At 36.3% G+C, this 144,179-nt stretch overlaps 3 long non-coding RNA genes across 6 annotated transcripts; all 3 read left to right on the top strand.

Moving 5' to 3' along the window:
• The first annotated feature begins 20,565 nt into the window (after window positions 1–20,565).
• On the top strand, window positions 20,566–29,832 carry LOC122198500. 2 transcript variants are annotated; one of them, XR_006193019.1, is made up of 5 exons: window positions 20,566–20,804; window positions 26,771–26,878; window positions 27,694–27,827; window positions 28,399–28,682; window positions 29,690–29,832. It is a non-coding gene; the product is annotated as an uncharacterized LOC122198500 (long non-coding RNA). The 2 variants fall into 2 exon arrangements; XR_006193018.1 differs by lacking the exon at window positions 20,566–20,804 and adding an exon at window positions 25,731–25,833.
• Window positions 29,833–32,445: 2,613 nt separating this feature from the next.
• Window positions 32,446–70,696, top strand: LOC122198501. The gene is made up of 5 exons (XR_006193020.1): window positions 32,446–32,579; window positions 36,748–36,915; window positions 42,214–42,349; window positions 47,942–48,122; window positions 70,471–70,696. It is a non-coding gene; the product is annotated as an uncharacterized LOC122198501 (long non-coding RNA).
• Window positions 70,691–104,424, top strand: LOC122198499. 3 transcript variants are annotated; one of them, XR_006193016.1, is made up of 7 exons: window positions 70,691–70,730; window positions 74,221–74,342; window positions 76,739–76,817; window positions 78,631–78,735; window positions 86,437–86,514; window positions 90,056–90,247; window positions 90,554–90,950. It is a non-coding gene; the product is annotated as an uncharacterized LOC122198499 (long non-coding RNA). The 3 variants fall into 3 exon arrangements; XR_006193017.1 differs by lacking the exons at window positions 78,631–78,735; window positions 90,554–90,950 and adding an exon at window positions 104,274–104,424; XR_006193015.1 differs by lacking the exon at window positions 78,631–78,735.
• The last annotated feature ends 39,755 nt before the right edge of the window (window positions 104,425–144,179 follow it).

Genomic DNA, 144,179 nt, shown 5'->3' with positions numbered 1-144,179 from the left:
AGAACCTTTACTTTTCTCTTTGAATTTTAGAACCATTTTGTTACATTCCATAAAAATGTCCTCTAGAAGTTTTTGTTAGTCTTGACCCAAAGATGTCACTGTTTCTAATTATTTGTCACCACATAATTGGTGTTCATGGGGAAATTTTCCTGAAATGGAACAGAACTGCTTGGATGTCTTTTCCATGTAACTTAAGCATAGCATTATAAAGTAATAGTTGGAAAAAATAGATGAATTATAATTCAATTAGTAGAATTGAATTAATAGATAATGTGAAGAAATTGATATCACTATGATAATGAGTTTGCCCATTCATAAATTTTATGTATTTTCCATTTATTCAGATCTGTTTTATGACCTTCAAAAGTTTAAGAATACTTTCCTAAAAGGTCTTAACACCTTTTGGTAGATTTATTTCTAGATACCTTATAGTTCTATTTGCTTTTATAAGTCAAATCATTTTTTTTATTATTATTTTAATAATAATAGAAAGAAAGAGAGAGAATGCACACATGAGCAGGGGAGAGGGGCAGAGAAAGAAAGAATCCCAAGTACACCTGTGTGCGGAGCCTGTTGTGGGGCTGGATCCCACATGGCTGGGATCATGACCTGAGCCTAAGTCAAGAGTCGGATGCTCAACTGACTGAGCTATCCAGGCACCCTGAGTCAAATCGTTTTTAAAGTGTTGTTTTCTAAATGATCATTGCTAGTGTATATAAATTTAATTTTTTTATCTTGTATTCAACAATACTGGAAACTATTCTGATTCTAATTATGTACTCCAGGTTTCTTTTGATTTTCTTCGTTGATAATCTTTTTTTCATGAACATCCATACTTTCTCTTCCTCTCCTTTTATCTCTTATTTCTCTTATCTTTCTCCTGTTCCTCCTCCTGTTCTTCCTTCTCCTGTTGTCAGATATTCCAGTGAGATGTTACATAATAGTGACAGTGAGTGCCCCAGTTTTGTCCTTGACATTAGTGGGAAACTTTTCTAAAGTTTCAAAATAAGGTATTTTCTTTACTCTGTATTTGATTGATGCTCTTTAATAGGTTAAGAAAATTCTTATCTGTTACTTGTTAAGAGTTTGTTGGTTTATTATAAAAAATGTGAAATGTCAAAATGGGATATTTCTAAATCATATGCAAAACATGATTTAATCATATTTAAATTTAAATGCAGCATTTAATCATTTATTGTGATTACTGATAAACTTACTTCTATACTGTGTTTTTCCATTTTCTTTTTAACAAGATTTTTTTCTTTGTCAGTGATAATTCCAGACCTCATCCTGGACCTACTGTATTAATAACTGTTTAAAGGGTAAGGGATGGAGCAGGAGTCTGCATTAAGGAAGAAAACCTTTCCAGGTCAAGTTGATGATAAGATAGTTTTCAAAACTACATCTGCAGAATAAAGTGCAAGCTCCTTGCTCCTTAAGAAAGAAAACAATCCCATCATAAAGACTTTTCCTTATTTCTCTAAGCCATATCTCTTGACTTTGCCTCTCATGTTTTGTGTCCCTGTGATGCTGAACTTCCTTGGGTTATGTCGTACTCTTAATCTATATGCTTTTCCTTTTTTGGTGTTCTGCAGATATGGCTGATATCTACTCAATAACTGTCACTCAGTTGTGTTAGCTTGGGTTAGGCTGAAGATACAATTGGTCATGTGTCTCTCTGTCACATCACAGGGCATTAAAAATCTCTGTTCGGGGACTCTGTCAGTTCTTTGAGGTTGGGACTTGTGTCTTACTCACCAGAAAGTTCCCAGTGCCTAGAGCAGTGCAGACACATGGTCACTTCACAACAAAAGCTTCCGAAATGGAACTAATCTTTTAATACAGAATGCTCAAAATTGAAATAATTTTTTCCCCTTGAACCCTCATCTATAATACCTGGGGTATGTTTCAAACTCTGACTATGACATTGGGTCTTTTCCAGTGCTCTTCAATAATGCCCAATATTCTTTGATGTGCCGGCACCAGCACCAGGGCCTACTTCAGAGAGAGTTTAAAGCACATTTCTCAAGTCAGTTAACTATTTCATTACAACAAAGCCTTTGAGTGGAAACACATTCGCAAGTCAACACATAGCTTCTTCACAGATGAGGAAATGCCAGAATGTATGTCTGTGTTTCTATAGAGAGAGCCACTGGACAACTGTGGGGTTTTATTTTTTCCTGTTACATCCTACCAACATCCATTGACAAGCATTTTGAAAATTAGCCATATCTGAAAGAAGTGACTTTTGAAAAGTAGGAAAAGGACAAGTTTGAGGGAAGGATTTTAAAATGTATTAAAAATTATCAATATTTTGTGACAGATACCCAATTTCTATTAGGAAAAAAAATACAACAACGTCCTTATTATTTCCTGGATCTTAGTCTCAGTTACTGAGCCTTCTGGCTCCATTCCTACCATGGTCTGAGGCTCTGATAAGCAAGTCATATAATTCTTTTTGTCCCAGGGAATAAGCTTTTTTTAGACCCTCACCTACAACATTATATGAACATGGTCATGATTAGTCTTGTTTGATTAGTTCATTAAGTCCTAGCAAGTCACTAATATAGCACATCTGCTCTTTGAAAGGATTCCTATTATCTGGTCAAGCACTTTTAAGAAGCACACAGGTCTAAAGTTAAATAAATAGCTATTCTAAGTGATAAAAAGATTTTCCAGAGCAGAAGAAAGAAAGATTCTCTCATACTCACTGTCAGCCCTGCTCTCTGGAGCAGCTTTGACCTCTGCCTGCTCTTACCCAATGATAAAAATTCCTTGAAGTTATACAGACCTTTGCAATTTACAGATTGTTCTAACATACATTTTCTTGGATAATCCACTGAACAACTCTTTGATGGAGGAGGTTTTCATCATTTCCATTTTGTGCAGGTATAACTAAGGCCCCAAGAAGATAACTTGGCTCACTTTACTGAAAAGCTTTCATGCTAAGATGCAAACTCAGACCAAGTGCCCCAAGTACCACTGAAAATAGCAAGTCATGCTGTGGTAGTGATAGCAAACTCTAAGGAGCGTTTACATTTTAGATACTGAAATACAGTATACTAGAAATCATTGGTGGGGGTGGAATCATGCATCTTGCAAATCTTTCTTGCCTGGCGATTCATTATGGAATTTTCACAGTCTGTCAACGGTGTAACAGTTGGAGGCACACAACACACTTCTATCAAACTTAATTCACAAGAAGGAGAACCATATGATACTAAGGGCCTTTCCCCTTAATGGAGACCCTGTGACCAGGATAAGAGGCTTCTGTTACTCTGTACCTTAACAGGAAAAATAGATTTACTTGGAGTTTCTGATCTTACCTAAAAACAAAAACAAAAACAAAACAAAACAAAACTTGTATTTCCCCTAAAGACAACATTCCCTTCTGTGCACCAGCTCTATCTCACATTTATTTTACTGGCAACGCATGCAACTTCTGATGGGAATATTTATTTCTAGAATTAGTTTGACCAAATTGTAAGTGCCTCCAATGGAACAGCTTGTACTAATAAATAGATCTCTCTCTCACTTCAAAACCTACTACTACAAGATTTTAAAAGAGCATTTATCAGAAACCCCTAGACAATCTTCCGGCTTCAATTGAACCAATTAATTTTATGCAATGAAAAATCTAAAGGAAGTCTCTTGACTGCCTCCCTGACACATTATATCCTGCGATACTTCATTTTTAGCAAGAAGTGATTGAGAGCAATAGATAGACATGACTGTTTTTTTTTTTAAATGGTATGTGGGACTCCAATCTACATTTTTAAAACAAAAATTTGTTAGCAGTACTCTTCTGCCTAACACCCACTTGCACTTTGAAGCCTTACCTCATTGTGTCATAACAATGAAGTGTTAGTTCTTAATTTGGAAGATCTGATAATGAAATCAGGTTATCTGGAGAGAGGAATTCGAAATATATATTACAAAGCAGTGTCTTTGGACGTTTTATTAACATGCCTTAGCCATAACCATCTTATTTGATTGGGTGGGCAGGTTTTAAAACGTAGGATAAAATGTAGATTCCCTTGTTGTTTGTTTGCTTGTTTGTTTTGTTTTTACCTTATGATATTGACCCACAAAGCACATAAGACCATTTTTTTCAAGATTTTTTTTTCTAACTACAAAAATGCGTTTCTTCAAGTGAAACATTTTATTCCTGGTTATGGTAAGTGCCAGATGATGTGAAGGGTACTTACTCATCCCCCTTAGATTTTTGCCCCCTAAGAATGGAGTACCTGTTATTATTTCCATTATTATGTTATTATACAATTGTTACTCAGCAAGTTTTACATTTTGCTTCCAGCTCTTTCGAACTTATAGTATAAAATCTATAGAACATTTAAAATCAAAACCTTGAGGGCAACAGGATACTGTCTAAATATTCAACCCTATAAAAATATTTAGCCAGACTTGCCAACACAGAAAAGGCAAAAGTGAGAAAAGGAAAAAAGAATCAGTATCAGGAATAAAGAAGGGGACATCACTACATTTCTTATAGGAATTAATAGGATTATAAAGGAATATTATGAATTTTATACCAGTAAATTTGATAGCTAAGATAAAATAGGCAAATTCCTTGAAAAACATAAATTACCAAAAATTTCTCAAGAAGAAACTGTAGCCTAAAGTAGCTCTATATCTATTTAAAAAATTGAATTCAGAGTTAAACCTTTCCAATCAGAAACCTTCAGTCCTAGATGGCTCCAATGGAAAATTCTACCAAACATTTAAGGAAGCAATATCACAAAGAGGCTATATAATTTATATTAAATATATAATTTTATAATATATAATATTTTAATAAACAATGTATAATATATAACTATATTAGATAATTTATTATAGATAGCATACAGTTGGAAAGAAATATTTTTGTATTCAACTTGATAATACCTGCTTTTTCATTGTGGTTTCCAAGATTTTTTTTTAAGTTTTTATTTTCATTCCAGTTAGTTAACATACAGTGTTAAATTAGTTTCAGGTGTATAATATAGTAATTCAACACTTCCATATATCACCCTGTGTTTATCACAAGTGCACTCCTTAATCCCCATCACCTATTGAACCCATCGCCCCACTCGCCACCCCTGTGATAACCATCAATTTGTTCTTATAGATAACAGTCTCTTTATTTCTCTATTTTTTACTCTTTGGTTGTTTTGTTTCATAAATCCCACATATGAGTAAAATCATATGGCATTTGTCTTTCTCTGACTGACGTATTTTGCTTAGCATTATACTCTAGCTCCATCCATGTCATTGCAAATGGCAAGATTTTATTCTTTTTATGGAAGAATAATATTCCATTGTGTATATATGCACAACCTCTTCTTTATCCATTTATCAATTGATGGCCACTTGGGCAGTTTCCATATCTTGGCTATGGTGAATAAACATTGGAGTACATGTATCCCTTTGAATCTGTATTTTTGTATCCTTTGGGTAAATACCCAGTATTGTGATTGTTGCATCATAAGTTAGTTCTATTTTGAACTTTTTGAGGAACCTCCATACTGTTTTCCACAGTGGTTGCACCAGTTTGCATTCCCCCAGCAGTGCATGAGTGTTCCTTATTCTACACATCCTCTCCAACACCTGTTATTTATTGTGTTATTGATTTTAGCCATTCTGACAGGTGTGAGGTGATATCTAATTGTAGGTCTGATTTGCATTTTCCTGATAATGAGTGATGTTGAGCATCTTTTCATGTGTCTGTTAGCCATCTGATGGCTTCATTGGAGAAGTATCTGTTCACATCTTCTGCCCATTTTTTAATTGGATTTTTTATTTTTGGATGTTGAGTTTTATAAGTTCTTTATATATTTTAGACACTAACCAGAAGTTTTTATTTAATGTAATCATGTGTTATTGGATTTAAATATACCACCTTGATAATTGTTTTCTGTTGTTTCATCTGTTCTTTGTTTTTTCTCTTTTTCTGTTTTGTTTTGGCTTTAGTTTTTTTTTTAATTCCATTTTGCCTTCACTTATAACAAGGCTGATAAACTATATATACATATATATGTATTATATATAATATATATTATATAAATATATAGATACATATAAATATATAAAATAAATACATTTTATAAAATATATATAATATAATTATATATATTTATATAATTTATATATGATTATATATTTATATAAATATTTATACATAATTATATATATTAAATACATAAATAAATATTATAAATATATATATATATTTATGATTGCTCCAGGGTTTATAATATACATCTTTATCTTATCATTCTCTACATTTAAATAATATTGTATACTTCATGTAAGTATAAAAACCTTAAAGTAGTATAATTCTATTTTCTTCTATCTTACATGTTATAATTGATATACTTTTACCTCTTAAAATGTTAAAAAAAAACTATAATGTTTCTAATTTTGCTTTAGGCAATCAATGATCTTCTGAAGTGAATAAGGAAAATACTTTATGCTCATTTTAATCATTTTTAATAATCCTCCTTACCTTGTGTAACTCTAGTTTTTCATCTAGCACCAAACCTTCTGCCTGAAGAATTTCCTTTAATACTTCTGGCACAGATCTTCTGCCAAAGAATTCTCTCTGCAATTGTTGGTATGAAAAGAAAAATTATTGTTTTGTCTTCATTTTTGAAAAATATTTTTGTTGGGGATACAATTCTGGGTTGACAATTTCTATGTCTTTAAACACTTTAAAAAGATGGTATTTCGTTGCTTTCCTGCTTGCTGTATCCTTATTCTTGTTTCTTTGCATGTAATGTTTCTCTTTTCTGTTTGCCTTCAAGGTAAAGTCTTTTTTTGTCTTTTTTTTCTTTCTCTCTCTCTCTCTCTCTCTCTTTGGTTTTAAGCTGTGTGACTAAGATATATATAGGTGTAGGTGTGTGTGTCCTCTGAGTTTTTTAGACCTGTGGCTGGTTTTCTTCATTTAATTTTGAAAAATTCTCAAAACTTACCTCTTTAAATATGTCTTCTGCCTCATTTTGTTTATATTCTCCTTTTGAGACCCCAATTACATTTATATTAGGCCACTTAACATTGTCCCATGGCTCGTGGATATATTGTTTTCTTCTTTCCTTCTTTTCTATTGTGTTTTATTTTGGATAATTTTTATTTACTCATCTTCTAATTCACTAATTTGAGCTCTAATTTGAGCATTCCAGGCATCTGGCTAGTAATCCGATATAATAAAGGTGCCCCTTTCCCTTCCTCCTTGGGTAATACAGCACATACACCAGCAGTTTCTCCCTGCACATTCAGCAGCAGGTCAGAGGCGAAGGGAGTGTGGTTAAAACACAAAATAAGCTCTGTAAAACCTTGGAAGCAAGGGGCTGTATCCATCATCAATACGTTTATAAGCTATAAAACCCGAATAAGTAGTCTCTGAATAAACAACAGTTAATCTTATCAACTCTCAAGTCCCCGAATCAGAGTTTCAGTTCATTTCCTCTTTGTCTGCCTTCAGATGAAGCACTGTGTAAGAAAAAGGAGAGTCTTCTGCCATTGGAGATCTTTTTTACAGCATACGTTAACAATTTCTGCGCAGATATCTGGGTGGCAAATTGTAACCCAATACCTATTTTGCAATAAAACTACCACAGCATTAAATTGACATAATAGAGACGGAAATTCTATTCAGTTGAGTTTGGGTCATGCAGGCACTCACTTATTTCTTCAGTAGTATCTCATCTGCTGATAAGCATTAAGTGAAGGCAATCTTCATCTTTGATAGTATTTTCTTTTTTACTAACACATATTTGACTTTTAAAAAATAGTTTCTTTCTCTCTACCATAATTCTCATTTGTTCCTATATGTAATTCACATTTTCCAGTAGCTACTTTAGCATGTTAATCATTGCTATTTTATATTATTTTTTAAATTTAATTTATTTATTTTGAGAGAGAGTGTGTGTCTGTGTGAGAGGGGGATGGGCATAGAGAGAGGGAGAGAGAGAATCTCAAGCAGGCCTTGCACTGTCAGCTCAGAGCTGGATGTGGGGCTCAATCTCACAAAGCATGAAATCATGACCTTAGCTGAAATCAAGAGTCAGAAGCTTAATTGACTGAGCCACCCATGTGCCCCTAATCATTGTTATTAAACAAACAAACAAACAAACAAACAAACAAACAAACTTAATTGTTTTAACATCTGGGGTCATTTCTCTGGTTTTGTTAATCTACTATTGTCAGTGGACCTTCTTCCTCCCCACCCCTGCCCCCCCCACTTGCTTCGTTATATATCTTGTAGTTTTTAACTCAATGACATTGTGTGGAAAAGAAGTAAAGAATCTGATGTGTGTAGCGTTTATGCTAGTAAGTGGTAAAGCCCCCACCTCTTTATTTACCTCCTCTTCAGTAAAGCCCTTAGTGTGAGGAGTAGATTTTATTATGTCAATAGTTGAGCTGGCGTTGGCTTTTTCTTGGTATGGGTGTTTTTGGTGTAGCACAGGCTTTAGGTCTTCCAGTGTTTGGCTTCCATCTTCTTGTGCTTACTGTGGTGTCTGAAGAGTTGTAGGAATTTTTTTCAGGGCTCAAATTCTACTCTCAGATTTTGGTAGTACCTGCAGAGCTGTGCCACAGCGATTGTTTCCCTCCTAGCTCTTGGCCAGTGGTACATTGTTTGCACTTGTCAACTTAGTACCAAATTTGTCATGGGTATAGAGCAGATTTGGGTATAGAGCATGCTTTGTCAGGGGTCAGTTTTAGGCAGAATTTGTGTCCCTGGGCTTCAGGGGTGGGGTTTTTTCTCCATTCTGGATTCTCTTTCCTGTGGCAGCCAAACTCTGGGTGGTCATAGGGAGAGAGATTTCTTGCCTTTTCTCTAAGAATAGCAGATCTCTTTTTGTCAAGAGGGCAGGATAGTAGGTTCAAGTAAAAGGAGTTTTGCTTCTACCTCTAGATCAACAAGAATGGATCTCTGGCTGTGTCCTCAGAATTAGAGGCTGCCCTTCCCCTTCCAGACTCAGATGGGTTTTACTTCTACTCGTACACCAGGAGCAAGGCACCTTTACCCATGCTTTGGCGATGAGAGTGTTATTTCCCTTTCCCATGACATTAAGACTTCTGTTTTATAAAAGGGAACAGTTTAGAAAAGTAGCACAGATTTAACTTGGTCCCTAGGAGCTGCCAAATCACCTCCTTTGTGCCTGTGCTGCTGAATGGAGTTCTACCTTGTCACTTGTCCTGTGTCCAGTTTTTCTAGGCACTGATGGAAGTCTGTTGAAAAGATGTGACTGAGTGTGAACTCCTCTTGTGTCTGGCTCCACCAGTTACTCTGAACTAAGATACCACACTTGGTGTTTAAAAATTTGTTAGACTTTAGCTCATTTCTTTTTATTCTCTTTGTTTTATGTTCTATGCTCTGGCAAAGATGACTAAGTTTGTTTATCCTGGTTCATTTTAGCTGAGGTTTGTCCTTGTTTGGAATTCAGTTTACTTGATTGCATTGTGACCTCAGCTCTCAGATGGGCTTAAGAAAATGATCATTTTGTATATTATATGGCTTTTATCCAAATTAGAGAAGGACCTCTGCTTTGCATCTTTCAACATTTTGAAGAAAAGTAACCTTTTGGCTAACGCCATGACAGTGGGAGGTATGTAACAAGCTTTTGAAACCATGTTTTCACCACTATTTCCCTTGACCCCTCAAGCCCCTCTCTCTCATCAAGCTTGTTTTCCCCTTCTATTTTAATACCTTGCCAGAAGCTATGGTACCACTTCTAGGTGGTGTATGGTAAATGTAGAAGAAGCCTCTCTGCCCTTGCACAGGCTATGCGCCCCAAAAGACACTGGGTTTGTACTCACTTAAATCTTTCTATTAAAAATTTAAAAGTATCATGTTTCTTTCTCTTTTTAACAATATGATAAATAGCCAGAGTACCAATCAAATGATAAATTAGGCAAGTGTGAAAAAAGAACATATGGAAGAAAGTAAGAAAGATTGAGGCTGACTCAGACTCACTTAGATGAGGAAGAAAAATTTGGGAAGTGAAATTTCATCAGATTAGGCAACTTCCTCTTTCTGTCATCACCTTGGCGAGTATCAGAGAAAGGGTTGGTTTGGTAGGATTTGTCTCCAGCCACAAAATATAACATTTTTGAAGAATAGGATGTCTGATATCCAAGTCCACAAACATGGTGATAAATAAGGGTGACATTTAGCCCTCTTAATAACATAAATAATAGTCACAAACATGGAGCCAGATTTTCTGCCACAAAAATATAAGTTTGGGTTTTACATGGACTTGTTAATTCTTTCCAACTAGACACAGAGAACATTTGGCCTTTCCAAGCAATATGTTAAAAATGAGAATCTTATGTCTACCAAACCTGTTTGAATTAGGTACCTGATTTCCCTGCTAGACCATTTGGCATCTCCCCCACAGTTTTTTAATCTTACAGTGAGAGATTTAGGTAAATGTTAAGCTTATCCTGCAAGCAGAAATTTTGAATTGCAGGGGCACCTGGGTGGCTCAGTCAGGTAAGTGTCTAACTCTTCGTTTGGGCTCAGATCATGATCTCATGGTTTGTGGATTCAAACCCTGCATTGGGCTCTGCCAATGTGGAGCCTGCTTGGGATTTCCTCTCTCCCTCTCTCTCTCTTTGCCTCTCTCAATAAGTTAATTAAAACAAATTAAAAAATAATAAAAATATTTTGAATTTCAGCAATAAGCCTAAAGGGGCCATGCAGAGGGGAAAAAGGGCAGTGCTAACATGTACCGTCAAACTTCAGGTCACTCTTCATGCTGGCTGGTGCAACCCCTCAGCTTTTTCTGCTGCCATGCTCTATTACTGCCCCATCAGATGGACTATCCACCTACAACCTCTTCCATTTGAAATATCGAGCCTTTGTTATCATCACATATTCTATATTCTCACTTAATATATGCCTGTGTTATAGCAAAATTACTTGCATACAAGAATCGTCAATCCAAGGTATGAGCAAATTTTTTCTTAGCAAAGTATTTTCTAATCATCAAAATGTTCCAGATAAGTGGTTCCTTTTCTAGGAATCTTCTGACTGTAAGCTTATATGAAGAGTTCTGTGTTTTAAAGTAGGAGGGACTTATTGATCACCTAGTGAATCCACTGGCTGAGCGTCTTTAGGAAGGCTTATTCAAGTTTTATTTTGATATCTCTTGTTATAAACTTACCTAAACCAATTTACATATACAAATATTTAGGCTCCTTTGAGTAGAAATAAATAGACAATAGTTATACATATGAGAGGGTTAGATGCTGCTGTTATAACACCTTCCTAAGTGACGAAAACAAATTTCCTAGGTAATTAAAAATAAAATTCTTTTGGGGAACCTAGCTGGCTCAGTCAGAAGAGCATGCAACTCTTGATCTTGGGAGCATGAGTTCGAGCCCCACGTTGGGTGTAGAGATTACTCAAAGAAAATAAATAAACTTAAAAAAATAAAATTTATCTGCAAATATAGACATTTATTAGCAAGCATACACAAAATAGTACTATAAGTTCTACCAATTGTTGGCTTTATTTTTCTTAGTATCCTAACACTATATCTGGGGTGCAAGATTGACTGAAGACAAATACAACAAATGTTGTATTATAGAAGTAGTACTCAGATGATGCCCAGTCAGATTTGGATAACCAACACTCCACTAATCTGGCGCCGAGACAGAGGTTTCTGTAGGAATCAAATCTAGGGTGTTATTCTTAAAGGTGAATGTTAGATCCTTAAACTATAGTATTGTGACAGAGTAAATGTTTCTAAAGTATTTTAGCTTCTATTTTAAAAATCATTAATTTCAACAGTAATAATTTCTACTATTATTTTGCTAATATGTAAATGCTATGGTGTTGAGCAGCCAATGAAGACACCCAAAGCACTCCTAGCAGCCATTTCTGGTATGTGCCCCTTTTATTATGCCTTAAACTTAACTCGTCTTCATTTCAAGTTATTTATCCCTCGGTTTCAACAAATGTCTGTCAGTGACAAAACAAAAGGTGATGGATGGTGCATAAAGGGAAGGTTGATGGATATCAGTCTGGGCAAAGGGGGATGAAGGCCAATGTTCAGAGTAAGGATTTCACTGATTTTCTGTGAGAAATTTGCACCTTTAATATTTTCCCCAATGTATTAGTGATTTTCCAAACAGCCCATAGAAATCATAAATACATATTTTCCATGATATGAGGGAACACTCTATATAAGCATAAAATATGTTAAAATTCTACTTGAAGGTGGAAGGATATAAAGTATTGTTCAATTGTATAATCTTCTACAGACGAAGATCCTTGAATCAATCTCAAAGAAACAAAACAAAACAAAACAAAACAACCAGACCTGGGGATGTTTTGGTTTTATTTTAAAGAAAGAGACCATATAAGATCCTATTATAGAGTTGGTGAAAAGAGCCCCATTTAATTTTTTTCCTGTCCTCCATAAAAATTTAAATCAATTTCCTATATGATCTACATCTGTAAGGATATACAGAAGTTGAATAAAAAGCACTCAAAGAAAGATTTAATTGTGTTCATTACACTAAACTTATATGAACCAGAATGTGGCTCAATCTATTTTGAAAGGATTTTTAGCATTAAAGGTTAAAACAAAAAGAAGCCTCTAGTTAACCTTCAATTAGCCATAGCTGCCTGGCACTTTCTTATTAATCAAGATTTTACTCCTTCTTGCGTTATATTTATGACATTCAATTTTATTTGGTTTCTTCAATATATTTCTCAGAGGTGAAATAGCTCTATTTTATGGATGAAAATCAAATCAAAACGTGGAAGGCTTTCCGTGTGACCTTCATAAAGTCATCTCCCTGAGGTTCTTTTCTTATTTTTAAAGAGACAATAATGAGGTCAACTCTACTGTGTTGCAGAAGAATAGAATGAAATTGTGCAGAGAAGCAGGTAGTGTTGAAAAGACTAACGGTTTTGGAGCTAAGCAGACATAGTGTCTATCAACTATGAGCTGTGTGACATTGGGCAAGGTATTAACATCTCTGAGCCTTTATTTCCCTATCAATAAAATAAAACTGTCAATCCTAATTGGGGCATTGCAATGTTAGATGAGTTAATGTATCTAAAGGACTTGGTATACAAAAGGCAAAAAAAAAAATAAAGATAATTCTTATTGACTGAACAGTGCATCCCCCCAAATGCATATGTTCAATCTCAACCCTCATTGTGATAGTATCTGAAGGTGGGAGGCTATTAGGTCATGAGGGCAGGGCCCTCATGAATGAGATCAGTGCCTTTATAATAAATTCTGGAGAGCTCCCTTACCCCTTCCACCATGTGAGATCAGGGAGAAAAGATTTGGTTTTGGGATCTGACTCTCACCAAACACTGGATCCTCCAGCACCATGATTTTGGACTCCCAGTCTCCAGAACTGTGAGAAGTAAATTTCTGTTGTTTACAAACCACCTGGTATTTGGTATTTTGTTATAACAGCCCTAGAAGACTAGATAGTAGCTTTTTTTTTTTCCAAATAAGAGAAGACCTGGAATATGACTAAAAGAAGTAGGAAAATCAGTGTTAGACCTTGTTTGTTTTACTTCCATTTTGTGTCTCTTCGGGAAAAGTGTCTTTCTCTGTACTCAATGTCCATATCTATAAATATGTACCCTAAGACTAGTTTTCCATTTGAAAAATTCTTCATCATTTTAATTCTATTAAGGGTAAAGTTTGGCTTCTGCAAGATCTCACCCCATATGGGAGGTGTATTGCTGTGGAGGGTGGTACGTGCTCTATATCAGGACATTAAATATCTTTTTTAAAGTTCTCAATCAAAATGTGTGAAAGCCACCTGTCCAAAAACAAGAATACAGAATATGATTGCATGATAAGTAAATTAACATGATGTTCTCAACTTGAAATGTGCTGTAGAATTATAGTAGTCATCATTTTGCTTTGAAAATATTTAAGAGAATGAAAAGAAAAATAAAAGATTGAGATTGCCTTCTGTGAATTGATTTGGACCACACACTTTATCATGGAGGGCTGAATATTGCTTATTAATAAATCATTTCATAATACTGCATCAGGAATTATATATGAATTTGGCATCTCACTGACAAACTAAGCTTTTATAGACTCCAAAAGTAGATAAAGAATTGCTAATGACGATAATGAAGAGGTGTGAATTCCACCAGCAATTCAGGATTCTATTTCAGCTAAGGAAACAAACCATCATAATCAAAATTAATTTTCCCCCTTTGGCATTTTTCTCAACCATATGTGATTTTAAAATTGTTATGGTGACTTCTATCACTTGATTGAAAATATACAGGATGTATTTATCTAAGATAAATATGATTTTACTTGTATGTTTTCTGAAATAATAGCACACAATATGCATCAGAAAATAAGGCAATTATATAATAATATAACTGTTTATGAATTGTATTTGGTTCTGCCAGGATTTATGAAAGATATATGTTTAACAGATGTAAATGTTTATATTAGATCATATGGAACATAATTATTCATCTGTCTTTCAAAGAAGCGTGGAACTCCTGTTCATCCTCAGGAGAGTTATTTCCATATTGCCTTAGGTGTTTAGTATAGACTTCACTTTGAATCCTCTGTCAGTCACTGGCATTAATAAAGGCAACGGTATTCCCAAATAACCTAAGTTTGTTTTAATTTACAGGGAAGATGATGGGATGGTTAGGTGGATGGATGGAAAAGGTGATGGATGAATGGATGGATGGATGGATAGATGGATGATAGATAGATAGGTACAGATATATGTGAATATGTAAAAATGGTGTAGTCTAAATATTGAATTAAACTTTTAAAAATTGTAATGAATTGGGATACAACTAGGCTTTAAATACAGAATGATAATTAAGTTCAGAACAACAATACTTACTAGGTTATAAATACACTTTATATGTGTATCTTCACTGATTCTTGGTGCTATGTGAAAAAGACCAAACTATACATTTTACAGAAGGGAAACCACATGCTGACTTTAACAGCCCTGCTGACTCACAAACCATGGAAGTATCAGAATTGGGAATCCATTTCTGTGGATGGCTTCAAGTCCAGGCAACACCCCACTACACTAGCAGAATTCTTCACTGATGTTTAGTTTGTCCTTAAAATCCCCCAATTCCAGGATGAGATACTTTTGGCCATAGTTAAGCCTTGATTATGAAATGATTGATAATTCCACAAACTTCTAAATAAAAACCACAGAGCAAAAATAATTTTATTCTTTTCCTATTTTACATACACATATACTGTCAGCAAATGTTCCCAAACTTCGGTGGTGTTCAGAGTCAGCTATGGGTATTTGGAAGATAGAGATTTCTGGACAGTACTCAGACCTATGTGTTGCCCAGAAATCTCTATTTTGTTAAAGATCCACGGCTGATGTGATGCTCAGCTAAGTTTGGGAACTGCTTCTTTAGAAAAATGCTTTAGGGTAGTTTTGGTGGAAAACCTATCAGAAAAATCAAATAAGAGACCATACATGTTTTATTAACATGTCATAGTCCACATGTCTGAAAAAAATCTGGGTTTTGTGTAACCAGAGTTAATATAAATTCAGGGACCATTTTTTTTTCCAAGAAAAGAAAGCATATTTATGAAGAAAAAATAAGTTTTAAAAATAATATTTAGGAAAAATTTTAAAAGTAATCACAAAAAATATACATTTTTAAAAAGCTTTAATCTCTGACAAACTTCATTACTAATTAACTGCCTGACACAATGCCGTGTTTAACAATGTCCTGAAAATTAGCCCACATTAGTTCATAAACATCTCCCTTGCCCTTTTTAAATCAGAATATGTAATATGTGGATGTACCATACTGTGTTCAACAACTATCTTATGAATGGGTATTTAGGTTGTTTCCAATATTTTTCAATGACAATTGACGATCTTGTGTACATTTATTTTCATATTATTGGAGGTCTATCTTCGGGAAAAATTCTGGGCAGCAGGTGCACTGGGTCAAAATATAAACACATGTAGTTACCTTAGACATTGCTTTCATCCCGTAATAGTTGTGCCAATATTCTTTCCCACCAGCAATATGTAAAAGTGCCTATGTCTCTGTAGCCTTGCAAAAGAATATTGCTCTTCTTTTTCGTTTTGACCAATTTGACAAGTGAGACATGGTATTTCAGTGTAGTCTTAATTTGCATTCCTCACTTCTCAGGAGTAGAACTGAACATTTATTTAAATGTTCAAAGGGTATTTTTATAGATTTACTGTGAATTGATATCTATTTTTAAGGTTTATTTATTTATTTTGAGAGAGGGAGAGAGAGAGAGAGAGAGAGGCAAAGAAAGAGGGGGAGAGGGAATCCCAAGCAGGTTCCATGCCATCAGCACAGTGTCCCACACGGGGCTCGATCTCACAAACCGTGAGATCATGGCCTGAGCCAAAATCAAGAGCTGGACACTTAACCAACTACGCCACCCAGGCACCCTGGTATCTTCTTAAATAGAGAACTAAAATATTCTGGGTTTTTTTCCCTTCAGGTATGATAAATACACCAAGAAGTCTTACATACTGATTTCTAACTCCATAAAATACATTTTATAGTTACAATAGTGTAATTATGTAATTAAACTATGAATAATGGTTTGTTATTTTCTTACTGAATGATATATCTTAAAGGTATATATCTGAACTTTCATAATTCACAAAGCCAGTCCTAGGAAAGAAAAAAACAATTCCATTAATAGCCATTGTCAATTCTTAATTAAGAGTATTTGCCAAATAGTCAGTCCTAAGTAGTTACATTTATTTCACTATTAAAAAAAATGTTTTACCTGTTTGCCCATTCTAGTATCACCACTTAAAATAACTTATGCAAAATCTAGAAATGTTCCACTGTTTTATGCAATATTGTGATAATAGGGCCACAAAATAAATGTGCCACAAAACATCATTCCAGTGTTCTGTATTATCACTTACTTGTCTTTATTTAAAACTATTTACTATTGATCATTTATTCAAATAGTTTCAGCTCTAATAATTGCATGTTTACTTTTGTGATTGCAAATGTTTTATGTTTACTGGTGTGTGTGTGTGTGTGTGTGTGTGTGTGTTTATGTGTGCATGTGCATTAACAAAATGTTTCAGTGGCAAACACATTGGTCAAAATTGATCTCTGAAGATTGGCTGTGAAATACTGTGTCTTTAAAATTAAAATAGGGCAATTTTTATAGTCTCTTTGTCTATTTGAATGAACCATGAAGTCAAACAAACTTTTCTGCAAGACTTATCAACAGAAAATTATAATGAATGATTTGAATCAAATTGTGTTTTTCTAGAAAATGTTACACTATTAGAAGGACATGATGGTAATTTTCTAAGATAATTTTTTAACAAACATAGTAAAGTTTCCAAATTTTATATTTTTATTTAATTTCCTGATTTTATGAATATAATTTTTTTATTGGGCAAGCCAGAGTTGCATTTGTTGCTTCTGAGTTGAGAATTTTATATGAGTAATCCATTTTTTTATTCTATTTTGATCATCAGTTAAAATCTTCATTTATTGAAGAAATTGATCCATTCAAATTTCCTTGCTTATTGTCATTGTTTTGATCCATAATTTTTTAAATAAAAAATAAAGATTTTATGATATCCTGTTCAAATATGTTATGTAGTTCATGTTTATAAGATATACTTTAATTTTTACTGTTTCTATTCTTAAGAAGTTAAACAGATCATTTCTTTAGGATTCTAAATTTTTCCTTTACAGGATTTTTCTTTCCTCAACTCCACGGTATTTTCTATTTCAACCATGATTGGATGTATTATTCAAATTGGCCTGAAGGATTAGAAAGTAATAATACAGTTTCATTTCAAGTGTATAGAATATGAATAAATTTTCTTCAAAATGTAAATTAAAGCAAATGCAAGAAATTTAAAATCTGAAAGGATTTTAATGTACTCAAAATAATTCTTTTCAATAAAATATTTAAAATATCTATTAAAATTAGAGTCAAAATATAAATCATATTTAATATATATTATTAGAATTTTAAGTCAAACCTGTTTTAACACTTGAATTTTAAAATTGAATAAATTATAAAATTTAATATTTTAAAACACTTTTATAAAGTTACAACTATTAGTAATCCTACTTGCCAATGTAAAGAATCAGTATCTCCATTTATATATGCACACATAGACAAATTTAGAATAACAAAGTTTCTAATATTCCCAAATTAGTGGCTTTTAAGCCACTCTGTGCACCTGTTGCAAATATCATGGTGATTTATCAGTAGTTTCAGAAACATGATTTGGAACATAAAGAGGCTGAAAAATTGACATTTGTCACTAACTGGAAATTGACCTCTTCATCACAGGAGAACCTCTTGCATGCATGCCTCTGAGAAGAGGGATGGGTTTGTCTTGCCTTCTACCTGAGTGCTGCCACCAGGGACTCTTCCTGGTGCTCTGGAGTAGGATCTGTCCCCTGCTCCCCTGTGTCTGCAGCACAGTAATTATTCATGGAATTCAGGCCTGATGGCTTTTGGTTTTGACACCATGGGGAAGAGATATAGAGAAGCACTTCCCCGGGGCCTGAGCAGCCTTAGTGCCAGGAGGGGTTAGACGCTGGTATCTGTCTGTTGTGCTTTGTGATCCCAGGGCTCCCTCAGGTGTGGGCTTCAGAGTAGAGCCTCTCTCACCTGGACCTAAGCCCAGTAATGGAGAACAAAGGGAAGAGAACATTAAGAAAACTATTTTGACTCTGTATACTTGTCAACTGCATACACTTGTCACACGAAGTCTGGAATAATCATTCCTCTGTCTCCGTGGAAGCTGCCTTTAAAAGCAGAGTAAGATTGTCCCTTTGTCCACCTTCTCTTACTAAACTATGTTCTTTTGGCAGATACGTGTACCTTTACTTTGAATATATGGGAGGAAGATTCACATCCAATAATCAATGTTTCTTTTTATACATAATTAACATTGTAGTTTGGAAACACTTATTTTATAATATATTTTTTAGTTCCGCCAAGCTCTTTATATAACCTTGATCTAAAAAGTTTATTAATTAGGCAATTTGTTTTACTTAGGGATTAAAAACAAAGAATACAATGATGTCTTATGTCTTTCAAAAGGTTCCCTGGCCCTTTAAATAAAAGCTAAACTACTTTATTATTTTAAAATCCCTAAAAAGAGAAAACCTAAAAAAAATTAAAAACCTTCTCTGCTTAAAGTACATTGAAGTATCAACAACCTGAAAAAGAAAGATTAAAGCCAGTTAATTATTCTGTTAGGTGCTTTGCACAGTGAGTTCATTGGTTTGGGTTCAAAATCCTGGCTGGAGCTCATCTCTTTCAAGTTTTTCTCTCCTTTCTAGAACTTCAAACTCCTCATTAAACAGTTTTCACTTTTGGTTATATTTACAAATGAGTCGGTGCTTAAGAGAATCGACTGATCTTAATTGGGAATCAGATCTCCACGAGATCTGTCATTTTTACATTCTTACATACTGCCGACTCACTGGGTGGCTCAGTCACCAATACATATAATTACTTAAAATTTCTAATAATGTTCCTAATTTGAAAAAGTGAAGAATTACTCAGAATCCATATGCGTGCTGAACATCAGTCTTCACATGCCCAGGCTCCCGCTGACACAGTGAGGGCAGGGGGTTGAGACAGAAACGGAAGCTGAAGTTAATATTGCTGTCAAGCCAGTAGACAGAGATCAGGCAGAAGTAGTTTTCCCAACTGGAGCAGAGGCGGGTCATCACTATTTTCTCTGCCATGGCAGAGGCTAGCAGACTGATCCTAAGTTGCACCGAATCTCTGTGGGATCCTGTGATCCCCAAAGTTCAGGGCAATGCTCTTTATTCTAAGAGACTGAAGGGATCATTTCATGGTATTATGCCTGTCATTGACTTGAGCTGTCACAAAGCTAAGAGTCTGTGACCTATTACTGCTATAGCAATAGTCTGCAGCAAACCCACTGACTTCCCTCCAATGTCAATTCCCAGGAATGCGAGCCAAGGAGGGGCTAAGCAGGTGACCAATGTTCCAGAGTTACTTTTTTAAGAAGCAGCGTGAAAGTGAAGGGTAGCAGAATATGCTCAAATATGCCCCGAAATATGCTATGTTGGGTGTAAGGATTATGATGAGGTGAAGGTAATTGAGAAGAAGCAGATGTAAGAAAAGCTCTTGGCCCTACCCCTTCTATTTGCCTCAAAAGCAGGACACACATTTGTAAAAGTGTCTCCATTTCCCTCTCTACTAGAAAGGACAGAAGTTAATCAGTGAAGACAACTCTGAGGTCCTTATTAGCCCAGAGGAATCTACATAATGAACCTTACTAAAAGTAGCCTTTATCTGCCATTAGTTTTCCAGTCTATTTATTCTGCCACAATTTGCCACCCCTGGAAGCTCTAAGTCCTTTTTCTTGGTCTTCCCACTTCCCTGAAAATGTGTTGCTTTGTTAAGATGCCATATAAGCCCATGTTCTAAACACCCATATAAGCTACTTCTCACTAAGTGCCCCCATGCATATGTGAGATGCACATGTTAGTAAACTTGTTTGTTTTTCTTTTATCAATCTGTCTTTTGTCAGTCTAATCCACAGAGTCATCACTGAAAACCTAACATGATAGAGGAAAAAGATTTTTTTTTTTCCCCAAAAGAATCAAAAGGGTACTGCATTTGGATTTAGAAGACTTAAATCCAGGAACGTGGATCCAGTTCCTGGCTCTGCCTTCGTTATGTGGTCATAAGTCAGCCATCATGAGCCTCAGTTTTCCTCGTCTATAAGAAAAAAAGCAATAGCTTTTGACCTACTTGACAGGACTATTATGAAAGGTGAGATCATGCACATAATACTTCATAAACTTGAAGTGATAAGATTAAGTATTTTTGCCCTCTGTCTGGAAGTTCCTTGAGGGCAGAGGTTGTGGTTTATTTGATGTAAAGTTAAGTTTATTGTTATGAGTAACTTTATCTTTGGCAATTCTTAATCATACTCTCTGGGACCATTGCACCTCTTTCCACTCATCTTTGTGCTGGCTGTTCCTATCTTTCAAAACCTGCTTTGAGAAATCTACAACTCCAGCCTCTTGTATCTTGATCAGAATAGAGGCATACTCAGGCTTGAGACAACTGGAGTTTCAATGTACAGGCCACTAGGGAAGGAAAGATATGGCTGACCCTTGTCCAAGGAAAGCTACAGAGTTTTAAATGGTAGACAAGAATTAGAATGAGTGTCCAGTGATTCAAAGGGGCTAACAAATTAGCCTTACTTCAAATTAATATTCATTGGAGAAGGTTCTAGGTAATAGAGTGTCCAAAGGATAGTGTGACGGTAATAACATGTTTCCAGGCAATCCATCAACCAGAAATGGTAACCAGGTAACAAAGAATCAAAAATTTTTCATGAGCCATAAAATTGGGCCAGAGTTTCATTTGTGGTATACAAAGTTAACTGCACTTTGTTTTACTTTATTTTTAACTTAATATGTGGTACAATTGTTTCTTGTCAACATGTTCTTCAGTTTCTAAATTATAAAGGTAGCTATTTTATCTACTTTTAAAGTATTAATGATTATTTCTTTTTATCAATAACTGTTTTCAAATTTAAGGATACTTTTTGCCTTGAATTGTATGTTTTGTAAATTAGTATCTCCCTCCATTTTCTTCTTGTCTGTGTTTTGTCGATAAATATCCTTTCTTCGCTTTTTGTCACATTAACTCTTATACGTTGTTTTGTTAAGAGGCAGATATTTTGCTTCTACTTTTGCCCACGATGAAGAGTTCTGTCTTTTGGGGGTGGCTCTACCTACTCACAATTACTATTTTGTTTAAATGTTGTCAATTTCCTTTATTGTTTTCTTTTTATATATGAACTATTTATATATGAACATTGTTTGCTTTTACTTTCTACTGTGATTTTGAATATGAGCTCTATGTTTTGTAATTCTGATAGAAGTCACCTCTGGGTATTACAAATATTCCATATATGTTTTTTAAAGTTTAATTATTTTGAGAGAGAGAGAGCGAGAGATAGAGAGAGTCAGCATGAGCAGGGGAGGGGCAGAGAGAGAGGGAGAAAGAGAATCCTAAGCCGGCTCCGTGATGTCAGTGCAGAGCCCATTGTGGGGCTCAATCTCATGAATTGTGAGATCATGACCTGAGCTGAAATCAAGAGTCAGATGCTTGAACAACTGAGGCACCCAGGCATCCCACAAATATTCTATATTTTTATAATAATCAAACTCAAGGATAAAATGGTAGATTAAAATATTATATAATTAAAATGGGGAGTTTATTCCACTTTAATTTCTTCTTACTCTCTCTCATTTCTCTACCATGATTCCCTTGTTTCATTTTTTCATGTGTATTATACAACTGAACTCAGGTAATTATTGGTAAACCATGAGTCTTACATTAACTATCTTTTATTGTAAGCGATCCCTTGATATGTATCATTATATATTAAAGCTTTAATTAGACTTAGTTCTGTCTTTAACATGTTTGAGTGCTCATCACTATCTTTTTAAACATACTCATACTCTTAGATGTTTATGTTGGTCATCTTTTAATAAGTTGGAATACACACCATCAAAGGATTTTTCTTTCAACAAAGGTTGGTAAGTGATCTATTTCTGAGTCTTTCTATATTTGAATGTGTCTCTTTTGCCTTCATCAATGAAGAAAAACTTAGCTTCATATGAAATTCTTTGCCAAAAGATGTTTTCTCTCTCGAATGTGAGTACACATAATTTTATGTTCTTCTACATTTATTTTGCTGAAGATAAATGCAAAGTTTTCTTCCTTTTTAATGATAAACAGTTTTGAAATGTATTTTTATTTTTCTATCCATTTATTCAACAAAGCTTTATTGAGCAACTAGTATGGGGTCAGGCTTTTATCTTGTCCCCAGGCTTTTATTTTGACATGGTGGGGAATAAAGTAGACAAGCATTTCTGTCCTCATAGGATTACATTTTTTCTTTTAAATGCTTTTGTGATTTTAAATTTTATGATTATATTTAATTTTTTGTTCTTAGATGTATTTTGTTTGATCTTTTCATAAATTCTGCCTGACCTGAAGCTAAGGTAGCTTTCTTAAAACAGTAAAAGCAAATGTATTTTCAACTCCAGACTGTTATTTCTACTTATGCCTCAATTTTTCAATATTTTTGCCCCCTGGGGAAACCTATGATTCTCAGCTGCATCTTTATTCTCCATTATGAATGTCATCTTTCCTCTAAAAATTTGTATAAACTTTTAATTTGCTTTTACATTCTGAGAGCTGTGCACAATTAGTTACTTTACACAACTTATTAGCTTTCTGAATGTCAGTTTTGCTATTCAGTATTTCATTTCCAGGTTTGATTTTTGCTGTTATTGGATTTGGTTCTTTATTCCCACCCTGAGCCTTCTTTCATGTATTCTATTGCCTTTCTTCCCTGCTGATTCATTTAAATGTCCCTTTAAATTCTGTTATTGCACTAAAATATATGTATAGAACAGTAAATGTATCAAAAAATACACCTTGATGGATTTTTACTATGTACAAACAACTGTGTAACCAGCTCCAAGTTCAAGGTTCAGAAATAACATCACCAGCTCCAGAAATAACCTTCATGCTCCTTTCCAGTTATTATTGCCCTCAGAAGTCACTCTATGGTCTTTTATTTCATATTTCCCCCTTATTTCTTCTTCTTCTTCTTTTTTAAATAGATGTCATGTCTACTTGAATCTCAGGGAGATTGTGAAATATTATTCTAAAATTTTCTCCAGGTTCCTGTAGTAGATTATCTTCAGAGACATGTTCTTTTACTCAATTTTTGTGATGCTTCCTTTTTCCTTTTGTTAGTGTTTTGTCATACCCCCACCACCTTTTTTTCCCCCTCCTAAAATGAGGAAACATCTACTCAAACCCACAGTTGGCTAAAACCACTTATCTGGATTTCCTGTTGGCGCTTCATATTTGTAAGTCGCCTGCCGATTGAATCCATTTCTCAGGTCTTCAGCTGATTATCAACAGAACTTAGATTGTCATCAATTGCTGCCCTATAAGGGTGAGATCTTCCATTATCCCCACTGCCTCGTTCTGTGGTGTTTTGAACAAGGTAAGGACTGAAACTAAAATCTCCACTTTCACCCTGCCAAAGTTCAGTTTTCAAAACTCCTACCTGCTGTGGTCTCCTTGTTGGGTCCAAACCCATCAGAGTGTATTCTGCCCCCTCTGCCTTCACTTTCTGTATAACCACGTCTATGTCACCAAACTGCAGTCTTGACATTATATAGAACAGTTTGGGTACTGACATAATAGTACTCTGAACACTTCTAAATGTGACAGCCACAAAGTATTGGGAAGACCAGTGAATTTAGAATCATCCAGGGCCTTCCTTCTCCCAAGGTAGTCTCCTGACCAGGAGCATTAGCATTCACCGGGGATTTCTTTGAACTCAGGTCTCACCCAGACCTACTAATCAGAATCTGCAATTTTACAAGATGCCTTAGATTCCCGTGCACATTAAAGTTTGATTAGCACTGATTTAGAAACTTGAAAAATATTGGTATCTAGTCTTACCCCCCAGATACTAAGTGTTTTTAGAGTGAAGCCATGTACCAGTATTATATTGCTGCTGTAACAGATTACTGCAAACTTACTGGCTTACAACAACATTCATTTATTATTTTATAGTTCTGTAGATCAGAGGTCTAATGAGCTCACCTGGTTACTCCACTTCATGTTCTCAAGGCCCATATGAAGTTACAGGCAGGGTTGTGTTCCTTTCTGGAGGCTGTAGGGGACAGAGCTTCTGAGTTCATTCAGGTTGTTGGCAGAATTCCTTTCTTTGCCACAGAGGAACTGGGATCCCTGTTTCTTTGCCATGGAGGAACTGGGGTCCATGTTTCTTTGCCATGGAGGAACGGGGTCCCTGTTTCTTTGCTGGCTGTGGCTGGGGATCATACCCAACTTGTAGGGACCTCCTGCATCCCTTGACTCCTGGCTTCTTTGACTTCAAAGTGAGTAGCCATGGGGTTTGAGTTCTTCCAGTGCTTGGGATCTCTGTGATCTCTGCTTCTGCCCCATCTCGCCTGCTTTTCTTTCTGCAGTGTTATCTCTGATTCTTCTGCCTTCCTTATCTGCTTCTAGGGCCCATGCAATTTCACTGGCACACCTAGGTCACACTGGATCATCTTCCTATTTTAAAATTAGTTGACTAGTGTTAGCCTTAATTCCATCTACAGAAACTTTCACAGCCACACTTAGATTAGTGTTTGATCAGATAACCAGGGCCTGGGAATATTGAAGAGGGGTGGGTGGTATCTTTAGAATTCTACCTACTTCAGGCCATTTCCAGGGCCTTTTAATGTGTGGCAAGGGTTGAGAATCACTGATAACAATCCTCTGATCTAGGGAGAGAGCAAAAGGTATTTTCCCACCTTCTTCTAGGTATGCAAGAGTGCTGTGATTTATGAAGTAAAAAAAAAATTATCTATTGTTCAGTTGATTGATAGCTATATCAGCCTACTCATTTTTTCTCTGCAATTGACACTGGCCTTATTTTTGGAAGGAATAACTCTAGTGGTTATCTATAGGTGTCTGCATTTGGACACCGTCATGGACTAACTATGTGTGGGTGTGTGCCTAGAGAGAATTGGAGAGAGGCAGTTACCAGGCTAGCCTGATACCAAAGTAGGCCATAAATCTCCACTAATTGAAACTGAGATTTTACTACTTTAATTTTTATTTTCCATCTTTCAAGCAGGAAAATCAGGACTTAAAGAGACTAAAGGTTTTTGCAAAGGCACATGTCTATCATGAAAGGAGTTACCTGGGCTGCTGAAACATCAACCCTTAACATTCACCTTCTGGGGTATTGAGCTTTACTTTGTGTAATCTACTTTTATTTCTTTTGAATCTCTAGTACATGATTTTAACTTGAAGGGGGAAATATGTGATCGAGAATAAAATATGCGATTTTGACAGAGCTGGTTAAATTTCTGTGAGGAAAAGGGGTGTTTGGGGGTGGTGAAGCCCTATGTGCACTTTATCAAGTAGTTATTAGCAAACAGGGAAAGGTTAGGTTTGAATCTAGTGCAAAAGTTCAGGGTAGATTGAGATTTGAAATTTCATAACCTAGGGTCAATATTGAGCTATTCTAAGTCCTAGAGACAGAACTTTGAGAGAACTATGTGTATTTTTACTTTCAAAGACCCTTGATAGAAAAATTAAGCCATCTTTTATGGTTCCCTTCTCCACAGGTAAGCCCTGTTTAAATAATGGATGTCTTTGTCTTTGTTTTTGCTGAACTATAAACTGGCATATTTAATTAGCACTAATTCTTAATTATCAGGGTAATAGGAAAAGGGGAAAATTAAAGCATTTAGAATCCCTTGATAATCATTTTAGCCACAGGGAAAAAAAAAATCAAACTGTTCCCTCCATTCCTGGTTCTTAAAGCTAGACTTATTCACATGCACAGCCTGCTTATAACTTACAAATGCTGGATCTTGACTTTGGAATAACTCAGAAACCTCTGATTCTTTACTTGTGATTTCTTTTCATTCACTCTTGTCTCTATGACCATGAAATTTGACTTGATAATTTACTCTTAGATTCCAACCTCTGGTCTCACAAAGTTAAATGATCTTTCTGACCCTCTCTCTCGCCACCTAGGACCTTGGCACTATTGCACAGTTTTTACTTGTTTCTTTCTAAGCCTTTATTGTATTATTTAATTATTTATATTTTATTTTATCTTAGTTACTTTATTTATTATTTATTATTTCTAAAGATTATTTGTTTCTCAGGCTTTTATTCTCTTGGTGAGGACTTTAGACTCCACTTCTGATTACAACAAACAATCCCAGAATGGTAGCCTGGCTTGGCGAATTTCAGCTACTCTTTAAAAGGAAAAGGTGAGAACGTACTTGGTCATTACTAGGTCACTAAGATCACTAGAATTAAAAAAAGAGATCTAGGTTTTGTCACTTTTCTCTATTGTTGTATACTCCTTCATTATTTCACTCATAATGATCAAAATGAGTTCGGTTTAGAAAACAACAGTATAGATAGTAGCCACATTGTGTAATTGGCTATATTCTTTTTCATATTCATAGAGATATAACCTAGGTTAACATGAGTACCAAAGCCTAAAATCACAATTTTAGGACTAAAATGGATTTTAGTGAGTCAGTAATATAGATTAGTATTTGTTGCATGAGAGTTTCTTGAGGATTCACCCCCCTGAGAAGCTAACACAGGAAGTTAGGCAGAGGAAAGACAGATGGGTAAATGAGGGCGGTGCTAGCCTCTCCATTTCAATACTATCATCTCATTTTGCCTAAGTGTCAACCAAGATTTGTGTTTGAACAAAGGCTAATGTGAATTAAAAATATTAACAACTACGGATCTGGTTCATTCATTCTCCATTTAAGGAAATAGAGGCCCAAAGAAGTCAAGGGAATGAAATCATAAGAATGCCAGAGACTCTCAGCTCCTATGCCAGCACTGACCCACAAACTGTATTCTGGTGAGTGGTTTCCCCAAGCAATTAAATGTAAGTCATAATCCTCATGCTTCCTTAGATAGCCTAGTAAATTATATGTGGATTTCATACTTATAAATTGTTAAATAAATTTTCTAATTTTATGTTTATATAGGAAGCCTGGTGTATTTTTTGTTCTCAGAAATTGATAGACCTTTCACTGTTTTTCATTCCATAAAAATTCAGGTGCAGGGTGAAGAGAATACTGAGATAAATAAAATATGTTCCTAGACCTTTAGAAGTTCATTGTTTAATGATAGAACCTATTTTGGGAGGTAAAAATTATGGAACTCTGGCATCATAGACACTCAAGATTGAAGGTAGTTTAATATAATTTGTTTTAATAGAGTTTAATCAATTTAATGTAATGTGAACAACAGATATTGTTGCATGAATGAATGAATAATGTTAACATGCAGTGTTTCCATTTAATTATCTTAGAATTGATGACAATTTTTATGCTTGTCTACAGCAGCCATAGACATGAAATTATAAATATATTAGGAGGTAGATGCCAGGATTTTATCTATTTCCATTATTGGAAACTATGTCATATTTTCTTTTCTCTATTTCCTTCATAGATTTATGAAAAATAGCCTTTGGTTACCTCTAAATTGCATCTGCAACTTCCAAATATATAAAGGCCAAAACTTGAGTTAATTACTATCGTTAATCTACGTAGTTAATTCCTAAGTATAGTGAATTCACTTTGTAAAAATTTTGTATGTGTTCACATATATTCTTGTAGATATTGCTATTTCACAAATTCATTCACTAATTGAACAAAGAATTTTTGCTATTTCCCAGAGACTGTGCTAGGAATTAGTTTCTCTACCCTCAAGGAACTTGCAGCAAGCAGCAGTTTCTTTTGTCTTATGTTTTCTTCTACAGATAGAAACAGTGAATTGTGCATTGGAAAAAGATGGTGTCAACAAATTATAAATGCATAAATACATAATGAAAGGAAACTTTCATTATAAAGCAAACATATCATTCCAGAATAAAATACACAATGGATGTCTTTTGAGTTAGAAAAGAAAATATGTTCTTTTGCAGTACAAACATAGGGCTAAACCCTACAAATGAATATGAGAGCTATAAAGATCTATTAAGAAGCAACTGTTTTATAAAATGAAATCATACGTTGGATACACTTATCAGCCACCAAGCTAAAGGTAGGAGCAATAGAATCTCTATAACTCAAAATAAAATCAACACGTTTCCCCTCTAAGTGAAGGTGGCAAAGGGAGCATTATGGACTCGTTTGCAAACTTATACATAGTAATTTCTGGTTTGATATTTGCTCTTTCTTACCTCCCTAATGTAGCATCATCTAGATTGCCTCAAGGTAATCATGCACGGGAGACCACTTTTGGGGGAGTTATTGGGTCTCCAGTGAAGGGAATCAAAACTGATCAAAGGAAAAGAAGGGATGCCTTGAATTGTTTTGTAATGACATTCATTTCTCAATGACCTTCTACCACATCATCCAATTTTTAAAAAAAGAATAAAATTCAGCACAATGTGCAACTCTCTCAGTGAATGCGGGGGTTGGGGGGGGGTGTAGAAATTAGGTGTTATCAAGCAGGATTTCAACATTTTGTCGCCCAACCAAAGATTTAGGACATGACAGTTGGAATAACTTTGAGCCTTGGTGCCCTACACAGCTATTAAACACTAGTTAGTGTGTAGATATGTCCTCAGCTGGCAGATGAAAAGGTCTAAAGTTCAGATTGTTTCAAGAAGTCATAATGAAGCCAGGAGAGCCATGTTCTTTGTGAGAGAAATGTCAGCGCTTGAAAAGTCTCTTAAACTGTAAAGGACACTTCATTACATAGAAGAACTGACTTAATATACTTTGCAAATGACTTCATAACATTCAATTTTGAGAATCATTTCCATTCTTTTATTCACAGTACATGGGGAAATTAGCTGAAATATTTATCTTTGCTTCTCTCTAAGTTTTATAGCACTAGTCAAAAACTAATTAGACTCTGGCAATTAGATCCTGCATATATGCTTCCCCCCCCCCCCCACTCCTCCAGGAGTTTTCCTTGTTATGCAGTTATGCAACTTCCTCTGTTGCAGAGAGTGGTCTATTTAGCTTAAAGGGTTTTAGTTTAGATTTTGTTTGTTTTTTTAAACATCAAGCTTATTTATTCTTTTCATGTATATCCGACAGGTGGTTAGGAAAAGAAGAAATGAAGGGAGCCAATCACCAAAAGCAGTAAGCATCTAATGAAACATGATCCATAAAGGAGAAAGAAAGATTTATCATCATATTTGATCACTAGACAGGCAGGAGTCTCCCAGAGATGTCTCCCAAACAAGGCAAGGACTGTTATAGAACAAGTTCAAGTATAGTATTAATCTTTAAATTCAGGAAAGTGGTTTTCTCCCCCTCCCCTGCAGAGTTTCAAAATGTGTATATCTGCAAGACCTGCTCTCCTAGGAGTTCTCCCTATTGGAATGACTTGCTCTGGTGGTTGGCTTCCTCTTTTGTATGACTGATGGGTTCGAAAATTGGGGGAACTTTCTGGAATAGGAAGCTCAGTAGTGCATGCGTTAGCTGAATATTGCTCCTAGCCCAAGAGAAAGATACTTTCCTTTGAAGCTTTTTTGCCCCCTGGGATTCCCTCTGGCCATGTGAGAGGCAAGATCATAAGGGTCAAGATTAGGATACGAATCTGTCATAAATCTAACAAAGGGCTGTGTTTTTTTTGTTGGTGGTTTTTCATTTGATTTTGGTTTTCTTTCGGTTTTAGACTGAAGGCCAAATATTTTCGCTGTAGCTTGCAAGTGATTTGGTCCATCTCACCAGAGCTGGGGGTTCCACAGGAGAGTTTGTGGCCACAGCCACAGGAAGACTGATATTTTGCGGTAGTAGGTCTTCTATGCAAATTTTCCTTGAGAATCTGGCAGTAGGAGAATAACTGCTAACCATTGGACATCAGGAATGCCAAACATCTCTAACCTTTTCCTCAGAAACTTGAACAGTACTGATTTTCCCCACCTCAAAATAAATGGAAATAATGAAAAAACGTATTACCATAAACCACAGTAGGCACATGCTTGATTACTCTTAGTCAGTCTATATCAATGAGATAAGGGCACTTGATTTTAAACACATGTAAATGCATGTAAGAATTAGAGCTACAGTTTATGATGAAATGTATTAGGGAAGACAGAAAAGACATTGACCCTGTTCTTTACACATTTACAACCTAGTGGCAGACATAACTGAATGTAAGACTAGAGGAAGTCTGAGAAGTCAGAGCTGGAAACATCCTCAAGTTTAGACATTGGCAAATTTTAATTTATGCATTTAATCGTTAATCAAATAATTCAGTGCCTTCTATTTCAAGGCACTGCATTGATCCTATGGATGATGTAAAGATATATCACACCTGATTCAAGGATACTTATCTATGAAGGGAATAAAATATTTATAAAATAAATACAAATAAAATAACTAATAATAGGAATAATAATATGAATAATAAATACGAATAAAATAACATGACTACATAGGGGAAATACAGATCAAAAACTTTGGAAATAAGAAAGCATTTGAAGTAAACTTGAAAGCAGGGTCAGATAGAAAAAGGGCATTTAGTTAAAAAGAATATGTATAGAACTTATTTGTAAATGAATAACATTAGAGATTGTCAGCAAATTTTGATATTTAGAAAGTTCTGTTTGGTTCTGTGTGGTAGGCAGAATTCTAAGATGACCACCAAAATTCCTGCTCCCTGGGTTCATGTTCTATTTTATCCTTTCCCTTTAGCATGGATGGAGTCTGTAAATATTATAGGTTGTATCCTGTGAATAGGTTATATTAGGTCATTAGGTCATATGAAAAAGATGAAGGGATTTTTGCAGCTGTAATTAAGGTCCCTAATTAGTTCACTTTGAGTTAAAAGTCAAAAGGGAGCTTATGCTGGGTGGGTCTGACCTAATCAGAGAGCCCTTTGAAGAAGGTCCAGTAGTCAAAAACTCAAAGCAGTACAGAAACTTTCCTGCTGACCCTGAAGAAGCACACCATCATGAGCTCTACAACTGCAGGGAAATAAATTCTGTAGCTGCCCAGGGAGCTTGGAGAAGGATCCTGAGACTCAATTGAGCTGCACCTCTGGCTGCTGCCTCAATTGCAATCTGTGAGACCCTGGGGAGAGGACCTAGTGAAGCCCTTCCCAGACTTCTGACCCACAGAAACTGTGAGATCATGAATGATATTGCAATCTGCTAATTTGTATTAAATTGTAACATAGCACAAAAAAACCTCAATACTCTCCAATACAGGTTATATCATGACCTTCAAACTGAAGTACATGTGCTCCTAGGGGAGACAAAAGCTTTCCGGGGGTTCAGAGGCACAGACAGTTTCAATGGAATCAAGCCCCAGACCTCCCCCCTCTCCCTTCCCTACTTTTACATATCTTTCTCCAAACTGATCTGTGTGAAAATGTTCTGGTTTTCCTTTCTCACTCCATCTTTAACAATCACCTTTCTTCTGTTTTGGCAAAGAAAGGTCAGCTCTCACCCATCTTGGATCTTACTCTGGTATATTGCCCATGGCTGAGAATACTGTGAGGTGGCAAACAGAAAACAAAACAAATGCTTGAAATAGTGGGGTCTGCAAAGCCTCCTGCTGTGAAGCCATTGTCTGTGGTAGGGCTCCATATCTTTCTCTGTCTTACATTTATTAAGGTTATGGCAGAGCTAGGCATTAGAAATAGGATATTATGGCCTGGAGTCAAGATGATAGGAATTCATAAATATTGTAGGATTGGCTAGAGTTGATGATGGCACATTATGTTTAATGATCTACCTTCTTCCATCCCCTAAATGTTGTCAAGTACTGCATTTCTCCTGAAGATCAGTCCTGGTGGGTAAGAAGTGCTGAAGATTGTGCCATCTTTTTTCATTCAGGCAACAAACTCATGACAATGCTCAGTATATCTGTCTACCTTGGAATTAGAATAATCAAGATTTATAAAAGGCATGCTGGTGAATGTCAATCTCTTCAGAGTGCCCTCAGCATGGTCACCAATCTCAGTCTTGAGAGCTTGGTAAGTAGTTACATGTCCCTCCTTGTCTGCTGCTCCTCAGGGGAATATTTTTGGATGATTTCAAGGAAAGGGAGAAAATGAAATGTCACTTCCAACAGATTATTACACATTTGAGAAAAAGGAATGCATATGGCAGGCAAATTAGTATTTCATATTTCATTGAAACATTATTCAGATTCATAGAAGGGTGGTGCCATCTACTTTTGCCAAAAATATTAGATTATTGTAACTTTAATATTTAATGCTTAGTCCCTTATGGTCACAGAAAAAGCTACATATCTAGATAGATGGATAGTTGTTGCAGGGATATATAATGAGATGATCAGTAAAAGACTTTCAAGCATAAAACTACATTAGAATAAAATTCTGAGGAAGAAGTATGGAAATACAAGTTTAAGCACAAAAGTGAGTGACATAAAAATACTGACTGTTGGGGCACAGAGCCTGCTTTGGATCCTCTGTCTCCCTCTCTCTTTGACCCTCCCCCGCTCATGCGCACACGCACGCGCTCTCTCTCTTTCTCTCTCTCAAAAATAAATAAAACATTTAAAAAATCTGTTAAAGAAGATAATATTTAAGAGCATTTTAAATAGGTTTTGGTGGTTGTCAAGTTACTATATTATTTAGATTTCACTGGATACATATAAAGTAATATAATAATTATACTCTATAATATAATAAATGTTATTATAATGTTTATTAAAGACATAAATACTTAGAATTATGTTTTTATAACTATTTAAACTTATAATAACATTTTTTTCAATACCAACTTAAAAGTCTATGAGAAGATACATGGTTTTACAATATTCTTTTAGATCTGTGAACAAAGAGTTTCAAGACCAAATGTGAGAGGACAATGTCGGAAAGGTATTCTAGTGCTTAATTAAATCCACTGGGATAAAGCAAATAAATTTATTTGGTAAGAAATAGGGAGCCAGTAACATGGGAAACAATGATTTTTTATTTAGGATGTCCTGGGTCTCTCAGAGGTGCCGTATACTCTGCAAGACTCTGTGATCAGAGCTGTGCTTTAGGATAGTCTGCGTGACATGCAAACCAAACTTCAGATTCTAAGCAAAGGTTTCACCATTCAATTTTGGGGAGATAATAAATTTCTGAATTATTTTCTATCAAGTATATGTTTGATAAAACCTATGAGTGGATCCAACCCTTCTGAGCACTACTGAAGGCAATTTAAGGTCTAGCACCATTTCAGGCCAACTTACCAAGGAAGCCAGAGGAGGTAGTGAGCACCTGTTTACCCCAGCTGTGAATTCCTGGACACCTGAGCAGATAGGTAATATAGGCCAGACATGTAGATAAGCAGCTGATATTTCTGCTATACTGCCTTGATCGTAGTCAAAGTAATTTTTTTTAACATTTATTTATTTTTGAGACAGAGAGAGACAGAGCACGAAGGGGGGAGGGTCAGAGAGAGAGGGAGAAACAGAATCCGAAACAGGCTCCAGACTCTGAGCTGTCAGCACAAAGCCCGATGTGGGGCTTGAACTCACAGACTGTGAGATCATGACCTGAGCTGAAGTTGGACGCTTAACCGACTGAGCCACCCAGGCGCCCCGATGATAGTTAAAAAAACAAAAACAATAACAATAACACCAAAACCCAAGAGATCAGTAATACTTAGAACTGAATACTTATATTAACCTTTTTAAACAGACATCAAATTCTGACCCTTCATGATGTCATTCTTTGTGGCACAAACCCCTACTACACTTTTCCCAAGATCTCTCATCAGGAGTTTACTAGGCCAAGTATTTTGCTGTCTTGTATTGCTTGTTTATTCTATTTGCATATGTTTTTTCTCATTATAATATCACAAATATACAGGCATCATAATGGATAAGGACCCCCATGTTATATCTCAGGAGGATAACATGAGCAGGTCACCCTCAGTTGAACTTGCTGCTTCATTAGTAAAATCTGTGTTTAACTCACCCCATGTTGGTTATTACAAACATTCTGTGGGGTAACCTTCCTTATTCTGACCATCTCTCCTATAGGTCTTATTAATTTTCCACGTAACCTAGAATTCACTCTTTACGAAGTCTCTATTGGCTAAAACCCTCCCTCCTCTATCCATCAGTAAATTCATCCTCTGATGTCTGATAAATGATTTATTAGAATGTGATCTACTCATCACTTTAAGGAGAGCTGGTCCAGGAGGCAGAGGGGATTTGGAAAGGCCTGTCAGTGAAGGCAAGTAGAAGAATTTGAGTTTTTTCCATCAAAATGAGATAAATGAGTACAGTTCCCTTAGGTAACATTAGGGTATGTTGCTACTCCCTGAGGACCTAGAACCGAAGCATGCATCTAGAGATTGCAAAAATAACCTGAGATCTTCTGAGGAAAAAAAAATGCTATTTTAATATGCAGTGGTATCCTCCTCCCCAAATTCTATTTATGCTTTCATATTATAAAAGGGTAAAACACGACTTCAAATTTGGGCAAAAGAGCTTTTACTTATGTAGGGCAGGGCTCTTTCCTACATTGGGCACTTTATCATCTGACAGACTGGTTGTTCTCTGGCAGGCCCTCATTTGTTTCCTAATTTAACATGAGTCTAATCAAATATTGGTGTGTATCTATAAAAAGATCTCATCAAAGGTTTGTAACTTGGTCACATTCAGCTTAATAAAACAGAATTCTGTTAGCATAATTGGTTTGTTTCCTCACAATTAGATAGTCTTCCAGAAATTTTCAATGTCATTTGTTGTTCATCTTTCTATTTAAAGATGCATTGATTGTCTTGTTTGGAGCTGTTTGCCTAGATATCTAGAAAACAAAGTGAAAGAATCAGGTTATTATCATCACAATCGATGAACCACTATTTATTGTTGTTGGTACTGTTTTCTGACATCAAGATCCTAAAAGGGCCACCACACATAATATAGTTATAAGATATAACTATACTGCATATATATGGGTGCCTTAGAAGAGGTATGCTATTTTTCACACAAAGGCAGTCAAAAATAACACAAGAAGTAAATGTAACTTTTAGCAGAATGATTTTTATATACACCCATATTTATATAACCTTTATTTTTCCTTGATACTAAATAAGAGATTGCATACTATATTTTAATACATCTTTAAGGAGATACATTTTTTTCCCTCTAGCAAGGGAGTTCGATACGAGGACGTTTTATTCTTTTTTTAAATATAATTTATTGTCAAATTGGGTTCCATACAACACCCAGTGGTCATCCCAACAAGTGCCCTCCTCAATGCCCATCACCCACTTTCCCCTCTCCCCTCACCCCCATCCACCCTCAGTTTATTCTCTGTATTTAAGTGTCTCTTATGGTTTGCATTAAGGAGGTAAATTTGAATTATTCTCGTACTAGTTCACTAAAATCTTACAGCATAATCTTTATTAGAAAAGCTAGTTACACTTGATATACTTTGTCACACCAAAATTCTATTTGCTCTCATAAAATGGATTTGTATTCCTGTTTCATATTTAATTTTGTGCATATTGTAAACCAAAGTTCTGCACTTTAATTGACTATTCATAATAGCTGATTGACTAAATAAATTTCCCCCTAAAATCCATCCCACTAATTACTTACTTTCCTGTTCATATAACAAGCGTACACATTTATGCTGCTGTAAGGTGAATACAAAAAGATTTATTTATTTTCTACTCACCTGATAAAAATTTGCTACAAATATAATTGGGTGGAGATTACAGTAAATTATGTTTTATTTTCTAAATTCTAAAATTTAAATTGTCATCTGAAGAAACTTTTGAGTGGAAATGCTTGGAATAGATTTACTTATAGACTTTACTATGGGAAATAGCCCAGGACTTTTTTGAAATGTTGAATAATAAATTAAATCTTTAAAATTGATCAGTAACAATTAATTAATTGATAATGACTTAAGAAAAATTTTCTTTAGTCTATACAAGAAATTTTATAAATGGAAGAAAAAATTGTCAAATTCCAAGATAATGTACTATAGAGAAACAAAATATATTAGAATGAAATTTTATTATAGTGCATGTACAGTTGAAATTATCCATAATTCTTGGATATATGAGTTGAAATTGGGTGTATCCAATGCAAAGAAAATCTCGAACTCAAAGACAGTATGATAGGAAACATAATAGTTTTGGTACTGCTGTTATCATTCTTTTCACTAGGTCTTAGAAGTTTCTGCAGGGCTTTATCAGGATGGAAGAGGAAAAGAGTAATTGCTACTTGTCACAGGAAATAAAAGATTACTTAACCCTTTCTTAAAAAAAGAAGAGCATGCTGCTCTTAGAGAAGATCCTCTCTAAGAAGATATAAAACAACACTTTCCCATTGAGGTCAGAAGTATATTTTGTTTATGTGCCTATGTTCACTATGTATTTATTCTCTCAAACTAGTAAATTATAAGAGCACTCAGTCTACATAAGATAAAGTTAGAAGAAGATATGCTTTGTATTTTACCTCCTTCTGTACTATTTGAAAATTTAACAACAAACAAATATTATCTTGAAAACCAGTAGAAACAAATATAGTAACATTTGTAAAAAATAAAAAAAAAGGAGTAATTGCTGCTTGATGGAAAAATGGAAGACCTTTAAGCACAGGCTAGCTGCACTTTCCTCCCTCCTTCTGTGCTACATTGAAATAGGATAGCATTTAGGATTTTCCCTAGAGATAGCAAATGGTTCCTACACAGAGAGCAAACACTCCTTTTGCAGTAGTATTCATTGTAAACAAGGGCAGAAAGTACACACACATATTACAAATCACACATGGGTAGTGTTTTGTTTTACAGAACAACGTAAAGGAATTGATCTTTATTAATTTGTTTTTAAATTAAGCAGAAAATATCACTGATGAATGCTCTGTTTTATAGTGATTAGTACCACTGTGCAGATAAGCACAAACCTAAGTACATTATTTTGATCTTTGTTGGGGGTAAAAAAATATCACCGATGAATACATGTTCTAAATTATAAAATAGCAATCTCCTTCTTTCTCTGTGGATTGACATCTACGAGTTATCATTGTCAACTGAAGATGTAACAGTGATTTTTTTATTTTCCTCTGCAATTATTTGAATGAATGGTATTTGCAGTTGGGTTAGCTTGTGGAAAGATTAAACATGAATATTGTAAAAGAGCTACTTTTCTTATGTATAGTGTATTTTAATATTTCTTAATCTGTTTTTGTCATGTACCTGTTATGTGAATTGTCAACACTCTTGGTGTATGAATGCTTGATTTTAAGGGCTTATGTTCTGGATATAGATTCTAATTTTTTGGAAATAGGCAGATAATTAAATATGCCATGTCATTTTTATAAAGTTCCTTTTGGGGCACCTGGGTGGCTCAGTTGGTTGAGCATTCTACTTCAGCTCGGGTCATGATCCCACTGCTCCTGAGTTCAAGCCCCGCCTCAGGCTCTGTGCTGATAGCTCCCAGCCTGGAGCCTGCTTCGGATTCTGTGTCTCCCTCTCTCTCTCTGCCCCTCCCTCACTTGTACATTTTCTCTCTCTCTCTCTCTCTCTCTCTCTGTCTCAAAAAGAAATATTTAAAAAATTAAAAAATAAATTAAAGTTTCTTTTAAGGAAGATGGATCCTTAAATACAATCCGAAGGTCATAGCTGAGTGAGCTGCTAATAGAGCTCCTTCATGTGAACACTTGGATCATCTTTAGATATTCAGAAGTATTCCTGGGGTTGAGTTCAAAAGATGCAGCCAAAGAAAGAGGAGTATTAGAGTGGGGAGAATTTGGCATTAGAAGCAGTCTGGGAGTGATGGAATGGGCCACAGGGACAAAATGAGGGGGCTAGAGGAGGGGAACAACCACCCCACAGAAGCCCGTGTGCTCCCTGGGCTCAGGGAGCCAATGAAAATGTCCCAGTTATAGGCCAAATGGAAAGGGTTCTGGAGCGGGAAAATCTAGTGTTCGATTTTCAGTTCTTGGCCTTGTATACATTATGAAGTAATGACCAACATCCAGCACCATATTTTTGTTGAAACAGTGAAGAAAAGCATTACACACCGGAGATAGCCATACTCCTCTCAAAGTAATTCTACAAAAGGAAGTGCCAAGGTCAGAGACGTCCATGGAAAACGTGCTCCCTAGAAACATGCAGACACCTTTGGAGGGACATTCATCTTCCCTCAAGGCACCAATAAGAAAAGGGCTCGAGGCAATCATCCTTCCTTCTGAAAAGTCTGGGTAGCTGTAGCTGGCACTGTGTTTCGTAAATATTTAAAATCACAAGAAATTATGACATAGGCCGGTTTATGAAGTTTAAATTCTGCTCTCCATCGTGGCTCCAAAAATCGGTCATATAAGACTTCCAAAACCAATATCTTGGCATCTCATGCTAGCACTTTTATTAGACTATGCCTTTCTTCATCTGTTTGCTAAAGAACTATTATGTACTTTGTGTATACCAGCCTACGCTGCATTAGTCCCTAGAAATGCAAACACAAATAAGATTGTCGCTATCCTCATAAAGTTCATAGCCAATTTGGGAAAAAAAAACAAACAAACAAATGCATAATTACAATGCGATATGAGAGGATAAGAATAAAATTATATAAAAACTGTGGTAGGATTCTAAAGGGAATAGAAGGTAATTATTGCTGGGACCATTGGCAAAATGCTCAGAATAAAGATAAAATTTAATGGAGACTTCAAGTTCAAGGTGAGGGACTGAGCACATACTCTAATCTCTTCTAAATCTCATTGAAGTAACATAAGGAAACATAGTAATCCTGAAGAACTGGGAAGGATGCCATCAATAGGTCAGAAACTGAAAAAAATTAGAAAAGAAAAACAGATCTGTCAGGATTGACACTGGGAAGAGCTATAGTGGTTGAAAGACCACTACAAATTGAATGTCGTTTTCCCTAAAAGAACACTAAGAGACTAAGAATAGAGTAAGAAAAGCCTGATGTTACGCATAGGAAAACTGGCAAGTAAATCACTGAAAGATTTCCAGTCATCCACTCACATTTTCCGGAATGCCTAGATTAGTTTCTGCCTCCAGATTACAGCTAGCAAATATAGATCTCCAAACAGAGTTTGCAAAAATGGGTTTCCAGCCAGGGCATTAGGGCTGGAGAAATAAACAGGTCCAGTAACTCTTGCCTTCTAGAATTCATGTCAAGAAAGCATCACAGGCATGAAAGGAAGCTCGTCTGTCTGTATGTTCCATCTCCCTCCCACCATATGGCTCATGCAATTTTGAGTCACATTTACTGAAAGAAGAGTGGTTTTTCACAAGTGCCGAGGAAACACAAGCTATCAAACTGATTAATTCCAGACGTTCATAAGTAAAATGAAGAGATAACCAAGAATCACTGGAAGGAAAAGAAGGCAGTAATGGGAACAAACAGAAGATCTAATCTCTGAAGCAACAGTTACTGCAGGAAGAAAAATAAATTTTTCAAATAAATCTATTTGATATTCTTAGAGTGTTTTTTATGGAGATACCACATCCATAGAGCAATAGTAGGTTGTTGGAAAAAGAAAGAGGGAATTGAAGAATAAACAAACTTTAGGGAAATTAAAAGCATACTAGCATTTAAAGAAGTCAATGGAAAAGTTGAATTGCAAAACAGACATGACTGACAGCTAAGCCATTAATCTGGAAGCTAATGTATTGAGTACAAACGCAATAACAAAAATGATTAAATTATGAGAAAAGAAGGGACAGATCCAAAATATCTGATACCACTTTAACAGAAGTTTGAGAAGAAAATGCAATTTTAAAAGTTTATTAGAATAAGCTTCTGTTAAACTGAAGAAATTCAGGTCTTTCTTCAGACTAAAGAGCCCTTCAAACATTTTAAGGTAATATTGTGAATGAGGAGAAAAGAGACACAATTTTAATAAATCTTGGTAAACCTTGTGGATTCCCAAATGCAAAAAAAAAAAAAAAATCTAAGCGAAAGATCCTTACAAGTTAATTATTAGTTGTTAAGCTGGGTTGCTAAATGATTATGGAGCAGTGTATACAAGTTAATAAAAGGATTTGATTATATAATACTATACCAAAACATAACTATACAATTAAACCAATATGCCACTTAGGTGCATGCTAGAAAAAAATTATTTAAGGTAATGCTGAAGCAAAATTTAAAAAAAAATGAATTCAAGGGGAAAGACCTTAAACATAGGAAGCCATGGCGAGAGACGTATTCAGTAAAACTTCTAATTGAGTGTAGGCAATTGCTGATAATATGGCTATGAAATTTAAAATGATTGTTAAAGAGCTCCTGAAATATGCTAGGGAGAGTAGACAGTAAAATTACAATCAGTGGGGAGTTAGAGTTCTACATGAATTTAACAAAATGTGGGAGAATGGGGAAAAAGAGCTTGTTGGAGCTCCTGTTATAGAAGATGGTAAGAGGCTATGCATATGATTGGTTTTGCGATTAAGTGAAAACATTTTAAATATATTGTTATAAATTTAAGATACAATATATAATTCTATAAAAATAAGGTAGAACTGCCTTATCCCTGAATAAAACCAAAAAGGTAAAAGAAAACTTGATCATAATAGGAAAAGTTCAGAAGGAAAAAGAGTAGCCATACGTTGATAATAAAACAAAGCAGAAAAAATTCAGAGCAACCTTACCTATGATTGTAGAGGGAAAATTTTAAATAAAATGTTAAAAACATATATGAGGAATGAATTTAAATTAATAATACAATATAATAAACCATGCTTTTTATTTCAGGAATACAAAGTCGACTCAACAGTAGGGAAATGTATTAATATAATCTCTCCCCTAATAGAATAAAGGAGTATAGAATCATTTATGTTACCTTCTTGGATCACAAAGACTTTTATGTTTGTACTCCTGCAAAGAAACCACTAGAAATTTACGCTAAAAATACCTTTCACAATAGCATCAAAACTATAACTCTAAGCGCAAGAAATATTTATGACCTATAGGAACAAAATTGTAAAACTCTACAAAAAGATGTTACAGAAAGATCTTAATTAAAGCTAAATATGCTATTTCTTAAAAGAAAGATTCAATATTGTAAAGATATTATTTTCCCCAAATTACCATATAAACTCAATGCCATTTCAGTCAAAATTACAATGGGACCTTTTCTGAACTTTACAAATTGATCCTAAAGTTTTTTTTCTGAAAGTGTAAATATTTATAATGACCAAGACAAACTTGGAATTCATCAATCTGTTTATTTTAAAAATGTATATAATAGCAACCTCCCCCAAAGATTGATGAGCAAATTATGAAATATGTGGGAAAAGAGTATTAATCATTTATTGAGACATGTTTTGAATCCTATAAGATAATGGAAAATGGTGATGATTTTAGTGTCTGTATTTGATAATGACAAACATAAAAGTATGAATACATGAGGACAAAAATTGTCTGATGACATGAAAAATAGCGTGTTAGAGATGAAGAGAACACGTCTTACTCTTAAAATGTCTAATAGAGTTGATTTATCATCTTTCAATAAAACAGCAAGTGGAGCCCTAAATAATGTATAAACTCAGGAAACATTAATCAAGCGTTTATTTTTCTTTTAAAGTCATATAGTCGAGAATGCTTTATTTTCAGTTAGGAGAAATAAAGTGATAAAAACAACCGTGAGCTCATTCTCCCTTGCAGCCATCCCACGTCCTTAGCCATGAATCATGGAGGCCTCCCCTGCTTCCTTGGGGGTAATCTACAGAGCTAAGGCTCTGTCACTCTTCTATTGTGGATGGAAATCAGAAAGGCTGAAGTTCTCAAAGAAATGCTGCAGGTATTTATGATTTAATATTTTACCTAATGCCTCTGCTTGAAGATTTACTTTTAAGTCTGATTCGTGAGGCTGACCGATCCTTTCAGGATGGTTCTAATTACAATTCTTTTTCCATGTAATGAACCAAATCTTCGCCTCTGTAATTTCTGCCCGTTGGAACTGGTTTTATCCTTTTGAAACACAGAGAAGTATTATTTCATGTGGCAGACCTTCAGATGTTTGGAGCTACTTTGATACTATCCTTTGTCTTCTTATCTCCAGTCCCAACATTCTTAACCCCTCCAACCCTTTCTCATGTAATGCAGCTGATCTCAGCATTTTCTTTACCTCCCTTGATAGAACCTTAGTTTAGCCAAGGCAAATCAAATATGCTCTCCAGATGTAGAGCAGCCATGATAGAGGCCAGTAAGAATGTTGGGAGTTCTACATGTAATTTAAAACTGTATTTCTTTTTTTAGAGCAGTTTTTGGTTCATGTTGAGCTGGCTGTTTGTAAACACATGTTGATTTACTCACATGAGCTACTTAAATTATACTTCATCTATTCTTCAATTAAGTAAATTATTATTTAAGTTTCAAGGGTCAATCTTCAATACATCTTTAATTTAACCTTATTAATTTTTAGTCTGTTGAAACAATTGTAAATATTGATTGCCACTCAACACGTTACCTAGTTAACTCGTTTTTAATCATCTGCCAATTTAAATAGCATGTAACTTATATCTTCTTTCAATTTGGTAACCAAAATATTGAGACAATCAGGATCTCATTGCCATATCCCTAGAGAGGACCAGGTTGACATGGTAGTCATGGCTGTTTAGCTAGCTATGACCTGGTTGACTATACTCTTGTTCAATTCACACTTTATTTTCATAGTCTCAGGAATGTCATGAGAGACTTTATTAAATTTCTCCTGCAGGAAAAATGCTTCATCAATAGGAAGGTTTTCTGATTGCTAGGTTTTGTTTGTTTGTTTTTTTTTTGAAAGAAACATAATTCTTTTTTAAAATTACAATCTTATGTGGAAAAATAATTTATAGAACATAAAAATGTGTAGCTGCTGTAGTTGAAATATGCATGAAAAATGGGACATTTATACTCATCAACCCCCATTCCTGTCACGCTCTTCCTCAGCCATGGCTGCCCACACACCTCAGGGCTCCAAGGAAGACATTTGAGGACACAGATGACATCCTACTATGACTACTAGGAAAGCCAGCTTCACCATGAAGGAAATGAGACTAATTCAGTATGGTGTAAACAAGAACAATACATGTTCATGCTTTGGGGTTCACCCTTCTATTTGAAGTACTCCTTAGAATCTATTTAATATTTTTATTTGATAATATGTCTAAGAGAAATACTTCCAAGCTTACTGATCTATATATTCTCCTTTTATAATAGAGGAATTAGAGTCAATGCAGAGGCCAGATCCTGGTGTTTGTTATATCCTCTTACAACTCTCACCTAAATACATATGTGAGAGATTTTGATAAAGATCTATTAAGAGACCAAAATTGCAATAGCACAGGAAGCCAAAAATAAGAAAAGGCCATATGTTGTTGTGTGAAGGGGATTTTTAATGACTTGGAATACACATTCTAGTGTAGATTTAGTCCATTTACTGCACCAGCACTGCATAAACAGCTGCATCCCGTGTCTGCTCCTAAGTTTGCGACTGAAGGATTATGTTAACCAGAAAATCTGAGAGCCAGCTAAACCCTGATGCCCAACAACTTTAGTAAAGATTATCTATCTACCTACCTACCTACCTATCTACTTACCTACCTACCTACCTACCTATCTATTTCCATCTATCCACCCGTATTATTAATAATAATACAGGAACACATTGCTGCATGTCCAGGTCTAAAAACAAGAATTCACCAGTACTCAATAGGCAAAGTATCTGGATAGGAGTAGTACATGCACTCTGTAAGTCTGTAAAATAAAGCATCACTATAGAAGTATCAAGGATGAGGAAACAGGGTAGTATTGAATAGCATGACATGGGGTTTATGGAAAATTTTTCAATATAAAGTCAAAGAAGAATTAGCCTGGAGATTCAGAGAAAGAACAACTTCTAAAATATTATTCTATAAGAATACGTGGGAAGTAATTGAGAATATTTGCCTTACTCTCCTCATAAAAGTCTAATATCCTAATGAAAGTCTAATGATATGACTATCATGAAATAGTAGAAATAAGAAGCTAGTACTAATTAGTATGTCTTTGGCTGCAAGTAACGGTTCTGATGTTGGATGGCTTAAATAAGAAACATTATTTTCTCACATGATTTGAGTATGAGGGCCAAGTTGATTCTCATGCAGGTTCATTGCAGAGGTCAAGTTGTCATCAGGGCCTCTGTGTTCCTCCGACCCAGTTTGTTTTTGTTTTGTTTTCAGGCTGGTTTACCTCAAAGTCTAAAGACGTCTGCAGCACTCCATGTGTCACATCTGTGCTAACGTGCACATGATAAAAAGTGATGAATCTTCCTAAGTCTCTTTCTTAGGAGGAAAAGTATTATGCGGAGGCTCCCAGTCAGCTTCTCTTCACATTGACTCGAATTGAATTATATGAATGTTCCTCAGGCAATTACTGAAATGTGAAATAAAACAACTCTGACTGGCTTAGACAAATTTTCTGGGGAGATTATCACAACCATTACAGGGCTATATAGAGAGAAAAACATAGGATGAGTAGTAGGTTATAGAAGGGAATGAGCTGAAGAGAAAAATTAGAATCCACACTGGAAAAAGTAAAGAGCGGGAATGAAATTGGGAACATTGGATTGGCAATAATAAGTTACAGAAGCTCTCCCCTGTGTGCTGAATAAAAGGACCTAGATATTTTAGACAGTTAAAAAAGACATGGAAGGAAGAGAATACAGACTAAAAATTATGCTTATTATGATAAATGAAGGGAAAAAAATGGATAAAAGACTATCAAAGACTTCAGGAAGAACATTTTCATGGGTGAAAACTGACTTGAGCCTACAGATGAAATATGATCCCATATGTTGCAGGTGAAATGAATAGTAAGAGACCATACTTTTACATTGTTAAATCCTACAAGTATATAGTCAGGGAAATAAAAAAAATTACATAAAAAGGGACAAAAATTGTGCTAGTCTCAGACTTTTATTTTGTGGTACTAAATTGTAAATGACAATGCCTGTAGAATTTTTAGACGAAAAATGTAATTTAAGAACTTGATGTATAGTACTCTAGCCAATCTAGTTTCAAAACAAAAGAATAGCTGTATTCAAGAACTCTGAAAATATATTCCTTATTTTCATTTCTTTGCAATTGATAATATACTTAGGTGGACAACTCAAGTTAGAGAAAAGTGTGGTATCAAATTTTTTTTGAAGTTAAGCAGTAGCAACTCAAGATTCAAATACTCATCTAAGAGGTCATTCAAATGTAAACATGACAGAAAATTTTTCTTAGGTATTAAAAGCCCCCTGAAACCCACAAGACGTATGTAATCTTTCAGAAAGAGACATTCCTCAGTCACTTAACCTAAGAATAGTACTGTGGTAATATGGAAGGACCGGTTGTTAGATAGTAAGAAACATAAGTGGATGAAGCATAAACAGCTGTGGTAGTATGACTATTCAACTGAATGCAAAATACAAAACTATTGAACGTGGTGTTTTATATAGTAGAACAGTATGTACTAAGTCAGTTTCACAACTCCCATTCAGAAAAATAAAAATCAACAAAAGTAAGAGTGGGTAGGTCGTAATTTCTATGTGTCCTTGAGAAATAGAGAAATACAAGTTTAAAAATATTTTAGAGGTGTTATCACTGGTAAAACTAAGAACAAAAAAATAACTTCGCAAAACTACTATGAAATAAAACAAAAAGTAGACTTCTGCAAAAATAAAAATAAAAACCAACTGACGTATATGGCAGCAAACAAAAATAGATGGTATAAAACAAGTTAAGAGATAGAATATCATTTCATAACAGTTATAAAGGTTAAAAAAAGGTTCTCTGTGTTACTTACAACAGATGTCTGTAAGAAGACAAACCAAGGATATACCAGAATATCAGGAATAAAAACAAGAGATTCAGCTATTGACATCAGACAAAATATCCAAATAAAAAAGTTAATGAAGATTAGATGCTTTTTACATTAATAACCTTTTTTACCCTAAATAAGAATAAAAATTTCTAGTATCATATACAGACATCAAAAAATGGTGATTAATACAAAGAGATAATAATTAATGGTAGGGGAAATATAAATGGCTAATAAAAATATCAAAACTCTTCTTCCTCACTGAGATTCAAAGGAATGCAAACCAAAATAACAAGATATTGTTTTTACTCTTAGTTTGCAAAATCTTATGTAATCGTGATACTCAATATTTTGAGGATTCCATGGAAAGGTATTCTCATATATGTACATTGAATCAAACTCTGGAAAGCAGTTAAATAATACACACAGAGACATTTTATATAGTCATTTTACTCCCAATTATAATAAAAGAATGAATGCTAAAGCAAAAATCTAAAAAAAGTAACATATTTATATGTAATGATGTTCATCACACTTCACAGGTCTAAAATTGGAAACAAGTACCACTGAAGAAGAAAAACACTAAATATATTACATATAATTCAGTAACTACATATTATAAATGTTAATATAATTTAATAACTATACAATATCACATATATATGATATCATGATTTATATATGATGTGATATAATATAGTTATTAAGAGATGTTTTTGAAGCATTGTTGCATTGAAAAGTATTTGTGATTTAATGCTGAGGTTCATAAAGAAAATATGCCTAAAAGGTATAATTACAAGTAAAATTGTAGGTTGTTTCTGCTTTCTATGACCTTTATGTATCTTATCAATTTCCTATTTCCAACATGTATTATTTTAATAAAGAGAAAGCAAGATGTCAATAATTGAAAGAAAAAAATTGCTTTTCTTCCACTTACAATTTCTTCCATTTTTTAGGTGTTCTTGAACATTGTGGTGGTTTTATAATCAAATCTCTAGCTCTTTCACTCCCTGAGATGTAAGTTTTCTGAGACTGGAGGATTAAAATGGCTCTATATTTTCACACTACCTCCTTGCCTATCTTGGTTTTCAATTTCCTCCTAACTACGTTTGCTCTCCTCTTGCCACTTTGGAGATCATTTCCTGGTTGAAGAAGATGAAAACTAAATAGGAGTTGGTTGATTAGTCTTGTTTGCTTTTTGTCGTCTGTTAGCGTTGTGTGTGCCATCTGTTACCAGCAGATTGCCTTCCTTCATCTCCTTCTTGCACAGAACTTAGCAAAAAGGAAAACAGTCCACCATTTTGTCTTCAGAAAGTTTTTCCAAAGTTGAACTCACTTTGCTTATTCAACCTCCTTAGAGATCTAAACTGTTCTTCCGATTTAATATTTAGTTTTATGTCCCTTCCTTCTCTTTAAAAATTCTTATTTTGCTTTAAAATGTGACCTCATCAAAGAGTATCCTTTGCAACTACAGAAGTTTTATATCTGTGGCCCTTGAAACCAGGTCAGTCCGCTTGCTAACTGCTTCTCTCTTTTTGGATACCTTCTCCTTCTTTGCCAACAGCTTTGGGTGTTACGCTCTTTTCCTTGACTCAGCGTTGACCAGGGTTCACAAACTCAAAACCTGCAGTGACCAGCTGGTAAAAGGTGAAGAATTGGAGAGCCCAGGGGCCCACCTACAAAGAGGGCAGCAATTACTCATCTATCTTCAACTGATCTCCACAATGGACTGATGACTCACTGTGGTAAAATCCTCTGATTTTTAAAAAGCTGAAAATGTAAGTGTGTGCGTGTGTGTTTGTGTGTGTGAGAGAGAGAAAAAGAACTAGAGTGAGAGACAGGGATCTCCAGAATTTTTATTGTAAGACATTAATAAAATTTTTATTCAGGTCAATACCCCAATGTAAATCACAAATAACAAAACTTAGTGAGATGAATTCAGTCTGAGACCTCTAGTTTTCATTCTTTTTTCTATATCCACTTTCATTTCTCAAGCTTCTCCAAAGAAGCAGAACCAGTAGTATGTATAGAAAGAAATAAGGAATTGGCCCACATAATTATGGAAGCTGAGAGGTCCACCAATCTGCCATCTGCAAACTGGCAACCCAGAAAAGCAAGCGGTAGTAATTCAGTGCAAGTACAAATCCCTGAGAACCAGAAGATTCACTGGTGAAAATTCCAATATGAGGAGAACTGGAGGAAATCAGATGAGATGTCCCAGCTAAGCAGTGAGACAAGAAAGAGAGTGAATTCCTCCATTCTCTGCCTTGCCTTTTGTTTCATTCAAGCCCTGAGTTGATTGGATGGTGCTCACCCACATGGGGGAGGACAATCTACTTTGCAGACTCAACCAATAATCTCATCCAGAGATTCAAACAATAATCTGTTCAAATAATGTCTGAGGACACAATTTGATTGTGTTCGAACAATAATCTCATCCAGAATTACTCTCCATAGATACACCCAGAAACAATGTTTAATCTGGGTGCCTCAGAGCCAGTCAAATTGACACATAAAAGTAACCATCACACCTATAATTAGTTTATTTTTCCATTTCATCCCCTCTCAGGTTTGGCATTTGGATTTCAACTTTCTTAATAAGTATCTTCCATAGCTCTAACTCCTGCTGTCACCAACTTTATAAGGTAGATGTGTGTATGAGTGTGTCTTGTGTGTCTATGTGTGTGTCTGTGTTTGTGTGTGGTTACAGATGTGTGTGAAATAAAAGAATATTTTGCATTTTGCTTGTTTCCCAGCAGAGTCCTCCACTGTCTCCTGGGATCTTTGTGTTTTTGTGTGTGTGTGTGTGTTTGTTTGAAGTTTATTTATTTTGAGAGAGACAGAGACAGAGCGCAGTTGGGGAGGGCAGATAGAGGGACAGAGAGAATCCCAAGCAGGCTCCATGTTGCCAGCACAGAACGTGCTATTAGGCTCAATCCCGGGAAGCTGTGAGATCACGACCTGAGCCGAAACCAAGAGTCCAAGAGTCAGACACATAGCTGACTGAGCCACCCAGGTGCCACAGTCTTGGGATCTTGGTGATCACATAGTAAGAATTTAATTTTATTGAATTTTAAAATCTCCATGATTGTCAGTCACACCATATGGCTGAGGACACAAAACAGGCTTTGAAAACATGAGGTCCCAGGTGTTCAGTCATCATGCGCCCTTTAGCTTCATCCCACTCTTTATATATATATATATATATATATATATATATACACACACACACACACACACACACACACACATACACACTTTTATTTATATTTGAGAGACATAGAGAGAGCATGAGTAGGGGAGGGGCAGAGAGACAGGGAGACACAGAATCTGAAGCAGGCTCCAGGCTCTGAGCTGCCAGCACAGAACCCACAAACCGTGAGATCGACACCTGAGTGGAAGTCAGACGGTCAACCGACTGAGCCACCCAGGCGCCCCTAGCTTCTTCCCACTCTTGTTACCTCCTCTGCTCCAGAGTCTTCATCTTTTAGCTTTATCCCATGCCTCTACCCTAACCTTGCACCTGAGACTTGTTAACTGAATTTGATTCCCTCATTTTGACATTTGGTCTCTCTCGAATAAGTGACTTTAAATAACCTTCTGATGCTTCCTTCTCTTGACTACTGCAGGTTACTATACTCACCCTGCTTCCAGGGGTGGGTGACCTGGATGGTGTCAGAAGTGAGCATCCTCTGACACTCAGTGACATGGGATTACCCCCTGACAACTTCATTACCCATCCTCTGTGCATTAGAGAATGCACCTTCTCAACAGATTTTTCAAAAGTAACTTTGGGGTGCTTGGGTGGCTCAATTGGTTAAGCGTCTGTCTTTGGCTCAGGTCATGATCTCGCAGTTTGTGAGTTTGAGCCCCGCGCGTTGGGCTCTGTGACGCTCCAGCTCCGAGCCTGGAGCCTACTTCGGATTCTGTGTCTCCATCCCTTTCTGTCCCTCCCCCACTTACACTCTGTCTCCCTCTCTCTGTCTGTCTCTCTCTGTCTCTCAAAAATAAATAAACATTAAAAAAATTAAAAGTAACTTCCCTGAAATTTAAGCTACACATCAGTTAATATCATTACTATTACTATATACATTTATTGCATATTTTTATTGTGCACTTTCCTGAATACTTTACAAGTAGTAGTCATTCATTCAGTTGTCTCAGTAACCCCACGAAATCAACTATTTTGATCATTCCTATTTGCAAAAGAGGAAACTGAGCCATAGAGTGATTAAGCACATGCTTAAATCTATCCAGCTGGTGTTAGAGGTAGAATTTAAACCCAGCAAGTTGAGCTTTAGAGGTATACCCTTAATAACTGCACAGTATTATTTTTCTTTTACATTGTTATGAACTTAAAGATGACATAATCATTTTTCTCTCCAGGTTCCCACAAGTTCTCATTGTTGATCAGAATTAGGTGCCAATAGCAAGTCCTCTCATTCTGCCTTTATTCCTTTGCCTTTGAGCCATGAAGCTATCAGCAGGGCATGTCGAGAACTTTTTGATACTCTGCCTCTAACAAAATAAGGCTTCCAGCAGCTGTATTGATAGTTGAAGCTACTTTATCTTCCTCAGCACCAGTTTTGTGATTTATTGATCACTTACTTTTTATGTCTAAGCTCTGAAGTGTGCTTCTAAAATAGCATCGATACCTTTTCCCCCTCATTTTTAGCCAGATCATACACTTTCACTTCATAAATTGTAAATTTCTATCTAGGTTAATACTGTGTTTACACATAATGCTATTTCCCTTACCCTGTACTTCTAAGTGTCTCTGACTGACCTCATATGCTCACTTGGGACTTAAATGAACATTTCTTTCTCTGTGATCTGGAAACCTTCATCTCTGGGTCCACCGTGAATCCTAAGCTGCATGCGCAAGTGGCCCCTAGCCATCTCCACCCTTGGGCACCTCAATTATGACATGTTTGTGCCTGAACTCATAGTTTCTCCTCATTACTACTCCTTCTTTTATCCAAGTTTACTATCTACCCAATTGTCCAAGCTAGAAATATAGGCCCCATTTCTCTGGTCACCTTCACAAGAAAACACATTACAATGGTTGTTGGTAATCATCACACCCATTTCACTTGTCGCACTCTGTTCTTTGCTCGGATGGGCTTCTGGCCCCACCACTGAAACTGATACTACACCAGCGAGTGTCACCCACCACTGGCTGGAGAATCCAATGGTCGTTTTCCTGCCCTTACTGCGCTGTGCCTCCTGGGTATGTTTGGTGCAGTCATTCACTTCTTCTCTTCTTGGTTTTCATGAGGCCACCCTCTTCTGGATTTCTAATTCTCTTATTGGTCCCATGCTCTCAGGCTTTTCTCTGTCCTTTTTGTGTGAGCCTCTAAATATTGAAAGTTCCTGGGGTGCCCAGGTGGGTCAGTCTTTTAAGTGTCTGACTCTTGATTTTGGCTCAGGTCATGATCTCACAGTTCATGATTCCAGCCCCACAGTGGGCTCTGTGGTGACAATGTGGAGTCTGCTTAGGATGCTCTTGCTGCCTTTCTTTCTCTGCCCCTCCTTGGTAGGCATTCTCTCTCTCTCTCTCTCAAATAAATATTTTTTACAATGTTTCTGAAACTGAGCCCTTCCCTATATTTAGTGTTTAATTGTTGCTGTACAAAACTACCACAAATTTAGTGACTTAAGATAGCAAACTTTATTATGTTACTACTCGGAAGTCTGACAGTTCTTCTTGGACTAAACTCAAGGTGCTGTCAGGGTTACGTTCCTTTCCGAATGCTGTTGCAGAAAACCATTTTCCTGTATTTTCCACTTTTAGAGCTGCCTGCATTCTGGCTCACTGATGTCTTCCCTATCTTTACAGCAGGCAATGTTAATCTATCACCAAATCTGCTTACAGAGTCACATCTCCTACCGACTACACCCAAGAAAAGTTCTCCACCTGGAAGGCCTCTTGTAATTATGTTGGATTTACCTAGGTAATCAAGGAATATCTCTCCATCTCAAGGTCTTTAATTTACTCACATCTGCAAAGTCCCCTCATGTCATGTAAGGTAACATATTCTCAGTTTCTGTGGGTTAGGACTTGCAAATGTTTCGGGGCCTGTTTTTCTGCCTATGACATTAGCCTCCTTCACTTTCCTCTATGGAGGAGATCTTTTGAATCCCACAGTTTCAAATGCCATCTGTGTGAGGATGACACCCACCTAAATCTCCAGTCCTGATGTTACCAAAATTTCAACATACATGTCTAAATACTTACTTAATTTACACTCTTCACAATCTTTCTTCCCCAAATCTTCATTATTTCCACAAATGGCACCATCACACCCCCAGAAGATGAAGAACTAAATTTAGTGGCCATGTCTAGATTCTTTCTCTCTTTTATCCCCAAATGTAAGCATCAGAAGCCCTCTAATACATACCCTAACTTATCTAACTCACCATCTCTTCTTCTGCCACCCTCGACCAAGCCGCAGTGTCCATAGCCTCCTAAGTCCACGTGCTACTTCTCTCTTGATCCCCTTACATTCATCTAACATTAAAAAAAAAAAAAAAAAAACCTCAAAAGAACCACAGTAAAAAAAAAAAAAAAAAAAAAATCCCTCAAAAGAACCACAGTAAAAAAACAAAACAAAACAAAACAAAACAAAACAAAACACAGTGAGATTTTAAAATAGTCAATTGGGTTATGTTATTTCCCTGTTTAACACCCTCCAGGGGCTTCTCTTTACATTTAGAAGAGGTATGCTCTCCAGCTCCTCATGAACTACCACTTTGACTTCATCTTCTACCATTCTTTTTCCCTTTCACTAAGTTTCAGCCTGACCACTAGTCTTCAGTCTGTTCCGGGAACATGCCAAATGTGTTTGCAGCCTCAAGACCTCTCTGTTGTCTGGAACCCTCATGCTCGGATCCTCAGATTGTTGGTTGACTGTCATCATCAGGAGTTGGCCCCAGGCCTTTTCCGGCCACATCATCCAATGTCAATTTCTCCACTTCTACTCCCTTTCTCTATCCCCTGACTCTCTTCTGATTCCTTCCTAGTACTAATCAATATCTAAAATTATCTTGTTTATTTATGTTAACTTCACCAGAATGAAATTTACATAGAATGAAATGCACATATTCTTTGTACACAGTGTGATGAGCCTTTTCATCACCCCAGAGAGCTCACAAATGCTCCTTGGCAGTCAAGTTCCCCTGCTCACCCTAGGTAGCCTCTGATCTGATCTCCTATAGCCACCGATCTCATCAGTTTTCCTATTCCAGAGCATCTCCATCAAGTAGATATGTAATCACTTAGGTAATTTAAAAATTTCTAGAAGCTTGTATAGCTTTGTCTTAGAACTCTGTACAACTTTACATAATTCTACAATGTCTGTCTCCTTTTGCTCAGTATGATGTGTTAGAATTTCATCCTGGTTGTATCAGTAGTTCATTTCTCTTCCATTGGTGAGTAGTATTTGATTTTATGAAAATACCATTTTTTTAAATCCATTCTTCCATGCTTGTGGCATTATTTCCAGATTTTAGCTGTTTTGAGAAAAGCTATGAACCTTCCTGCACAAGTCTTTTTTTTTTTAGACATATGTTTTTATTTCTTTTAGGTGATGCAGTAAGTTAGTATTTAACTTTGCCAGAAACTGCCCAGTTGCTTCCCGAAGTGTTTGCACCATTATATCCTATCTTTATATAAGAGTTCTACTTGCTCCACATCCTCACTAATACTTGGTATTATGGTCTTTTTTATTTTAGCCATCCTGGTTGTATCTTATAGGGCAGGGGTTTTTATTTGTGTTTTATGGATGCCTAATGATGTTGAATATTTTTTCAAGTGCTACTGGTCATCTGTATATCTTCCTTTGTGGCAGAATCTTCCCTTTTAAAACATTGAGTTTTTTTTTTTTTAATTATGGAATTGTAAGGCTTTCTTACATATTATGCAAAGGAGACTTTGTCATACAGACATGTTGCAAATATTTTCTCCCTTCCTGTTACTTGGTTCTTAATTTTCTTAATAATGTCCTTTGAAGAACAGAAGATTTTGATTGTGGTGAAGTTTAGTTTACATTTTTTTTTCTTTTATAGTTACTGTTTTTTTGTGTCCTCTCTACAAAATGTGTGCCTAATCATGGTATCAAAGAGTTTCTCCAATGTTTTCTTCTAGTAATTTTATAATTGTAGCTTTTATGTTTATAGTAGCTTCTTAAAGCACTCTGATAATCTTTTTTTTTTCCTCTCTCTCTCTTATTCTCCTCTCTTCTTTTAGTCCATTCTTTGCTGTCATTACTCTCTCATCTATTCACATAAAAGTTAGAGCAGTCTGTCCAATCTCAGTTTCTGACCTTATTTCTCTTCTTCTCTAATGCCAGTGAACAAAATAAAGGTTAGTAGTGACAAACCCTGAAAATGATGTTTCCCCTATTGAAAAGCAGAAGACGGAATGGCAGGAGGGAAGGGTTATATATGCTTCTGTTTTTTTTTTTTTTTCTTTTACCTCTTTCATACAAGATATTACAAGTCCGTTTCAGAAAGAGTAGTGGTTAGACTGCAGCAGGCACAGAAAGGTGTGAGCAGATGGTGAAAAGCTTGTTGATGAAAGAAGGGGATATAGACCAGAGCAGAAGAGACATTTACCCCAGCTTATGACCAATAACCCCAAGAAAGAAGGAGAGAAGTTCTCTTCAGAAACATACTCTATATTATTTGTAGCTTGTTTTTATATACAATTCATTTTGCCCATGGCCAAGGCAGACCAACCTGATGAGCTAAAAAAAAAAAAAAGGGAAAAAAAAGAAAAAAAGAAAAGAAAAGCAATATCATAATGACGGTATGAGTCTCTTTTGTTCTATCTTCCTTTTTTTAAAGGTTTATTTATTTATTTTGAGGGGGTAGGGAAGGGGCAGGGAGAGAGAGAATTTTAGTCAGGCTCCATGTTGTGAGAGCGGAGCCTGACGTGGGGCTCAATGTAGGGCTTGATCCCATGAACTGTGAGATCATGACCTGAACTGAAATCAAGAGTCAGGCGCTTAACCCACTGAGCCACCCAGGTGCCCCTGTTTTACCTTCTTGTTTGACAGGATCTCCATCTACCCTCCAACTCTCTCCATTTATCTTGTAGAACCCCTAGAAGTCATTCCATTCGTTGGGTTCACAGGCCCAGTTCTCAGGAACATACTGTTTTCCTCTTCTGCTATGCTAGCTCTGCCTTTGTTACGTGATGTCTGTTGCCTTTGGATCCTTTTGAAACTGCTACCATTATTATTCACACCACTTTCCACTGTGACTTGCCAAAATAATGCTGTGCCAACACCATGTTGTTCAGAAGCTGTTCCACTCTGCCAAAAAAATATTGCTGTGCAACTGATGCATCAGTTCTCCTGATGTAGCAAGATCAGCCAGCATTTTCTGCTAGACAAGGAAGAACTCCACTTCCTAGCCTGGGTGTCACATTTCTGTATATGGGTTCTAAAACAACTCATCCTATACTGCCTGTGAAGGAAACAGTTTTTTTCCATTGGACTTGCAGCTTTTACTCCCAAGACAGAACTCCTTCACTCAGAATTTGTAGATCATCATTTTTTGTTGTTGTTGGTTTTGTTTTGTTTTGTTTTTATTCCTGATATTCCAGGTTGGGAGAATAAGCTGAGGGACAGATGATGTCCTGTATTCATAATTATTCTTCCAGAATATGGCACTGTGAATGAACCACATGCATGTGTCTCAGTCTGTCTTTCTTTACAAAGAGTTCTTTAACAGAAAGCAAAGGGCTCATACTCCTACCCCTTTCCATTCATAGCTAGTCTAGCTCATATCTAAACTGTTTAAAAAGCTGCATGCAATTCTCATTCTATCATGTGGGATCAGTTGCTATCACTTAATTAATCCCTTTTATTTTCTTGTAAAGTACTGAGTAAGCAGATGATTTATGGTACTGTTTTGAGTAGATACTTGGATCAGATGAACTCTACGTGACAACTGTAGACAATACTCTGTTTTTACTAGGAAAATGGTACCTACTAAAGAATAATGCTATCAGCTTTTTCTTTCCTTTCTTCTTACATTTTTTTTTTTTCTTTTCTGAATAAGTTGTTTGTGGAATGCAGCAGAATTCCACATTAGCCTTGTCAGCCATATGAATGGTTAACATGGTTGCCCTCAATATGGAGTCATCTACCACCCTGTGAGTTGCATTTTCCTTGGTTGGTGATGGATAACACCCATATGCTCCAATCTGTGGGTCATCACTATTGTCTTTGGTGATGCTGAAGGAAGTTAGTGTTTCTTTTGAGGTTGAACACCACCCCCTATGTTATGTTTCTCAATCTCTTTTTTTGTTACCAATTTTCCCTTCCTGCACCACTGCCCCACCCCACCAGGAGCCTTTTTAGGATTTTTTTCCTAACCACTTCCTTCATCCCCTGTGGTATTTTAATACCTTTCATCTATTTATGCACCATGGCCCTCCAACCATTGTGATAACTAAGGTTTTTTTCAGCTCCTCCTAAGATTCAATCTTTACTGTTGTGGCAATCAGTATCAATCCCTATGTAGAATGCATGTTCTGGGGAAATAAAGTATGGCATGGTTGCTGGACAACTCTGATAGTGCTATCTTTTTCTTTTCCTTCTCTTCTCTTCCCTTCTCTTCTCTTCTCTTCTCTCTTCTCTTCTCCCCTCCTCTCCTCTCCTCCCCTCCCCACCCCTCCTCTCCTCCCCTCCCCACCCCTCCTCTCCTCTCCTCTCCTCTCTTCCCTTCTCCTCTCCTCTCTCTTCCCTTCCTCTCCTCTCCTCTCTCTTCCTTTCCTTTCCTTTCCTTTCCTTTCCTTTCCTTTCCTGTCCTTTCCCTCCCTGGAGGGAGGCAGTTTGGTAGAATAGAAGGATTAGAGACTTGGGAGTCAGAGAAGTGGAGTCCTGGTTCTTCCATGACCAGCTACCTGATATGATCTTAGGAAAACATCCCTGAACCTTATTTCATAAACAGTAAAGTGTACTTTGTTCATAAGACTGTTTGGGGATTAAATTTTTAAATTTCTTCATGCAATGCCTCTCATATAAGCTTAATTCTCTGGTTATTATTTTAGTTTATATTGGTCAACTCATCAATTTATTGATTCCAATTACCTTCTATCTTCTTCTCTCCTCTCATATTCTTCCTGAATTATTTCATGCACTCTCTCTTATATTTATCTCCATTAAATGCTGCAACTTTTGCAGACATTTTTGAAATGTGTTAATTTTCCCTTCTGGATGGAAAAACAGTTTATATTTATGACTCTCCCAACCCAGATCACATCTGATAGGAAACAAACAGAACATAGGTAAGTTAAGGAAACAGTTCCAAAGGTGTTCATATTTCCTGGGCCTCAAATTGAAAAATCCCTTTTTGGGTTTCCATTAGAAATTTTGGAGCCTGCTCAGTAAACTATAACTGTATAGTTATAGTATATTTTTTTTCAATATACTATTTTTCAACATAGTATATTTTTCAATATACTACTTCAAATAACTATTTGAAGTAACTATTCACCAGAGGTTCTTGGGAACTTTCTTTTAAACCTTAAGCCTTCTTAATCCTTGCTACTCAGACTATGATTCCCAGACCAGTAGCTCCAATATCCCCTGGGAATTTGGTAGAAATGTAGAGTCTCAAGTCATACCCAAGAACGACTGAATCAGGATCTTCATTTCAATAAGATCCCTAGCTGATCGGTATGCACAGTGAAGTTTGAGAAATGTTTTGCATAATCACTTTTCTTCCTCCAACTGCATCCAATGACTGTTAATCTTTCAATAACACATAATTAACACTATTTGCAAATATTTTTATTACCTGTTCATACCTATTAACACTATTAACTAAGTACTAAGCCCAGCCTTCTTCAGTAAACATAGTATTACTCGCTGACCACACCCATGGAATAATCCTAAACTTTAGTATGTTTATGACTCACATGGAAAGTCTGCCAAAAATGCAGGAGACTACTCATGGAGACTAGGATTCATTAGTTCTGAGATGATATCCAAGAATCTGCCTTTTCTGCAATCACTGGTTTTCCTTATGTAAGTGGTCCATGGTCCATAGTTTATGAAAATTGGTATTACACTATAACTTTAAAAACTCATACTTTATTATCCCTTTAATCACATCACTTCATAAGAATGTCTTGTCACCAAGGACTATACATTAAGTATGCAGAGAGTCCAGGCAACATACACAAAACCAGCCTTTGTGGAACATCTACTGGTCTCTGACGTTCTTCTCATCCTCTGTGTTTGATGTTCTAAATCTGCTCTGGAAAAGAACAAGTGAGAATGGCTGTTGCAAAAAATGTATTGCAGTGTATTATGGTAATGAAGGGGGACAATTTCCATTTTTCATTCCCTCTTTAGTCAATGAGCGCTGCAAGGATCACTAACATTTATTATGTATTTGTAACTCTTTTTACAGGTGTGAGGAAAAGGGGGGAAAGGTTTTAAAAAAATTTTTTTTAACATTTATTTATTTTTGAGAGACAGAGAGAAGCAGAGCATGAGCAGGGGAGGGGGAGAGAGAGACACACACACACACAGAATCCAAAGGAGGCTCCAGGCTCTGAGCTGTTTGTTAACACAGAGCCCATCGCAGGGCCCGAACTCACGAACCACAAGACTATGACCTGAGCCCAAGTCTGACGCTTAACCGAGTGAGCCAACCAGGTGCCCCAGGGGGGTAAGGTTTTTTGAAAAAGCAGGTGCATCACAATGTTTTGAGAAGAATTTTAAAGTAATTACCAACCTAGCAATATATAATATTTTGCATATGTTGGGTACTACATAGTTAATTCACAGCCATAGCATCCTGCTTATTCTTTCTACTAGAATTAAGGTAATAGGTAAAATGCATCAGAATTCTTTCAGAAGTTGATGTACAAAGAAAACACATTAGTAGAAGCACAATTCATAATTTTAAAGATAGCAGATAATCTTTCCCATTTTGCTTGAGAAATGGATGCTGAATAATCATCACCTTACACAAGTCTCCTTCTGAAAGACTAAATGTAATTAACATTGGCTGTTACTTGGAGATAGAAATAGAAATATAACAGCAAAGGTTTGAAGCATGTATTATATGTAAGGATTAAATGATCCTTTATATATTCAATACTACATAAAAGACTTTTATGTTGAATAGGTGAGCCCATCAGGTAAGAGATCTTAGTCGATGGGGATATTTGACATTGAACCATATTGGAATTAGCTCTTGGGGTCAGATATTGCAAATTTGACTTAAGATTTAGAGCTACCTTTGGGGATTTTTACATAACATCTTCTTTAGTACTAGGCTTATTCCAAAATTATGGAAATAAATGGACTTTTGAGTATCAATCTAACTATCTACCTGTCTATCTATCTGGAGGAAATGAGTGTACTTAAAGGTCCCTTACCCATTTAAATCCAATTTGATTCACAAAATTCTATGGAGTCATTTCTGGAAGCTATTTTGAAGGTAATGTGGTAGCAAATAATGAAGATATGAAACCACAGGAAATAGAATAAGACAGAGTAAAAGAGCTGGGGGTCAGGAGGAAGCAGATGGGCTATTTAAGGACAAATCTAGGAAGAAGACTATAAGCCCTGAGAAGGTATTTGTTCCATCATTAGTTGTTAATCAAAAGCATGTTAAAAATATCTTCTTAATCATCCCTTTCCTATGACCTATTCTCTTCAGGAAAACTTGCTTACTTTTTCTACAAAGGGATGGTTATAAAAAGTAAGTTTATTGGCAATACATCCAAGCCACTACGACTGGTTTTCCTTAATCCTTGAAATGGGATTGGTAAAAATCAAGTAGACTTGAGGAAATGATTAGATTGACCATTTCCTTAGGTACAACTTTATTATAAATTTTGGATCAGCTTTAAAGGGATTAGATTTACTTTGGCTAAGCAGCAAGACAGTGGTGGTTTTTTTGTTTGTTTGCTTGTTTGTTTTGTTTTTTTCTTTCCCCAGCGTACATGTTTTTCCTTGTCCACATCTTTCCCACACAGAACAATTACTCATATCAGCCTTTTGGATTCTCAAGAAATTCTGATGTATACCTTCCAAGAAACTCCTTAAGGCCTAACAGTGGGGAATGTAACATTGAGTTTTTTCACTGCCTCCCAGCTGCCCTTGTACCCCAGGTATCACAGATTCCTAATGGACCCAAGTAGATTGTGCTGACCCAGCTTCATTCAAACTGTGGGGATGAGAAATCTCCATGATCACCCCATGATCAATCCAATTACAGATATGAACATCAGCTGGATCAATGCAGATGCTAAAGCAAACTTTTTTGTTTTGAAACATATAGGTTAGGCGTGGATTTAAGGAAGCCTGGATATGAGAATTTAAAGTTGGGTTTTTAGTTAGATCAGGTTTGTTTAGAAGGTTCTTAGAATTAGAGTGATCTACTGAATGAATTTAAAAATAAAAGTAGGATAAGATTGGATACTATACAAAAAGAAACAGAGCAGTGAGACTGAGATTCAGAGAAACTAGAACACTTTGTTGTCACACGGGAAGCAACTTTGCAAAAATAGTTTCTCCTACAGTTACTGGCCTTTTTTTCAAAATCAGAGGCAAAGTTTTCTTTGGATTTTAAGACAAAGGATTGTTTAGGGTTAAGGCTGCAGTGAGTCCTTTGGGAAATAGGAAAACTTACCTTTACAAATGAGGAAAGATGGCTCTGCGATATCTAGATATCCATCTGTAGTTAGGTATTGGTTTGCTATAGGGAATACTTTAAGACAGAGACATGTTGAAATGAGCAGTGGTTCAATCTAAGGTATGGGACCTACAGGTGAAGGTGATGTAACAATTTGGAAGAGATAAAAGAGAAGCCATACTAAGATCAGTAAAAGCAACTGAAGCTGTAGAAGAGCCCATGGGTTATAAAGAAATTAAAAATGAGAAACCTATTACAAGTTAAGTGCATTGCTAGGCTATACAGCTCTATTAGGTATACGAATGCTATTAAATGCATGGGGAAATTTTATGTAATATGGAAATATTGCATGCTATGATTTAAATCTAATATTACCCCCCATATTCAATTGGTAGTTTTCTGCAGGAAAGATCAGGAGTAAATGGTTAACCCCTTAGTCCTCAGCAAGCTGGAGCCATTGACAAAAATAGTTGGGTACCTTTCATGAAAATTAAGGAACCAGGTAAAACCCCAGAATAACAAACATAAGCCTCATCAATAAGGACCCCTCTAATAAGATAGGAAGCATACTCTATTCATTTTTACTATGTTTGGTACCTAGTGCAATGCATGGCACATAGTTTTTGTTTTGTTTTGTTTCAGTTTGGCAATGTTTTTTTGTGTGTGTATGCCCTTGGATGGATCAGAATATGTTTTGGTTTTTTTTTTTTTTGTTAATGCTAAACTAAAATCTTAGCACAATATCCTTTCAAACATTCTTTGTGTTCTTCCTCTTCCCCCCAACCCCTCCCCCCAAAAAAAATCTAAACTGGGAAAAACATAAATAAAAGAAAAAGAAAAAAAAAATTAGAGTAACAAATAAAAAGATGAGAGAAACCCCAAATAAGAATAAGTGCCTGGAAAGGAAAAAAAAAGCCATTGGAATAATAGCAGGAACATTACATACCTAATTAAACATATTTAAAATTGGAGCAATGGATTAAATTGGAACATTGATGTTCGGCAAAAGGAATTCATTTGCATGCAGAGATTGGAGTTGTCATCAATGGCTGTTGTAGTTTTAGTAAGTCTTTAAATTTCCATCTTTTCCCTTTGTACTTTTCCATTACGCACAGCACATCATAACCAGATCAGTGGGGCAGCCAAGAGAGCAGAATTTATATTTCAAAATGAAAGTTGATAGTTAATAGTCTAGCAGCATAATGAGCCACATTTCTGGTCGAGAGTCCAAGCTTATACAGATTGTTCAAGTCTAAACAGGGACCCTCCCAAGCCTGATGATTTCCTTAGTAATCCCAGATGGTCGATGTGAGGCCCTGTAAAGCAATCCTAGCTATCACTGCTGCTGGGAACAAGAGGAGGCAGCCATTAGGGTTGCCTCTGGGGGTAGTGAGGGAGGCACTGTAACCCCAATTTAATTTTCAACATGATTCCACTCATGGAGGAGTTGGGTACATTTAAATCACCTTTTCCTCTTATTAACAGTGGTAAGCCAAATCCATGTTTTAAAACTAAATATTTTGCCTTAGCAGTTTGTGTGTTCTTGAGCAATGCATGATCTAGAGAAGAGAAATATAGTAGTTGAGAGGTGAAATTCCTTGTAATGACAATAGCTTATGTTTATTCGGTGCTTTCTGTGGGCAAGGCATTAGGTAAAGCCCCTTTCATGTATTATGCCACTTAATCCTAACAAAATCCTAATGAGTTAAATACCATTCTAATCCTCATATTAATGATAAAGACACTGAGGTTTATAAAGGTTAAATAACTTGCTCAAGTGGCACAGCAGAGATCTGAACCCAAATCTTGTCTGATGCCAAATCCCATGCTTTTTACCATAGTGTATGGGCTTTTCTCTGAAATTTAAAGGAGCAAGAGAGACCTAAAAGTTGTTACTAGGATCTCCTTAGGCAATACTTTAATGCCTTGGGTTAATATACCATGATTCTTGTAGAACTCAGTGAAGCTAAGACTCATTTTGTAGAATCCCTTCTGTTACCATATGGGAAGGAAGAGATCCAGAATGAGTGCTCTTCAATGGTAATGATTGTCCTGGCCTTTCAGCACTTCACCCACATTGTCAGGCTCAAGTCAGATGTCATTTTCTTTGAGGAAACTTCCAGAAACACCGTCACCTGTAGTCAGTTGTAAGCACTCTTTCTTTCCCACACAGCCCCACCACACCTTGTGCATATCAACTCTTCTTTACTCTCTCTACAGATTTCTAGAGGGCAACATCTACATCCCATTTTGCAGCTTAATTTCCAGAGCACAGTGCCAGGCTCAGGAGAGATTGTCCAATTGAGCTAAATCTATTGAAGACATTCTGCTTCTATTTTCACAAATTTAGATGTTTTTATTTTCAATTTTAAAATGCCTAAGAAATGAGAGGAAAGAGCAAAGGCCAAGGTAATGGATCGATTTGTATGAAATACCTTGAGCCCTGACCAGGTCCCTTACCCAGGTAAGCCATTCGTCACGTGGTTCCCAGGTGCGAGTACTCCAAAGATTATGTTCAAATTCACAGTAGGGTGGAGGAATATCAGAGGCATAAGGTTTGCTGCAGCTGATGGGCCTGCACCTCATCTATCATATTAATTCATTTAATTAATTAAATTAACTCAAGCAGTCATTTAAGATATATCGTGTGTATATTGAACAACATACAGGATAGAGATCAGAAGACTGAGGTGGTTTTTAGAGACGGGAATTACAAAGATAAATATGATGGCAATACCTCTGTTTTCAAAGTCTCGATTTTCTATTAGAGAAAACATGCAGGATTCTGCTCTAAGAGTTTATTTTGTTCCATCACAAAAGCAATTTTTATTTATATAACACTTGACAGTTTACAAAGTACTATCACACTCATTTATTGTTTCATTTTGTTTTAAAGCTAGGTCCCCAACCAGCATCCTGCTGATGGTGAAAACCAAACATACTTTGTTATTTTTTGCATCTAGTTCATGGAATTAGAGGCATCCAATGGAAAATCGTGGTAATTTAAGATCATGATGATGGCATAGAGAAGAGGCTGATCTTTTGTTATAGACATTAAAGGTGCACTTCCTAGACTAGACTTCTATGCTGTGTTAAATTAGTCCCTGGGTCCATTTTTAGCTCTTAGCCTTAGGGAAAAAATAAAAATAAGCCCTACCTTAAAAAACACCAGCATTGAAACTACACCAACTCTTTCATGCTAGATCACAGCTTCTTATTGTGATGCTATCTTTCCATTGACCTGCTGTATTTCAGCCCATTCCTGCACTATTGTAGCCAACTGCCGTCAATAAAGTTAAGAAAATAAGGCAGAAGATTTGTATTGTTTGTTGTTTTTAAGAAAACAAAAGCAGAAGACAAATAGCTTTGACAACCAGAAAAAAAGCTTTTACAGATAAATGGCATGCTTATATGCATTATTTTTATTTTATTTATGTTAGAGAAAGAGAGAGAGAGAGAGAGAGGACAGGAGTGGGGTAGAGGGGCAGAGGAAAAAGAGAGAGTCTTAAGCAGGCTCCATGCTCAGCGTGGAGACCGATGTGAGCCTTGATCCCATGACCCTATGATTATGACCTAAGCTGAAATCAAGAGTCAGATGCTCAACCTACTGAGCCACCCAGGTGTCCTACATGCATTATTTTTTTGCATCATAAAAGGTGCCAGATAAGTTTCCCTCTAACTGATAAAAGTCAATTGTATTTGAGGGAATGACACAAGGCTTCAAGGATCAGTTGAGTAAATTTTATTAAGCCCCAAAGGGGTAATAGGAGAATCACGTTTACCATCTTGGGACTAGCTACAACAGCCTCTCCCCAAGAAGAAAGCATAATGTAATTCATTGAACAGAGACAATAAAGATAAGTTCCTCAACCAGTTGGACCCTGACAGGCTCACACCCCAGTGATAGTCCTGTCAGTGCAATCATATCCCACCTAATGATAATGCAGTCTTAAATATAAGGATGGCTCCAGGCCCAGTCATTTCTCTTTTGAAATGACAATTTACTCATCAATCTTGGGGAAAAAAAGAAAGGTTTTAGAAGAAAACTAGAAAGTCAAGGCATATGCTTGCTCAACAGTGAGTATTCTCCTCCACAGTAGAAATGTCCTGTCAATACAGTTAGCACCAAAATATTCCCCACTACCCAAGTCCTAGTAAAGAAGGAGAAATACTGACAAAAAAAAAAAAAAAAAAAAAAGTGTTTCATTACGTTTCATTAAAACAGGGAAAGTTAAAAGTGAAGACCCAGGTTTTTGATCTGTTTGTTTTCTCTTTCCCAGACTAAGGAAATGAAAGAAACTGAAATGCTGTTATTTGAACAGATGAGTGGGCCTGTGTTTTCATCTTCTTAACATGGTCTTTTGCAGCTCAGTGTTTTAAATTGTGTTCAGATTCAAATTATCAATTTTTCTTAGTATGGTTCAAGCCTATGAACTCTTTATCTAGCCTTAGATCCTGAAGATTTTCTCTTATTTTTTTTTCCTAAAAGTTTTACAGTTTAAGACTTTACATTTAAGTCCATGATTCATTGTGAGTTAATTTTTATACAAGGTTTGAGGCATTAGTGGGTTCTTTTTGTTTTTGTTTTTTTTGCATATAGATGTTCAATTTTTGTAATGTCATTTATTGAAAAGACCATGTTTCCTCCATTGAATTTTGTAACTCTGTAAGGCCATAACTTTTAACATCAAGAATACATAAATTGAGCTAAACTTCCTTATGCCTAAGCAGAGAAATAGTTCAAGCTTAGAGAGTACTAATTCTGTGCCTAGGCATTGTTCTCAGCTCTTTACATATCTTTACTCACTTCACTGTCTCAACTCACAACTCACTTAATTGCCTTAAGAATTCTTTGAGGTAGATGTTACTATTGCTCCTATTTTACAGATCAGGAAAACTGAAACTTTGCCAGGTTAAATTATTTGCTCAAAATCATGAAGCTGGTAAAGTGGGAAGCCAGGATATGAATCCAGGTAATGAACCTCTGGAGACTGTGCTGTTAACCTTTGTGAGAACTGCATTATTGACAGTGTATCAGATGTTTAGGAAAATATTGAACATTTTGCCATTTTTCTCACTGTTATCCCAAGGCATTTCAACTAATATAGGAAGGAAAGACTCTCCTCACTTTCCTCTTTTTAGGTTTCATGTGTTTGATGTTTTATTCATATCAAAACTAGCATGTCCATGAAAATACATCTTAAGAGTCAAAAAGGATCAATTATTTTCTAAATTTGGAGCCTGTTTCACAAGCTGAAGCTCTTAGTGTTGACACCTTGACCTTTCTCTTACCTACCTGCCAACCAACCCTTCCCTATAGGATCTAAAAAAATAAATAAATAAAAATAAACACAGGAATCTCCTGGGGAATCCCAGTGTTATTGCCCTTAGTAACAGAGCTTAGGTTGTTGACTAGAATCGACTCTTTTTCTTTTCTCTTTCTTTCTTTCTTTCTTTCTTCTTTCTTTCTCTTTCTTTTTTTAACATTTGTCCTTTTAAGTTTGCTTCCTGGATAGGAAAGAGATAAACACAGCAAGTATTTATTTAAAAAATGAAGTCAATACTAGCAATCCTGTCAGAGAAAAATGATAGAAAAATGGTAATTCAATATTCCCAAATGGTAAATATTTTGTTTCAAATAGAGGAAGGAGATGGAATTTTAAAATATAAACAACAATGGATTATGCAAAAATTTATATCCTCAGTAAAAAACAAGGTATTTTGTTTTTTATTGTAAGGACATTTTAGAATCTTTATTTCAAAAAGCAGTTCTGAAGTTGTGTAATCTCACACAGTGAAAGAGCCAGAAGTTCCTTCTCAAATGTAAAATCAAACTGAGTTGGGTTATAGGAAAGCTGTTAAACTGAGTTTGAAGAATTTCTTATTATTCTGTTTACCTATTCATGAAGTAACTTCTCATGTTTTTGTCTTAAGTGAGAAGCCCTGTCCTACAATAGGGACTTGTGGTATTTTGCTTTATTAAGAACAAGAAATGGGATAAAATCCATGTGGAATGATTTTGAAGTCCCAATATTAAAACTAGTTGGTGTAATCTTGAAGTCACAAGATGTTTTAAAGTTGTCATCCTGATTTTCAAATATGTTTCAAACTAGATTGCCAAGCCTTCTGAGATGTTTCTGTCACTAAAATTGGAGAGATTTGGCATGTTGTATATCTGAGAAGATTGTTTAGAAATTGCAGGGTACTATGTCTACAATTGGTGAAGCTGAAGGAGTTTATGGATTATAAACCACATAATTAGGTTATTCTGAACTCTTGAATAAGTGATATAAAATATAGCACTTGGGGATCTTGAGCCTGCTTCCTGCTTGCTCCTCCTTTTCCCATCCCACTCTCTGCAGCACTGTTAGTGCTTTTTTTCTTCTTTGTTCCTTTTCCCGCTTTACATATGTGTAAAATTTGTACCATATGTTAAAATAATGCTAATATTTAAAAAATAAAATAATGGTAATATTTAATTAAATTCTAGACTTATTTATATTTATACATAAGGAAAATTCTGAATTACAAGTCCATGTAATGTAAGGGTTCTTGGTGAAGCAGAAAGGTGGGATAAACATTGTATTTTATACATTAAAGGACTCCCAGACCTGTAAAGAAAGCAAAGTCAACATTGTTCTTGTTGGCTTAGACTATAGGAAATTTAGGGCATTAGGAAAAGGCTAGCTTTTTTAAAAAAATTAGTTTCTCTCTGTTTTCCTTCTCTTCAGATAGAGAGGCTCAGTATTATAGCAAGACATTTAACTGTGTAGGTCATTTGTGTTTTGAATTTCATTATGAAAATCAAAAAGGGCAAAAGTAAAATAGAGTGTAGTAAGTACATGGAATCATCAGTGTCTGAGATAGTGGTGAGACAACTTCAAGATAAAGAGTAAATCAGACAATTTCCCTTTTTTCTATAACCACATACAATTATGACCTTCCAAATGGCTTACTTGCTTTGGTAAAGTCTATTCTTTACAAGATCCCCTGAGTGATCCTTTTGAAATGTAAACCAGATCATGTCAACCCAAAACCCTCCAATGACTTTTCATCTCAGAATAAAATCCAGAGTTCTGTCAATGACCTTACAAGGTCCTATGCAATTTGTATCTCCTGTTCCAGGGACCTCCTTTCTCTTCTTAGCATCTTCAAATTTGCTCATCCAGCTGCCTAAACTGCTTTCCCCCTAAGATGTTCCAATGGTTTCTTCTCTCACCTCCTTTGGGTCTTTGGTTAGCGACTCCTTTCTCAGGATATCTTCCTTGGCCACTTTACCCAGCCACTCTCCACCCTGACTCCTACTATTTCTTATTTCCATTGGCTTTATTTTTATCCTTAGCACTTTTAAAAATCTAACACTAGATACGTTACATGTTTATTTTGTCTTCCATTTGTTTGTTTCGTCTTTCTAATTCCTACTAAAATTCAAAACTAAGTGTAGGAATCTCTATCTGATTAGTGAAGTAATGCATTTCAAACACACAAAACATAATCTGACACATAGTATGGTCTTAGTAGATATTTGTTGATAAATGCTTACTGGATGAATAAGTCATCTGTCAACAGAAGCTGAAAGAAATCTGCCATTTTCCCCTTGATATTTATAAAGAACCATAGTCTGAGTGAAGCAGAACAAGCAAAGTCACTGGTTGGATACCTGAAATTTTTTTTTTCAATTTATTTATGTAGTTTCCTGCTTTGGTATATACTTATAGGAAAAGCATGGTGAGACTTCCACAAGATGATGGTGTAGGAAATCCTGAATCACCTTCTTCTACAGACATACCAAATCTATAATTGTTGATAGTTTTGTTTTTTTTTTTAAGAGCAAGAGAGTGTGTGTGTGAGTGGGGGCCAAAGGCAGAGGGAGAGGGAGAGAGACAATCTTAAGCAGGCTCCACACTCAGTGCAGAGCCTGATGTGGGGCTTGATCCCACCACCCTGGAATAAGGACCTGAGCCAAAATCAAGATTCAGACACTCAACCGAGCCACCCAGGAACCCTGACATACCAGATCTGTAGCTAAGTATGGATTATTTCTCTATGGTAAAGATCTGAAATCTAGATGACTTCTTCTCCACACAAAGGATATAAAAACCACATAGAGATGGCTGGGAGAGTCAGAGACATTCTCACCAAAACCCCTATGTCTGGTGCAGCAATACATAATAGTGAAGGATCTCACCAGTCTTCACTTCTGGAAGAGAAAAGCATTGGTGTCCCACATCAGGCTCCTCAACCTTGGGGATTTGTACTGGAGAGAGAAGCCCCCAAAAGTCTGGCTTAGAAAATCAATTGGGCTAGTGTCTAAAGTATCCAAAATGCTACAGGAAACAGATTCTCTTTTTAGAGAGCTCATGTAGAATCTCATTTGCTCTGAGATTTGGTGAAAAAAATAGTAGTTTAAAAAGCACCTAGACTGTATGTGAAAGAGATTTATTTTCTTATGTAAAAGCATCTGCTGGAGGGGGTAGGGAACACTTGAAACTCTCCCTGGAGATGGAGGTGCTGGCAGAAGCCAATTTTGCACTCTCCACCTACACTGCTAGCACCCGTGGGTGAACTTGGATGTGAAATCCCCTCCCCCAACTGCCTTACTAAGACAGAAGAGGCAAGGAGATACAGCTCTATATGTCTGCCTTGCTGAAGCTAGGGAGCATTGTGGTTGCAGTACTCCACACTCCTTGACTGGGGTAGGTTGGGGTAGGCAAGTGTGAACAACCATTTTCTTGCTCCCGGCTAAAGCCAGTATGTGCACACAGACAAGGCACTCTCCCACTGCATTTCTGAAGCTCATGGGCATGGGCAATAAAGACATTTTCCTGCTGCTTTTCTGATGCTGGTGAGTATGCTCTCTCCCCTACAGTCTCCAACTGACTAGCTAAAGCTAACAGGCATGGACAGTCCACAAAGTGGATGCTCTTTGATTACCTGGTTCTGGTGGCCAAAAGGGGCTGGTGTTCCACAGGAATATAATAGAAAGATAGTTCTTGTCAGGCTACTACCACCGGGGCACTGCACAAATAGCAGACTGAAACCCAGTATTCCTGTGAAAAAGGCCTATTATCTTGGGGCTTTAACCTGAGGGACAAGCTTTAGACTCTCATGTCTCTATAGGCCAATGAGGCACTTCCAGGGAAAGGAAGGAGGGAGACATCATCCTTGTGCACCGCTTTGGCTTTAATATAGCCAATGAGACCTCCCAAAAAGGAGCTTATGCACTCATGTGGAGCCCCAATACTTCCAAATATCACTCAGGAAACATCTCTAGATCCTCTGGTCTGGAGGCCAGGAGGGATTACAATTGTAGCTCCACAGTACTGTATATATCACATACTTTAAAAGCTGCTTCCTGAGGGTCTGGCTTACAATAAGCCCAGAACTACATGTTAAATGAGATTTCTCTCCTTGGAACCTTGACAGGTCTTGGCATGCCTTCAACAACTGGGACATATCAAGAATAAAACAGGCAGTTTCAACAATCACAAAGGTTTTAGAGATAACTAAGAGGGCAATATTGAATGAAAAGTATCATTACCTACTCAAGGCCACTCCTTCAAGACTAAAAAAGGTAGCTGTTTGGCCTAACACACACAAACAAATACAAAGAGTCAAGCAAAATGAAGAAACAGAGAAATATGTTCCAAGTGAAAGAATAAAACAAACCTCAGAAAAGAAAAAAGGTAAGTAATCTACCTTGGAATTCTAATAAAGATTTCAAAGTAATGGTCATAAAGATGGTCACTGAACTCAGGAAAAGAATGGATGAGCACAGTGAAAACTTCAATGGAGAGATAAATTATTAGAAAGTACCAAACAAAAGTCACAGAGCCAAAGAATACAATAACTCAACTGAAAAATACACTAAAGGGGTTTAACAGCAAACTGGGTGAAACAGAAGTATAGATCAGCAAGCTGGAAGACTAAGCAGTGGAACTCATCCAGAGAAACAGAAAGAAAAAGAAATAAGAAAAATCTAAGGAACTTCTAGTCTAGTACTAACATTTGCACTTTAGGGGTCCCAGAAGGAGAAGAGTGAGAGATAGGGGCAGGCACCTTATTTGAAGAAAGAATGGCTGAAAACTTCCCTAACCCATGGAAGGAAACAGAAATATCCAGGTTCAGGAAGTGCAGAGAATTCCAATTAAGATGAGCCCAAAGAGATCCACACCAGGACACATTATAATTAAAATGTCAAAAGTTAGATAAAGAGAGAATTTTAAAAGCAGCAAGAGAAAACAAATTGCTGAATACAAAGGAAACTCCAGAAAGCTATCAGAAGATTTCTCAGTAGAAAATTTGCAGGCAAGGAGGAAGTAGGATGGCATATTAAAAATGTTGAAAAGAAAAGCATTCAGCTAAGAATACCTGACCTGGCAAGATTATCATTTAGAATTGAAGGAAAGATAAAGAGTTTTCCAGGCAAACAAAAGCTAAAGGAATTCATCACTATTAGAGTAGCCTTACAAGAAATGTTAAAGAGACTTCTTTATGCTGAAAAGAAATAGCACCAATTAATGATAAGGAAACATGCGAAAGTAAAAATGTCACTCAGAAGGTAAATATATACTTAAGATAATGGTTTAATCACTTATAAAGCTACTAGGAAGTTTCAAAGACAAAAGTGGTAAAATTAACGAAAACTACAATAATTAGTTAAGGGATACATAAAATAAAAAGATGTAAAATGTGACTTCAAGAACCTAAAATGTAGTGGGAGAGTAGTAAAATTGTAGAGTTTTGGAATGTGTTCAAATTTAAGTTGCTATAAACTTAAAATAGACTGTTATATACATAGAGGGTGTTATATGTGAACCTCACAGTAACCACTAAGCAAAAACTTATAGTAAATACTCAGAAGAAAATGAGAAAGGAATTTAAATATAACAGTGAAAAAGGGCATCAAACCACAAGGGAACGGATAGAGAGAAGTAAAAAGAACAGAGAAGAACTACACAATTGGCCAGGAAACAAGTAACAAATGTCAGTAAGTGCATACCTATCAATAATTACTTTAAATATAAATGGACTAAATTCTCCGATCAAAAGACGTAAGATAGCTGAAGGGACTAAAATAAAAATAAAAAACTCCAAGATACATCTATATACTGCCTACAAGAGACTCACTTCAGAAGTAAGAACACACACAAAATAAAAGTAAAGGGATGAAAAGAGTTATTCTTTGAAAATGAAAATGAAAAGAAAGCTGGTGTAGCTATACTCATATCAGACAAAACAGACTTTAAGACAAAGACTGTAATAAAAGACAGTGAGGATATTACATAATGATAAAGGGGTCAGTCTGGCAAGAAGATATAACATTTATAAATATATATGCATCCAACAAAGAAGAACCAAAAATGATAATAATAATAAGAGACTTAACACCCCACTTCCATCAATGGATATTGATGTAGATCATCCAGACAGAAAATCAATAAGGAAGCATTAGCTTGAAATGACACATTAGACCAGATGGACTTAATAGAGATGTACAGAACATTCCATCCAAAAGCAGGAGAATAAATATTCTTCTCAAGTGCACATGGAACATTCTCTAAGACATATCACATGTTAGGCCACAAAACAAGTCTCAATAAATTCAAAAAGCTTGAAATCATATCAAGCATCTTTTCTGACCACAATGGTATGGAACTAAAAATCAATTACAAGAATAAAACTGGAAAAACTACAAATACATGGAAATTAAACAACATGTTACTGAATAACTACTGGTTCAGAGAAGAAATCAAAGTAATTTAAGAATGCCTGGAGATGAATGAAAACAGAAATGCAACGTACCAAAATCTATGGGATACAGCAAAAGTGGTTCTAAGAGGGAAGTTTATAGCAATATAGGCCTACTGGTAAGTAGAAACAAGAGAAATATCAAGTAAATAATTTAACCTAAAGGAACTAAAAAAAGAAGTGAAACTGAAAGTAAACAAGTAGGGCTACATCAAACTAAAAAGGTTCTGCACAGCAAAGGAAACCATGAACAAAATGAAAAAACAACCTAGTGAATGGGAGAAGATATTTACAAATAATATATCCAATAAGGGGCTAATATCCAAAATATATAAAGAACTCACACAACTCAGTAACAAAAAAACCAAACACTCTGCTTAAAAAATGACCAAAGGATCTGAATAGACATTTTTGCAAAGAAGACATACAGATGGGCAACAGACACATGAAAAACTGCTCAAAATTACTAATCATCACTAATCATCAGGGAAATGCAAATAAAAACCATAATGAGGTATCACCTCACATCTGTCAGAATGACTATTCTCAAAAAGACAAGAAATAACAAATATTGTAAAGGATGTGTAGAAAAGGAGAACCTTGTGCATTTTTGTTGGGAATGTAAACTAGTACAGCCTTTATGAAAAATAGTAAGGAGGTTCCTCAAAAAATTAAAGATAGAACTATCATGTGATCCAGAACTTCTACTACTGAATAACTATCCAAAGAAAATGAAAACACTAATTCAAAAAGACAAGTATTTTCATGTTCATTGAAGAATTCTTTATAATAGTCAAGGTATGGAAACAACCTCAGTGTCCACGGATAGATGAATGGATATCTGATCATATATATGTGTGTGTATACACACACACACACACACACACACACACACAATGGAATTATTCAGCCATTAAAAAGAGTGCAATCTTGCCATATCTGGCAATGTGGATGGGTCCTGAGGATATTATGCTAAGTGAAGTAAGGTAGATGGAGAAAGACAAATACCCAATTTAACTTATATGTGGATTTTAAAAAACAAAAACAAGCAAGCAAACAAAACTTGTATCTCTTAGATACAAGAACTGATTGGTTGTTACCAGAGGGGAAGTGATTGGGAGAGTGAAATGGGTGAAGAGGATCAAGAAGTACAGACTTCCGGTTATAAAATAAATGTCATGGGAATGTGTAACATTGAGAATATAATCAATAACATTGTATTAATTTTGTATGGTCACAGATACTAGACTTTTTATGGTGACCATTTTGCAATGCACACAAGTGTAGAATCAGTATGTTGTGCTCTTGAAACTAATATAGTATTGTATGTGAATTAAATCCCAATAAAAACAAAATTGTGAGAGAAGCCTAGAGGTTTACCTAAATTATTAACTAATTTAAATCTCCATTTCTATTTTGCTGCAGGAGGAAATCCACTTGTAGTGTCTCAGCTCATGGACCAATGTCATATTGACTGAATAAAACAATTTGGCTTGGAGGGAGTTTGATACATGCTGGATGAGAAAAAGTGTCTAAGCAGCTTTGAGGTTGGTCAAACTTGGATTTGAGTCCCAACTCCAGCAATGATTTTTAATGTACACTTGGTGAAGTTGCCGAACCTTTCTTGAATTAGATTTTCTCTTCCTGTATAAATGGGGTTCTATGGGGTATTGTATTAGTTTCTTCTGGCTTTTGTAACAAATTAGTACAAACTCCACGCCTTAGTAAACCCAGAAATTTATTCTCTCAGTTCGGAAGCCAGAAGTCCAAAGTCAGTATTACTGGGCTAAAACCAAGGTGTGGGCAGGATGATGCACCCCATGGAGACTCTCGGGTAGAATTTTCTTTTGCATCTTCCAGTTTCTTGTGGCTATTGGCATCCCCATTGCTTGTGACCACATCTCTCTAATCTTTGCTTTCTCTTCTTTTGTCCATATGATCTCTTTGGCATCTTTCTTATAAAGACACTTGTGATTGCTTTTAGTACTCATCCAGATTTTCAAAATAATTTCAGGGCCCCTGGCTGGCTCAGTTGGAAGGGCATATAACTCTTGATCTAAGGGTTGTAAGTTTGAGCCCCATGTTGGGTGTAGAGATTACTTTTTTAAAAATCTTAAAAAAATAATCTCACCATCTGAAGATCCTTAATTTAGTCATATCTGCAAAGACCCTATTTCCTAATCAGGTAACATTTACATTTTCCATAGATTAGGATGTGTATATGTTTGGGTGGGGAACATTTTTCAGCCCACTAAAGGTATCCTCTTTGGGTTGATATTACAATGTCTGGCATATTTTATGAATTCAATAACCTTCCCTTTCCCATTACTTTTCCCTCTCTTCCTCCAAATTTCCATAATTATCCTCTGCAGTACCACCTTCCACCTCTAAGCAAGATAAAACTATAAAACAGGCTATGCCTGCCCTTGACATCCCTATGCCTTTCAGTCTTTCCTTTCATAATTAGTCAAAAACATTTCTTTAGGAATCACTAAATGCAATGCCTCAGACTTTAGGTGGCATAGAAGAAGCAGAAGCAGAAGCAGAAGCATTCCTTATCCACAATAACTTATACTCTGGGGTGGGAGATAGGTAATTAAACAAGCACTTGTAAAGTAAGGAGGAAGAATTTATGGCTTACACAGAAGTATCTGCAATGCACAGTAAGTTAATAAAGGAATCAATGATTGCTACTGAGAGGTAGAGGCCAGAGAAAGTATCTTGGAGCCAATGAAATTTGAACTGGGCCATGAAGATAAGAAGGATGCCAATGGGTTAACAATGTTGAAAGAGTTTTCCAGATAGGGGAAAGACACACAGGAGAAAGAGCTCTCTCTTATTTCTCTGGAAAATCACCATCTTCTCACTTCCCTCTGGCTGCCTTAAACATTCCCCCTGGGTCAACCTATCAAAACCTGCTTTCTCCTCAGTTCACAATGTGGGAAAATATCCTCTCCTCTAAATCTCCCTCCAATTAGCTGCTTCAATCTAGGTGTTGAAAGGAAAATAATAAGATTAATCTAATTCGCTATATGGTGTGCGTGGCTGATAGCTTCTAAAATCCCCTAGAACAAAAAGAAGAGTTTCTTAACACCAATAAATTTCTTTTGGGATTTTATGCCATGTGTAAAATTATATCCAGGAAGAGTGTGTTCCTAAATCACTTCTATTAAGGAAGATTACTCTAAATGAAGAAAGCGATAAGCATAGGAAATATTCCAAATGGTAAAAGTGCCTAATTAAGCAGCAAAGATTTTGAGCTATCGAAGACCACTTCATTATTTTTTATTCTCCATCATGCCAATGTTGTCAGAAGAATTCTGCCTCCCAATCTCATCCCTGCCCTACTCTCCAAAAAGAGGAAAGAAAAAAATCATTTTTAATTTTCTCTTTGCATGTTTTAAGAGGCAACTTGGGAAGCAATGGACAGAAACAAATCAGGCAACCCTCCCCCCCCCTTTTTTTTCTCCAGCTAATTCAGAATGAATTGGATTTACACAAGCAACCGTGCTTAAGCAAAACCGTTCCTATGGTTACACAGAAGGCTTTCTAAATGTGGCACAAGATGCAGGCAGCCAAAATGACTTGACTGTTTATGTTAAATATGAAGTCTATTCCCTATTGAAATTTAATGATCTACTAGCTGCATTTTAGCAGCTTGCACCCTGATAAAATTAACATTTCGAATACATTTGGAGAGATAAATTGCTTTAGCAATTGGCGAGTATTCACTCATTTTTATTTGATCACATCAGTGATTCAGATGAAAGCATTTCCCCCTGCACTATTAGAAATTGGGTCTACAAATTATCCTCATCTCTGGGCCTGCAAGTCCCCAAACACATTTTATTATCTTTTTGCAGGTTTGTTGGTGCCAGATGTTAAACCTAACACTTGGTAAGAGAGCTCAGAAAAAAATATGTATTTTTTTTTTCTTTTACAGGAACCAGGCAGAGTAGGATCAACACTGTTTTCTTGTGGCACCTCTTGAGCCATTCAGTGGTTCTCAAATATCCAACAAGGTGAGTGAGCAGTTCAGGCAGGGTGAAGTCTGTTCCTCACCTCCCCCTGCTTCTCCTGAATGAAAAAGACAATCTGTCTGTTTTGAAAAGCTGACAGGAAATTGGAGCCTGGAAAGATATATTCACTGCATATTTTAGCTGACACCATTCAAATTTGCTACATAAGGGCGTTCCTTGATGTCTGTTAGTAGGAACCTCCCATTCAGAAAAAAACAGAAAATGAAAACAGCCTACAGGTTGCCAGCCTCATGTATTTACATATTTAGTTCAATTCAACTAATATTTATTAATCATCTTGTATAGACTAGGCACCATGTAAAAGACCGTGGTTATAGCAATAAAACACATAGTCCCTGAGCACAAATAGCTATTGGTCAAGTAGAGAGATAGGCAATAAATTATGTTATGCCATGTCTTTCTTCTCAGTAGCAGACTATGTGTTTCTCCAAATCATCTTCACTATCTCACACCAAACATAAGAATTTTACAAAAGATTTGAGTTATCAGAGAAGGATTATTATACACATATCACTTGGAGTACCTCGCTAATTCATTCCCCCTAAATCACTTCTCAGTATAGTCACCCACTGGGAAATCCCTTCTTCCTTCCCTCTTTCTCTACAGGCCCCCAATTCACTGGTATCTTTCTCTCTCTTGTGGGACCTCACTGTCAAAACACATTCAGGCTCAGAAAAGCTGTCAGCTTTTCTATCCAGAACCCAAATCTTCATTTTCCAGAGCCTAGGACCATGAATGTCGAGACCTTAATAGGTGAATTATATGAAATTCAGCTGCAATGCACTTAAATCCTTGAAACAGAAATTTATCAAAACTTCTCTAGCCTTTCCTCATTAGAGGCAAAATATTTCATTCTAAATAGCACACTAGACAAGCTGGACATTTAATAGTAGTTTAATTATAATTTATCTCTTGAGATGAATGTACTTAACAAATTTGACACTTGAGAATTTTAATCTGTTTGAGGAAATTTATTTTGAATTGGCAAGTAGAAATACATTCATCACATATTGATTCCCTTGTCATGGTAATTCCCAAATTTAAGTTACCTCTTAGAGCTCTAATTGGTCATTCTAAAAGTGATTAATTACTATGATCATTGTTATTAATATATTTTTTGAAACTTTTAGTAAATTTTTCCTGTAGAACATTCATTGAATAAATAAAAGATGTAAACTTGCCCTTTTATTCTTGAAAAAATAGCTTTAATATCTATTCTTTCAGAATAAGTTGCAAGGTACTGGTATCCAAATATAAGAGACTTATTGAAATATGTGTCTGTAGGCTTGACAGATAATGTCCCAAAGTCTGACAGTGAAATGAGTTTTGAAAGTGATGCATACCTTTTGAGAGAGTAAATCCTAACAACTCAGTATAGTCCAGAGGAATTTTACTCTGCATTTTATACCTTGCTTTCCCCAAATCTCAATCCTCTAAGAATACAGGGGTTCCTGGAAAAGAATTGATAGTTTGTTAAAAGTAAAGTACTGAGAAGTCTCCCAAAAATCCAGCTTCCACACAATGAATTATTCACCAAAATTCTACTTACTTTTTTACTGTTTATAACCAGTCCACAAATCCACTAGAATATTGTTTAGATAAAGATGAGAACTGAGCTAAATAGAAGTTTCTTTTTCCTGAGAAAATGGATCTTCATACAGAGCTCTGGAATCGTAGAACTTTGATATAAAACTGCAGAGTTGGATCTTTGTTATGTAGGAACGACGTATGTGGGGGATAAAGACTGAGAATGGTTTAGTAGAGGAGTGAAATGATCAAACTTGATTTTGGACAGATGAGGAGAATATTACAGAGCACGTCACTCCTTGACAACATGGGGTTATGAGCACGAATGTTATGCCAAGTCAGAGAGTTTCATGGCTTTAGCTACAGGAGACAGGTAGGTAATCAGATGCCAAGAAGAGCATACGTCTACAAAAAATTGTTTTTTCAAGAAATGATGAATCATTTTCTGGTCCGAAATTCATGATTTCAGATTCAAACAGGAATGTTTATTATGCAGTATCTTGGAAGACATATATTTGCTCTTTCCATCCTTGTTCTCTGCCCTTTTTATTTAAAAAAAAAAAGTGGGGTGGGGGGAAGAAAAATGAATGCCAGATGAATTTTAAAATGATGACTCTAACATATTGATGCCTCAAGTGCAAATATGAGGAACTTTAATAATTGTTTCCAATATGCAATGAAGGAGATTTAAATAATGTTTTCATGGGGTAGAAACAGTTAATTTTCCAGGGCTGATTTCCAGAATTCAGGTCAACAATCCATGCATAACATAATGTAAAATGTATTTAAATACCCAAAAGTAATTTCATTAGGCAGTGAACCACAGTGTTGTTCCCGTTTGTTCTTACTCAGAACACACTCACCAGTTCACTCTGCATCCATCACTTTTATTTTGTATCAGATACTCATTGTCTGAAGTAATAATGGATAAGTGATCCAAAGAACAGAGTATTGCTTTGAACTGCTGACACACTGAAGAATGCAGCATTATGCAGGATTGTACTGCTAGCCAAAATACCCATGTTTAGCTCTAGCTCTTTCCAGAAAGCATGCCCTTGTTCCCCCATTTCTGTATAATATGCATTCTTTAAAAAAAAAAAAACTTAATGTTTTATTTATTTTTGAGAGAAGGGGGTGGAGAGGTAGAGAGAGAGGGGGAGGTACAGAATCTGAAGCAGGCTCCAGACTGAGCTGTCAGCACAGAGCCCAATGCAAGGCTCAAACTCATGGGCTGGGAGATTATGACCTGAGCCAAAGTCAGATGCTTAACTGACTGAGCCAACCAGGCGCCCCTCTGTATAATAGGTATTCTACAGTGAGTGATTAAAAATGGAAGTTTTTCTCATTTTGTTCGATAGAATGGGAAATGGTATATGATGTATTTAATTTTAATCATACTACTCTGTAGACACATTTTTAATGAACTGTGTTTGAAAGGCTGCTTTTTGTTTGTTTAGTGTAAAATATCTTGAAATAGTAACTAATATGAGACAAAAATGAGACAGTGCTTTTGTATTTTTATGTGAATTGTTTGGGATGCAAACTTACATTATGTAAAATTAAAGTCCTTGGGGGCGGGGGGATCTATCTCACCCAAACACCACTGACTAATCAACTAAAAATAGAATCAAAGACGCCCCTTCTACTTTGCAAGATCTGGATTTGTGGTTATTTTCTAATGACCCACATTCAGCACAACGGCACAAACCCAGGGGAAATCTGTATATGACATGAGACCAGTTGCATGAATGTTGTGGCAAGATGGACATAGTTTACTACAGAAAATGGAGAAGACATTTTTTCCTTGTTGCCACAGAGGTAAAAATGTGTGTGTGTGTGTGTGTGTGTGTGTGTGTATCTGTGAGTGTATGTCTGTGTCAGTATCTGTGCATATGCGCGCGCGTGTGTGTGTGTGTGTGTGTGTGTGTAGATAGATACAGATATGTGTAGGTATCATTTTTAAGAGATGCAGATTGTAGATGTAGCCTTGAGTTCAGGGAGGAGATAGTGAAGACCATGACTAGTATGGAGTTGTGTGAGCTCTTCCTTTGGCACACGGTGAGACACACATTTTGTTTTTTGCTGCCACTTGTTTGCATACAATATAGGGACTATGTCTGTGTCTTTGATGATTTGGGAACTTGAATTTTGCACAATAATATGGTACCCCATAGCCTAGATCCAAGTTTTACTTTGCAAGCTAAACAGAAGACCCTGAACGTGAGAGGAATGGGGAAAAGGCCAAATTACAACTGTTGCGTCAAGTGGGTGGAATGAAAAAGGATGTGCAGCATTGTAAAATTGCATGTGTAGCTGAAAACTATTGGCCTCTAGCCTTAAAGTCGTGGAAGATTACATAAAATGCATTGTTAACCTCATGGAATTATGCCTGACTTACTAAATATGAGTATTATAATTTGTCTTTCCAATCCTAAAAGTTCAATGTGTCCATTATTCCATTGTGGTTTCTTGAAAGTTCTTTCTAGTTGAGTTATAGACAATGGCTGCTGTTCTATATTTATACTTATGAAAAGTCAGAAACATTCCCCACCAATGCTTTGAAATTCCCTGGCTATCTTCTAGAAAAATATCATCATTTGCAATAACAAAAGTCATTAGGTTTCAATCATAAAAACTTATCTCTTGACTTCTGACATCAGTTATAATTTCAGTTGGATGTTTTGCTGCATGATAAGATGAAATGAATATAATTAATTTTAGTGTTGATAATGTTGGAATATTTGGAGGCATTTTCCTGTGAAACTAACTTCCTTTCAGCACCCAATAGCTACTATTTTCCATTATGGTAAAGAAAGTTCTGTTGGCCTTTATAATTAGAAGAAAATGACACTACTGCCTTCCCATCACAGGAGGATTCTTACTTGTTTCTCCATTAGTGTGAATAGATTTTCATTGATCCATTTGCACTCTGTTACTTTGTCTCTCTTGTGGTTGCAGGCACTGTTTCTGAAACTTTCACCAGGGTAGAAGGAGAAGTGTAGATAGCTGAGTACTACCACATGCTCTGCTGGAAAGTGACCTGGCTCTGACATTTTCCAGTTATCTGGATAAGTCACTTAACCGGTCAGGCCTCAGCTTTCTCCTCTGAACTGAGTTACTTGGAATAGATTATTCTATGTCCATATAGAATTTTTTAAAAATGTATATGAACCATATTTTTGCCTCTCCCTTGCCCCAATTTTATTAAGAAAACCTTCATATATAAAGAGAGATAAAAGAATAATACAATGATCAGTTATACATCTCTTACCTATATTTAAAAATTGTTAATATTTTCCCATTTGTTTCTATTTTCATGAAACATTTAAAAGTAATTTGCAGACATCATGACACTTTACTCTTAAGTATTTCAGCATGAATCTCCTAAGTGTACCATTCTCCAACATCACTGTAATACCTTTATCACAACTAAAAAAAAAAAAAAAAAAAAAAAAAAGTAGCAACAATAATCACCTAATAGCTTTTCTTATGTAAATCAAATTCAAATGTCCCATCTGTCTCAAAATTGAATTTTCTATTCCCTTTTGCCCCACCTCCACTTAGGATCCAGTTTTTTTTTTTTTTTCTTACATTACTTATAGTTGTTATTCATGACAACTTATAGTGTCATAGATTGCACGGGCTTTCACATGATGGTAGTTTTTCATTCAGTAGCAGTTGATTGAAAAAATACATAAATGACAAAAATGAATGAATGAATGAATGAATGAATGAATGAATAAGGATACCTAGTATCTGGTAGTTGTTTAATATTTCCTTGCTGAATACATGAATTTATTAATATTTTTAGGTGACATTGCATTTTACTAAACACAACTGCAGCTGAATATAGTTGCAAAAAAACAAGATATTTCTGGGTGAAAGTCATTTTTAAGTTCAGTCCACAGACTCTAGTAATCGCTAATGTGATTTTGATCACTTACTATGTACCTGGTGTGGAGCCAAGCCCTGAGTATTAGCTCATTTAATCTTCATAACAAGCCCACAGGGTACCATTTTATAGATGGAGAAACTGGGCATGTTAAGTATTTTGCTAATGATTTCAGAGTCCATAAGAGAAATAATCTATATATAAACCTGAGCTTATCACAAATACTATAGTGCTTTGCAAGACAAGCTTGCTGCAGTTCACCCTCAGCCCCATCTAGCAGATAGCTTGGTATCTGTCTGTCCACTCAACTGCCCCAGAAGAACCACTATCAAACACTTAGCTTAATTATTGCTGTGGCTTTAAGGCAACTCATATCTCTGTGAGGAAGCCCTTTGAAATACAAAGGATCAGTGCACAGTTTTTTTGTTCAGAAAGATCTTTGAGCAAGGTCATGTCTGTTTCCTGAATGAACGGGGTTAGGATAGGAAAACTGGAGAGTTTCCCAGCTCAAAGAAAGCCAAGTTTTCACTGTGTCATTTCATTCTTCCCTTTGAAGTAAATTCCCAGAAAATCAGACACACCCATATCCAAACTTAAGTACAAAACACATCCTACAGCCAACTGGCCATAATTCAGGGAGTATGCCACCATTTTGGATTGCCTGTACTTTTCTTCCCTTTCATTAGTGAAGATAATCGCATGTTTCCTGTAACTTCAAAAAAAGTGCAGATTAATCCAGTACAGGCATATCACTGTAAAGGATCCTAAATTGTAAAGAGGATAAATCAGAAAAAGGAAGAGATCAACTTTACTAAACATCTGATCCCTTCACAGCTGCAATTCAGTTTGGTCTGTTCTTTCAACCTGCCATTATAGACTCTCCCTTATTTTTGTGGCTTCCTTTCCCATGAAGTAAATTTTTATTTAAAATTTTTTTTTAATGTTCATTTTTTTTTTGAGAGAGACACAGAGCATGAGTGGGGGAGAGGCCGAGAGAAGAGGGAGACACAGAATCCAAAGCAGGCTCTAGGCTCTGAGCTGTCAGCACAGAGCCGGACGCAAGTCTCAAACTCACGAACCACGAGATCATGACCTGAGCCAAAGTTGGGTGCTTAACTGACTGAGCCACCCAGGTGCTCCATGAATTCTTATTATTGATTCTGTAAGTTAGTGGTCTGCTCACTTAAAATAGATATCTTTATACTCTTAAGGAGAAAGTCCTTTCTAAAAATCCAAGTAGATAGATTGAAAAAAGAAAAAAATAGCCCCCAGGAAAATGTTTGGCCAGCAGTTGGCCTTCTTTGTGGAATTAACTTCAAACCTCCTAACACGTTTTTTAAAAACATGAATGAACTAAATTAAATGTCAACAAAAGTCAAAATTAATCATAATAGTGATCAATACTATGTATGAGAAAGACTTGTTCATATGGATATAAAAGCAGTCTGTGAGACACATATTTTTAGATGCCTTATAAACTAAACTTATGGAGAAGAAATCACACAAGGTTTGACCACAGATGAAATGTGGATCAGTCCCACAACTTTCTAGTCACCTAATTTGTAAGTGCCCTCAATGCCTCCCATTCTGGGCACTCAATAAATACTAAACAGGGCAGCAATTTCCTTTCCTGTCTAGTCAGGGTATCATTATTTCTGTACAGTCTCTGAGCTAGTGAGCACATAGAAAAACACAGTTCACCACAGCTTGAAATATGTCTTTCGCTCTCCCACCTCCTCTTTTCTGTGTGCCTTCAGTTGCTGTAAAACCTACTGGAAATCTAAGAATGTTAGCTTTCAGTTACCACTTATTAAACCCTAACCTTTCCTCTCCCAAATGCCAAGTTCTAGCAGATATAATCAGCGTATTTTATTCTGCCCTTTCAATCAGCCGTTTGGTGATGTTGATTTGCTGCTAAAGGAAGTTTATAAAAAAAAGAAACCCACTAGCTTTTGAACATGTCTCCTTTCCTTAAGGAGAATGTCATTTTACGTAACTGTGTGTCAGGATGTTGTCAACAGTTGCTTTCTCCATTTTGGAGGTCCTGGAGGAGAGCTCACTTGTAACTTTCACATCTCTTTTATTTATTAAAGCACAAAAATACAAATCATTAACATCCAAATATACTTATTACTTTGGCACTGAGCCTCCTTTCATGCTGCTGAACAGCCATCTCTGTCACTATACACCATGATGCAAGTCCTATGCTTGAACATTCCTTTGGTTTCTAGGATGCCACACCCACTTTCTTTCCTTTTCAGCCTCCTTCATTGACCCCCTCCTCTCTCCTCTAAATGTTTAGAGGACACTAAGTCCTCTAACACTAAGTGTTTTCGTGTTCAATTCTCCAGCTTCTCCTCTCTAGGGACATTTGCTCCTTGGGACTCCACATCTCTTCAGAACTACATATCCAAAACATCTCATTTTTTTCTTTCCATTTTGGAGTTCTGAGCTCCAGATTATTATACTCCTTATTCAACATCTTGACTGAAAATCTGTAAGGTTTTATAGACTTACTACAACAAAAAGAGAACTTTTTATGATTTCTCCAAAAGTACACTTCCACTTGGGGTGCCAGGGTGGCTCAGTCAGTTAAGTGTCCAACTCTTGAGTTTTGCTCAGGTTATGATCTTGGGGTCATGGGATGGAGCCCTGTGTCGGGCTCCACACTGGGTGTGGACCCTGCTTGGGTTTCTCTCTCCTCTCTCTCTCAAAATAAATAAACTTTTTTTTTTTTTTTTAAAGTACATTTCCTCCAGGCTTCCCATTTCAATAAAATCTGCTACCATTCAACCAGTTGGTCAAGCCAATATCATAGGGGTATCCTTGGTTTCTTTATTTCCTTCCTTTTCCATATATAGTACAAGTGCTACCATCACTTTCTCTGAAATATATCCTGAAGTTGCTCCCTTCTGTCTCCAGTGATAGGACTCTCAACCAAACTACCATCATCTCTTGCCATTAACTACTGAAGAAACCTCAGGCTGGTTTCTAGCTTCAGTCTTTCCCCTCTACAGTCTGTACACCTGAATGATTTAAAGCATAGATGCATATAAGATGACGTAACTTCCTGGTCAAAACTCTAAAATAGCTTCCCATTAGAAGTCGAAGAAAACACAAACTTCCTGACCATGGCCTACAAAGTCCTCATGCCCTCCCACCCCCCATCCGTTGCCACTTTCCCTTCACTCACTGGGCTGCAGCCACCCTAGCCCACTTGCTTCCCTCCAAACACATAAAGGCCAACCCTGCCTCATGGCCTGGTACTTGCTTCTTTCTCTGCCTGGAACACTCTTTCCTCTGATTTCCACATGGCTCCTCCTTTACATCATCCTGGTCCTTACTGAAGTATCATCTCAGAGAAGTTTCCCCCTTTGAAACTGCCTCTCCCCCCACGTCGCCAGTTAATCTCAAACTCCACATGCTATTTTACTTTTCTTCATGGCACCATTACTGCTTGGACATATTTCATTATTTTTTAAGCAGTCCATTGCTTGCCTCCTCTACTAGAATGGAAGCTCAGTGAGGACAGTGACTTTGCCTATCTTGTTCAGACAAAATGTCCTGTGTCTCCAACATTTGGAATGGTGACTGACATATGATAGTCACTTAGTAATATCTGATGAATAAATGAGTAACCTGTCAGAAGTCCTCGGTAAATAAGATAATCTAATCCATCATGTGACTTGTTTTATTGTTCTTTATGAATTGTGCTATTTGTTTGTTTGTTTTTATATTAGTGGTCCACTAATTTCAAAAAGGATATACCCATATTCTTACAGAGAAACCCTTCCTAAAAGTCTGGGTGGATGTGATTTAACAATAGCAAAAAACCAAACTAAAACAAAAGCTGTTGGTATTGCTAAAAATTTGGATTTATATTGTCACTTAGTCACCTGAAAAGGCCTATTTTTTTTGTCCAAATCTCTAAATGATCATGGCCATGAGGCTTAAACATTAATGTTCATAGTAATCAGCTAGGGAAACTGGCTGGTAAATCTGGTATTCAGTTCTAAATCTTGATTTGTTGACAAGCCCCAGGTGATGTTGATGTAACTGCTCCTTAAACAGTTTTCAGAAATACCGGATTGTGGGTTTTGTGATTCCTTTCATAATTTTGAGAAAAATAGATCCGTACCTATGTGATTTACCTCAAATTGAGAACCAAATTTTGTCACTTAGGTGCCGGTGCTGGGTTCCCAAAGAGCACATCTTAGTCATGTGAGGCATCTGTCAACTATCGGGGAGCCCAGGTGAGAGGTAAGTTGAAAACAAAAACCTTTTGGAATTCTGTTGCAAGATCGCATGGGGAGTACAGGTAAGGAAGCAGAGACAGAGCCAAATAAACCAGAAGACCAAGAAGACAAGAACAGGAGGACAAAAGAAGGCTAGGAGGGGAGCAGAAATTTTCCTAAATGAGACTAGAGTTCTTCAGAAACTGCCTGGGGCAGGTGTGATTTGCACTGGGGACACCCATGCCTTTAAGACTGATTTGTGGGCAAGAGGAATGGGAGAGGAATGAGGTCTTAGTTATGATTTACAGTTCACTAGTCCCAGCAAATAGGCCAGTGTCACTCCCAGTTTTCAGGCCAACAAGGATAAGGACCTGGAACATGAAAGGATTTAACAATCAAGTTAAAGGTGAGTTCAGATTTCTAGATAAGACACACTTCAAACAGTGTTTATGCTATTTGGATATCATGCTCAGGAAACCAAGTTAGAAAGAAACGGGTTTCCTTCCATTGCCTGGCTAAATAGATAGGACACAAAAGGAAATCCTGATATAGAACTATTCCTGTCACAGGGAGGCATAGAATCCTGAGTGGAAAATGGAACAGACTTTCCATTTTTTATCCCCTCTCGCCTTTTATCCTTTAGCAGAATTTATTGCAGTGATTTGTTTAATTGTCGGTCCTCCCTGTGATGGTGTGATCCCTGGGAGGGCCACCGGGTCTCCTCTTCTCACCATTGTATCCGGTGTTGGTTACAAAGAATGTGCTCAATCCCTGCCAGTTACTGGAAGCAATGCCCAAGTGAATGTTTAAAAGAACACAAGACCCTCATAATAGCAAATAAACTATATTGAAGGAAAGATAGGTCCTGACTCACTTCACAGATACTAGATGAGATGCCCTTAAGTCTTGTTAAGGCCACCTACGCAATCATTTTAAAAGTCAAGATTATAATGATAAGCATTAGAATTGTGCTCTTCATATGCACAGTGCACTTTGCAAATGACAACTGCAAAATATCTTGCTACAGTCCTTAAAGCCCAGAAATAGTTATATTTGACGTCTATGCCAACAGAATGGATATATTTAATACACTGGTGGCTAAAAGCCATGTAAAAATTCTCTTTTTATTCCCCACCCCTCACCCTTCTCTCTACCCATGTAAGGGTAGACCTACCTAGGCACCGTGGTGCAAAACTCTACCATAACATCACTCCTGGAATTACCTGGCTTTGGTACATTTGTACATAACTGTTCTAATGTAACAGCGAGAATTTTTCCCCTCCTGTTTATTTCTCTGAAGCTGTAATAAGCAATCCTGTGTGACATTGCCTGTGGAGCGGTTGCCAGGCAGCAGAAAGAGATCTACAGCAGGAGGCGGGAGAGCTGGGGGAAGAGGGGAGAGCAGCAGCGAGAGGGGGAGGGAGAGAGGAGGAAGGGAGGAAGGCTGAGCCAGTGGGGGCTGGGTTCCCAAAGTGCTGAGCCAGAATTCCATGTCCTCGTCATCCTTCATGTTCCCTGAGCATAATGAGCCAATAAGCTGAACCTTAGAGGGGGAAATAAAGATGGAAAAGAAGCAGTTGAAAGTTTTCATTAAATAGGGTGTCAGCAATGTTTCTTATCTGGCGAAGAAAGGGTTTCTGATCGGGTTTTTTTTTTTTTTTTTTTTTTTTTTTTTTTCCTGTTGAACTTTGCTTCTTGGGAAATGCAGCTCTACAAATATCATAAAAGGGCCGGCTTCTCAGTGGGCCTGCTTTGCTGTAAAGCAACAAACAATTAGCACATAATATCTTCCAGCGCTGTGCATGGGGAACATACACATTATAACTTGAAAGGTTTCAACTTCTCTTGTGGCGTGGAAAGGTAAAACACAGAGAAATGGTACTCAGCCCTTTACAGAATATGCAGTATTGGGAGGCATCTTGGTGACCGTGAGCCACGAGGTTATTCAAGGCGTTTCAAGAAGCTGGCTCTGTCAGTGTGAGGTTTTGTGCAATTGGCGAAATTGGGAGCCACGGCTGAATCCCATCTCTTGGCTTTAGAAGAATCTTGCTCTAATGAGATTAAAATGATTGGACTGGGCTCTGAGCAGAAGGGGTGGGGGCAGATGGCACGCAGGTCCCTCCACGCTGACCTGGATGTCCCCCAGCACAACGCGTCTTGCCTTTTGCCAGCCTTCCAAGCTGTCTGTGACTCGTTGGACACTCTCCAGTGGTAACAGACAATGATTTTTATTTAGATGTTTGATTATTCTTGTTAATCAAATAGAACCAGAACAGAAGGTTTGTTCAAAACAAACAATGTATTTACAGATAGCTCTATTTGGTGGATGCACAACTTTAAGGCGCTGAAGTTACTAATCATTCTTCTCAGAAGATGCACACCCACCATCTGGGAGAGAAAATAGGACAAAACATGTTAAAGTGGCAAGATGATTGGAATGAACTTGAAATTAATGTAATAATGACCAAGTTTGTCTTTTCACTTTAGCAGTGGGAGCTAAGGATGGGAGGGGAAATGTAAAATGAGGATGATTGACTGAAAATTGTGAGGAGTAACAGATGGACCCTCTCCCCCATCTCCTGTAGCATATTCAGGCTTCTTTCTCCTGTCCAGTGGCCTGGCTTTTTAGTCCCAACTAAGGTCACGAATGAATCAATCAAGGATAGTCAGTGAGTTTCTGCTCATTTTAGGAAAAAGATAAAGTGTCAGAAGAAAAATACTCCTTAGCCTAAACCACACAGAGATAAAAAGGAGTTACAGACATGGGACGCATCAAAGAGACACCCTGCCTAAAAGAAGGCACACAAACCAAATCCACCAAGAACCAGGGCTAGATGCAGGGACAATCCTACTCTGCTGTTTCAGAAGGCTAACACTTTTTCCTAAGGAACTGCAAAATATTTACAGACACTTGACAGTTCTCTAGGTAGCACAGTTGGAGTATGGACACTCAAGCTCTCTGGAATGTCTTATGATTGAGGTTTTGTCTATACTGCACAGCAGGAGAAACTAATCAGGGAAGCTGCTGGTTCGCCTGACCACACTGGTTAATGACCATCTCCAGAGAGCCTCCCTGGAAACGGGAGATGAAATATCACACTATTTCATGTGAAATTGCACTTTTAATCAAAGCAAAAGGGAAAAATACTCTAGAGTCAGTCTCATAGTTGGGCCACGATGGAAATTTCTACCAGAGTCTACAATCACTGTTTTTTACTCTTTATAGATTTTATCTCTTAAAGTTTAGTTTTTATTTTATCAAAGTTATGCATGACCTACAAAACGTTAATGGAACTTTTCCTAATCTCTCATAGTCGATAGCAAGGGATGAAAAAATCCACACATTCTAATGAGCAATGGACCTTCTATGCAGGACTTGTCAAGAAGCAGTCCAAACACAATATTGTGACCTTGAAACCACATGCACCTGCAGCCTAGACATAAGAGATTTCTCAGATAATGAAAGGCCATTTCTGTAATAGAGCTGACTGTCCCGTGTGAATGTTCTAACGTTGCCCCTTAATTTCCTTACTCTTCTCTATCCCAAACCATATCAAACCACGTAGGGAGATTCCATGGGACTTGTGTCGCCATGGGAATGGAACATGAGAGGATTCTTAGGGGAAATGGAGTTGTGTCTCTTGATGTTTGGGAAACCATGGGTTTCAAGAAGAGCACCATTTGGCATCATATTTGTCCAAAGTGAACAAAGGCATCATCCTGGACCATGAAGGAGGTAACACAAGAAGATGGAAAATGTAAGTGGTTAAATTTTTATTACTAAGACAAAGGTGTTGGTCCAGTTAAAATTCAAAGTGAAGTACTTTTGTTGGATTTAACTCAGTTGGAACCGATTAGACAGATTCCATTTTCTACGTGCCGATAATAATGCTTAGGGAAGGACTAAGGTATGGAAGAGATCAAACACAAGGCCTCCTTATAAACACACCTGTGCACAGCACTTACAATGTACACATAATAGTCAGCATATCTTTCCTCATGAGGTTTAGATTGTCGAAAAGGTGTTAACACAATTTACAATGAGGTGTGTTTTTTATTTGCAGTGCAAATAGGAAAGAACTTTTGATCCAAAACCTTCCCAATGCAGAAGCAAGACATAATTTTCAGGGGAGGAAAGATAAAGAAAAATAGAATCTGCATCTCCTTTTGAAGAATCCAGCTCTAGCTGCCAAGAATAACAGCACAAATTGATTCCTGTGAGGGGATAAGCACCTTTTCAATCCTGGGAGCTTTGTCATTTTTCAAAACTAGTGCATTTTTCATAGTTTGCCACAGTGATCTTCAAGTGGATAAATGGATATGGTCAAAAGCAAGTTAATTCCAATCTCATCCCTTTTTTAAGGATAACAGATATCCCCAAAGAGAAGTGGCAAAAGGCAATGGCAGATGAAGAAAATAGAGGCGCAGCCAGAAAATGAGCAGATTCAGAAACCAATTAAAATAAAGCACAGCTTTAAAAGATTCCTTAAGCCATTCACATGTTGCACTACTGGAAAGACAACGGTTGCTCTCAGCCATTCCTTCTTAAATGTTTTGTTTTTGTTTCCAGAAATAACAGGTTTAATTAAATGTGCAAGATACACTCAAGTGATCCAGACTAATGCACCCAGGGATTTTAAAGTCACTTAGAAGATTTTAGAAAGGATTTTGATTTGCCAGGCTCAGATACTAATGAAGAAAGCTGGTCTTCAGGGAAGGAGCATGAATGCCGTGTATGGCTCTGTTACTGCTGTCAAAGCCAGTTATTACATTATTGGGAAAGAATGGTTTTGAAAGTAGCAAACATTAAGTAAACTGGAAAGGAAATTAGCTTTATTAAACTCCTTATATGTGCCAAGGTACTTTCACATGCATTATTTCAATTAAATCTTAAAACAACCCTGAGGAAATGGATATTATTGCCCCATTTTTAAGATACAGAAGCCAAGGGTTTGAGAGAGCCAGGAATAGTAGGGCATGCAAACCCAGGGCATCTCCTGGCAAATCCACTTCCTTTGCCATTACACTGGCTTGTCCTCCATGCTAATGAGGATGCATGGTCACTAAATGCTGTCCCCCCCGCCCCCCCCCCCCCCCAGCGAGAGATCAAGGTGCCTAGTAATGCACTAAACACATGCTACACTTTTCATTCAAAACAACAATACCCCTGAACAGCCCAGGTAGAACACAATTGTATGTTAAGGATTACAATGCAACATAAAGCCTTCCACAGAATTTAACCAGAACGGTCACAAAATGTTGACAATGAGATTTACTGAACTTGAATACAAATGCTAGTTGCAGGAATACACGTACTATGACCTTAAGAATTATTTTTGTATGAGAAGGGAAAAGAGAGAGAGAGCTGCAAATCACTCAAGACCACCAAAATGTTGCTATTTATCTGTGATTAGAAATTTGAAAACAAACTGTATAAAAGTCTTAAGTTTTAAAAGGTGTAAATGCATTAGGCATGTCACAATAATACTGTCTTTTTCTATAAGCCACAAAGATAATGAATGAAGCTTAGCACATACGGTAAGTAGGTCGAACTACCTTATGTTTTATTACTATACAGAATAACACCCTGGCAAGTCACATGGGTGTTTAACACTGGACTTTAAGTCACGAGACTTGGGCTCCAGTCCTTTTAACTATGAACATGAGAATTTTCAAGCGAATTGGTCTTTCTTGGCTCCAGTTTCCCAGATGTGATATAGAAATACCCTTTAACATGTACCAGCATTTATGAGGGTGCAGTAAGTGCATTCACAATATGTGTTTTTAAATGAATTTATAAAACAAGGAATTGGGTTTGATTTTTTTTCTGAGGTCCCATAATATTCTAACTTTTTATTAACTGGGATTTATTGAACATATCCAAATCCCAGATACTTCCAGAAGAAGCTATTCAAAACAAACTGCAAGAATAAATGAGCTTTTCTCAGAGTTCTCTGCCAAGGACACAAAGCATGTCCAACTTTTTCAGCTAAACAAATGTGACTGGAAATAGGATATGAAATGTGAAGAGAAAGGAGGATAGATTTACAAATAAGTTAAAGCATTTACATAAGACTTCCCATTAATAATGTGTTATGTTGTAGAAAGGATACTGAGACAGGAGCCAGCACTTAGATGGGATTCATTTCTGGTTCTAGAACTAGATAGCACCATGCCTTTGACTGTCATTCATTCCCTCTGGTTCATAGTTTCCTGAGCTATAAAATTAATTGCAGCATCATACCACAGAGGTAAAATGAGGGATGGCCAAAATGTCATATAGCCAAGGAAAAGCAGACCTTTGAGAAAAATCCACATTGTGGAAAAAAAGCACCATATTCAACCAAACAGAAAAACTGATGTTCACGTCATCATATCAGTGTAGTGAGTAGAGGGAAATTTCCTTTATTACTATTATTATTAGTGTTTCCCAATAACTGTATGTTTATCCATGACACAAAGATACACTAGAATGAAAAATATCAGGCTTCTTTGAAATTAGCAGTATCATATTCCAAACACTTTTTTCAGCCTGTTTACTTATATAAAAAGTCAGGGTCCAGAATAATTAGGTTGCAGGAAGCTGGGTAAAAAGAAAGCAGAATGAGACGGCAGATACAAATTTAAATATAATCCGACTACTACAAAAAGGAGTGGGTCTGAATGTAGTGGTGTTATAACACATAAAAAACAACCTAAACACAAAACATAGATATGTTTTTAAAATATGAAATATATATGAAAATATTTCATATACACACATATATACATATACATATACATATACATATGTATATATGTACACACATATATGTATATATATATGTATATGTGTGTATTATATATATATATATATATATATATATATATATATATATATATATGTAAATGTCTTTAAAAATTCTGAAAACTGGTCTCTACTGGGGAAGTTACCGGGACTGGAAATTGGGTGAAAGAAGTGATGTGAAAACGATGTCCACATTGACTACATACACCTGGCAGTGTATAGATTGTGCCCTGTGAGAATATGTGTATGCATTACACTGTCATCTAAAAATCATTTTAGAGACACTAATAAAAAGAGAAACAAAAAGAGCACGGGCTACAGAGTCAGATAGCACTGGGATTTATCCTAACCCTATTCCTTATTAGCTCTTTATATTTGAATAAGTTAATTAACTTTTCTCACTGACATTTTTCTTATCATAGAACAGAGATAAAAATAACTACCTTACAGTGTTGTGATAAGGATTAAAGAGAATGTATGTAAAGCACCTGGAACATATTCAAAATTTAATAAATTGTAATCGTTATTATATGAAGAAGATAGATGATACAATCTTGGTTTTATTTTATGGATCAATGAAATAGATTCTCATTAGAACCCTTTATTGCCCGATACAAACGCCCCCTCCTCCTGCCCGTTTGGTTAAAAAGGCATTGGAGGCTTGGAAAGAACAGAATAGATGTTCCGTTCTTCCAGCAGCCACACAGCCCCCTCTCGCAGGTCATGGGATCTGCAGGTTGTAGCGGAAGCATGAGCATCGCGTGGGTCTTTGGTCCTGAGAAACCTGCATCCTTGGAGAGCAGCACAGAGAAGGAGTGACAACAGGAGGAGTATAGACTTTGGGACGCTTTCTACAGCAGAATTCAGTATCTTGTTGCACACTTCACTCTCCTCGTGGCTTTTTTCCTCCTTTCCCCGCTCCCCTTGGAGATGATGTCGGCGGGAAAGAAGAGAGGCTGTGATCTGAGGCAGCTGGTCGTCCAACCAACGAGTCTCGAGTCTCAGCTACACTACCAAGATCAAACCGTGTAAAATGCCTTTCAATCCGGGAGGCTATCCTGGCAGGAAAAAGCAAAACACCACAACTGACACAAAGTGGTCGGGGCTACCTGACCTCCTGCAAACTGTTGGAATGATGACTCAGAAGAAAGGGTGGAAAGGAAGGAAAAATGTTTGGAATATCAAGGCCTGTATAATACATCAGGGGACAATAGGTATTTTTGCTTTTGGTTTTTAAAAACCAACTGATGAAAATGGCCCAAACACCCTGTACTTAAGGAAAGGAGATGATGGAGGAGATGATGAGTGCCCTCTGGAACTCTACTCCTCCCTATTGGGAGTCACAGATGTACATTTTAGTCTAATTTCTTATAATTCCTGTTTATTCAGGGTCACCCTTAGCTCATATAGTATGTAAAGAAAAATGCACTTCTTCCTCTGGGCAGATGAACCTATGCCAGGGAGGATGCCTGTGAAAGCAGAATATGGGTTGGATTTCAGCTCCACTTGTCCCTTTGGTCAGGCACTCTTGTGCAGTGAACAACCTGCATAACACTATGCAGCAGCCCTAATCTCATATACCCAAAGTGCCAATCACTTGCCCCTCTGTTCTGGCACCTTTGTGCAGTGAACAACTAGCACAACACTATGCAATATCCTTTCTCTTATATACACAAAGTGCCAATCAACCTGGGACAAATGCTGTGTTTTCCTCATCTTCTTGCCTTTGTTTATCTGTTTTCCTTCCTCTGAGCTCAAAACTGGCCAGAACTATGGTGAATGTTTAGAAATTAATCCTCTCAACAATCCTATGAATTAGGTATTATTATCATGTATTTCTTCCAGATGAGAAAAACCAAGCTTCAAGAATCAAATCAGTCACCCAAGGTTGCACAGCTCATTACTAACATGGCTAAGTTTGAACTCAGCTTTGGATAGCTCAGGAGCCCATTTTTTTTAAGTTTATTTTTTACTTTGAGAGAGAGAGAGAGAGAGAGAGGATCCCAAGCAGGCTTCATACCCAGTGCAGAGCCTGACATGGGGCTCAAACCCACAAACCATGAGATCAAGACCTGAGCTGAAACCAAGAGTCAGATGCTTAACCAACTGAGCTACCCAGGTGCCCCTCATGAATCCATTTTTAACACCTTTGTCCCTTCCTAACCTCAAGGTTGAATTAACATTCAAGTTCTTTAAAGTGAAATAATTAAAATTTCAGCCATGTATTTGATTTAAATAGAAGGAAGCAACCTCTCTCTAAATATTAATTAAGAATTCCTTTGAGGGGCTACTGGGTGGCTTAGCTGGATGAGCACTTGACTCTTGATTTCGGCTTAGGTCACCATCCAGGATTGTGGGATTGAGCCCCATGTAGGTTCCACGCTAAGCATGGAACCTGCTTAAGATTCTCTGAGCCTCTCCTTCTGCTTCTCCCCTGCTCCTAACACATAGGTATTTTGTAGCTATTAAAAGGAATCTGTATAGCCTCCCTCAGTGATAGTTATGACAATGTGTACTGATTCAGAATTCAAATAATCCTCTCTGCCATCATCTGAGACTCTGAGTTGAACTGACCTCTAGTCCCCTAGTTACGTATTTTTGCACATCAACATGTTGACCCCGTATTGGTGAAGATAGAAATAACCCTCCATGTGAGCTGTTTCTTAACTCCAGGTCCAGGAAGGACAATACACTGTACAGTAAGCTGTTGTAGTTGGAGAAAAATCTCTTCCACACCTTAACTATTCGTCAAAACTTACTCTGACACTGAATTATTAAATAAACTATTGGGATATGAAAAGCCTTAGGGGGAAAAAAAGTCTAATTTCCAACTCAAGATCAAAGAGGCTCACTCAGCCAGAAAACAGTCAGATTGCTAGGAAGATGCTTTAAAGCAATTCTCCATCTGGTCTGCTTTTGAAAGATTAGCAAATTAATCACATGGAAGTATGAGCAAACAGAAAGTGTAAAGCCATCCACAACAAACACAAACAAACAAACACACAAAAGACATTTGCAACATGAAATAAAAAGCAAAATGAAGGGAATTGTAGGCCAAACTCTATAACCTAACATACTTTTTTTTAACATAAAATGGAAATTTTTAGAAAATACAGGTTAATTTATGACACTAAAGAAAGGATTAGGAGAGAGATGGCGGTCACTAGTGCTGTTTGCCAAATATTTTCAGTTCTCCACGTATCTATGTATGTGATAGGACTGTTTGCAGACCCTTGTAGTCAGGGGGAGTTACAGAACTAGTGTGGACCAATGAATTCAGCTCAGAAGTGATATGTTATTTTAGGGCTAGAGCATTTAACTGACATACCTTGCAAAGCTCACATTTTCCTTTAGCACAAGACTGGCAATGTTTACTGATTCATCACTCTGAGTCTCCCTGGGCTGCTAGGAACAGGACCCCACTATCAACCCAAGACGGTCATGGACAGTGGGCAAGGAATATATTTTGTTATTTTAAGCAGCTGGAATTTTGGTATTTGCTACTGTGGCATCCTAACTAATCAAACATTAAGATCAAACAATAATGAAAACAGCAACTGAAATGACTGAGATCATTGTTGAATGTAGTAGTTATTAGAAATATGATTTAGGGGTACCTGGGTGGCTCAGTCAGTTAAGCCTCCAACTTTGGCTCAGGTCATGATCTCACAGCTTGTGGGTTCAAATTCCGCATTGGGATCTGTGCTGACAGCTCAGAGCCTGGAGCCTGCTTCGAATTCTGTGTCTCCCTCTTTCTCTGTCCTCCTCTGCTCACACTCTGTCTCTGTCTCTCTTCCTCTCACAAATAAATAAACATTAAAAATTAAAAAAAAGAAATATGATGTAAAAAAAAAAAAAACTCAATAGAGCACATTAAAATGCAAGACCAAAGAGCAAATATGGAAGATGGCACTTGGAAACATAATTTGTGAAAAATAAGAATTACTAGTAAAGACAAAAATATGGAGGGGCGCCTGGCTGACTGAGTCGGTTGAGCGTCTGACTTCGGCTCAGGTCATAATCTCCTGGTTCCTGAGTTCCAGCCCCACGTCTGGCTCTGTGCTGACAGCATAGAGCCTGGAGCCTGCTTTGAATTCTATTTCTCTCTCTCTCTGCTCCTCCCCCACTTATGCTTTGTCTCTCTCTCTCTTTCAAAAATAAATTTAAAAAAAAGACAAAAATGTGGAAAATAATAGATTTACTTGATCTTATTAAATATAAGAAATGAATACTTTGGATAAGAAAAAGCTCATCACATTTGAAGGGGAATTATTAAATGTGAAAAGCAACAATATAGCTTACTAGAGTAACACATTAACAAACCAAAAAAAAAAAAAAAAAAGAAAAGTTGGGGTTAAAGCTAAAACTCTGAGATTGGGCAAAAGTTTATCAATAAAACAGAAACACATGTTAACATTTAAAACAATCTAAGTGTTTCAAAAAGGGGAATGATTAAATTATGGGGCTTCTCCTTTATGCAGTATTATGGATCCATTAAAATTATTTTAAAGATTAAGTAAAAACAGGGTAAAATATGTATCATGTAATGTAAAACTTAAAAAATTGAATCCCTAGATTTTTATTTCGCTGTAAATGTAACTTTTACAAATTTTGCATTTCAAATGGGCAGGAAAAGGAAATTTTAAAACTTGTTGCACCAGGGTAGTGGAATTAGAGATTATTATCATAATATTTATTATAACAATAAACTATCATAAGCATTTAAGTTAATGCATCAATAGTCAAGAGCATAAAGGCCTCTTGATTTCTTGAAGACTTTCCTTATTTATTTTTTGCTTTTTTTTTTTTATGAAATTTATTGTCAGATTGGTTTCCATACAACACCCAGTGCTCATCCCAACAGGTGCCCTCCTCAATGCCCATCACCCACTTTCCTGTCCCTCCCCCACCCCCCCCCATCGACCCTCAGTTTATTCTCAGTTTTTAAGAGTCTCTTATGGTTCGGCTCCCTCCCTCTCTAACTTTTTTTTTTCCTTCCCCTCCCCCATGGTATTCTGTTAAGTTTCTCAGAATCCACATAAGAGTGAAAACATATGGTATCTGTCTTTCTTTGTATGACTTATTTCACTTAGCATAACACTCTCTAGTTCCATCCACGTTGTGACAAAAGGCCATATATCATTCTTTCTCATTGCCAAGTAGTATTCCATTGTATATACAAACCACAACTTCTTTATCCATTCATCAGTTGATGGACATTTAGGCTCTTTCCATAATTTGGCTATTGTTGAGAGTGCTGCTATAAACATTGGGGCACAAGTGCCCCTATGCATCAGTACTCCTGTATCCCTTGGGTAAATTCCTAGCAGTGCTATTGCTGGGTCATAGGGTAGGTCTATTTTTAGTTTTTTGAGGAACCTCCCCACTGTTTTCCAGAGTGGCTGCACCAGTTTGCATTCCCACCAACAGTGCAAGAGGGTTCCTGTTTCTCCACATCCTCTCCAGCCTCTATAGTCTTCTGATTTGTTTATTTTAGCCACTCTGACTGGCATGAGGTGGTATCTCAGTGTGGTTTTGATTTGTATTTCCCTGATGAGGAGCGACGTTGAACATCTTTTCATGTGCCTGTTGGCCATCTGGATGTCTTCTTTAGAGAAGTGTCTATTCATGTCTCCTGCCCATTTCTTCACTGGATTATTTGTTTTTCAGGTGTGGAGTTTGGTGAGTTCTTTATAGATTTTGGATACTAGCCCTTTGTCCGATATGTCATTTGCAAATATCTTTTCTCATTCCGTTGGTTGCCTTTTAGTTTTGTTGAGTGTTTCCTTTGCAGTGCAGATGCTTTTTATCTTTATGAGGTCCCAATAGTTCATTTTTGCTTTTAATTCCCTTGCCTTTGGGGATGTGTCAAGTAAGAAATTGCTGCAGCTGAGGTCAGAGAGGTTTTTTTTTCCTGCTTGATCCTCTAGGGTTTTGATGGTTTCCTGTCTCACATTCAGGTCCTTTATCCATTTTGAGTTTATTTTTGTGAATGGTGTCAGGAAGTGGTCTAGTTTCAATGTTCTGCATGTTGCTGTCCAGTTCTCCCAGCACCATTTGTTAAAGAGACTGTCTTTTTTCCTTTGGATGCCCTTTCCTGCTTTGTCAAAGATTTGTTGGCCATACTTTTGTGGGTCCAATTCTGGAATCTCTATTCCATTGGCCTATGTGTCTGTTTTTGTGCCAATGCCATGCTGTCCTCATGATTACAGCTTTGTAGTTGAGGCTAAAGTCTGGGATTGTGATGCCTCCTGCTTTGGTCTTCTTCAAAATTACTTTGGCTATTTGGGGCCTTTTGTGGTTCCATACAAATTTTAGGATTGCTTTTTCTAGCTTTGAGAAGAATGCTGGTGCAATTTTTATTGGGATTGCCTTGAATGTGTAGATAGCTTTGGGTAGTATTGACATTTTAACAATATTTATTCTTCCAATCTATGAGCATGGAATGTTTTTCTATTTCTTTATATCTTCTTCAATTTCCTTGAAGACTTGATTTAAATAAGACAGATTTTATGCCTGAGTACTCATCCTTAAGCAACTTCGTAAAGCCTAAAATTTCATAAGAAATTATCTCCAACTTTTCTCCCTCTAAGAGATATTTGATCTTTGACTATTATCATTTATTCTGAATTAAAGAAAATATGAATGTGGAAGGATTCAGTAAAATAAAATTAATCACCTTTAAAGAAAAATACTTAATTCAGATGGACACTATTCTAATCATTTTTGTAGTATTTCTATCATCATAATTAATCTAATATATTTTTTTCATTACACAGTGGGTTATTTCTTTTTTAACAAGATTATTAGTTTCTGTGTGTGTTGGTGGGGCCATGTTCCACTCTTGTGTTTGACCTATGTCAAAATTCTTTCTTATTGAAGAGTAAAGTTTATTGTTCATTGATGGAATCTGAAAAAAAGACGTCAGAAGCTAGATGAAGATGTACTTGTTGAACCTTTAGGTAGTGAAGTCATCTACAATTTCTGTATTTGCATTAGGAATTTAGGTAGAGTTATATATGTAAGGATGCTATATACATGCTACGATCACTGTTACTGATAGTATCTTTAATGAGTACTGAGCACACAAATCCAGCACTGGCCAGATAGAAAAATAAATATGCCTTGGTCTAGTAGCCATAATAGATTGCCAAGCCTGCTGGATTTACATCAAGATAGATCACTGACTTCAAAAGCAAGGCTAAATGGCTCCTATGTTCCCAACATAATGTGATGTACATTCAATATCATTTCACTCTTATTGAAAAAATGGTTATGAATAAATACATTACATGATGGAAGTAAATACACTAAAATTTAAATATGGATATTACTGGGAAGTGACTTCTACTTTATTCATTTATTTTACCAGATTTCTATAATATCTATAAAAGCATGAATTACTTTTATGATAAAAAAATTAAATTTAGGCTACCCAGAAAGTCAACCTAAAAAATGAAAGCTAGCTGTTTTATTTGTTCAATTTATTTTTTATAATTTTATTTAAGTATATATATGGTATAATTATAATTCCAGAATATGGGACTGGTCTTTGTAAATTTGTATACATCAAATACCTTTTTAGTATCTGCACCCCCACCCCACACTCCACCGAAGTCTGGCTGCGTGCAGTGTTTGGTGTTTCATTATAACAAAAGAATCCCGGTGAACAAAACCACATAGGTAGAATCCTTCACTATGTTCTGTCTTAGCAAGTCTTATTTTGTTCGGGTATGCTGCACAAATATACTCACGTTGGGTCTCTACCTCCTGTAGTCACCTTCAAGGACTTAGTAACTATGACCTCTTCCCCCGGTGAATATGGAAAATTCATTTCAGATCACACTCTGTCATTTTCAGTGATTTTAATGAATTATGAAAGTCTGATCTTATAAGATTCCTCCACCCACATCCTCCCCCAGTTCCCCACACTTTGCATTTCCCATTGCCTCTAGGCCTGAAGTTTCATTCATTTGAAAACTATTCTTGGAAAGATCTCCCCCCCTCCAGCTGTTAATCTGTCATTAATGGACCATAAGTCATTCAGATATACTGCGCTCTTATGCAACCTCAACAGAGTGGAAAAAATCATTTACTTTACTGTCAATGTAAAAACTTTTATCTTTTTTGACAGTTTTATTCAGAAAACCTCAGCTTTATTTTAATTTGATTCTAATGATGGTTTTCAGAAAATGATTTGAGTAAGTAAAAAGTTCAGTGCAGTGATAGCAGTCATGATTTCTGTGGTGGTTTCTTTCTGGGGTATTTATTGAAAAGATGGATTCCAGACACAGTGCGTCATTTTTGGCACAGTGGATGGAAGTTAATTATTCAGAGCTAGTAATGTGGTAGTATTTACTCAGGAATTTAAATGAGGAAGGCCCATTTGTTTTATCTCCTCTCTCTTTCCTAGCTGGAACTTCCCTGAGCAAAACTTAGATTCACAGATATTCCCACAGCTCTGAACTGATAGCTATTGTTAATTGTAAGGATGAGGTTAAATGACCTTCACATTTTCTATTCATAAAAATAATGACCTGAAATGCATTCAGCATGCAGTGAAAATGAAATGGCTTTTTGCTCCTTTTAAAAAATTTATTTATTTATTTATTTATTTTATTTTTTAAGACTGTGAACTGCCATGTTGAAATCAAGGGTAGAGATATATGTAACAATCTGAGGTTGTTTTATTTTGGACATTTATGAGCTGAATTAAGCATAATTAGGGCTCTACCTATATTTTCAAACTCATTTTCATGTAGTAGAGAAATATTAATCACATCTGAGTTTACAAGTCTGTAATGAATTTATGCTTGGTTGTTAGTAGTTAAAAGACAGAAATTAAAGCCTATATTCTAAAAATAGTTTTATTTGGAAATATTTACATCAGCTTTTCACAAAGTAATATGACCAGTTAAAGTCTACATTAGCCTAGATAATGGAGTTATCTAATGGCAGTTCATTTGGTTATCAGTAATTTTGCTGTGGAATATCATCCTTCATGGAAATTATGGCAGTGATAGCTAAGGAAACAAGGCTATGCACATTTTCAGTCAAGAGATCTATGTATGAGCAATCTGAAAAATCCATCACTGTGCAACTGCTAAATTAATAACACTTTAAATGATTTTAAGACTCCATTGTGATTTCAAAGGGGCAGCTAGCTAAGGTTAGCTCACGAAATCAAATATGAAATTTAAAGTGGACGTTTTCTCTCAAAGCTTATTTTATCCAGAATTGCAAAGATGTAAAACAGGTAACAAAATACAAAATACATGTCAAAGAAGAATCGTCCTTTTGTTTGTTTTATTTATTTCTTTACCTGGATGGAGGCAAAGGTGGGTGGATAGCTGCCATGGAACAGGTGTAGAAAAGCCTCAAAGAGGAGGATCTTCAAATATTCCACAGCTGTGTTTCAAATACTTACTTGCATAGTGTCTCTGGGGAAATTGACATATTCCAGTAAAAGATAACACTAACCATCATGTTCTATATTTTGCAATTTTGTTATTAGGTATTAAGTGAAAAGGAACAGAATTTTTTTCATCTTTCTTTCTTTTTTCCCAGATTGCATCTTTATGCGACATTCCTCAGACTTCTCGGAGGAAAAAACATGTTAGTGAGAGGATTATGTTCCCATTCCACCCTAATTATTTGAAACAGAAAAGTTCAAATCAAACAATGAAGCTTTTCTAAATCTGAAAATGTTTCCAATCTAAAGATCTAAAGGCCCTAATAGTTTATAAGCTCTGCCTGCATAATTTAGGCAGGATGGTAAACACAGCTTCAAGAAATTTTAAGCCTTGCTTTCTAGACAGCATTAACTTTTATCCTCACTAGATGAAATCTTATAATACCTTACTGAATTGTTCCATTGTATTTAAACAACAACAACAAACCGTACAGATTTAGCAAATGTTAAAAAGGACATTAATTTCATTGTAGTTAAGAAAAGACAATTCACTACTTAACAGAAAGCTATACGTGGGACAACCATGTAATTCTTGTAGATATATATTTTGTTAATTAACACAAAGTGAAAGTTTGCTTTGCTAACACCTAATGGGTGGGGTGGTGTTCCTATCGGAGTAATCGGGAAAGAAGGTACTGATGTCTGCTATAATTTGTATGCTTCATTTTGTTCAACTGCTTACATTTAATCTCTTTTTGTCTATTTAGCTTGGGTATAGGCCATTCATCATTTCACCAAATGTTCCCCCTCTACAGGAGGGATGGGCTTTGCAAAGTCTGTCCTCTGGACTTCATTAGCAGATGTCAGATAGATTGAGAGGGAGGAGGGAGAATCATTCTTTCTCATGCACAGGCATGGTGATGTTGCCCAGCTGTAGTCCACTCAGACATGAGAGCAGACACACCAGTTCCCAGCTGAGTGTTTCCAGGGTCAGAGCCAGCAGACATATAAAAGAGAAATACTTATTACCCATCCAGTCCTTTGGGACTGATTCCATATTTACATGCACAACAATTTCAAGCAATCATATTGTTTTGATTCGTTCTCAGGGTACATTTTAATGTTACTGAGGGGTCCTGAGAGCCTATTTGAATACTTACAGATTTTTTGGTTCCATTTGCCTTCATGATTTTTCAGAATTTGTTTTCAATTAGTTTGGAGAGTGAAAATCTGGATTGGAATGTATGCAAGTTTGAAGAGATCACTCGGCTATTTACTGTCTGTGCATATATTGTTTAAAACCACAAGATAAAAGTGCTTATTAGAAGATAAATAAACAGATTATTTTCAATATATGAATAAAACTACTTGGATAAATGTCTTTGAGGTAATGCAATGTTCATTCTAGTCTTAATAATTCTGTTCCACCCTAAAGGACATTATTTTTTTTCTTTTTGCTGTTAGACCAACAGAAGATACATGATAAAAAAATTGTTACAATTTATTTAATAGGCACTATATATACATTATTTAATTTGATTCTAATAACAAGTATATTACACTGCTTTTTATCCCTATTTCACAGGTCAAGAGACTGAGTCTCAAATATTTGATGGAAGTCTACCTGGGTCTAAAGCTTGGGCTTCTAACCAAGCCAAACATAATGTTTGAATCTAAGGAAATATCCTGCCATCGGATGGAGCCACTCCATCTCTTCCTCTGTGAGTTCTCTTCATGCCTGGTGAAAGGTGTGGCACTTTTGTTTTCTTTTTCATTTTGCTCCTTAAATCGGTGACAACACTGCATAGCAATTAAGGCCCTGATGGTTGGAGTTTGGCTGAACTTGGGTTTGAGTTCTAGCAATGATTTCATGGATATGAAACCAGAAACACAGGCAACAAAAGTAAAAAATAGACCCATGGTTCCACATTAAATTAAAAAATTTCTGCACAGCAAAGAAAACAATCAACAGAGTGAAAAGGCAACCTATGAAATGGGAGAAAATATTTGCAAACCATATATCTAAAAAGGAGTAATATCCAAAATATACAAGGAACTCCTACAGCTCAATAGCAAAAAACCTAACAACCTGATTTATAAAATGAGCTAAGAACTTGAATAGACATTTCTCTAAAGAAAACATATATATAGTCAGTAGGAATAGGAAAAAATTAATTACTCAATGTCACTAATCAAATTAAAACTATGCAAATTAAAACTATGATGAGATTTCACTTCAGACCTGTCAGGATGGCTATTATCAAAAAAAAAAAAAAAAAAAAAAAGACAAGTGTTGGCAAGAATGTGGAGAAATTGAAATGCTTGTCCACTTTCGGTGAATGCAAAATGATGCAACAGCTATGGAAAAGAGTACAGAGGTGCCTCAAAAAACTAAAAATAGAACTACCATATACTATAGTATTCCCACTTCTGGGTATTTATCCAGAAGAATTGAAATCAGGATCTTGAAGAGATATTAGCATTCCATATTCATTGCAGCACTATTCATAAAATTCAAGGGGTGGAACCAACCTAAATGTCCATCACTGGATGAATGGATAAAGTGTGGTATATACATACAACGGAATATTTTTTCAACCCTAATAAAGATGGGAATTCACCATATTCAACAACACAGATGGCCTTAAAGACATTATGCTAAGTAAAATAAGCCAGTGACAGAAATACAAATACTACATGATTCCACTTATATGAGGTATCTTAAAAAGTCATATTCATAGAATTGAAGAGTGGAGAGGTGCCAAGCTGGCTTAGTTGGTGAAGCACGCAACTCTTGATCTCAGGATCATGTGTTCATGCCCCACATTGGATGTAGAGTTTACTTAAAAAAAGTAAAATAAAAAAAAAAAAAAAAGGATTGAAGAGTGGAATGGTGGTTCCTAGGGCCTGGGGGAGGGGAAAATGGGGAGCAACTGATCAATAGGTATAAAGTTTCAGTTAAGCAAGATGAGTAAGTGCTTGAGATCAAGTACTTATAGTACAATATAATACTGTGCCTATAGTCAACAATACTGTATTATATACTTATGGGTTAAGAGGGTAGATCTCATGTTATATGTTCATGGTAAGTGTTCTTACATTAAGATGAATTTTTTTTTTTAAGTCTTATTGTAGAGGGCACCTAGCTGGCTCAGTTGGAAGAGCATATGACTCTTGATCTCAGGGTTGTGGGTTCGAGCCCCATGTTGGGTATAGAGATTACATGAACAAATAAATAAATAAAAGTCTTATTGGAATTTTCATTGAGGAAGCATTAAATTTAATGGTTAACTTAAGAAAATTGATCATGTCAAAACTTTTGATTCAAGAAGGTATACCTTTCTATTTGTTCAAATATCTTGTGTCCTCAGTAGTATTTTAGAATGATTTCTTCAAACAAATCTTGCACATTTTCTTGTTCAGATGATTCTTATCTTTTTTTTAATTTTTAAAATGTTTTATTTATTTTTGAGAGAGAGAGAGAGAGAGAGCATGAATTGGGGATGGGCAGAGAGAGAGGGAGACAAAGAATCTGAAGCAGGCTCCAGGCTCAGAGCTATCAGCACAGAGCCAGACGCAGGGCTTGAACTCACAAATCTCAAGATCATGACGTGAGTTAGAGGCTTAATTGACTGAGCCACCAGGTGCCCGTATTCTTATATATTTTTACTGCAGTTTTGATATTTAAATAAGATCTTTCCTTCCATTATATCCTCTGTTTTTTAAAATACGCAGACTATTGATTTCTACATATTCATATGTGTCTAGCAGCTTAAATTTTTTTTAAGTTTCTTTTTTGAGTTTTTCAAACTTAAGGTTTTAATTGCATGCTCAAGAATCAAAAAGCTTGGTGATTGTTGGTCTGCATGATGAAGTCTAAACTCTACAGCGTGAAGGCCTTTTGTTGATACTTCCTGACTTCTCATGTGCCACTATGCCACCACAAACATACTGAATGCTTATCATTCAAAAATGCTTCAAAAATTGTTGAATACAAACAATTCTTGGATACTTTTGCCTTTGCTATAGTATCACTCTGCCTATAGTCTGCTCTTTTACTTCTACTGGTGCATTTGTAGAGAGAACACTTCATCTTTGTTTGGATTCAGTTTATGTGTCCCCTTTTCTGAGAACCCATTTAGATCCCTCAGACACAGTTAGGTTCTCTCTTCTTTCTGTTTTCATAGTGCTCAGTATAAGACTGATTTACTTCAGTCATCTTCTTACGTTACCTCAGAGTGTCAAAGAAATTTTGGAATTTATTTGTTTTCCCACCAAAATTAGATTCAAACCTCAATCTCTTCCATACTTCCATGTGCATTTCTCTCAAATCTTTTTCTGACCTAAACATTAGATTAATCTAATCTGATATAATTTAATCTAAATCTCTGAATTCTGTTGGTGGTATTCCTTTTTTGTGACTCAAGGTACTTACAAAACCCTTCTACCTATATTATTTGGGATGGAATCTTCTACCCTTTCTAACCAAGCCTCCACTTCTCTTCCTACCTCTCTCATGAATGTGGTCAGAGCTTAGGGCATTGTTGGACCCCAGTTACTACAAGTGTGGTTATTATGTCCTAAAGATGAACAATTTATGTGAGGTACTCTCTTTTATACTTACTTCTCCTGTGTGATATATCATACATAAGCAGGACATGGGTTCTTGAGGTAAGCCCGAGGATCTCTTTTTCTATGCTAGCTTTTCCACACTAACAACTGAATGGTGAGGTAAGCTTAGAGGCAGGCACAGCCCCTCAGATAGAAGAGGGAATCAGTAATCCTGCTTTAAGCTATATATAACAGTTCATTTTTTAAAATTTCTTTATTTATTTTGAGAGAGGGGAGGAGGGGCAGAGAGAGGGAGAGACAAAATCCCAAGCAGGCTGCATGCTGTCAGCAGAGCCCAACATGGGGCTCAAACTCACAAACCGTGAGATCATGACCTAAATCAAGATTGAGAGTTGAAGGCTTAACTGAATGAGCCATCCAGGCACCCCTATAACAGCTCATTTTAATAAAGACTCAGCATTTAGAATTTAGGGTACTGATTTTGGTGTGATAGACATAATTTTCCAAATTTAATGAATAAGTGTAATGAATCCAAGAAGCTAAACAAATCAAATTTGAGATAACACCAAGTAAAGCACAGCAAGGTAATTCATAATCAACTTTCTGAAGTACAATGACATGAAACAAAATCTTAAAAAATACACAGAGGAAAAAAAGACGTATTACATATATGGGGAGAATGATTCAAATGAGGGCTGAAATTTTATATAAAAACCATGGAGGCCAGGAGACTGTGGAATGACATCTTAAAGTGTTGAATGAAAAGAAAATCTGTCAACATTGAATTCTATATCCAGTGAAAATATCCCTCAAGTTTAAAAGCAAAGTAAATCATTTTCAGACAAACAAAAGCAGAGAGAATCTTAATAGCAGGTAAATATTGAAAGAAATGTTAAAGGAAAATTTTCAGGCAGAATAAAAGAGTAAATGGAAACTTGGATCTATAAATAGAAATGTGGAGTTCTGGAAATAATAAATATGTGATTAAACATAATATAGTTTATTTTTTTCTTCATTTTGAAAAGGATAATTAACTTTTTACAGCAAAAATAATATATTGTGGCTTTAAATACGTATAGAAGCCAAAATATGTGCAACAAATGCACCAAAAACACAAGGCACAGAATGGAAATATATTGTTTTAAGGATTATATATTATATATGAATATTTATATATTATATTTGAAGATAACATGTGATGAAGATATGTGTTGTAATCCTAGAGAAAACACACACACACACACACACACACACACACACAAGGCAAGGCAAAACAAAGAAGTATAATGAAATACGAATTAGGAAGTAAATGGGAATATTAAAATATATTCAACTAATGCAAAATACAGCTATTAAAGAAGGAAATAGCAAAGAACAGATGCACAAATAGAAAACAAATAACAAAATGGCAGGCTTACACCAATCATAGGAAAATTGTATCAAATGTAAATAGACTAGGGGTTCTTCTGGAATGGCTGAGTAGTTCCTAAAAGATGGTACCCTTTCATAGATAACCAATATTAGCTCTAGACAAAATACTATATAAACAAACAAACAAACAAACCCAAAACAGTGCTTGAAGGCAATGAAGAGCTAACAACAAAAGCAGCCAGATTCTGGAGGCAAAGTACACATTTGAAAAAGGCAACAGCACAGGGTAACTTACTGGGTTTCACATCTTTTATCTGGAAAGCAGGTGAGATTTGGCACTACATGGGGTGACTGAGTTTTTAATTAAAAAGTGCATAGACTTTCTAGACTGAAGAACCAGAGGACAGAACCTGGAGAAATACTAGCTGCTTAAAAGAAATGATGTTTTCTATGATATTTAAAGTCAGAGACTGGGAGCCCTACCTTCTTTGTATAAGTTCTGCCCAAATCTCTGATTTATCTCTGAATATGCACGTGTGGGACAGACTCTAGTGAAGCCAGGGGTGGGGGGTAAGGGGGATGAACTAAGGTTTGAGATGCTATCAAGAGTTTGGAGTATAAAACCAACTTGGAATTTCCAGAACCCATTTTCCCCACAATATAGAATTCAAAAGGTCCAAAACACAATCCAGTTTTACCCATTTTATAAGAATGCTTCTGCTTCTGCCAACCCATTGTAAGATAAAATAGCAATCAAAGGAGACAGACCCTGACAGGGTGCAGCTCTTGGTATTAACATACACGGATTTCAAAGCACTACTATAATTAACCTCAGGAGGTTTAAAAAAAATGCTCAAGGGGCGCCTGGGTGGCTCAGACGGTTGTGAGTGTCCGACTTTGGCTCAGGTCATGATCTCACGGTTCGTGAGTTCGAGCCCCACGTTGGGCTCTGTGTTGACAGCTCTGAGCCTGGAGCCTGCTTCGGATTCTGTGTCTCCCTCTCTCTTTGCCCTCCCTGGCTTGCACTCTGTCTCTGTGTCTCTCAAAAATAAATAAACATTAAAAATTTTTTTAAAAAATGCTCAAGAGCATGGAAAGGGGACATCCCAGCAGAAAAAAAAAAAAAAAAGTATATAAAAAAGATCCAACTGAAAAGTTGTAGAATTGAAAAATACAATATGCTAAAAAAATGTTCACTGGATGGGATGATCCACAAAAAGGAGATGACAGCATAAAAAGACACTGAACTTAAAACAGAAATAGAAATTACATATTTTGAAGCCTAGAGAAAAAAAAAAAACATGTAAAGAACAGACCTTCGTGGACCTCTGGAACGTTATCAAAGGACTAACATTTGGGACTGGAATTCCAGAAGCAGGGGGCAGTGAGAAGAGGACAGAAGAAATATTTGATGAAATAATGGCTGAAAATACCCCAATTTTGTAAAAGAGATAATTTATAAATTCAAGAAAACTAGCAGACCCTAACCAGGACAAACACACACACACAAGCATGACTAGAAACTTCACAGTCAAACTTCTAAAAACCCAAGATAAAGAAACAATTTTGTAGCAGCCAAAGAAAAATGACATATTATAGAGGATGCAATAATTAGACAAATAAAGACCAGAACACAGTGGGGAAACATCTTTCAAGTTCTAAAAGAGGAAAAAAACCAAAACCAAACAAAACCAGTCCTCTCCAAATTCTATATCCGACAAAATACCTACCAAGAAAGAGAGAAAAAAGACATTTTCAAAGAGGGGCGAACTTTTAAAAACTATCCTCAGTAGATGTACACTACAAACAATGGTAAAGGAATTTCTTCATTATGAAATAAAATACAGTTGACCCTTGAACGACATGGATTTGAACTGCGTGGGTCTACTTCAACACAGATTTTTTTTTTCTTCTTCTTTTCTTTCCCTCCCTCCTCCTCAGCCCTGCAAAAAGCTTTCGTATTTCCATTTGATTTGGGCTCCAGGGTGGTTAAAAAGCTGCTCAGTTGCTTCAGGGAGAGGCAAGGGCAGAAGCCCTGACGCCAGGGGGATGCCAGAGGGACCCCTCAAAGGCAGCCGGGCCCTGGCGGCTTCCAGCCATGCTTGAGGGTGAGCCTTCCCAAGAGATATTCATCCAGCCCAGCCCAGCCAGCCTGAAGCAGTTACTCAGGTGGTCGCCCCTCTTCTTTGTGAGTTTCACCTGCTCATCCAGGAAGTGGTTCTCCAGGAAGTCACTGAGTCTGCGCAGGCAGAACCCAGGGTGCGCAGGTATAAAAGGGCCTGGCTCTGGTTCGTCTCCAGGATCGGGGTAGTTTTTTATGGAGCCCAAGGTTTTCTCCCACTTATCTTGGGTCAGCTTCTGCGCGTCTTGGAAGAAGGCGAGAGTGCTGCTCTGGTTTTGCGTCTTCAGTCGCTCGGAGTTCTCCTGCTTCTCTTTGGCCAACTCCCAGAAGTGGCCCAGCCCTCCAGAGCCACGTGTCCGTGAAAACAGACGCCAGGAAAGAGGTAAGTGTAAGTCCTGCAGATGCCCGTTGACCAGGTGGTTGATGGCCCTCTCCATCCCGGTGGAATAATTCTGACACATCTTGGAGCTCATGGTAGATTGGCAGTAAAGAGCTAAGATTAGAAAAATGGTGTTGATTGGTTCTGGAAGCAGAGGATGGTTGAGAAAATGGTTTCTAAGGTGGCGGCTGGAAAAAATGTTGGAGGGCCGTGGAGGCTGGAAGAAGGCGGTGGAGGTTGGCATCTCTGGTTCTGTTTTGTCTGAACATGGTTAAAAAAAATTTTTTTTAAATCTTTATTTTTGAGAGAGAGAGAGGGAGTGGTAGAGAGAGAGGGAGACACAGAATCTGAAACAGGCTCCAGGTTCTAAGCTGTCAACACAGAGCCCTAAGCAGGGCTCAGACTCACAGACCGTGAGATCTTGACCTGAGCTGAAGTCTGTCAGTTAACTGACTGGGCCATCCAGGTGCCCCTGTTCTGTGTGAACATTGTTGAAGCAAAAGGCAAATCCAGGGACCACTGGGAGCAGTGCTTACATGTAGATTTTTTACAGTACTGTAAATATATTTTCTCTTTCTAATGATTTTCTTAATAACATTTTATTTTAAGAATATGGTATACATATACAAAATGTGTACATAAAGTAAAATATGTGTAATGGACTGTTTATGTTATTGATGACTTTCAATCAACAGTCAACTATTAGTAGTTAAGCTATTAGGAGTCAAAAGTTATACATAATTTTCCATTGCTCCAGGGGTGTTGGTGTCCCTGACTCCCATGTTGTTTAAAGGTCAACTGTAATACCAAAGGAAAACTCAGATCTTCAGGAAAGGATTAAGATAGTCAGAAGTGGTAAATATCTGGAAAAATGTAAAAGCCTATTGCTTTTTATGTTAATTTCTAAAAATACTTAGTTCTGATTAAAGCAAAAGTATAACATGCAGGGTATATAGTGGTGTAGTGGTAATGCCTATGACACTATAATATAAGTGAATGTGAAGAGGAAAACGGATCTATGATGTTAGAAGGTTTATATATTTTCAAGAACTATTATTATATTTATTCTAAGTAGACTGTGAAAAGTCAAGTATACATATTATGATTCCTAGAATGCTCACCAAAATTAATGTAGAGAGGTGTAACTAGTCAATAGATAAAATTACTTTCCAAACATGTGAGTAAGCTAAATACTCCCAATTATAGGACAGAGATTATCAGGTAGAATAAAGAAGCTAATTTTTTAAGTACCATGCACATATTAATTTTAAGAAAGGTAGAATAGGTATATTAATATGTCAGAAAATAAAGTTCAGGAAAAAGGAAACATTCTATAATGATAAAAAGAACAGTTCTTCAAGACGTCCTAACAATACTAAATGTGTATGTACCTAATAGAATTTCAAAATGATTGGGGGAAAATATTAACAGAACATGAAGGAAAAACCGATGTATCTACAGTTACAGTAGGAGATTCAAAACTCCTCTCTCAGTAAATGATAGAGCTAATTGAGAGAAAAATCAGTAAGAACATAAACAACTTGAAAAATTTTATTAACCAACCTGATGGTATTGACATTTATAGAGCACTGCATCTAACAACCTGCAGCATACTAATTGCTTTCAAACAAACGCACACAGAGCATTCACCAAGATGGGACATATTCTGAGCCATTTAAAAAGTTTCAATTTCAAAGATTGAAACTATACCGTGTATATTTTCTTACCACTGAGGAATTAAAGTAGAAATCAATAAAAAATGACATCTAGAAAAGCCTCAAATATTTAGAAATTACGCAATCCAGGTCTAAGAAGCCTATGAGTGATAGAAGAAATAACAAAATACAGAATATTCTAAGATGAATGATAATGTCCAAAAATTATGATTTGTGGAAGGCAGTTAAAACAGTGCTTAGAGGGAAATTTATAGCTCTATGTGTTTAGTTTGGGGGGGAAAAAAAAGCAAGGTTTAAAAGCCAGTCATCTATCCTTCCAACATGAGAAGTTAAAAAAAGAAGCAAGTTCAAATCGACATTAAGTAGAATAATGAAAATAAAAAGAGGAGAATACATTAATGAAATAGATACACAGTAAAGCAATAAATGAAATTAACTGTGGTTCTCTCAAAAGATTGTTAAAATTGATAATGTCCCTATCTACATCCACCAAGGAAAAAAAAGAGTACACAATGCCCAATGCCAGTAATGAAATAAGGATGCTACTATAGATCTTACACATATTAAAACGATAAAAAGACATTTTAAAAACACTTGAGCCAATAAGCTCAACAATTTTGATGAAACAGAGAAATTTCTTGGCAGGATCTGGGGGTGTGTGTGGACAAACTGTTTTAAAAAAAAAAGATTTTGAATAGCCCAGGATCTATTAATGAAATATATTAGTAATTAAAAATAATTCTCCAAAGAAAGTACCAGGCCCACAATGCTTAATTTGTGAATTCTGTCAGAATTTAAACAACAGGATTGCCTGGTGCTTCAGTTGTTTAAGCATCAGACTCTTGATTTTGGCTCAGGTCATGATCTCACAGTCGTGGGATTGAGCCTGTGTCAGGCTCTGCGCTGACATCATGGAGCCTGCCTGGGATTCTCTGTCTCTCCCTCTCTCTCTCTGTCCCTACCCTGCTAGCACACATGCACACATACTCTCTGTCTCTCAAAAATGAATAAACATTTAAAAAAAAATTTAAGCAGCAAAAATACATATCCCATATAAACTCATTTACAAAATAGAAAGAAACACTTTACAACTCATTTAATAAGGTCAGCATTACCCCAATATCTAACACAGAAAAAATCGTTACAATAAAATAGATCTACAGGCTGAAATCCCTCATAAGCAAAATTCTTTAACAAAACAGTAGTAATACACACACACGCACACATGCATGAACACCCCAGTGGGGTCTATCCCATTTCTACAGTTCAGCATTCAAAAGTCAGTGTAATTTACAATCTTAATAGAACATTTCAGAACAATCTGGAAGATCTGTAAACACCAAAATATACGCATAGGAAACATTTGACAAAACCCAAAACTCATTTAGATCAAAATTCTCTCTAAACTAGGAAGAGAAAAAGACTTCATTTTGATGAAGAGCGTCTAAGAAAAACCTATAGTTAGCATCATACCTAATAATGAATGACTGAACACTTTTCCCTGGAGAATGAGAATAAGGCCAGCATATCTGCTTCACCACTTCTATTCTACTTTGTAATTTAAGTTATAACCAGTGAAATAAACTAAGGAAAAAAAAGATGAAAGTCATGTAGATTGGAAGGAAAAATAAAGCTGTCTTTATTTACAGATAATAGAAATTTTAAGTAGTTCAAGCAGTCTTGAATTAGTGAATTAGGCAAAATTATATGATACAAGGTCAATTTATTTCTGTATGGTAGCATTGAATGAATGGAAATGATTAACAAATACAGTTTACATTAGCATTAGAAAACAAACTACTTAAGATGAACTTAATATTAAAGTACAAAGCTTGTATACCGAAAACTGGCAGACTGTGAGAGAAATAAAAGAAGACTTAAATAGAGATATATCATACTTATGTGTTTTGGAAAATTCACAATTAATGAGATGTCAGTTCTTCTCAAATTAAACTATAGTTTCAATGTAGTCTTAACCAAAATTTCATCCATTTTTTAAGATGTAAACCAACAAGTTACTTCTAAAATTTATGTGGAAATGAGAGTGCTTAGAATTTTAAAAATAATCTTGAAAAAGGAAACAACAATAAAGTTTGAGCTCTTACAAATGATTTGAAGACTTATAAAAAAGCTAAAAAGAGAGTATGCTTTTGACATAAGAATATATTGATGGAGTAGGTTAGAGTCCAAAAAATAATTTATACCTTCATTGTGAAGTTTCAATGAAGACTCCAGATTATTCCAATGGGGGAAAAATGTATTTTCAATAAATGGTGCTGGGATAACAGGATCATGATATGGGGGGAAAAAACCTTGTCTCATGCTTCACTTCATATATAAAATTTAACTTGAGATGTATCTCAGAACCAACCATAAAATCTAATACTATAAAGTTACCAGAAGAAAACATTAAATAATATTTTCAGTACCTTGAGATACACACATATTTTTTAGGACATAAAAAATCAGGACATAATTTTAAAAAAACTGTTAAAGTTTACAATATCAAAATTGAACAATTCTTTTTTTTTAATGTTTATTTGTTTATTTTGAGAGAGAGAGAGAGAAAGAGGCAGAAAGAGGGGGAGATAATCCCAGCAGGCTCCATGCTGTCAGCGTAGAGCCTGACGTGGGGTTTGATCTCATGAACCAAGAGATCATGACCTGAGCTGGAATCAAGAGTCCCATGCTTAACTGACTGAGCCACCCAGGTGCCCCTTGAACACCTCTTTTCAAATGACACAATTTAGTAAGTGTAGAGATAAGCCATAGACTGGCAGAAAATGTTTGCAATGCATGTATCTGACAACTTCTATCCAGACTATACTGCAAACTCCTACAATTCAATAAAAATAAAGGCAACCAGTCTGATCAAAACATAAACAAAATATTTGTGGTTGTCACCGTAAGAGGATGGAGAATATATTAATTGAAAGATGTACTAGGATTTTTCTGGGGTGTTAAAAAAAACACCTTGATCTAGATGTGGATTACAGGGTGCTGTTTTCAGAACTCTTCAAATGATATACTTAAGATCTATGACGCTCTCTTTTTGTAAATGGTACCTGAATATAAAAAAAAAAAAAAGTATGGTGTTACTTTAATTTCCAAATTTGCTACAACACCAATGTGGTAATGATTTCCTCCTTTGTATCAGGTAAGTTAAAAAAATCACAGGTCCAGTAATTTATTTTAATAAAAATGCAGAACATTTAAAAAGACCATCAGTATTACAATATGTGTTCAAATCTAGAAAGCCTATTTGCTGGAGGATGTATGGGAAACGAAACTATCATCTGAGCTCAGGTTATGGTAAATAACTGTTTTGCTGTGATTAATAGAAGTGTTTACTTCTCATTTAAAAAGTAAAAAAAATATACACCCATTAATTTTTCACTTGCTAATGCAATAATCAGGTATGATTTTAAGACAAGGAAAAACAATTCTTCAGTCAACATGATGTAGCAAAAATAACAAGGACCAAAGTCAGGAAGTCTAAACTAGATTCTTGGCAGTGGCACTTTGGAATTGTGCATTGAACCCCAGAGAAGTCTCTAGCTCTCTGGTCTTCCCTTCTCTCATTTACAAAATGAAGTGATTGAACTGAATGACCTCCAAGTTCCTTCCTCCCTCTAACATTCTGTGATCTATGATCCATTCCTTGAACTCTGATCATAGGTGTTCTCTGTTTTGACATTTTAATATGTCATGGCACTTATGCTTATATTCATTCATTATATTGCTGTTTAAAGTTCAAATTCAGGAAGCTGTTTTAGGAATATCAGAAATATAAATTAATTTTAGTTGATATTTATGATCCTGTTAGCACATTATTTGTTGTTAAGGTCACATAAAGAACTAATCATTCCCACTTTGATTCCAGAGGCATAGTGTATATTACAATAACATAAATCATATTCATGTGAATGTGAGGTGAATTTCAAAAAGAGACAAATTCCATGCTTTGCTTAGTATTTCCATATTGCATGTTATGAATTTATTTCTTATTCATGGTACTAACATTAATTACAATAAATTTGTTTTATATTCATGTAGACGTCACACACTTCTGGAATTTAGCATTTATAATACATGAATAAATGGCCACTAGCCTTTTATGCTCCTATTTCAGATGTAGTTACTCAAATGAATAGTCACAAAATTAACAAGCTATGAAACTAGGAAAAAACAATCTGGTGATTGCACTTTGTTGATTTTGTCACAATATCAAAATATATAATTGCTTACCTCTGGCATCTATTTAGTAATTTCATGTTAATTATTTATCAATAGCCATGGCCTAAGTGGAATTACTTTGATTTGGGTTTAGTACTTAAAGAAGCTGGTTTAAGACGGCTGGATATTCAGTGAAACCAGCATTCCTATTAAAGCATAGACCTGGATTCATGTTTATGTTCCTTCACATCTCCTTGTTTTGATGAGAGACAATGTGATACAATGCAAAGGGTTAAAATCAAGACACCAGAAAATGGGTTGAAGTTTCAGTTGTACCACTTAAAATGGGCTTATTTCAGGCCAGTTTCTCAATTTCTCTAGATGTGCAGTATGTAGGTAACATAGCAATGTAATTCACCATTTGTGAATATACCTGGAACTGTATAGGCAATCAATATTAATTGGATATAGATTTGCATCCAATGTCTTCAGTCTAACTCTACCTCCTGTTTTCTTAATCCTTTCATTTTACAATTACTCTATTGGATGAAAAACCCTTCCTCTGTTCTCTCACTCTGTGTTCTCATTAATTCCCTATCCAGACTACTATATGCATCCCTGCTGTGTCATCGAGGATCCCAGCTCCTTAACAGTGGGTTTGTTGGCTCCCATCTTTGGAGACAAATCATTCTACCCCCCCCCACCCCCCAGCCTCTTCCTGAAGCACTTCTGCTACCTTTTTTGAATGACACTTTCAAAATGTCACTCTTCCTTAATGATATTGGAACCAAAAAGAGAAAAAAAATACTACTACTGAAGAAAATTCTTCCTTCTCCAGTTCTTAATATTGCTTCATTGGACACCGAACTGTAGCTTTCTCACTGGCATCCTTATTATTCTGTAGTCACATCATTTGTTCAGCCATTTGATTCATTTCTATGTTTTTTAAATTTTTTCATGTTTAGTTTTTGAGAGAGAGAGAGAGAGGGAGAGAGAGAGAGAGAGGGAGGGAGGAAGGCAGGCAGGCAGGCAGGCAGGCAGAAGATCTGAAGCAGGCTTTGTGCTGACAGCAGAGAGCCTGATACAGGGCTTAAACCCACGAGCTGTGAGATCATGACCTGAGCTGAAGTAGGATGCCTAACCGACTGAGCCACCCAAGGTGCTCCTGATTCATTCTGAATCACTCCTGATATCATTCCCTGGCTCAGATCTTTATTGACTTCTTATGGCTAACATGATAAATTCTAAGTAAATCACATGATTTTAAGGGCCTCTGTTAATCTGGCTCAAACATTCCTTTTAAATCCTAATCTCTACATCTTCTTGCAAGACTAATTTTGGTTACACTGAACTGTTGCTTGTATCTCTTCCTTCTTTCCGTCTTCATAGTTGTGTTCATATTCCCTCTACCCAAAAAGTATGTTTCCTTCCTAACCCCACATTTTAAATGATGCCCATTTGTCACCTGCAGACTCCAATTCCATCTCTTCCTGAAATTTCCTTGAGTTACTAAGAAATAATCTTTTTCTATAGTATGTTGGTCCTGTCCCTTATAACTTGCTACATGTACTCATATACTGAGATACATGTCTCGTCTCCCCATGTGTACCTTGATTACGGAACACATATGTGATTTGGCTGTGACTGTCTAAAGAGGTAGCACATGGTTTATAGAAAACAGCTTCAGTAAATGAATGAAAGAAAATATCTCTGTTATTAAAATGAAACATTTTCCCGTAAGCTTTGCAAAAACTACAGAATGCAGAAAATTATCGTATCTATAAAAGAACCCCAATGGAACTAAATTTGGCAAAAAGAGTGAATTTATTATGATGGTATAAGAATATCTCAAGTACCATAAGGGCTGTGAATTGGCAGGACTTGGGAATGGACTACAACCAAACACTGGCCCACTGTAGGGAGACTGAGAAATCATTTCTCTCCATTTCTCATCTATGATTCTTTCTGAACGTCTGACATTGTTTGATCTCTGTCTCCAAAAATGGATTTTTTTTTTTGCCTCTCATCCCATATTACAGACCTCAGCTGTGACAGCTTTGAATTTTCACTTCTTCTGTTAAAGGATATCTGTGCTACAACAATTCAGATCACTTAGTTATAAATTTCATTGCCAGGGAAGGACTCTAATATACCTGGCATTATCAAGTGCCCATCTTTGGTTGTGTCATCTTTGATTAGAGAGCAGAGTCATATTATCAGACTCTTCTGGAGAAACTGCCCTTTCCCCAAAATACATATGATTATAGTAGGTACCAAGGCCCTCTTTTGCATCCAAGGATGTCTGTAACCATTTGCATCTTTGGGAAAGAGAAGGTTTTTGAGAGAAGTGTACAGGTGGTGCAGGCGACCCATTAGGTTACAGAGCAGTCTGTAAATTATAAAAATTTATAACTCACCATTCTGTAATTTTGCCTGGCTGCTAGTTCTTCAAAAATACTTTCTGAAGTACTGTTCCTTTACATTTTGTTCCAGATGCATTAATTCAATCATTGAAGCCATTACTATTGAAAGGTTCAAGTCAGAGTTATAGCTTTTGATGAAAACTTGTGAAATCATTTTGACTGCTTGAGGCTGTTTATCTTTGAAATTGGCAAAAGGTCACTTTTGTCACCAAACAAGTTCCTGAAATAGCCCCTCATCTTAGAATGAAGATAGAGTGATCCAGCAAGGTGTAAAGAATCATTATTCTTCCATAGGCTAGAGGGCAACTGACCTCCAACATAGGATTTCGTGAGTTTGAAAAAGAAGATAAATCAGTCTACTCTAAATACAAGTTATTCTGGCCATTAAATGTTCGTTTTTTTGGCAGCCAGTTTCAGGCATGATTAGAAAGACTATTTTTTTTTTTTACCCATAAATGTATCTCATCCCCTTCTCTGGCCAGAGTTCAAGTGGGATGAAGTGATCCAAGGACTCCTGTGTTAGGGGCAGATGCTCTCACATGAGTTTGAGATGTGAGGTAAGGAACTGAGGGCAAGTTCAGGAAATTGTTTCCTAGACCTGGGAGAAGTCAAAGGAAGGAGAATAAGTCTCAACAGCGACTAAGTGAAGGACTAGAATCTAAGTGGGGATTGAATATTGATAATTGAGTGGGCTGGGGGTAAGGGGGAGGTAGGTAATGAGGAATCTGAGAATGAGGGTTGTGGAGCAAGCAGATGGGTAATGGCCTATAGAAAAATCAAGAGTACTGACACATTTATTTACTCAGTTCACACATTCCTGCTTTGTTTGGGTAGGGATTTTTTCTAATGGTCTGGGACTGTGTATATAAAAGCTTATCCTCACATGGCTCTTCTGATGTTAGGTGCTGCTATTTGAGAGGTGGCGGGACGGACATAAGGGGTAAGGGAAGAGTTAAATAAGGACATGGCAAATTGAACATTAGGTCACTGACCTCTCCCCTCTGTTTTTCTGGGAGTGAGAGAAGACATATATTCAAAACCCTACTTTTAGTCCTTTCTATTATTATTTTTTTTTTTAATTTTTTTTTAACGTTTATTTATTTTTGAGACAGAGACAGAGCATGAACAGGGGAGGGGCAGAGAGAGAGGGAGACACAGAATCTGAAACAGGCTCCAGGCTCTGAGAGGTCAGCACAGAGCCTGACGTGGGGCCCGAGCCCACGGACCGTGAGATCATGACCTGAGCCGAAGTCGGACGCCCAACCGACCGAGCCACCCAGGCGCCCCAAGTCCTTTCTATTATGATAGGCCACAAATGATAGCTGTCAATTAATTTATCTGGTGGGAAAGTTGTTAATTTAATAAAATTGTCCCATTGAAATTTCTGTTTGGCCCCTTATGTCAGTAAGTAATACATTCAGTTGCAACAACCAAAACTTTCAAATAGCAGTGGATTTATCCCTGTGGACAAAAATTATGGTGGAAACAAACCAGGGCTAGTGACAGTTCTGTGACACGTCTTTCCTCTCTACCATCCTTAGAGCAGAGGCCTTTGATTTGTGATAGTCACATCTTGGTTGAAGAAAAGCTTCTGTACCTTTGGAAACTTTGTGTCTGCATTCCAAGCAGAAAAAATGAGAGAGACTGAAGGGCTGGGTTTCTGATTGTCCTAAATAGAATTGAGAAGTTATTAATTATTAAGAAGGGAATAAAATTTGAGGAGGCAAGCAGTGGTATTTGCCTTACCTTCCCTTGATCAATTCATATCTTTTCATTTTTTTCTTTTATTTTTTCTTCATTAAGAGATCAAGTTGAACTATGAAATGAGGGTAGTGTATGGCTTATCGCCTGTCCTAGGAACTGGGGATTGACAGTGCCTTGGTTGAGCAGACCTAGTTTCTACTTAATTTTTCAAAGGCAGGTAAGGTCTCTTGCATTGCTGATGGTCCGTACAATGTCTGTAAGTTCTTTCACTTGACCCTCTGCACATTTGTCGTGAAGGAGGAAGAGGACAGAAGGTGGATAGGATGTACAAGTGTTTGGGAGAGAAATGGCCCTGTTGCACGGTGTGCCATGTGTAAAGCTGTGGTTCAGTGACAAAGCAGGAAGCCGGGGTGCTGGGGAAAGGTGAATTGGGAAAGGATGATGTCTGTGGTGTGAAGTGGTTGGAGTTTTTCTTACCATAACAGAGAACTTATGAGGGATTTAAGCAGGAGAATATGTGAAAAGCCAGAAGAATCCTCAAGAGATGAGTGAGATGGCAACAGAGAACACTCATGTTATTGTCTTTTGTTTTTGTTTTTGTTTTTGCATCCATGTACTAGTTCTGAACATTGGAACTTAGAAAACGTAAAACATGGGGTGCCTGCGTGGCTCAGTCGGTTAAGCGTCCGACTTCAGCTAAGGTCATGATCTCGCGGTCCGTGAGTTCGAGCCCCACGTCGGACTCTGTGCTGACAGCTCAGAGCCCGGAGCCTGCTTCAGATTCTGTGTCTCCCTCTGCCCCTCCCCTGCTCATGCTCTATCTCCCTCTGTCTCAAAAATAAAATAAACGTTAAGAAAAAGAAAGAAAACATAAAACATGTAATTCCCTTATTCTTTAAGTTACCACATTAGACTTCATAGAAGGTAATATATCAAAGTAGTTTTTCTTTATTCCCTTACCTGAATTTAAGGTATTCTTTTTCTTCTCTGTTTAAAGAATTGCAGATTTATACTAATTAATATTTAATATAAAGTAATTCAGCTGGGTCCAGGATTGCAAGACAAGTTGGGAGAAAAAATCCAAAAGATACGTGCTCCACCAGCAGCTTGAATTTACACAAGCTCTGTAACTACATGGGATCTGAGGCCCACTCTTCATATTAAGGAATGTGCTGCTTTCTGTTCCAGACAAGCGGATAAACTACCAACCGTACTGGGAACCAGATGACCTCCTCCGTGTGAAATACCCAAGCAGCAGGTGTAGACAAAACAAAGACAGCCTTCCTTTATCCCAAAGGAAGAAGAGACCCAGATCTTTACACCAAGCCAAAATCCATAAAAAGGATCAAATAAAGGCTTTAATCAATTTAGGTTTCTTTTCCAAAGAGACAAATTGAGCACATTACTGTTTCCTGAATTTAAAATTTAAGAAAAGAGTACATAAAATTTTATTTAGTTTCTTCTGTTTAACTCTGGCATTTGAAAAGGTGTATATTTCTCTGGGTGGCTGACAGCTACCTGGAAAAAAAAAATAAGACCTAGATATCTAATCTGCCATTTTACAGTCAAGCTGTTTTAACTCAGGAACTCAAAAATTCTTTGGGATTCTGACTTTTACCTATGAAATGGGATTTTTTTTTACTCCATTCAAAAATGTCTTTGTCTATTTCAAGGAAGATTCTATTTAATCTTTAAGCTGCTCAGCCAAAGTGTGAGCAAAGAAAGCATTTCCCTATATAATGTCCTATAAAAAATAGATTGGATTCCTCTGGATATGAATATATAGTCAGTTGAAATACATAACTTCAATAATTGTAAGTCCATTCAAATTCCAACAAACATAGTAAGTTTTATGTGACGTGGAGGGTGGTGCTGAAAGCAAACAGGCTTCATGTTCAAAAAGAATTTTAATGCTTTTTGTTGTAATTTAATTCTTTTGGATCAATTGTTTACCAATTAACACCTTAGTCCAGATTTACCGACAACCACATAGATGTAATACAACTTGAGAAGGTGAGAATCTAGATATCAAAGTGGTTTTGATGAGGTTTGTGAGTGAATAGGAAATAAGCTTTCTATTGTCACCTTTTGTCTCTAAGACTTAAGTGTTTGCTTTAAATTTTCTCAAGTCCAAAGTAACAATGACATTTCTCCAAATATTGTCCTGTATTTAAAAACCTTTCAACACAATGCTGTTCTCACCAAGGTGATAGTTCTCATTGGCTCATAGGAATTTTTGTGAAATTTGTTTAAGCTATAGGAAACCAATAGCAAGAAAGGATTTTACCAGAATTGATAGATGCATTCTTGTTTGTTTACCATAGCAATAGTTCTCCTAAAAGAGGGCTAGAAAACAAAATGATGATTCCCCATTCTCTCATGCGGAAAGAGAAGAAAAGGTGTTTGAATTGCCTTTTTAAGTGTAGTAACTTTGCTATAAAACAAGACAGCTCCTTTTTTGCTGATCCCTTTAAAACCCTGGAGAGTGCTTTTGAAAGTAACATGGCAATAGAATCTGACTCTCAAAGTATCCCTTACGTTTCACTCTGGTGATGACTTCAAACCGAAATCCTCCAGGTAGGACCCACTGTTCTATATGGAGATTTTTACTACAGGATTAGCAGGAATGGGAAGTAGCTAAAAGAAACTTTTGATTGGGGTGCCTGGGTGGCTCAGTCGGTTAAGTGCCTGACTTCAGTTCAGGTCATGATCTCGCAGTTCATGAGTTTGGGCCCCGCTTTGGACTCCATGCTGACAGCTCAGAGCCTGGAGTCTGCTGCAGAATCTGTGTCTCCCTCTCCCTCTACCCCTCCCTGCTCACAGTCTCTCTCTCTCTCTCTCTCTCTCTCTCTCTCTGTCTCAAAAATAAATAAACATTAAAAAAAAGAAACTTTGGAAATAACCTAAATGTAAAATGTTTTAGAATGCTTAGTTCTTAGGTTGAGAATTATGTTACCTCCATAAAATATTACTGTATCTAAAAAGATAATATTATTTAAACAGGCTTCTACATCAACAATAGAATTTTTCAGCATTCTAGTATTGTGCTGGCACTGCTTTGTGAATATCGAGATGCTAAGAAAACATGGCCAGAGATGTGTGTGTGTGTGTGTGTGTGTGTGTGTGTGTGTGTGAGAGAGAGAGAGAGAGAGAAAGAAAGAGAGGGAGAGAGAGAGATTGAGACACACACACACATATACACACATGAGAGAGGTGGACTCTTAATGGCATGCTCAATCTTATCAAATAATAGCAAAATATTGTATATAAAGTAGTAATGGATAGACACTGAGATATGCATATCTCTTAAAGTGGTGGCTTTAAGTCTGTGTGTGTGTGTTCATTCTCATTTGAGGGAATCCAGGAAGCCAGCTGTAGAGTTAAGGAAGATACTTTTTCAACTCAAAAGCTGTGTGAATACAGGAGAGACATGATACATTTCTATGTGTTTGGCCATCTGTTTGCTTTCCCTCATCTATGCTTCTGAACAGAGACTTTTTAAGGTCAAGAAGACAGTGAATGGAGCCCAGGAAGATCCTCACCACCTATCTGTTGGCAAACATCATTTTTGCATTAAACTTTCTCTTTTTAGAACAGGAGCAGAAAGATAGAACACATGAGATTTATGAGAAAATAATGCAAATGAAGGAGAAATAATTCTGAAGCATCAGAGAGAATAGCAGATCTCTGCAGTTGATCAACTAAAAGAACCAGAAGAAAACCTTCTGGGTGTTCACAATAGGGTGAGCAGAGTTGTGAATGGAATAGGATGAGACAGTTACTAGAAGAGAAGAGATTGAGAAAAAAACAGAAGAAGTGCAAAGCAAATAAACTGAGATTAAAATAATAATAAAAAATAGGAAAACCAAAATTCAGTAGAAGAATAAAATTGTGCATAGAAAATACTATCTAGTCAGTATAGCAGAAAAAAGAGAGAAGGAAGGACAGGTTAAAATCTAACTTGCACATTCTCCAAAAATAATAGACAAGAAGAAAGGAATACAAATAATAACAGAATACTAAAGAGAAAAAGAAGATTTAATATGCAAAAATTGTAGGTGTTCTGCAGGTGTAAACCAAGTACAATAAGGCAAAAGTCAAGAATAAAAATATAAATTAAAAAAAAATTGGCAACTATAATTAATAGTTTGAGAAAGAATCTGGTGGTGCAGATGAAATGAATCATATTCTTTCAAGCAGTTTTGATGACAAGAGAACCACATATGGATACTTTTTGCATAATTAAGTTCAAGACAAAATTCTATAAATATCTAGACAGAACAAACCCAGAAACAGTTACTACCACCACAGTAATAAAAAAAGTTGACCTAAATGATGTTTATTCCTTTGCTACTAGCTGTCTAAATGCTGCTGTTGAGAACTATTCTGGAAAATCAGAATTTGAAAGATGAAGTCACAACTCAAGCATTTATCCTAAACAGACTTGATCTTTGTGGTCAAGGCAACAGAAAAAATCATCAGACAAATATGTAAGGACTCAGAAAACGCACAACACACCTGACTCTCTTGAAAATCTTAGAAGAGGTAAATAAATAATTATTAAATTCATCATCTGCAGAAAGCACAAAATATATCGTTTCATTCTAAACTTAAAAAAATAAGCATGTTATTTAACTATTGTTTTCTTTAAACTTAGAGTTAACAAATGGATTAATATTGAAATATTATGTCATTTTATGATTTTTTATTGGAGTATAATTAATGTTAAGTATTATATTAGTTTCAGGTGTACATCATGGTGATTCAACAATTCTATACATTACTCAGTCCTCCTCACAGTATGTGTACTCTTAATTACCTTCACCTGCTTCACCCATCCCCCCCCGCCCCCCACCTACCTCCCCTCTGGCAATCACCATTTGTTCACTGTATTTAAGAATCTTTGTCTCTTAAATTCCACATGTGAGTGAAATCATTTGGTATTTTTCTTTCTGAGTTTCTGATTTCACTTAGCAATATACCCGTAGGTTCATCCATGTTGTTGCAGATGGCAAAAATCTCATTCTTTTTTATGGCTCAGTAATATTCCCATGTGTGTGCATGTGCATGTGTGTGTGTACATATATACCATTCTTCTTTTTCCATTCATCTATCAATGGACGCTTGGGTTGTTTCCATAATTTGGCTATGTAAATAATGCTGCAACAAACATAGGGGTGCATATATCTTTTTGAATTTGTGTTTTTGTTTTCTTTGGGTAAATACCTAGTAGCAGAATTACTGAATCATACTGTAGTTCTACTTTTAATTTTTTGAGGAATCTCCATACTGTTTTCCACATTGGCTCTACCATTTTGCATCCCCACCGTGGGGAAATTCCTTTTTCTCCACATCCTCACTGACACTCATTATTTCTTGTCATTTTGATTCTAGCCATTGTGACAGGTGTTAGCTGATACCTCATTGTGATTTTGGTATGCATTTCCCTGATAAGTAATGTTGAGCATCTTTTCATGTGTCTGTTGGCTATTTGAATGGCTTTGGAAAAATGTCCATTCAGGCCTTCTGCCCATTTTTTAATTGGATTAATTGGTTTTTGGTTTTGAGTTATGTAAGTTGTATAAGTTCTTTGTATATTTTGGATATTAACTCCTAATCAGATATATCATTTGCAAATATCTTCTCCCATTCAGTAGGCTGTCTTGTTTTTTGGATGGCTTCTTTTACTATGCAAAAAGTTTTTATTTTGACGTAGTCCCAATATTTTAATGTTGTTTTTGTTTCTCTTGCCTCAGAAAACCTACCTAGAAAAAGCTTCTTATGGCTGATGTTGAAGACATTACTGACTATATTTTCTCTAGGAGCTTTATGGTTTCAGTTCTCACATTTAGGTCGTTAATTCATTCTGAGTTTTATTTTTGTGTATGGTGTAAGAAAGTGGTCCAGTTTCATTCTTTTGCACGTAGCTATACAGTTTGCCCAGCACTGTTTGTTGAAGAGATTGTCTTTTCCTCATAGTATATTCTTGCATCCTTTGTCATAGAATAATTGACCATATAATAACAAGTTTATTTCTGACCTCTCTATTGTGTCCTTTGATCTGTGTGTCTATTTTTGTGTCAGCACCATACTGTTGGTTAGTTACAGTTTTGTAGTGTATCTTGAAATCTGGGACTTGATACCTCCAGCTTTCTTCTCATTTCTTAAGATTGCTGTTATGCCATTTTAAACTTAAATTTTCCTCTACTGGCCATTTTGGTGACTTTTTTTCTATTATAACTCATGCTAAAGTGAAAGAACCTGTGTCCTAGAAGTCTTCCAATTTCCTTACAATTAATTATAAAAATTGCACAGAAATTAAAGTTTAAATTTTGTAGAATATTCAATGCATAAACAATTTTATGATGTGATGTTAAGAATAGAACAAGAAAACAAGAGAGACCACGTAAGTCATAGCCTGTAAAACTGTGCTCATAAACACACACATACACAGAAGGAGGGGCATCACTAAAAACCTAAAAAGTAGCTATTTGTTGATCATGAGATTGGGAGTGATTTTTATTTCACTCTTTAATATTTTCATATTTTTCTTCACTTATTTATTTTTATTACAGTTAAAATGAATGATCAAATTGATGAAAATTTGATTTGATAAAAATGAATATATTTATAGAATTTTAAATTCAAGAAATAATATATTTCTGCTGTTTTGTTACTATATTATATAAAAATAACTGGATCGATATTCTTCACTTTTGGAGTATATTGTTGGAATGAAAATTTATTGAACATGTTAAATATATGTTACATAGTTCATGTCATCATCATTAAAGATTTTCATTCAAATAATCCCTAAAAGAATTACAGAAAACTAGCCCCTCATACATTTTAAAAAAAATATAAATGTTTTACCGTAAGTGGTTAGTTTTAAGAAATATAATTTCTAGTGTTTTGGAAATACTGGCATTTAAAATTAAAACTGTTATATCCCTTTTCAAATTGTACCCAATAGAATCTAAATAGAATAGGATAAATAGAATAGAAATGGCTTAGTAACAAGGCCCATGGTGGGGCTTTATCTCACGAACTGTGAGATGATGACCTGAGCCAATATCAATTGTGCCACCCAGGCGCCCCAGCAGAGAAAGAAACTAAAGTAGACTCCAAACCCAGCGCAGTGCCTGACATGGGGTTTGATCTCCTGATTGTGAGATGGTAACCTGAGCCAAAAACAAGAGTCGGAGGCTTTACTGACTGAGCCAACCACGTGCCCCCACATTGCATATTTTAGACGAACATTACTGTTGAATGTGCTTATTTTTGAAATAAGACTGCTTTAAGCTTCAATTTGAATCCTATATTGAATTTCTTTACAAATGCAAATCCTAAAAAACCTGTTCATCTTATAAATAGGTAAATAAGTAGCTGGGGTGGAAAGGAATTTTTTATGCAATGTTATTCATTTATTTGAACTTACTCCCAATTATGTCAAAGAAACAGAGTGCCCTATCACTAAAATTATATTTAATCTGTAAGTGGATAAATAAATTATGTCTCCCTTAAATTTTGTTGGAAATAAAACCACCTGACTTGTAAAGATATTTGTTACCCCATCAGTAGAGTTCCCACTCCCCTAGAATGTGGGAATTAAACCAAATACCTTTTATAGACTTAGCAACTGTTTCACTTAGAGGCACCTTATTTAGCCTAACATACAAAAAAAAGCATTTAAAAGAAATCACATGTTGAAAATGTCAACATCTTTGCTGATGTATAACTTTAAACAGTAAAATCAGTAACCAGAATTATGATAGAGTGTATTTCTGTTAACCCTATGAAATTGCCATGATCTATCCACAGTCAATCCTCTCTCTTCCAGCCCCATCTGCTTTCTGTCACTAAATTTCAGCCTTTTTCTAAAAGTGTACGTATATAGAATAATACAGTATTAGTCTTTTGTGTCTGAGTCCTTATAAAAATGTATTGAAATTCATTCTTGTGTTTTTCAAGTTATCTATAATTCTTTTATGTTGCTGAACAATACTATGAATGTACCATACTATGCCTACCTTTCACCAGCTGATGGATATTTGGGCTGTTTCTAGTTAGAATCCATGGCAAATTAAGTTTCTATAAATATTCAAGTCTCCGTTTTCATTTCTCCTATGTAAATACCTGGGAGTGGGATTGCTAAATTGTGGGATTTGGGACAGATTTGGAAATGCGCCTTCATTTCTTCCATTTAAAATGGGGAGTATAAGCTTTTACCATCTCAATATTTGCAATTCAACACATTGTTTTAAAAAAGGACTGGATTCAAATAACAAAAGGGATACCTGTACCAGCACCAAATCATAAATGTCAAGAACTAATACTTCCAAATGACAGGTGACAATGTTGATAGAGTGCTACTCACATGGACAGCCATATGCAGCAGCTAATCATTATGTAGCAGAAAAAAAAAATTTTAAAGAGAGTTTATAATAGTACTTAGAAACATGGGGAGTGTAGTTAATAAAATAGAAATAGCATATATTCTATTCAAAAAACTCTTACTCAAGCTTTCATGACTGTTCAGAGAAAATGCTTGCAATTTATTAAAGGTTATAAAATTGTATAGTAGTTATGATTTAAATTTCTATTAAAAATGTTAATATATATACACATAAAGCACATTTATAATATCTTAGAGAAGAAATTTCGCCTGATTTTTATTTCCTAATTTGTACCTTTTTACCCTATCCGTTTTTTTCTGTGATGAGAATCTATATTTTTATAATGGAAAACCAAAAACAAATCTTATCCTTTTATTTGATCTTCACATGAGCAAGGTTTTCAGAGAATAACTTATAGAGAAAAAAATTGATAAATGTAACTTCTGAAAAATTTAGCCTTTTATAATGGCATATATACCATAAATAACTTCAAAGGTAAATTACACACATACTGGCAGAATATTAGTAACACATATGTGTATGTATATATGTGTGTGTGTGTATTTAAAGTTTTTTTTTTTTCATTTTTGACAGTGAGAATGAGCAGGGGAGGGGCAGACAGACAAGGAGAGAAAGAATCCTAAGCAGGCTCCACACTGGTAGTGCAGAGCCAGACACAGGGCTCAATGCCATAAACTATGAAGTAATGGCTTGAGCTGAAAAGTCAGATGCTTAATTGACTTAGTGACAGCCACTAAGTGCCCCAGAATATTAGTGATATATTTAATTTGTAGGGAATTTGTAATAATATGTAAGATAGTACCCCAAGAGTAAAATACTCCTATAGAAATATAGGGAAAGACCAGTTTACTAAAAAAAACACAAGTAGACAATAACAGAGAAAAACATGACTGCCTATGTGAAGATAATTAAATTTTTTTTAATGTTTATCTATTTTTGAGACAGGGAGAGACAGCATGAATGGGGGAGGGTCAGAGAGAGAGGGAGACACACAATCCGAAACAGGCTCCAGGCTCTGAGCTGCCAGCACAGAGCCTGACGCGGGGCTCGAACTCACGGACCGCGAGATCATGATCTGAGCCGAAGTCAGATGCTCAACCGACTGAGCCACCCAGGCGCCCCGCAGATAATTAAAATTAAAACAAGACCTTGCATTTCAACTATTATAGTAGCAAAAACTAAAGTAATAATGACTCAAAGGACCATACTCCACCTTTGGGATGAGCTGGGGACAGAAAGGAAACCAGATATGGATGTAAAGCCTGAGTGATTTAGCGCTAGTAGAGGCAGGAGACCAGAACAAGAGATCGTGAAGGAGCTTTGGATACAGTGAAGGTGAAAACTTCTATCCCACATGGTTTTCCAGTGCATAACTTTTTAATTAAAAAGTTAAATAATGACCCCATAAATTCCTAGGGAAAATCCAGAATCTAACCTCTGGTTTGATAATCATTTACATGTATAAATTTGCTCCACCATTTTTCATCATTTACTCATTTGCATTAGTTTTGTTTTTAACCATACTTTCGTATGTTGTACTTTTTACCCAACTCAGTATTTCCACCAGTCAAGAACTATATAATTGATGTCTTGCTTATGCACTCCTCTAACCAAGGCAAAAGAAAACACATGCAAATCACTACAGTTTAGCTCTGGTCCCAATCTTGCATACTCTCTATTCAACAAATATGACTCCTGAAGTTATTCAGCATTCTCTTTTAGAAGACCATTATGTAATCATTTTTTTTCTACTAAAACATTTTAATATACATCCTTTGAAGAATCTTCTTACCACAGATGTGTCCTCTTAAGGGTAATATTCAGCTGGTATACATCACTGTAGCAAAGTCCTTGTTTATCATCAGCGCCCATTGTGATTGCTCTATGCCTAATTCTGATTGGTTGATGTTCTTGACGTGTGTTGTTAAATATTTTGATTATTGCTGCATTATTATAGTATCCCTTCAAAACATACACAGTTTCTGGAACAACACCCCCTATATTTTGCTCTACGTCGTGTTATCTCTATCACTGTTTGAGAGGACTTGCTAGGTTGGCCTCCTGCACCACTTCCCTTTCATTCAATCTTTCTCCTGACCACGCCCGATAATGTTTGATTTCTCTTCTCAGTAGGTCATGCCAGAGCTCTTTCAATAAATGGCATAAAAGTAGAAACTGGCTCCAGTGGTTCAGGACATTTTCTTGAGTGTAGACCTGGAGTTAATTCCTAGCAGTGGCATCCCTTGAGGGTTCTGAAACTAACACCATAACAGACAGGAGCAGAGAGTTTAGAGACCAGTTTCCAGGTCCAGGTGGAACACGATAAAAATGAATGAATAAAACTGAGAACACAAAGTAATGGCTGAGAAGGTGTGATACAGAAGGATAGATGGGGCAGTTTCAGTCATGAGGGTCAAGCAGCTGCAACTTACCTGGCTTCTGTGGCATTCCTTGAAATTTAAAATTAGTTGTGGTTGATGGGAAATAAATGCTTGGCAGATGGTAAGAACTTAAAAATGTTTCTGTTAAGTAGATATGGGACGAGGTAGGAGTGTGCATATTCTATTTTCTCTCTTTGATCTCAAGGAATGAATTCTCATTGGATATTGTGATATTTTTTAGCTGTAAGAAAGCAAAAACTAATAGTAACATAATTATTTGTTGAGTGTTTACTAAATAACAGATATGTTTAAAGTGTGTTACTTAAAAATATACCTAATGTTACAAATTACTCTATGCCAGACAATAATCTAAATATTTGTACATTAAGTCATTTAATACCGTAAAAATCACGACATAGTTTCAGTTATTACCCCTATTTTACATTTGAGAATACTGAATTTCAGAGAGGTTAATTAAGCCTTATCATGTTACATAGCTAATAAATGACAGAACTAGTGCACATACACTCGTTTATACACAATTATTTAAATACATTTTTGTTAAAACATATATCGTTATCCTTAATATTCCTATTAAGGATAATAAAGATGAGCATCTCTATTTTATATTGTTCTGTTATATAAAATGCTTATTATACATAGAGAGTTTGAATCACACAGGTTATAAATTGTGAATCAGGATTCAAACTCAGGCCCATCTGACTGTGAATTCGGCCCTTTCCCCACCATGACAAGGCTGCAATCTATAGGAAAGAAGTAGGACTTTTATGAGTTACTCTAGAAGTCATTGTAAAATGGAACCTAGGTCAGGTGCCTGATACTCATCTATTGTAGAATATAAATGTAAAAGTAACAATAAGATTCCTTTAATCATATCCTTTATTTGCTTACCTTACATTTATTTTCTATTCTTAACAGTGAAATAAACTCTGGTACTGGTATTATCCATCTTGCAGAGATGAAGGGACAAGTGTTTAGAGATAGAGAGTACTTTCCCCAAGGTTACTAGGCTAACTAAGTGGTGGAGGAAGGTTCCTGGCTCTGGGCCTGGGGTTCCTCTTACTCTGTATCACCCAAGTATGGCTTCTTCTAATTATGTCCATTTCCAGATGTATTTTCTATATACCCACGCATTTTTCTGTTGAACTAGAATAAAAATCCAACCCATTCCACTTCTGGGAGCTTTACATTTGAAGCTCTTCTAGTTGGCTGCTGAAGAGGTCTCTCTGCTGAAGAAGCATATAGGTCATTATTATGGCCTGGCTGCTGTGACTTTTCTCTAAAATGTTCCAATTCTATTCTAAGTAACGGAAGCAAACTCAAAGTGGAAGAAAAATATATTGGAAGGATACAGGTCGTTGGGGAACATAAGGAACTAGACCAAGGAAATAGCTGGGAACCACTAAAGGCCACCAAATCAAGATCCAAACCAAACTCATGTCTTGGGCACTGTGTGATTAGACACACTGCCAATGGCACTGCCACGGGAGTACTGGCTCCACCATTTTTCTCTGTCTCCATCATTAGCACCATGGTCAACCTCTAAATCTCTCTAAATTCTTGCAGTTCTCCTTCAAGGTTCTAAGTCCCAGGTGAAAGGAACCCCTGGTCTGACTAAGTCATGTATTCTTTTTCTAGCTTCCGAGACAGCAGAGATGGAAATTTATCCTCTTTGGTTGCTGTGGTGTGATGGGGCTCCATTAAGAATCAGACGATAGATCTTTGAAACCTGAAATAAAAAAGACAAAATGCTTATTACAGACACAAAGTGCAAATTTATGTATCTGTTAGAATCCTTCTTTGTAATGGAGTTAAGCACCTAGAACTCAAAATTCAAAAACTTAATATCCTCTATCTTCCAATATAGAGACACACGCATATACTTACCTTTAAAAAGTATCATGTGGTCTCCAGGGAATAACCATAGCCCCAGCTATGCACACCCTCAGTTAGAAAACAGGTACTTTGTTACTGGTCATTCCCTCCTTGGGAGGCTAAATGGATTTATGGCAACACAGACTCTATGGACCTAAAAAAGTCTCAACAGAAAAGTGCTCTAAGACAAACAAAAAAAGTTCTCATTTTATAGTTCTGAAGCAATTCTTCAATTTCTTTAGATTTCTCAACTTAAAACTCTTTCTTGCAAGACCGATTAGAAGTTGCTTGCTATAGTGAAAGAGGGTGAGGTAAACTCCAGAGGCTTGGAAGTACACGACAGACTTCATTCTAAACTAAAGAAAAGCCTTGGGGAAATCAGTACTGATGTGTCGCTGGGCTCATGTATACAAGGTATAGATGGTAAGATCCCCTGTGGGTGGGGCTCCCTTGGGGCTACTGGGCAGCAGTGCTGTAGCCAAGCATTGTACTCGTCGTGTTCGTGAATTCCAGTTCGAATAAGAATGACTGACTGCTGCACCCATATGCTGTTCTCTTAATTCATGCAAAAGCCGTTAATGAATGAAATGGATGGAAATATGTTTTCCAAATGAAAGACACCATGATTTTTCTAAACAAAATAAAAGTAATAAAATTCACATATATCTCTTGGAAAAATGGAGGAAATGAGAAAGAAAAAGGTTACAATGTCTTATAAAACAGTAACTTGACTATGGAACAGATTTATGATCACATAAAATTTTTAAATAGTGTAAGAGCTTAGTCTCCTGTACATGACAGTCTGAGGACATTTACAATTTGACTCTAAAAAATAAAAAGCTCTTCTTGAGCTACTGTGGTACCAAAGATGCCCTGAAACCGCCATAAAAATCTATTTTTACACTTTTACATGGGAAAGAAAAGATTGAAAAGAATATATAGAGCATGTAATACCAGAACCAACCTGCATATCTGAGTTGTAAATATCTTAAATAGGTGTTCCTGTAAAGGGCACAAATGGAATTGTCAGTTGCTGAAGCTGATTCAGGGAACACACTATTGAGCTTCAGTGGTAGGCATCATTCCTTCAAATGTGTGCTTATATTCTCCATGTCACATTACCACATGTTGCCTGTTGATGTCTCTTGTCCCAGGAGGGAGATGAAAGAGTCTTAATCAAAAACCTCTGTTCCTTTTTCTAACAGTTGACTTCTGAGCCAGATGAACCGTTTGCGAAGGGAACAACATTATGACAGAAACATCCCTTCTTATAAAAAGCATGTCGATTCAAAGTAAACTTCTTAGGACCAAAATAATTTGAACATAGTTTGTTTGAAGGTATGTTAATGCTTGTTGGTGAAGATATTAGACCTGGAGCCAGAACCTGTAGTCATTCCGTGGCCTGTTCCTGTGACAGACATGAAGAAATAAAGAATCTTAGGGGTAGAAAAACCAAGTACGAGAACAAGTTCAAGGTAGATGTTTAAAAACCACCACCACTGAGGAGTTGATATAGGAACTCTACTAAAAGAAATTTCAGTGAGACCCTGAGTTGAGTTATATGTAATTAAATTGTAAACAGTTGGTCTGCAAGACCCAAAGTTTGACCTGAATACACATATATAAAGAACTTTATTAAAAGAGCTTGTAGATTATTAGCTATTATTGTGCCATTAAAAGAAAATAAAGAACGAGCAATTATTATAAAGCCTGATTTATGTAGAAATCTTTATTTAATAACATTGATATCTTAAGACTTTTTACATCAATCCATCAAAACATATTTAGGCAAGGTAACCTATGCCAAATATTTTTCCTCAAGGAAGCAAGACAAAATTATGCAAATACCTATAATGTAATCAGGTGGCTATATACTAGAATAACAGGAAATAGGTAACATTAATTCTCACTACAGGAATCAGGATGACTTCATTGAGTAGGCATTTGCTCTGGACTTTGAAAGATGGGCAGAATTTTCTTTTTTTTCATTAAAATTTTTTTTTGATGTTTATTTTTGAAAGAGAGAGAGAGAGACTGAGCATGAGTGGGGGAGGGGCAGAGAGAGAGGGAGACACAGAATCCAAAGCAGGCTCCAGGCTCTGAGCTGTCAGCACAGAGTCTGACATGTGGCTCAAACTCATGAGCCGTAAAATCATGACTTGAGCCAAAGTTGAATGCTTAACCAACTGAGCCACCCAGGTGCCCCAGTGGGCAGAATTTTCATAGTTTGAGGATTATGTGAAAGAAATTTAGGGAGGGAGAAACAATATGATCAAAGACATATAGACAAAAAGTAACCATTTGCATGTTTGAACAAAAACCATCAGTAGTTGAGCAGTATTATGTAGATGAATCAAAATAGACGGTGAGATGTGTAGTAAGAAATGCTGTTATATGAAGATAGGCTAAGGCCTGATAGTAATCTTTCCATCCTATGTTAATGAGTTTATCTAGGGAGAATAAACTCATTAACATGGTTTTGAAGTAGGAAGCCACTGTAGCGTTTAGAGTCGATGAACACGTACCGTTTCTGTAATTTGTATCGAATATACATGTCAAGTGACTAAGCATCTTGTGCTAAATTAAAAAGAAAAAAATAGCTGTATACTAGGTACAAGGCTTCAAGCAAAGTGGTTATTTCTAATCACCACAACAACCCCATTAGGGCAAGTATTGTTAGTTATATTGTGCAGTGGGGGACTCAGAGGGTCAGAGAAGTCTGTGAGCTGGCAAGTAGCAGAGCTGCGACTCAAACTCAGACCTTGTCTCACTAAAAAGACCAGGCTGTACATCAGGAGACAGATTTGCCTCTAGAATAGCTGACAAAAAGCATGACAATGTCATGAGTGTCATTTGGGGGGCAGGATCTCAGTGCCCTGGTTGGTAGCACCTGAACGTGATCTCTAGTAGCCCACAAACTATAAATATAACTGAGGGAATTGGCTGTCCAACACTACTTGCATAGCTTCACATGGTGTAGGAAATTCAGGATCACTTGCTTGTGGGAAGTAGGAAGATATTCTCTTTTTTTCTATAGGAAAAAACAATTATGCACTCAAATAGTGGTGGAAATTCTAACAGATCTTGCCATATGCTGCATGAAGCCACTGGAATGATTGGACCTTATGAATGTTCCATTTTATTCCAAGGAAAACAAAATCCTTCTTGCTTCATATCATTTTGTAATCACTACAATAAAATAAAATAAGAAAACACAGCAAACTGTACATCTGCATTGTCATATATATCTATGCATATATGTGTCTATATATATCTATAGATATATAAGATAAGCTGTAAGCTATTAAGTGCTCTAAGAGGCATAAATTGCAGTTAGTAATTCTTGGAAATCTTAGCCTTAGTTGTCTAAATATTTCATCATGAGGATAAATAGTTCTTACTTTTCTTTTTCCAGTAGACAAGAAGAGTCAGAATATTAAATCAGGGAAAGGACATACACTGAGTTGGAAAGGTTAGGAAGTTGAAAAATATGTCAAGTAACAATTTTTAGTAGTTAGTAGCAGATGCATTTTTTGGCGTTTTAGCAACAATGAATTTTAAAACTGGTTCCTAGATATGTTTACACATATTCATTATAATAATGATACATGTGTGTGAGTATGGGGTGTGTATGTGTGTGTGTGTGACAGTACCCAGTAGTACAGTTATTCCACTTCTCTTTTCAGGGTGATTTTGACTCATCATCTTCAATAGATTAATATTCCATTTCTCTCTGATTCAATTCATGGGAGCAACTTAGTCATTTGTCAGAGGTTGGATGGTTAACATGACTCTGTAATTAAAACCTAGAGAGTGTATCTTTGTGTTTTACACTGAGTAAAACTGGAGAAAGAGAAATCTTTTCTGTTTCTGTCCTATTCCCCCATTTTATCACGTGACCTAATAAATGCAATAATGGCTTCCTAGTACATGTAGAACATAAACTTCTTACCATGCCCTAAACAGCCCTACGTGGTCTGGTACTACTTATCTTTCTGACCTCCTCTCCTTTCTTTCTACTCCTTGCTGCCCCTTGAACATGCCAAACATGTTTTCTTGAACCACTCCACCAGTTGGCATGTATTTAAACACCACCATTTTTACGTGGTGCTCTTAGCTCTTTATTGGTATCCTAGGATGTAAGAACCTCTCTGAGGATAACCTTACTGGGTACACCCTAGAATGACATTTATCCTGGTCAAGGTACCCACTCCTGATAGTTCCAGAACAGTCAGTCCTTCAAGGGCCAAAAACAGTCTGTGTTCTGTGCAGAGATAGGGAAAATGACCTTCTCTCTTGGTTAAATCTGGGCTTCTGGAAGACCTCATCTTTTCTGTGTTCTGATGCCATTCAAAGTCTCAGGTGAAGAAAGCCTCCTCAGTCTCTACTTATATACCCCCTTTCTATCTATGGGATTTAAAAATTAAAACTTGGGGGTCACCTGGGTGGCGCAGTCGGTTAAGTGTCTGACCCTTGATTTTGGCTCAGGGCATGATCTCACGGTTTGTGAGTTTGAGCCCCACGTCTGGCTCAGTGCTGACAGTGTGGAGCCTAGAGCCTGCTTCGAGTTCTGTGTCTGCCTCTCTCTCTGCTACTACCCTGCTCATACTCGCTGTCAAAAATTAATCTACATTTAAAAAAATTAAAAAAAAAAAAAACATCGATCTGCCTTTTACCAGCTGTGTAAATCTGGGTAAGTCACTTAGCCTGCCGACTATCAGTTTCTTCATCTGTAAATGGGGAATTTCAGTAGATTCATAGTATTTACAAATTTAATGTTCATGGTGTCAACACTGTGCAAGTGACCATGACGGACCGTGACATGTGGTGATTTGTAATTTTACTGAGGCATGAAATTGAGGCTTGTGTACCAAGGGGCTATTGTGTAGAAGTGAGACAGTTAGCTGGGGTATGAGCCTTGTTAACTGCTCAGCAGGCAACTAGTCACATGGTTGGTTGTTTTCTGCTTGACCCTGCAGAAACTCTCCTGAAGCGATTTTTAAAATGTGTGGCTTTGGGGGAGGGGGTGGGGACAACCAGCTGCTTGTTTTGGTGAACAGAGATGAGAAAAATACATGAAAGTATTCAATCTAATGATGTTCTACAGTGAAAAGCAGAAGTCTTCAATAATTTTTTCCCATCTATGGGAAAAGAACTTTGAAAACTTATGAACCCCTGATACATTTTAAGTCAACATCTAAAGTTTTCTGTCATAAGTTTAATTATTTGAAAATGATGTAATTTCTAGAATGCTACAAGTATTGTTAATTTTAAATATCACTATTATGTCATTCTTTTTTTTTAATTTAAATTGTTTTTAATGTTTTATTTATTTTTTGAGAGCGAGAGACAGAGTGTGAGTGGGAGAGGGGCAGAGAGAGAGGGAGACACAGAACCCGAAGCAGGCTCCAGGCTCTGAGCTGTCAGCACAGAGCCCAATGTGGGGCTCGAACCCACGAACTGTGAGATCATGACCTGAGTGGAAGTCTAACGCTTAACTGACGAGCCACCCAGGCGTCCCTATTATGTCATTCTTAAATGTCATTCTTCAATGTCATTCTTCAAAATGACTTGATAACTACTATCACCCATTACAAAATCACATGAACACGCTCTTTTTAAGAGGAAGTTGTATCAATTTTGGCTTTGTAAACTTATATTTCCATTCTACTTAAACCACAAAATTTTATATACCAAAAAATAAGGTATATTTTATGTGTGAAAGTCTATTATTGATCACTCTATTATATTTCTTTGCAACAGAAATATATGCATTGAAGTTTTTGTAAATCTGGGACCATAAAATTCTGTTTAAAAAACATTTCGAGTTGAATTATCATTATAATTTATAGTAGTATGCAATAGATAGAAACAACATAACAATATAATAAATTTTGAGAAGTCATCAGCATAAAAGAAAAAAATTATTGGAAATGTATCTCCTAAGATATATGAAGCTTGTATCTATGGATAAATATAACTTGCTACTAGACTGAGCCAAGGTTTTTGTTTTTATAGATGGAATTATGAAACAAGTGTCCACATAAAAATATAGATAAAAATGGAAGGAGTTTTACTATATTGATGCACAATTCTTTGAACACTTTCCAAGTTATGTGCCCAAGTGATTTATCATTAAAAATTATTTTAATTATATATCAGCCAACAACTCAATCAAGCTCTCCTTCAATTCTGTTGAAAGACAACAATTCAAAAGTACTGGATTTGAAAAGGATTATTGCCCATTAATTTAGATCATTTACTTTCCCAACACTTGCAGCAGTATTTTAAGTTGTCCTACCATTAGTCACTCAGAGATGTTGCTATCCTATGATAATGCACCATGATAGCATTAGGAATAAGTGAGAGGTATGCTTTTCCTTTATAAAGTGAAAGAAGATGGAATGTAAAGAGGAAGTTGGAAGGAAGACTTGTTTGAGTTGTAAGTTCTCTGTTAAATCAGTTTTTAGGGGACAATATATATGGAAGTTTATGGCCTGGAAATTGTTTTCCTTAAACTAACCAAGTTCCCACATACCTCTTGGGAAGTCTCCATACTATAGTTTGAAGACCTCCAGTATTAGTTAAAAATTAATGACAGAGTATATTTTAATAACTTTATATGTGGCACTCAGTGTGTACTTACAGAGTTGCTTTGAAAAAATAGTACTGCTTTGCATTTTATAGTTAAAACGTGCTATTTGAGGTTCGCAACTTTGAAATCCCCACAAACCTTAAGAAGTATCCCTGTTGAATGTTCTAAGTATCGCCTTGCCACAGAGGGTTTGTCTGAAATTAAATGAGATGAAGTAGGTGGAAGTGTTGTATCAATGGCAAAACGTGCTGTGACATGGAGGAACAGGCCTCCTTGTGACAGAGGAGAAATCTGAGTGGCTGGGGAGGAGTGTGCAAAGTGGCGAGGTCCAAGAAGCTGATTAGCAGCTAACGGGTGCAAGCAAAGATATTGCAAAAGGACAATAGGTACGGAGGCAGGACGTAAACATGCATTTGACAAACCAAAGAAGAAAGAATTAGGAATTTTAAAACAGGGTTAGGGTTGTGTTTTCTGGACCTCCATCTGAGCGGCAGAGCCCATCTGTGGCTAAAGGTTAGTTCTGAAGTAAGAGAGAGAATTTATGCTCTGGAAGCACATTTAGTTCCCATGTCTTTTTTTTTTTTTTTTTTCCATTTCCTTTGTTGTTTTGTGTTTCTCTTATGGTTTTCTTGTAAATGTCTAAATGTGCTTTCACTGAAGTGGGGACAAAATGGGTTTATATCCTCTGAAACCCATTACATCAGAGATCAGGCAGCTTGCCTCTTGAGAGCAGACACCAGTAATCTTCTCCCTGGCTCTGCATTTCCTTTGCCATCTCCTTCCAATGCATTCTCCCCACAACTGCATGAATGAGCTTTTAAAAATGGAAATATAATATATTCTCTCCCTTCCTTAAAGTCACCTAATGGCTTTCCACACTGCACTTAGTATAAAGCTGAGTACATCACATAGCCTAAAGTGTGTGTTGGAACTAACTTGTGTAGACCCACGAGATTATTGTTAAATTATTGTTAAATTTTGTGAGCTGATTGTTCAGTACAATCATTATTAAAAGTTAAATTATTTAGGAGTGCCTGGGTGGCTCATTTGGTTGGGTGTCCGACTTCAGCTCAGTTCATGGGTTCAAGCCCCACGTCGGGCTCTGTGCTGACAGCTCAGAGCCTGGAGCCTCCTTCCAATTCTGTGTCTCCCTCTCCCTCTGCCCCCTGCCCTGCTCACACTCTGTCTCTGTCTCTCAAAAAGTGAATAAACATTAAAAAAATTAAATTATTTAGCCCTACCATTAAATAAGTAATATAAAAATAAAGGTAATGAATAGTGAAAATTCATCACTTTCTAATTGTTTTGCATTTTACTCTTACCTATGGTCTTAAAGTTACGTAGGTTTATTGTATTTGTGTGGTGAAATGCACATCTCTCCCCAACTTTGCATTCAGTGATATCAGCTGGTAGCTTGAGATCAGTCATGTGGTTATACTTATAACAAGGGAACCTGTGACACTGTAAATTAGGTTAAATATTTACCAGCACAGCACTGAGAAGACATGATTTGAACCTGGTTTAAAGTATGGGAAGGCCAAGCTAATTTCTCCCTGAAGATTTTCTTTCATCTCCTTTTTGGTATTTCTTTTTCACAATCACTTCCCAAATAATAAATCATTTTAAATTGATGAAATGTGTTTGTTTTAATTCATTTAATCTTTGAAATGACATTCTTTAAACAGTCTTTGCCCATCATGTGTCATAAGACCTAGGATAAAATTCATATCCTTTAAGAACTTTACTTCTCTGCCCCAGATACTGTGAGACTTTGCTTCTCCAGTATTTAAGTGTATAGCCTGACAGTATTATCTATTCACAGTGTGCTTATTGTTCTTATCGATTGAGTCTTTTTAAATAACACAGTAAATTATTTGAAGACTGTATTTTGTTTAGTTACTCAGTGGCACCGGGGAAATGAACTAACACCCAGGTATTTTAAGGTTAGTTTTCTGAGTCCAATTGCTATAATATCTATAGGACTTTTCCTGAACTACATCAAAGGATCTGAAAATTAAATTATGTTCTATTCAGCACTGCCAGTAATAAGGATTTGACAATCATAATTTGTCAATTTGCTTGATAGAACATAAGGCAGAATAGCATCTGGTTTAGCTTTTCCATTTCAGTATTGACTTTAAGATCTTTGAGAAGAGACTGGTTTCACAAGCCCATCAGGAATAGAAATATCTACCATTTTATAGCTATTTTCTCCACAGACTTTCCTTATACCTTTAGGAATAAAATGTAAAAGACAAAGATTTTTGTGCACTTGTGAAATACTAAGCAGAGAATAAGGCTTTAAACCAAAGTGGTTTTAAATATTCTTCCAAACAATGACAATCACCCCAAGAAATCCAACCAAACCAAACCAAAACACAAGATGCCTGTTAAATACAGCCCACTCCAAATAGTAAGGGAATCTTAAATATTATTAATGCAGTCGTGTTCATGTTCTGGGTCACAATGATGGTAACTAATGTGAACATCAGAAATTCATGAGCTAAAGAAAGTCTGTAAATGATAAGTAGACCAGAAGATCTAAGAGGTTATCGACACAAGTCAATGTTAAGAAGATGGAAAGTTAAAGGATTGTCTTTTGGTTTACATGACAATTGCCTTTTAGCGGCACCAGGCAGATATTTGTTTAACATATCCAAATATTTGTGGTTCTCAGAAAGAGATAATGCCTTTGAATTTCATCAATATTCTATCTGGCTTCAAACAGAAGCATGGGTGGATCTAGGTTTTATGGAACCGAAAGTTTTACAGCTTGGGGGAATTGATTTTTTTTAACTCATACAGTTAGAAAAACAAAATTACATTTAATAATAAATATTTAGAATGAAAAAAGAAATCATAACAGTTATAACTATGTACATTTTCTGGCTATATACTTTTTGATGGCCTCTTCATAGGACAATGGGTTTGTAAAATTTTCTATTTAGAGGAGATAAACCCAGTCTTTTCTCTGACAGAGTTGATCAGATTTTGTTGTTGTGTTTTTTTTAGGTAATTCAGATAAATAAAACATGTGACTTCACATACAGATGTCCTCCCTGTTTGTGGGACAGCTACAGATTTGTGCCTCACAAACAAAAGGATTCTGATAAATTCTATCGTGCTTAATACTTTTCAAAAAAGAAAAAAAAAAAAAACAATTGTGTGTTGCATTTAGATTGTATATATGTTGCACTGCCTATATAGTTCTGCTGGGAGGAAACTTCCAGTTTACCTAAGCATTGATAGGAATCTGTTTAACATGTATAAAGATTGGGAGAATTTTCCACAGATTAACCTCTGTTTCCACACATTTTTTTTTTTTTTGCCTTGTTTTCTCCTTCTGTAGCATCTACTGCCAGGTGTTGGTAAAACTCTTCTATGTTAAAATGCACCTACTGGCCCTACAATTTCATGGCACGGTAGAGTGAGTAGCAATATTCACAGAAGGTATCTATATACCAGAACTCTTTGTAGAAGTTACCACAAGCCATTATATCCCACTAAACCTAAATTAAATATGTCCCAAACTCAACTTCCCCATCACTGAATGCATGGGCACCCCAAGGCCACCTGAAGGGAAATTTGAAGAAATTAGGAAGCAATCTTAACCAATATAATTGAATTACACCCTTTTTGTAAATGTTACAGAAACAGGAACATTTGAATATATTGCTAGGACTCATTTTTAGACCTTAGAAGGAACCAGTGCATGTGAGCAGCTCTTAAAGGTTAAACTTCTTTAAACTTCTTGGGGAATCGGTCTCTGGATACTTTAG

The sequence above is a fragment of the Panthera leo genome, chromosome C2, assembly GCF_018350215.1.
Source record: "Panthera leo isolate Ple1 chromosome C2, P.leo_Ple1_pat1.1, whole genome shotgun sequence".
NCBI lineage: Eukaryota > Metazoa > Chordata > Mammalia > Carnivora > Felidae > Panthera > Panthera leo.
This window is presented reverse-complemented; position numbering and strand designations above follow the sequence as displayed.